The sequence below is a fragment of the Numida meleagris genome, chromosome 2 (genome assembly GCF_002078875.1).
Source record: "Numida meleagris isolate 19003 breed g44 Domestic line chromosome 2, NumMel1.0, whole genome shotgun sequence".
NCBI classification, from domain to species: Eukaryota; Metazoa; Chordata; class Aves; order Galliformes; family Numididae; genus Numida; species Numida meleagris.
The window spans coordinates 40,371,136-40,508,716 of NC_034410.1; the positions used below are offsets into that span (position 1 = coordinate 40,371,136).

General features: G+C 42.1%; 4 protein-coding genes and 1 long non-coding RNA gene across 7 annotated transcripts; 3 read left to right on the plus strand and 2 right to left on the minus strand.

The window, feature by feature from the left end:
- Positions 14,457–52,225, plus strand: CMTM8 (CKLF like MARVEL transmembrane domain containing 8). 2 transcript variants are annotated; one of them, XM_021388994.1, is made up of 4 exons: positions 14,470–14,726; positions 43,701–43,874; positions 48,081–48,197; positions 51,690–52,225. In XM_021388994.1, exons 1-4 carry the CDS (start codon positions 14,562–14,564, stop codon positions 51,771–51,773), a joined length of 540 nt encoding a protein of 179 aa, XP_021244669.1. In that variant the 5' UTR covers positions 14,470–14,561; the 3' UTR covers positions 51,774–52,225. The 2 variants fall into 2 exon arrangements, with proteins under 2 accessions (XP_021244670.1, XP_021244669.1); XM_021388995.1 differs by lacking the exon at positions 43,701–43,874 and having other exon boundaries at positions 14,457–14,726.
- Positions 14,831–19,186, plus strand: LOC110394920. The gene is made up of 2 exons (XR_002436025.1): positions 14,831–17,947; positions 19,005–19,186. It is a non-coding gene; the product is annotated as an uncharacterized LOC110394920 (long non-coding RNA).
- Positions 55,816–84,017, plus strand: CMTM7 (CKLF like MARVEL transmembrane domain containing 7). Of its 2 annotated transcripts, XR_002436024.1 has the most exons (6): positions 55,816–56,149; positions 76,347–76,520; positions 79,756–79,854; positions 80,810–80,891; positions 81,241–81,556; positions 81,649–84,017. XR_002436024.1 is itself a non-coding variant. In XM_021388991.1 (5 exons), exons 1-5 carry the CDS (start codon positions 55,994–55,996, stop codon positions 81,252–81,254), a joined length of 525 nt encoding a protein of 174 aa, XP_021244666.1. In that variant the 5' UTR covers positions 55,816–55,993; the 3' UTR covers positions 81,255–84,017. The 2 variants fall into 2 exon arrangements, 1 of the variants encoding a protein (XP_021244666.1); XM_021388991.1 differs by having other exon boundaries at positions 81,241–84,017.
- On the minus strand, positions 95,116–104,458 carry CMTM6 (CKLF like MARVEL transmembrane domain containing 6). Its single transcript, XM_021388993.1, has 4 exons — positions 104,208–104,458; positions 99,003–99,179; positions 97,428–97,526; positions 95,116–95,996 (listed from the first exon to the last, which is right to left on the minus strand). The coding sequence occupies exons 1-4, from the start codon at positions 104,331–104,333 to the stop codon at positions 95,847–95,849; spliced, it is 552 nt and encodes a 183-aa protein (XP_021244668.1). The 5' UTR covers positions 104,334–104,458; the 3' UTR covers positions 95,116–95,846.
- Positions 110,465–132,277, minus strand: DYNC1LI1 (dynein cytoplasmic 1 light intermediate chain 1). Its single transcript, XM_021388990.1, has 13 exons — positions 132,044–132,277; positions 131,816–131,889; positions 122,542–122,658; positions 120,425–120,655; positions 117,673–117,842; positions 116,468–116,561; positions 114,762–114,897; positions 114,276–114,387; positions 113,385–113,444; positions 113,229–113,273; positions 112,128–112,248; positions 111,814–111,972; positions 110,465–110,688 (listed from the first exon to the last, which is right to left on the minus strand). The coding sequence occupies exons 1-13, from the start codon at positions 132,160–132,162 to the stop codon at positions 110,576–110,578; spliced, it is 1,551 nt and encodes a 516-aa protein (XP_021244665.1). The 5' UTR covers positions 132,163–132,277; the 3' UTR covers positions 110,465–110,575.

The window sequence follows — 137,581 nt, forward strand, 5'->3', positions numbered from 1 at the left end:
CCACTGATGCCTCTTTGCAATCTGCTGTAGAGGCATGAGGAAAATGCCATCAAATCATGAAATTCTTGTCAGCATTTTTACGCGTGCAATTGCTCCAAGACTTGTGTTCCTACTGGGGATAGGTGAGCTGCAGCTGATGGCAGGAAGGTTGCATGGCTTTAAGTATATCTTCCTCGTGGATGTGAACATGGATGTGAGCTGTCTTTGGACAGCTGAATTATGAACAGACACCACCTTCTGCATTAGCTGTAAAATCCTTGCTACCTGGTTACATGAGACAGAGACTACAGCTACCAGTTTGTGGGGTTTTTTTACTTAGTGTTTTCTCTTTTCTAAGGTTTCTTGTGAACGAAGATAATTCAGTTTGATAGACAGTACTTAGTTGTGAAACACCATACAGTACAAGTACTATAAAGTGCAGGGCTTTTTTGGTGAACAAAATAACACACTGTCTCCCTGAAAGCCTACCATAAAAGAAGAGCAATGTCCTAATTCCTCATTTATTGACAGGAATATTGAGATGGGTAAAGATGGTTGCCCAGCAAACCTATGACAGGATGCATTTTATTCTTAATTTAAAGCCAGAGTTTTAGCCATCAGGTCATTTCTCACTGTACTTACAACTCAACATTGTTTTTAATTTAAGGGTACATTAAATGAACTGGTAGAGTAAATATGTAGGTATATTAAAAGTACTGTCTGAATTCTAATAAGTCTGAGTGAATAGGAAGGTAAAAACCATCACAAGAGAATTAGAGTGGATATATTTCTTTCATGGGGACATTGTCTTCTGTAGGGATAATGCTTTCTCACTGGGTTCGTGCTTATAGGCCAGAGTTCTTGGTTGTCTGACTAAGCAACATGCAGGCTGGCTCTTAGGTACAAGAAACGGGGCAGACAAGAATTCTCTTTCGGGTGGCTGGTGCTGATGCTTGCTCACCATGCTCCCTCCCCAAATTTCATTGTAAGGCAGGAGTTGTATGAACAAAGTACACAGATACCACATGGGCTGATGAATGCTGGAATAAAGCATCCTGAAACATGTAGAATTTCTCATTATTAAGTGTAAAATTATTTCTCTTCCACCCGGCTCCTAGTCACACTTGAGTTCTTCTCCAGTGATTTGCAATGAGCTGATGGAAATCTGAGCATGGGAATTTAACACTTCAGTTTTGAATAATGGACAAGAAGAGTATCTACCTTCAATCCCAGCATGTGCAAAGGAGAGGTATCTGGAATTTGACTGAAATGAAGCCTTACTTCTCAGTCTGTTCTAATTTGATTGGAAATTCCTGCCACCATGCTTTGCATAGGTACTTTCAAATACTCTGCGTCCTGCTCTTATTGAAAACAGTTATGGAACTGGATTTTAAGATGAGGACAGCAGGTGAGGCCCAACAGAATGGCAGCTCTGTCAGTGTTTGCCATCCCTACATTCTCCTTAACTATTTATTATATTTACCTATTGCCTACAGTATCTGTTTTAGAGAGATACTGTAAAAGGTAATTGTAGGGAGCACTGGGAACCACATGTTGATTATTTCAGTTAGTTACTAGAAACGGTATGAACTGCTGCTTTTAAACGTATGACTTTCTTATAACTCACACCATGAGAATTAGTGAATAATAAATTAAGCACCGTTCTCGTATGTGTGCAGTCGTGATGTTCCAATGGGGAGCTGCCACAGTCTGCTCAGTGTAATGCATATTACCCTCTGTGATGTTAGTGCTGCTTCTTGTGACTGAACTGGGTATTTGGTTTTCACACCTGGGCGCAAGTTATTCAGTATTTTTCACCCTAGGGCTGTTCTTCAAATCTGTTCCAGTTTCCTTCTTTTCTTTGCATAGCTGCTTCTAAATGCACTACTTTGTAGTGAACCTCAAAAGGGTTCTTCCTATCAAAAGGTGGGTGTGTGCACATGCACGTGTGTTTGTGCTCATCTGTACAGCTAAACCCGTACCTGCCATTCAATAGAAAGTCTGTGTGTGCAAGTAATCCTTGTAGGGGGCTGTGAATTCTGCGCAAGCCTTCAGAGAGGCCATCAGGAGGACCTCTCTTCAGCTGTGATCAGCCTAAATGTTGTGTGATGTTTAAAGCTTCTTGGCTATGAAGTTAGTGCATTGACCTTCCTATGCTCTCTTCTACGGTGGCAGTAAGACAGTTTGGGTTAATTGGAAACATTGCTACTATTTTGGGAGATCAGTGTTATAAATACACCCCAAATCTCTGAAGCTCTGAAGACCACGTGTGTACAAATAACACAAATTCGGTGGTTAGATGAAAACGAATGACATTAATTGAACTAGTTTGCCCTTTCTTTCTCCAAGTCCAGATTCATTATAAATCCCATTTTAAAAAATGCAAAACAATTGCTTCTTGCCATGGAAACATACTGCAGCTTTCAGTAGGGTGGATTCTTTCTGAATCTTTTGTGTTTAGAGAACTTAGGGAATATCTCACAGTTTAATTACTAAACGCAGACATTTGGTAGACTCAGAAGGCACAATGGGGGATTTTTAGTTTGCTTTTTTGCCTTTTTTGAGGGTGAAGAGAATTGGAAAGCAAGCCAAATCCGGTAGCAAGCTCTGGCAGGGTTCCTGATACATGTAAATAGTAATAATAAATAGTAATATGGAGACATTTATGAAGCATTAGCTACTGTTTAAAATGCAAACTTGAAACGCAAAAGTAATTTTGTCAGCTTCTTGGTAACTGTGAGCCAGTTTTTTAAATGTGCCATTCCTTCTGGTACCTACTGCCTATACTGTTGCATCAAGAAATAAAGCATATTGTGACGTATGATTTTGAAGGCTCCATGCTCACTGGAAAGCGCTCTGTGTTGTGGTGGCTGAACAGAGGCAGCCATGGCTGTGCCTGTGCTTTGGGTTAAAGCCCAGTTCTGACACGAGTGTTTTTAGTGGGGCATTTGAGTTCAGAAATTCCTCAGCTGCATAATGTTCTTCAAACCTCAAGTTAGGTGGTAACTGCAGTAGCACTGGTCCTGCCAGTTTCCCATTGTCCACGTTCAGTCTTATCCTCTGATTTTCTTCCTCATCTGCATTTTTTTTGAGCTGAAGGCTCCTACAGAGAAGGAATATCTTTTGTCTTATGTTGGTGCCCAGGAGAGATGCAAAGTATGGAAAAAGATCTCCCAAAGTTTTAAGCTGCTGGTTTGAATCCTTCTTTCACTTGCATCTTTATTCATACATTCACTGCTTTCAAGCAGCAGCAGCTCGGGTTTTCTTAGTGGCACTCCCTGGGGCAGGAGCAGCTGCTCAGGCTGCTCCAAGACTCTGGGATATGTGATCAAACCAAAACCATACCAGCCAGCAATGATCTTCACCCAGCAGAGTGCTTGAACTTTGTAACAAAAGCTTCTTAATTTCTTTTCAGTGCATTTGTATCTGGAGCCGTGGTATCCTACATTTATGCTTACTGTACTTCACCATACTGACTCAAATAACCACTTTTTTCTGATATTTTCTCTCTAATTTAGCCATGACTATACATTTTTTCACAGACATATTCTAAAACTTAGAATTCATCTGCATATAACCATTACCATTTGGCAAAAGAATGTGCAGTTCCCAAGTGTGACATTTTCCAGGTGTGGCCTTTCTTCCAAAACACAATGTGGTTGGCTTCACAATGCAGGGCGCTGTAGAGCAGCAGATGAAAAGAGCTGTTTCCTAGCAGGCACAGTTTGCTTTTTGAAAGCAATCAGATCAGCTCTGCAGTGAGGGAAGAGAGTAGCCTGGGGCTGAGCTGCCCACCCTGCGCGTGAGTTGTTTCAAATGCCATTTGTGTATACTACCTGTGGAGGAGAGAAGGAACAGCATTCAAAGTGTTGCACTCCTTAGAGAGTAGAAGAGACAGAGTGAGACCAGTGCAAGAGCTGGTAAGCCAAGAACATGCGTTAAAATACAAGGCAGAGCTGTTGGAGAGTTGATTCAAGCCCCTTTTGGCATGTCATTCTGCATCAGGCACAGCTTCACAGTAACACAGTTCAAAACTAAAACCTGGGAAATGTCTCCCCAGGAACAGAGCAGCTGCTGAAATGCAAGGGAGGTTTCACAAGCACACTCAAAATATCCACATGCACAGTGAATTCTCCCTCTCTTCCATGTATCAGTCTTCAAGTAATATATGGAAAACTTGAGATTAGAAAAATATGCTGTTCATGCACTCTAGACAGGTTGTACAGAGGAAATATGCACTTCGTTCACTTCACAGTGGGATCATGAGAGATCAGAAGAATGCAGAGATACTCAGGAGAAAGGCTGGCAAGAAGTGATCCGTGAGCTGCAAGCTCCTCAGGGTAAAGACCTCCATTCTTTCTCACACATGCTGCATTTAACAGGTGAGAAATAATCAGAAGTGTTGCCTACCTTTCCATCAGTTTGTGATTTCTCAGGACTAAATTAAGCAGGATTAGGTCTGATTGAGTAGTCAGAGAGAGGCTCTCAAAGCAAAGCTCCTCAGAATTCTCTTTCTGAAATTCTGAATCTTCTTCCCTCTCGCTTGACATTGGAGAATCAGAACTAGAAGTGGAAGCCCCAGGGAAAACAAGGTACCCATAGCTGCAGCTATTCAGATTTTTATGTGATCTTAACAATCAAATGAGCTGTGGCCTGGTGTCACCAGAGGTTGAAGTCAAGGGAGAGAAATTGTGAAGAATGCTCCAGGGACACTCCTGATGTATTTTTGTCTGTCTAAAATAGGTCCTCACCCACAAGTCAAGCTTGTGGGCTGGCTATGTTGCTGGTTGCTTCACCTGGGAATGTCCACTATGTGCAAGCTCTCCCTTAGCACAAAGCCAGCATAACTGGTTTTCTCATTGCTTTTGCAATCAATCTGACAGTGAAAAGTTAGGGGACTTGGTTCCATGATTTGTAAATTGTCGCATATTGTGGTGATGGGGACATGAGAAACACTTGGTGAGCTGATCGCATTTAGATAGAATGTGTCAGGTCAGCACAGCAGCTGAGAAAGGGGATCGTTCGAGGAGTGGTAAGCAGATACTGGGCGGCCTAAACATCTCTGCTTTTCTAATGCTGCGACAGAAATTAGGTCCAGAGTGGATGGACAGAAGAATTTTAGGAAACAGGATGGAAAATTGGTGAAATATAGCTCCAGATACCTTGTTTTCATCACTAACTTGGACTAGATTGATTTAAAACTCATAACCAGTGGGAACTCTGCACCAGTTAGTCAGACCTCAGATGAGTTCCTCATCAACGCATCTCTAAAACCAACATGGTTTATTGTTGCATAAGTTATAGGGGATAAGTATGGGACCTAAACTGTCCAAGGGAGACTGCTTGAGTCGGGATTAAAGCCTTTCATCTGGGCTGGTAAAGGGAGGTTCCTGGGATTGTTGACTGTGTGGAACACATCCTAAAGAAAAGTGACTTTGTTCCCCAGGATTGCTTGCTGTCTAAATGTTTCTGTGTGTCAAGTACACTTTTTTAAAAAATGGAGATGTGCACATGCACAGACACCAACCGAAGAGGGAAAATTGCCAAGTCTGAATTCAGTTCTGAAGTATTACAGTGCTAACATAAAATTTATCTCTATTCAGTGCAGCATTCTTGGGCTCAATCAATCACAAGTCTTTGTTTAGCTAGTCAGAGTTTTGGAAATATTATTTTGATTTTGAAATTATGATCTGGCTTGAGATGATTAGTAAAATATATAGAAATCCAGTGGGCCGATCTCAAGGAATAGCTCTTTTTCATGTGCTGAACTTCCTAACATGGATTTGGAATGTTTGGGATTGGTGGTGTTTTGGGTTGGCAGACTTTGTATATTCTGTACTGCCTTTGAGCAAACACAGCCTAGTCTGCGTTAGTTCAGAATCTTCAACTGATTATAATGCATTGATGGCTTTTTCCAGCACAGCTGATGTCAAGGGACTCACAACCACATAAATACAGGGTAAGGGCTTCTTCTTGATGTAGCACTACTGGAGAAAGTACGCCACTCTGCCGCTTGTCTTATGGCTGATGCTCACAAAAAGTTATTTTCAATCAATCACATTAATTCTACTTACGATATACTGGGAGCTAACAGTGTCATTTTCCAGGCAGGGACACACACAGAGCAAGTACTTGGGGTATGTGTAGTCCTTCGAGTCCTGACTCTATCACTTCCCAAAATCTGGAAGTGAGCTTGAACTACATCACTAACGCTGTGCACAAGGTACACCGGGTGCCTGCTGCCCCTGAGTTCCCCCATCCTGGAGAGGCAGCTCTGCACACTCGCAGCTCCCACTGAGCTCTTACAAGAAGACAGAACCACATACTTAGTACAGATACCTTCACCAGCTTTTTTTTTTTTCCTTTCCTATGCATGTCTTTCTTTTTGTTGATTGCCTTACATTCAGTTGCTTTACAGATGGGATTACTTTGAAGTCTGTAGGATTTCAATTATAAGTAATTTTCTTAAATTCCTCGTGTTTTAATGCGATGAAATATCCCAGTGTTGTACCTTGTTATTTATGAAGGTAATTTATTAAATCCTGTATTTTAGCACCGATAAATTTGTGTAATCATGTTACCCCTATTTCTCTTGCTGCTGAATTATATCGACAAACCTTGCAGTAATGAATTTGTACAGTCCACAGAGGTAGGCTTCTAGAACAAGAAGGATGATTGCATGCAAGAAATAACCTCAGATTTCATCAAAGCAATAACTGGTTTGAATATGTTCTTGCTAACTGATGTTTTTCCTTGTACTGCTGGCTTGAACAATGAATCACAAAAATATGATCTCCCTGATTAATACTTCACTGCAATAATAATCATAACATCATATAAACAGATAGCACAGAAGTCTGATGCATGACCTTCATTTGCACACACCGATACAGTTTGGTTCCTGAACCTCTGATTGAATCCTTCTGAAGAAGGCAAATAAAAAAAATGTTTGATTGGCATATCAACCACACTGCTTTTGTAAGATTATATATTTGATATATTTAGTGAGGAGGTTTTGGGGGGGCTTTTTTTTTTCAATACTTGTCCAGGTCTAGGAGACAATCCTTTAACTGTACAGGTTTTTGTTTAAAAACAGTTTTCTGATATGCTCAGGAGATGAAGGTTACACTGTGACGCTATCTGTCCTCATCATTCTGCAAAGTGTTTTCACCTCTTGGTTAATTCCTGAATGGGAAAAAAATGGAGGAGTATGAAAATATCTGAAATTGATGTAAATGTTAAGAAAATGTGGTAACTGACAATACCCTCTTAGTAGAAAAAGGCTACTTGGAGTAAATTGACCTTATAAATACCCCTGCTGCAGCAAGTATTTACAGCAGAGTCTGAGCTGTCTTGAATGTGAATGTCATCCAACCTCAAATTCCACAGTAAACCAAGCTTCTTAACTGTGATGCTTATGAGCTTGGTTGCGTTATAAAAAATCTCCTGCCGGAATTGTCTCATAGTTCAAGCTAAGTCAGACATTCGTGAATATATGGTGGGTTTACTTCACCCTGATATTAGTAATTAGAGCCCCGTCCATCTCAGAGTATCCAAATCTAATAATACAATCCACAGGGCTGTGCCAATTCACATTAAATTCACATTCAAATACCTAGGTAATGAGGTTGCCTTCAATAGGAAGGCTGTATCTTAGCTATAATACGAGCATTTAGTAAAATCCTTCTAGGTATGTTTTTCATGGTTCAAAGAGCTTAGATAGTCTAATTCCTATCAGCTCTTCTCCTCCTAAAATCCCCAAATGAAAACCTTTTCTTCTCAAATTCTCTTTTCTCTCACTGATCTAGCAAAGAAGCATTATCCGTGCTCAGTAGCAGGTTAGTAGGGTGGTAAATGACTCGACAGGATAAGCTTTCTCAAGGCATGTCATAAATGGGATAAGCCTTTGTTCTGAGGAAATTCCAGTCCCTCCAAAACGCAGCCTGTCTCCCATCCCCTGGCTGCTCTATAGGCTGCCACGATGCGCCATTCTTATGCAATCCAAAGCCTGCCGTTTTCAAAGCAGACTAAGTGAATTAAGAAATTTAACAAAATTCATCTTCCGATTCCTTTAAAAATCCCAGCAGGTGTTGCTAGAGAACACACTCTCTTCCCCAAAAATACATGCAGTTTTAACAGAAAAATCATTCTATTTATCTCCTGTTTCTCTGGCTTCCTATTGCTCCTGCAATAGCTGCCTTTGGGAACCTAGAATAGAAGCACCTATGAAGTGTCCTGAATCACTGCACTCATTTTTTCATGAACTGGCACAGGACTTAGCCAGTATGAGCAGCTTTGCATGCTGCTTTTGTGCATATCTGCAATGCTAATGCTTTGAAAACATCCAATAATTATTTATAGTCATGAGAAGTGTTCTATGCATTCTAAAATACTAGTGCATGCATCTGTGTGTCCTGCCTTGAGTTAAACTTAACTCTATTTTGTGCTATGGGTATTTGTTTCTTTGGGTTTTTTTGTTTTGTTTTGTTTTGTTTTGTTTCAGAGCTGAGACTGTTTTATGGATCCAAATAACTAACACACCTGTTGCTCCTCCTCCCTGCCCAATTTCTTCTGACTTCACCCTAACCCTCAAACTTTGAAGAGCTGATTCTTATGCAAGCACCATCCTTACTGAGAAGAGACCATAGATGTCTTCAGTGAAAATGGTTGTACTATAGTACACTTGTCCTTGTTTCTACTGTAGAAATATAGAACCATAGAATCATTAAGGTCAGAAAAGACCTCTACAATCACCTAGTCCAACCGCCAACCCACCCCCACCATGCCGACTGACCATGCCCCTCAGTGCCACATCTACACATTTCTTGAACACCTCCAGGGAAGGTCACTCCACCACCTCCCTGGGCAGCCTGTGCCAGTGCCTCACTGCTCTTTCTGAGAAGAAATTCTTCCTAATATCCAACCTGATAAGTGTTTAAATCGTAGTAGGTAATGTTTATACAGCACCTAAGCCTAGTGCCGAGCAGCTGGAGGAAAAGATCACCCTTGACAGTTGTCAATGCCCTGTTTGTTTTCAGGTAATTAATGAAAAGCTGAACAGTTCTACTGTGGTTTTCTCACAGCCTTGTCCATGACTGGGGACAGCATTTACTGTCTCCTCATTGCTAAATTGTTAAGAGGTGAATGGAGCTTGCTCTGTATGTATATGCACAGAAAGAAGACATCCAGTAGCTGTCAGGCAACAGCATCACCAGATAGCATGGCTGAAAGCTGAAGATGGACAAATCCAGACTGAAAATAAACCACTTTAAAGGTCTACTTTGGGATGGTGACCCCGTGTAAAACATTCATGAATGTGCCTCAAGGACAGCCTGTCTGAACATGCTTAGGGGACAAAAAGCTCTTTCCTCACATAAGATGATACAGGACGCTTGCGTATCCAAGTGACTTGTGATCTGCAAGTGTGAGAAGGCAAGGCTACCAGCTGTGCTCAGAGGTGTGCTTGCACGCTTTCTATAGGACAACTGAGGACAACTGAGAAGCAGCCCTTGAAATACAATATAGGCATACTCTTGCATGTGTGTTACAAATATGAGGTCTCTGACCCCTAAACATGAAAACCATAACGTCCATTCTGAGATTTCCACATAGACTTCACACTTCTCACTCTGAACTCTTCTTTTAAGTGAGTAGGTGCACTCTCTGCCCTGAAGTCAAGCATATGTGTGTAGCATGCAGGGACTATGAAGTACAAATCTGCTCTGGAGGAAGTAAGCAGTTTTTCCTCAGCACACCATTTAAGGCACAGTTGCATTTGGGAAGGATTCTTAGGTTCTTAGAGGAGATGTAACAGCTGCTGAAAGCCTAATGCACAGAAAATACATAGTTCGTGTACTTTGTGACTTCTTTTCTTAGCACAGTCTCTTTCACAGTTTAATTAGTGCCATGATCTTGTGTTTCAAAAATGAAAAAAATCATAAAGTCAGTATGATACTGTTCATAGGATGGACTTAATTCTTTGTATGGCAGCTCACGTGTACTAAGACAGCTTTTTGACAGGTAAAATGCCTGTGTGTCTACAGTCTTGCCTCTGTTCATGTAATGCAGGTAAACTTCATGTGTAGACATAATTGAAAGAAAAGACACATGGAATGTAAACAGGCAATTTTGTATTTTCCTGCATCAGGGTGGTAACATTTGTATCTCGTGGTGGAATCCCATGCACTCTCATTACTCAGTTGATGGACTTTGAATTAGTATTGATCTCAGGTTCATTAATTTGGGGGTGCCTGAGCTGAAGAGCCAAACAAATTATGTGTTCAGTAACCTCACGTACAAGCACAAATCCTTCTATAGATTTGAAGAGCAAGAGCCATTTTGAAAATGAGAGGTTATCATCTATTCACTCTCTCTTGCAGCAACATTAGAAGAGCTGGGTATCTTGATAACAAAGCCAATTTTACTCTACTAAATGCTGGTTCATGCAGAGTCATTTGTCTTGACTGATCACTAGGCATGTTTATGGTATATCTCACTACTGAAGTCAAAGTCAAGTATTTCTGGTTTGGGCTAGTGTAAATCAGATTTTCTGTACTGCTCGGTAAGCTGTCAAAGAGTCATGTATGTTATTAATTATTTACTCTAAATACGTAGCTCAAAGCCTATACGTTGCTGGTTCCAAAAAGCCATTAGGAAATATTCCAAACATAGTTTTAACACTTGATTTATTGCTTACTAGAAAAATCCTCAGATGAGTACAGTCGGATGTCAAGGGTGAAAATATATGTCCTGGACATCCGACACTGATCCCTATTCCTTACAATTAGCCTAGGTTCCACAGCAAATACAATTCCTTTCTTGTTCTCTTTAGAATAAACTCACTTATTTTTCTTAGATCACTCCTACATTGTTAAAAAATGGTAAGTTTTTGTTGCTGACTGAAATGTCCTGATGACTAATGAAAAATTTCAACCACCTTTCCTTTATCTGTTCACTTGTTTTGCTTAGCTAACTTTGACATTTGAAAGTTCTGAGGTTTGGGAGGGGTGAAGGGAAGTTGTATTTCAAAACCAGAAAAACAGCCCAGGAAATTCCAGTCATCTCTGCTCCTTGGTCGTGTGAGGCTACGTTAATGAGCACTTCCAGTTGGCCACGTTGCTGCTAATACGGTAGTTCTGGAGAGCTCAGTCAGAAATCTCAAAAATGTTGATTCCTCAGGGTTTGAGACCCGAACCAGCTTAAGTGGAAGAATCTGTTAATTAGATATCAGGACATTTCAGTAATAATTCCTTTACTTAGAAACGTGATAATACTTCTATCAGCTCTTTTGCTTGTACTAAAACAATTAAACAGAAAAGCTTCAACAAGTTGTGTATTTTTTTCTAATCACAATTTACTTTGTGATGAGATACAGGAGTTGACAAACAAAGGCAAGAATCCTGACTGATGTTTGAAAGGCTCCTTAATCCTTCCCTTGAAAGGTTCATTTAAAATACTGAAAATGGGCCACCTTCTTCTCTCTTGGTAGTTTTGTAATAAAAGGTTGATTGTTCAAGTGGCAGCATTCAATTATTTTGCTTCTGATGCTATCTACATGTAAAAAAAACCTAGCTAAGCTCAGGTGCTCCCTGCGGGCTTTTCAGTCGGAGCCTTCAGTGCAAGATGCAAAACAAAAAGTGAGAGCTTCAAAGTTAACATTCAAAATGTAAATGGTTATGCTGTCAAGTTCAAGGACGAAATTTGCTTCCGGAAATATGAGCAATTTGGAAAAGCTTCTGGAACATTTCCCTTTTTTTTTTTTTTAGTGACACTCATTTGTTGATTATGTTTGCTGGAGATAAATTTGCTAATTAGGGAAGTCAGAGTGGTAGCTAGAGTTCAGAGAAGTCACCCAGCAATGTAGCCATCTACTTCTTGTTGAATTAGTCCCAATATTTGACATCCTCAGCAGACATTAAAATCGTCTGCTATATTAATAGTTTTAATACAGTTGAAACTGAGAACAAATCTTTCTCTGTATCTGTGTTTAACTTTTTTTCCTGAGGTCCTGGGATGCTCAAATGATATCCATAAGGACCAAAAAAATAGGAGTGTATTGGTCTGATGTTTGATAGCCAAAAAAGAAAACAGCACTGACCTCCAGAAGTGTAGTGAGCAAAGTACACCGTTTTAGCAGTATGCATCAGTTAAGCCCACTAAATAAATGTCCTGGAAACACAGTGAGAATATATATACAGTGGGAAATAAATCAGCTCTCAGAGCGGGAGTGATGTGAATAACTCAAACATTTTGAAATTTGTGTAGATTACTGGATTGCTACTGATGGGAATTCTAGCCCCACATTTACTCACTCGTGGAGGAGAAGTTTGAAAACAGTGATTCAGAGAAGTAAAATCAATGCTGCTAACAATGGATCCACGCTCACAGCAACAGGGTATCTCACAGTGGCTCTGGCACTGGGGGGAAGCTTGGCGGTGCCAAACAATCAGCGCACTTTTTATTTGCAAGCCAGCTGAAGCTGGTCTCTGCACAGACCAATGCATAGTCTTCCTTACCATCTCAGCTCTTATTTTTAAAGGGGATAAAACAGGCGTGCAACTAATTCAAAATCACTGGTAACTCCACACAAACAAAAAAAAGATAGTAAAAAGTGTAAAATCGTTTATTTATGATTGAGATGCTATGTTAAATGTGTTAGGACATGTTAAGTGTGTGGTTTGCTAATGGTCTACATTTTTTTTCTTGCACAGTGTATCTGTAGATCATACCACACTGAGTAACCGGCAGCTCATTCTGATGACCTGCAGCTCGTGTTTGCAGAACTCTGCCACATCTTTTCTGCCACCTCAAAGCAAAGTCACCCGTGCCTTTGAGTATGCAGAGGCTCCACTGATCCCGAGCCAAGGCTCACCTTCAAAGCACTCCCGTGGAGCCTGTGTTGTGACACACTTACACAGCGAGGGAGGCACAGTCAAGAAGCAGCAGCAGTTCCTCTGGGTAATTCACATTTCCCGTACTGCTGGGAGAAACTGTGCATCCTCCTCCTCCCTCTCCAGCTCGTTCAGTCCCCTGCTGAAAGGTAACACTGCAAACCCATCCTTTGTTAGCCAGCAGGAGAGCAGCAGTAAACAATTCGAGGACAATAGCCACCAGACATATGGAAAACACTTCAGTTTCACTGAGTTGCCACTTACAAACGCTTCACTAATGAGAATTCCTGAATGCTGAAGGAAGCTATCACCTGCTGACTTGTTCTTGAAACACCGTGCTCTCTGTGCAATGGAAGATTGCTTTAGAAGCTCTTAAATGACCCAGAAGTGATTTTTTTTTTTTTTAAAGGGGACACTTAAGACTAGACTGGAAAGAACTAACAAATACAGGTTAAGGAACAGCTCAGCACTGTCAGGTAATAGATTAATAATGACCTCATAGTTTTCATTTCCAGTGTCTTTCAGTGTTTGCCTTTTACAATGCCTCCCGCACCACGGAGATTGGGAGACGCCAGCTAAATCCCCAATCTAAGCTCTCAGAGGGCTGCAGCACCTTCCAAGTCAGGGTGCCTGCCTGTGACCCTCTGTGGTGGTCCCACTCCCACAGACCACCTGCAGCAACCCGTGTCCCCAACATGTCACCATCACTGCTGGCCACAAGTGATGGTGCAGGTAGACAATGCTGGGCAACTGTGGATGGGCCAATCAAATGGTGCATACCAACCACGGGCTTCCACAGCTGCTCTGGAAGAAAGCCCAACACCTCTGTGTGCATAAAGATCCTGCAGTCAGAAAGCAGCTCCAGATCAATCGTAGGATTATAGAATCTTTAAGGTTGGAAAAGACCACTAAGATCATCTAGTCCAACCATCAACCCATGCCTGTGACTGCTCACAGACCATATCCGTCAGTGCCACATCCACATGGTTCCTTAACACCTCCAGGGATGGTGACTGCACCACCTCCCTGGGCAGCCTGTGCCAGTGCCTCACTGCTCTTTCTGAGAAGAAATTCTTCCTAATATCCAACCTCAACCTCTTCTGGCACGACTTGAGGCCATTCCCTCTCATCCTATCGCTGCTACCTGGGAGAAGAGGCCGACCTCCACCTCGCCACAGCCTCCTTTCATGCACTTGCAGAGAGTGATCAGGTCTCCCCTGAGCCTCCTCCCGACTGAACAATCCCACCTCCCTCAGCTGCTCCTCATAAGGCCTGTGCTCCAGACCCCTCATGGCTTCATTGCCCTCCTCTGCACACGCTCCAGGGCCTCAATGTCCTTCTTGTAGTGAGGGACCCAAAACCGAACACATCACTCGAGATGCGGCCTCACCAGCGCGGAGCACAGAGGGACGATCACCTCCCTGCTGCCGCTGGCTGCGCTATTTGGCCCCACACAGCCCTCCCAAGCGCTGGGCTCCCCTACCCCACTAAGCCCGGCCCACGCTCCCCACACGGCCGCGGAGCCTGTCCGGAGACTCTGCACCCCGCGGGCCCGCCTCTCCCCCCCCGCGGCGCCGGGGGCCGCACAAAGCGGAGCCTTTCCCGCCGCCCGCGAGGCGGCCGCCCCCGGCGCTGCCCCCGCCCCGGCGCTGGGCTCGAGGCCGGCCGGGAGGCGCGGGGCAGCTCCGAAGCATGGAGCCGCCGCCGCCTCTGGAGCAGCCGCCGCGCTCGCGCTCGCACACGGTGACCACCACCAGCAGCTCCTTCACCGCCAACCTGTCGGCCAGCTCCAGCACCCTCGCCTACGACAGGGAGTTCCTGCGGACCCCGCCCGGGCTCCTCATGGTGGCCGAGATAGTGAGTGCGGCGGGGCGGGGGGGCACGGCAGCTCCGGGTCGTCGCTCTAAGAAGTTCTGCCTTAGTTTCAGCCGGTTGGTCGCCTGAAAAATGCATCAGTAAGTGACCAACCGCTGCAGGGTGCAGCAGGTGAGGTGGCACCGGGCTAGCGCCGGCTGCAGCCCGTGGTCTCCCGCGGTCCCGTCAGCCCTCGTAGCGCGGAGAGTTCGGGCTGAGGAGTAACTTCTGGAGGCGCTTCTGAACTTCTGTGTGCTTCGTGTGCTATAGCGCATCGACAGCCGTCGTGCCGGAGTCAATTAAACAGCTGCTCTCCGTTTTGTAGTCAATAACAACATTTCCCTGTGCTCCCAGTGATTAGATAGATATACGTATGCCGGGAAGGATGGGAGCCCTGTGGATTTGTTGATAATTCTGTTTTTCGCAGGACGTGGTGAGATGCGAGCAGGCACGCGCTGCGATTCAGTTGTGCGTCGTGGTGGCACGGGGTGCCCACCTCAGTGTGAAGCAGCAGGCATGTGGCATCTCTGAACCTGCTCATCTGCGCTGGTGGTAATGAAGGAGCTTAAAGGGCTTGTTGCCCAAGCCAGTTTTCCCGTGTGTTGCTTTTGCTTTGATGATAGTGGAAATATTACATACTAAACCAGGTTCTTTACATTTGGAGGCGCTGTGCTTCACTAGAGCGGTGGCATGACTTCTGGTTCCTCCCTTTCCAATAAAATTACCCAGCGAAGCTTGAGGTCGCTGGCTGTAGGCAGGTTTTAGTGGTTAGATGCAGGGGAGTCTTCACCGTGCGGGGCATCTTTGAATAAAGGTCTTAGTTGTGGAAAGAAAAGCATCTTTCCATTCTTTTTCAGTTACTAATTACAAGAAAATTCTGAACCTTTCTTGTACCTTATCCAAACTGTAAGAGAGAGTTGCCCAGGGCATTCCCTAGGCCTGGCTGGGGGAACACTGGAACACTGTACGCTCAGCCTGGCTATGAGTATGTCAGCTGAACGTAGATGGAGCTGCACGGCCATGAGGCATGGACAGGCTCCTGATGACTGATCCTTTAATGTGTGCTTTCCCGTTTGGCTTGACAGGTGATGATACCTGTGTGGCTTTCCTTTCCAAAGTGATGATGGTTCCGGGGAGACTTTGTTTCCTTCACACATCCCTGCCTTGTAGAATAATTACAAGATGATTCCTCAGTCAGCGTGTTGAGGTGCTTGAGTTATTTAAATATTGACACTTAGAGCCAAGTTTGGTCTAAATTTCAAAAGTACCTCGGGGAAAACATGTTTGGCAGCTTTGAGAAGAACTTCAAAGCTACCTGACTCTGTAGGCCAGTGAAGAGTTGTGTCTCCACTGCAGACTTCCACTCACGTACTTTTACTGATCAGTAGTGAGGATGTGTGGTCCCTGGGCAGTTCAGGGGAGCTGACGGAAGTCTCTGAAGTAGATAAACTTATCCTGGTTTATGATGGAGTGTTTGAGAGAAAGGAGGACAATTCTAATAGAAGATTAACAGCATCAAGGCAAGCCTACAGAATTACTGACAGATAGCATCCACGAGGAAATTCCAATGCTTCTCAGCTTAACTGCTTATTTTAGCCCCACTTATTTTAAAGGAGGTGGAGATGCTGTTCTGTGAAATGAAGGGAAAACATACTAGTAAATACTTTTAGATTGAATTACCTGAAGTGATTAAAATCAAATAAGTTTTATTTGGATGTTTATATATATATATATATATTTGTGTGTATTAGGCACTAAATTTTGGTCAAACCATTTCCACTAGTTCTGTATGATTTTTTTCTGAGAGAAAGTGTGCTTTAGCAGAGCATGACTAGCTTCATATAAGATCTGGGTTTCAAATTGGCACCGAATATATCAATTCCTTCCTGTTCTGATTGTCCAGTGTATCTCAAAGTGGTGGCTTGCCTGCACAGATTGGCTGCTCAGGGTGTTTCTGACCTTCAGAACTGATCCCCTCAGCTGTCAGCACTGCCCTTTGCTAAAAAGTTGCAAACCTGTAAATGCGACAGGCTTGTATCTGTGTCTGTGTTTCACCTTGGGAGTTCTCAACCTGATGGATCGTATTCAGCCTGCGCGCCATGCTGCAGCAGCTGTGTAGGCACCTACATAGCTGTGCTTCTGCTGCCCTGCTCTGAGACACCAGCTAGATGGGCAGGGAGTGGGGCTGCTTTTAGGAACAGCTTTCATTGCTCACCCACTCATCAGCTAGACCCCGCATTTGTTAGGATGCTGTGTTAAAGCTAAGCCAGGGGCTTGAAGCAGGAGCACTGAAGGGTTAGCGCTGCATGTTTGATAACTGCTGCTGTCAGTCAGCAATGTGCACATTGCAGTTTGTGGCTCCTTGTCCTGAAACAAGAGCTCTCTTCTTTGTGTAGATAAAGGGCAAGTCTCTGTTATTCTTCCTGCCCTCTCCTCCTTGACGTGGGTGCTGTGAAGATGAGTAATGACTGTGTGCATTTCCAGGTGGGCTGGTAACCAGATATGGTTCATTCAGATTTATCAGCTCCCAGGAGGAGGTTCTTTGCAGTACTGTAAAACACAAGTCTGCCGTTAACTCAACCTGCTGCTTCCAATTGCTTCAAGATACGTTGGCTTTATAAAGACAGGTTTGATGATGGGTAAGGTATTATCTGTCTTTATGTAGCTGCTTTAAAGTGAGCATAAAGCCAGGGTGAGGTTAGCCATGCATATTCAGCAGTGATGGAGCTGTGTATCCGCACCTGGTTCAGCTTTACACTGTAACGCCGTTGGGTCTGGAACTGCATGCATCCAGCGAGTGAGCATAGAGCTGCGGCTGGAAGTGTCAGTTGTAAATTACCAGGTGATGGCAGATGTCCATTGCCTTCTGTGCGGCCAGAGGGCATGTGAGGCTTCCTGCTGTTGGCTAGGGAAAGAACTGGGGTCGGTGTATTTTAGCACAGAGAGCAGTAGAAAATACCACTGGGTTTCTAAGACAGGCCTTTGGGTACTGGTGTAAAACGCAGCTTTGGCTTGTGGATGTTTATCCAAATAAGTTTTACACAGAAGTCGTGATGTGTGTTGAGCAGGGCAGTGGCTCCTGACTCAGGAGATCTCTATTTGCTGGCCTCAGTGGACTGGGTGTCTGCTAGCAGCAGAAGGAATTTCTCTGCATCTCGGTGACTTCAGCTGTCAATTGCCTGAGTTAACACTGCAGTAAGAATGCATCCTGCAGAATGTAACAGGTACTGATTCCCAGAGCATACTCCCTGAAAAGGAGGATTTAAATTTTCAAAAGAAACAAGTATAGCAATTTCCAGAGATGTCTTTTGAGTGTTTCTTTTCCGTACAATGATGGCCTGGAAAAATTCTCTATTTGTCTTCGTGAGAATTTTATGGCTCAGATAAACGGTGGCAAGCGATACCTCCTCAGAGCTTTCAATCAGTTCCCCAAGTCAAGCATTATGGATCACTTTGCAGAAGTGGAGTTTTGTGGTTGCCATGGATGTGGTTACAAAGATATTTACTTTCTAGCACAATGACATTGATTTCTTCAGACTGTTGCTTCACACCAGTGTGTTGCTAGATACAGAGTCTCTCAAAACTTGCCCCAGTAATTTTAAGGCTTGTGATGGCTATTTGTCCATAACAAAACCAAATATTACCTAGCTGGAAAAGGTCTGGGAGGTTGTTACGCCGCAGCTGCAAGTGAAAGCTTGCGATGGTGTAATTTTGAGTAAATTGTAATTACAGTCATGTTTCCTTATGCTGTACTGATTAATGCTATACATTATTCTTTGAGTGAAATGCCCAGAATGAGATAGGTGCTTGAAATAGAAGCCTGAGAGGTGCTTATTTGCGTTATTAGCGCCGCATAAAACTGTGCTTCACATTTACGTTTCTGGAGAATAAAAATAATTTTGATGACTGTTTCTTTATTCTTCAAATGAACCTTTGAAAGTTTAATTCAGGGAGGAAATCTTGTTTAACTTGCTTATTCCAGGGCAATGGTGAGCCTCCGAATATTAAATAGATACTGTCAAATTTGAAACAGAAGTTACCAAAAGCAGAACTGGTCATTTCCAGATGTTTATGCAGTGGGCTTTTCCCCTTTTAGTAAAAGCCTAAGAGATGCATCAAAATCTTTATCAGGTTTTCAGGTTTTGAATTGTTAGCAATGAAATCACAGAAATGTTAAGAAAAACAGTACAGTGGGAATGTGTACTGTGGGAAACTTAAAAGACAAAAATGATACTTCGTTCTTAAAACTTTCCTTGCATTTTGCTTTTTCTCTGCCTGCAGTTCAGAGCTCTTGTGTAGATGCCGTGCTCCTGCACCCCGAGTTCTTGGAACAGCCTCTGAAACACAGAGGGAGATTCCTGAAGCTCCTTCCCTCACCTGAGCAGCCCCAGCACTTTGTCTTGGGGTCATTAACAGTTGAGATTTTTTTCCTTTTTGTAATAAAATTGTTACTGCAATCAAAATGTGTCTGCATGCATGAAGTTGGCAATGCCGAGGCGTCTTCTGATGTGCTGAACAAGTGCTTTGCCTGAAAGAGGTGCACATAAGCATAGTCTTAAAATGATTCACTTTGAATTACTGAGGGAGAAAGCTACTCTGTTCTCATCAATCACTTCATTCAGAAGCTTCACTTCTCTGCACATGAATAAGAAAGCACACAGTTCAAAGTCTAGGCTCTCTCCTTTGCTCTTGATCAGGCAAAACTCTCCCTGAATTCAGGTTTCAGTTCTCACTTCTTTCAGGCGCCATTGTTCCACCACTAACTAGTGCTGTCCTTGGTGTCATGCATTTGTACTTCTGTGTGACTTCCATCTGCCTCCAAGATCATATTGTTCATTTAAGTTCTGTTTCCTAAAGGCCTCTGATTTCCTGGACAAGGTCAGGGTGTTTCCTTGGGAGAAGTGTTTGGTGACACGCAAGAAAATAGAAGCTTTGGAAATGGTGTGGGACCTACTCCAAGTGCAGGTAGAGCAGTATGAGGACTGACATGGTAAGAGGGTGAAAATGCCTCTCAAATTGAATGCAGATATTTTACAAAAGGTCAAAAATGCAAAATAGTCTCAATACCTCAAGGTTAAGGTGGAATATGTGTGAAATGCCATTATCTCTTCATGAGAGGAATGCTTTAAAGACATACTTAAACATCAATTTTGTTCTTGGGTGGATAGTGAATATAATACAATTCCTTCTCCCTCACCCCTGCCAAACTCTAGAAAACAATCCTTTTCTTGTGTACCTGCAAAAATTCTTATACAACCCAAAGGCAATTTTGAATATTTTTTTTGGCCTTCTGTAGCCAAAATGCTCAGTCCTCCCACTGTTTCTAATGGAATCAGCACAGCCTCCTGGCTGCTTGGCTTTAGCATGGTTCTGTGCCTACACCACTCGTGTGGGGTCAGTGCTGAGGCTGAAACCTTGCGGTCTGAGGATGAGGGCTGGCGATGCAGCCGCAAAGAGACCAGCTTTCCATCCCTGTAAGCTGCCTTTTTCCAGCTACCCCACTGGTCTAAGGAAGCAATGATGAAAGATGTGGAAGACTATTTTTTTTTTAAGTTCTGCATCCCTGGATAATTGTACTGTGGGAACTGAGTTGCTTGTGAAGACACATACATAGTGGGCAGTGGTGTTGTCAGATACAGCAAACATTGGAGATTCTTGACGCTGCTTCTGTCCTAAAATGAATACGAATCCTTGACTTATCTTGTCCTCTCTTTCCTATGCATGTGTTCTTTTCCCCTTTGTGTCATGGTCTGTTTTCCTCTTTCTGCACTGGAACTCCTGCCTTCTCCTCTGAGTCATTTGTTACATACTGATCAGACCCCCATGAGAGTACCTTGAAGTAGTCTATGCCTATGGAAAAACCTGTTTTCCATGCCATGTATGGTGAAGTGGTGCATTTGCTGGTAACACTGTAAAAACACAAACAGAGAAAGGAGGAAGACAAAAAGGTGAATGGGCTGGGGGTCAGAACCATAAGAGACTCCCAGCTTTCTGACTGCTGGTCTTACCCATTAGCAACGTGCTTCATCCCCTGCAACAGCAGCAGGTGCCTTTCACTCCCACTCCAGTTTGCGGGGAGCACTCCCATGTGTGCCTGCGAAGTTGGCGCTGTGCACTGTGATATTTCTGCACTCATTCCTGCTTCCATTCCAGAAAAGCAGTAGAACTACTGCCCTTGGAGAGAGCACCAAGCCCTCTTTTCTAGGATCAACACACAAATGAATTTTAGTGCCTGTCAGATCTTTGGCAAGGCATTTCTGTTCAGCCAGTTCCTGTGGAAGCTGCTAGCACTGATTCACCTGCTTCTGAAGAAGTGGCCTGCGTAACAGGAGCACTGAGTCACCATTTTCCATGGGAGCTGGGACTGGCCAGAGGAAGGCTTGGAGCTAAGCTTAAATGAGTGAAATAGGAGAGCTGGGGGCTTGGTTCTCCTGCACTGGATCTGTCCTGAGCATGACTCCACTTTTACCAAGTTAGAGCACGAGCGTGTGTTCATACCCTTTGTTTTTGCAAGATATTTGTGTGCAGATGATGTGGGTGCAACCACAGGTTTGCTGGGCCAAAACCTCCAAAGCAAAACAAAAAGGGCTTCATCACACTGGTGTCATTAGAGCAAGGCTGTAACACCAGCTTGTTCTGGGCAGCCTCAGTGGTTTTGGTCCACTTTGAGATGCGCTAAAATCAGAACTTGTGGAATGGAGATGAAGTGAGTAAGTATGGTTATAATCAGCAATTTGTTGTAACGGTCATTGGATACATCATCATTTAGTTAGAAAGAACAAATATATTGAAAAATCCTCATCAGGGTTTGAAGGGGGCCATTTGGGGAAAGCCTCTCTGATCATCATCTCCAGTAATTGCTGTTTGTGTTTAGCTGATAGCCCGATGAGCAAAAATTAAAAGGAAACCTGTAAAAACCTCTGCTTCATACCTGAAAACAAGACAGGTTTCTGTCATCGGCTTCAAATGTGCCTGCTTTATCCAGGCCTGTGTTTAAATAGATTCAAGGTGACACTGTTCTGCACAGGCTCCATTCTTTTAGCCTGGAAATGAGACAGCCACTTACAAGATCCTTTTTTTTCCCCTTTAATGTATGTGTAGCGATTACATTAAAGAGTTCCTTCAACACGTGTTCTAGCAGCCTCGTCTCTTTCCATTTGACGATCGCACTATTCCCAAGGCTGCAACTCCTGCAGCAGATAATAGCACACACAAGGCCGTGCGGTTTTGAAATATGAGGAGGTATGGCAGAAACTTAAAAATGGAGATATGGTGGGTGTTTCAGGCAGGAGTGAAACCCTGAGAGGCAGAGGGACAAACAGAAGAAGCCTCCATCAAAAGTTAAACCTCTAGAGTGTATCTTAAAAATGGCACTTAAGTGATAACATCTGCCTTGGATGTCTCCGCTTGGATACCCTTCAGGGCAACCTCTGACAGGATCGGGTGAGGGAGGGTGATCCTGTGGGTGGATGCCTGCTACTGATGATGTAGGTCACAAGGCGTAAACTAGTGCACAGTTGTCTTCTGTAGGCTCAGAGTACAGCTACGACACGTGCTGTTTTCATCAAGGACCTTCTGTCATGGTCCTGGCACAGGGAGGTTTTCCTGGGAGTGGACTAGGGTATTGTGTGCTCTGTACAGTACTGGAAGAAGGCAGTCGTGAGTAAGGAAAGGGATTACTCAAAGAGAAAAGATGCTCTCCTGGCCAATAGCTTCCTTGGAAAATCTGAGTTTTATCTTTAGCCTGCAGAGCAGTGTTCGTGCGGGATGCTAAGTAGGGCAAATAAGATGGGCTTTTCAGTGTACTCACTTTTCTTCTTCTTTTCTGGGTAACTGGCTTTGAGTCTAAGGTGCACAATAAATGACTATATGCAGTCATAGCCAAGTCAGTAAGAGCTATGTTCAGAAGATGCAAAGTGCAATGCCACGTTAAGTACTGGGGGGAAAAAGAAGCAGTTTTCCAGCAAAAATTTGTCAAGAAGTGGATACTTTTGACTTTAATTTTAGTGCACTCTCTTTAAAATTCTGAAGATGGCTATCCATTCTGCTGCTGCATGCAGGTGGTGTTACAGAGGAGAGGAAAATCTGTGGTCCTGTAATTACAGACTGCAGCACCATGTGTATTTAGTAGGGATAGAATGAAGATGTGTGAAGAACTTTATCTCTGGCACTGTTGCTTACTTAACAGAAAGCTATTTTAACATATGGTTGCACCTACCTCTGACTTGCTCACTCCTCTGCCTCTTTGTCCCAGTCATAATTTTATAATTCTTTAAGGGTTTTCATTGTTTTTTTTGGGGGGGTTGTTTTTTGGTTCTTTTATTCCTCCAAGCCTTCTTGCCCCACAGCTCTGGGCAACTTGCTGAAGGTCTGCTCTGCAGGATCTCCGTTGGGACAGCCTTTCCTTGGGCTTCGCACAGATCACATAGAAGGTGCAGCTCCTACCATAAGTATTTGGCAAAACAAGGTCTTATGGTAAGAGATATGAGGCAGCTGAAAGAACAGGCTCTGCTCACTGTGAGACATCCATCATTAATGGTTTCATAGAACTATAGCTGGACATGATAAAATGCTGTGGCATTTGAAAACAATATTGCAACAGTAATATGATGATTTAGGAGGTTATTGGTGAATTACTGTGGCATGCTTGGTTCTTGCATTGCTGAAGGGGCTTTCTTTTAAGTAAATAGATGCTTTACGCTGAGTTAACCGTGAATGCTATAGGCATGAGGCAGAATGGGCATACTGGGTTGTGGTCAGACCTACCACTATCTCCCAGAAAGGAAAGATTTTAGAAAAAGCTACACAGTTCTTCAGTATAAGAAATGAGTGGATACACGGAAAAGCAAGATCTCTGTTGGAATTTCTGATCTATATTTTGGAGCCTCACTGTGTGCATAAGCAGTGCTCATTGGTATGCACAGGACAGTCACAACTGTTGTCTCTTGTGGAGGGCCAGCTGACCTCCAGGATGAAAACATTTCTTCTTCCTCATGGCATCGCTAAGGTGTAGCACCATACAAACAGTATATTATTAGTGTTCTGTTGGTTGTTCTTTGTTGTTGTTGTTTTTTCCTAATGCATGTGAATTTGGCTATTTTCAGAGTCTAAATACCAAATAAAATTCCTACTGAACAGGAAGATAATTATAATTGAGAAATTAGTATATTTAGTTTTGGAAAACCACAGTTCTTACTGTTTTGAGTAAATCTTACAGTAATGGGACTTGGCTTTAAAGGACAGTGTACAAAAGGAAAGCAGTGAGCCACTCGATGGGATCTCTTGTGGTGCGATTTCTGTTTGAATTCTGATCTCCGTGTAAAGATGTATAAAACCAGTTTTAAACATATGACACAGGCCTACACAACTGTAGTTGAATGACGAAACTTGAAAAGGGTGAAATAATGATAAGCAACTTTTCATGTTACTAATCGCATCTTTGTCATTCGTTTCAGTATGTTTAAAGATTTTTTCCTGTTTCTCTTCTCAGCAAAAATAAGGAACACAGAATAAGGTTTACAAACATTTTGTTCACATTTGGGATTTTTTTCTAGGCTTTGACCATCGTGAAACATGACCAGACATTTGCACAAAGAACTTGATGTTCTCTTTGTGCAGTAACAGAGGACTGTCTAGCAAATGTTTGCCTAAAGTAAGCAAGTCAGGACAGTGTGTCAGAGATGAGATGGGGAATCTTAAGAAATATTTTGCCAGGTCAAGTTAAAATTAAACAGAGCACACAGCAATAAATGAGATGGAATTCTCGGAGCTTGGTTACATTCAGATTTCACTGTCTTACTAAAGTGAGTAGTTGAATGCTAGCCCCTAAAAGCCCCCAAACTATGCTTGCAGTCATTGTCATTTCAAAATGGAGTGTTTTCTACTGATCTTATTTTTTTTCAATATACCTCTTCAATTTAGGTCTCGTGTACAACAAAATATCATGGAGAACTGCATTTTAGAACACAATTTTGACTTGCGCTGGCTGTTATTTCTCCTTTATATAGACAAACAAGAAGATGATCTTGAGACATGACGCAAATAGAGTCCAGATGAGTGGATGGGAATCAAAACAGTTATTATGAAGAGAAGGTTATAATGAATTGGGTTTTGATGCTATTAAAATCTGTTGTAAAATTCCCATCAACTTCAGACATCTCGATATCTCCATGCATGAGATGCAAAGACCAGAGAAGCCCAGCTACAAGGAGGTTGCGTACTCATCAGCACCTCCGTTGTTTGCTGGGCTCCTACAAATCAGCAGCTCCTTTCCTACTGTCATTTCCTACCCGCTTGTTGCCTTTGGTGAAGGATCAGCTTTGTTCCTTCCGTTCAGTGATGAAGAAAGAAGTGTTCCTGGGTTGTTGCTTAGGCCTCCGCCGTGCATTAGTCTAATGAAAGAGACTACCTTCCTTAAGGCTTTCCTCCCTGAGACCTCTGTGTGGAGCACTTGGTGTCAAATTAAATAGAGACTGGGAGGGGCCCAACTCTTTACCCTTTGTTTGTTTGACCTATTGTACTGAAACTGACTTCGGGAAAATGAAAGGCACAGTAAAATTGCTTCAAAGCAATGTCTTGCTGCAAGGTTGTTTACCCCTTCTGTGCATGCGTTTTTTGTTGGGGTTTTTTGGCTAGAACAGAGCTGCTGATTGGTGGTAAAAAGGGAAGCTGTGCCAGTCCTTCCTCAGACAACCCCTTTTGTAGCCCAAATGTCTAATGTATGTATTTCTTTAAAGCTGCCTGTGGTCAAGTATGCCTCAGATACAAGTATCTTGCTTCGTGGTGAATCATTAGTCATTTTGTTCCTATCCAGCAAATGAATGTGTCCCATGACTTGCCTGCCTCATCATTTGATTAATATGAGGCTGCATATGCGTTCTCCTGTATCAAAGGCAAGTTGCTATACTTGCAGTGTTCTTCGTTTTCCCCTTGTGTGAACAAGCAAAGCTCCCAGCTAGTCCTTCAGAAGCCTAATTCCTTTCTGCTTGCAGTTTTGTTTGCTAGGACCTGTAATTTGTCTGCTGCAGGACACTACGTGACGTGTCTCTGTGCACAGTTCAGGAGGCTGAGTTTTCAATGTGAGGATTTTAATGTGGGAATAGTTGGTAGCTTGAAGTAATGGAACCTGTAAAGTACTTCTTTTTGTCGTCTTCTGGTTTTAAGCTTTCTAAAGAATTTTCCCTCTTTGATTCAATTTTCCACCTTTGACTTGAAACAAGTAAAATAATGCTTTCTGGGGAAAACATACTAAGTAGCTCTGGCCCCGCACACAGACCTTTTAAAGAAAATGCCAATATCAGTTTACTGGCCTTCCCTTCCCCCTCAGTGGGAAAACAGGCATTTCTGAGTGGGAGGTAGATAGCTGAAATACTCAGCAAAGTGTATTTGAACAAAGACTACTAAGACCTCCTTATTGTATCTGCTCTATTGTAATCCTCAGGATGAAAATACTGGGAAGAAAGCTGTGGTCTGAGTTTGAGGCAAGGGAAAGGGGAAAGGTGTGGAAGTGAGCTAAGTAAATATCATTTAGTTGGTTGTATATAGTGGGGATGTTGTAATTTAAACAAAACTAAAGGAAAAGGCTCCAATTTTCCAGAAGAGCTACTTGGATGGGAGCAGAGCCTGCAACTAGAGCAAAGCTTCAGCCTGTAACCCCCTCAGCTCCTTGGCTGTTGTTGCATTACGTTGAGCTCTCTCCCTTGTAACCTGGTGTGCACGCTGTATCATTTGCTGTTACTGAACTGCAGGTCAAATGCAGACAGCTCGCAGTGAAGTCAGTTGCTGCACTGTTGGGAACTGGTACCACCAGCTGCCTGCTATTCATGACCGCCTGCACCAAGCCAGAGACGGACCCCGTCCCCGTGTCCCTAAACCACAGCAATCTTGTGACCTGAGCACAGCAGAAGGAGCTGACTGGTAAGCAGCTAGAAGGTTGGTGCCGAAGGCTGGCGAGGTGGCTGCCCTCAAGTTGTCAATCTGCTGGAGTCCTCCACTGGTGGCCAGTAGTGTCCTCTCCTTGCACAGTTCAGTCTGTGCTATGCATGAAGCCATGACATGAGATGCAGCCATGTGTCCTGACCTTCTGCCTCATCTTCTGTGATGGGTGAGGGTGAGTGGGTAGGTTAGGCTGGAAAGCAAGCATGCAGTGCTTGTATTTTGTTTAGATTTATTTGGGTCTCAGGCTGACATCTTCTTTGGGACAAAATTCCAATCTGTGCTGGGAAGGTGAGCATGCTTTGCTGATATCTTTGGGAGTTGTACTGGTCTTCAGGCTAACAACACACTTGTCCAGAGAAAAGTGCTGTGCCTGCAGAGGAGCTGGAAGGGTAGTGTATAGGGAATACCTTTCCACCGTGACTTATAAATTGCTCAGGTGTGGGGGACCCACTAATTCAGGCATGTCCAACCCACAGCCCGGCACAGCTGGCAATGTGGCACTGCCATGACCCTGCACTATAAAGGTGGCAGCTCTTCACTGCAGATTGACCCCAGGCATGCACCCATCAATCAGCAACAACCAAACCACAGGTGTGCTATTAACCCTGTGCTGACTGAAATCAGGGCATGAGGAGAGCAGTGCTGTGCAGTGCTGACTCAAGAGATGGCAAACAGTTGTATGCATTGTGATACATTGGCTAAACACAGTGCTTTGAACAGTGAAAAATACACAGCTCTGCTTTCTGTTTTGATGAAGGAATTTGAGAATAGGTTTCAAGATTGCAAAAAAAAAATCATCAATTTATGTTTGCGACACCATTTTCAGTCCGTGTAAATAAACGACCTGGAAATTTTCAAATGGAATGTAGAGAATTGCAATCAGATATTCAGCTCAAAAATCTGATCATGTATCTTTGCCAGACTTTCATAATCCTTATCTTAACAGAGAAAAATATCCTTTGCTTTACTGTCACACTTTATTCATGTCATCACTTTTTGGCAGCATGCACATTTGTGAGCAACTGTTTTCAAGGATGAAGCACAGGCAAGGTAAAATTTCATCAAAAATCTCCAATGAACACCTTGAGAGCTCACTAAGAATTGCAGCCACTGCCATCGAGCCAGATTGATGCATTAGTTTCACAAAAACATGGTCAAATATCCCACTGGTTTTATGGTTTTGTTCCTCTCTTTTCTTAATGTTTTAAGAAAAATATTATAAATTAAGATGTTTTGTTACTCATGTATTTGTAACGTATATTTGATGAGGGCTGCTCCGAAAGTAGTGCCTCTTGTTTTATTATGCTGGCCCACAATGTCAGAGGTAGATGTTGGTGGTATGGCAGTAAATGTTGAACCTTCCCACCAATATTCCATTACATTTTGTTGCCGTGTGACAGATGGCAGCAGAGGGGGAGTCTGACAAAATGGCATCTGACATGGAAGTGCATCTGAAGCAAAGGTGTAGAATTGAATTCCTCCCTGTGGAAAAAATGGCACCCACTGGCATGCATCAACACTTGGTGAATGTTTATGAGGACCAAACAGTGGATGCTGGCACAGTGAGGTGGCAGGTGGTGTGTTTCAGCAGTGGCAACGGTGGGCCACAACCTCCTTCACTGGTGATGAAAGTGCATAGCTAATGGTGGTGACTATGTTGAAAAACGGTGTTTTGTAGCTGAGAATTTGCTGTATCAAATAGTGTTATTGTGCTGTGGTTTCCATGGAAATAAATAGGCAGCATTACTTTTTAAGCAACTTACACAGCCCAAGACAATTCCTCTTCACTCAATGTGGCCCAGGCAAGCCAAAAGATTGGGCACTCATGCATTAATCCATGGTAACCCAAGTAGTTTGCAGAAGTTTTGAAGTCTCTATTGGTAAATATGATTTAGAGATAGAAATGGAGCTGAATATGCATAAAACCCAAAAGCTATTAGCTTTCTTGTGGGAAGAGTGAGGCATAAATGCCTGCAGGGAGAGCAACAGCCAAGAAGGACTCGTTGTTCTTGAATGTTTCTTGATGTTTCTGTTCATGCACTACAGGAAGGAAATACAGAAGCTCCAATTCCAGGCTGGTAGCTCTGTAATGCAGACAGTTTAAAAGTTCTCCTGCCATGCTGTTGGCTGCTGCTCACAGTTCAGTGTACAGCTGTAACCCAAACCAGTGATTTGTTTACCTTGGGTATGCTGGGCAGCAGTGTGCAGTAATTCACGAGCAGCTTTGTGTGCAGCGGTCACCCTTGTGGGGCAGCAACCTCCGTCAGAAGAGCAAAGCAGACACCTGAGGGGCATTAAATCATCTCTGGTCACTTATTTAAATCTGAATAAACCAGTGTCTTCAGGCCATGAATTTTTTTTTTCTTGATTGGAAACTTGCTTTCCTTGCACTAAAAAGCTGACATTTGCAGCCAGTTGTTTTGTTCTTTGTTTACACAAGGCCCATTGAAGCAGTTGGGGGAACATTACACCCTGGCTCACACACACAGCCATATATATACTTAATTTATGACTTTGGTAGTTTGAATTTCAAGTGTCAGGTATCCTGTGGAGCATTTTTACTTTGTTCTCCTATGCTGCATGCACCACTTCAGTATTTAGCACAAAAAGCAGGCTCATTGTGGGAAGTTCTTCAAGCTTGTGGGTTTTTTCTGCAGAACCTAAAAAATGAGCTTATGGAGCATGGTGACAAGCACTGCTCTAAAAGCATGTCTGATCCACAGTGTCTGTTCTCAAGTTTGTCCAATTAATTTTCTGCCTTTGGCATTAATATTTTCACTTGTTTAGAATTCTTCATCTTGAAGTTGCTTTTGCACCTCAAACTGCTCTGCAAACATTAATTGTGGAACAGTGATAATGGCTCTTAAATAGAACTCATCTGAAAATTCAGTATTTTCCCTGTTCCTGATTCCTTCAAAGTAAATCCTTTTCTGCTGCTACTGATAATAAAGAAAACACACACACACACACAAATTTATGATTATCTTTTCTTCAATTGTGTCTCATCAACGCTTATCAACACAGCTTTTAGTACAAAGGTATATTTAATTTATGAGTACTAATGGAGATGTGAGAAAAGGACATACCTGGAAACTGACGCTAGACAAATTCAGATTTGAAGTGAGGCTGAGGTTTTCAGCAATTAGTGTAATTGGCAGTATGGCAGCTCATTTAGAGAGAAGATTGGATATTAGGAAACGTTTCTTCTCAGAAATAGTGGTGAGGCTCTGGCACAGGCTGCCCAGGGAGGCGGTGCAGTCACTGTCCCTGGAGGTGTTCAAGAACCGTGTGGATGTGGCACTGAGGGATGTGGTCAGTGGACGTGGTGGGGGTGGGTTGGCAGTTGGACTAGGTGATCTCAGAGGGCTTTTCCAACCTTAATGATTCTGTGATTCCATGATTCTATAAGGTGAATCCTATCGTGTGCAACTTCTGCATTAAGACATCTCTTTCCAAAGAGCACTCTGTAGGTTGAATTCTTTGTGCCCACATAGCCAAAAGAGTATTTTCTGAATGTGAAGTATGTGAACACAAATGCTTCCAGAAAGTCATGTGCAAATATATATATTATATATATATATATATGCATGCTGTTCTTCTGTGTTGTCACATTAACTGCAAAATACATTTAGGAGGGAAAACAATTTTCCCAGATAAGAAAAAAGATTTTTCAATGAGGTACTTCTACAGCATGTGAATTGGCCTTTGTAAAGTCTTTACCTAAAAACATGGATAATGGTTCCTGGGGTTGGACATTTATATAAGGACCTAGATATTGAAATAGTCAAGAGGTACAGCAAATTTGTATACAGGCTCATTTTCATGTCTACAGTTGGTCGGGCACGGGGAACTGCTTCAACTGTTGGTGACTGGAGGACTTCCTCTCACAGAGAGCTATGTTGCATTTTTGTATAAAACCGATTTCAATGTTGTTCAGCTGGAAATGAAAAGATAGTTTCAAACTAAAAATAAAAAAAAAAGAATGAGCATTTGATGTTTTACTGATGTTTAAGTAGAAATGGAATGCAGCAGTAGGCTTTCTTAGCAGATATTCTCTTTGTTTTTCCCATTGCATCATATTACACACAGTCATAAAGCTACATAACTTTGAAGTAAGGTTATTTCCAAAGAAGTAATGAGTTTTCTATTGTAAGGTAGCTGTTAGGATTTGTGAAACAATACTGTGCGTCCGCTAATTATAGGCATCTCTATTTACATGGCCTAACAGGAAGATGGATATGTAAAAATAGCAACAAAGAGCCAATGACATTATTAATAAAGCAGCTGTATACAGCATTGTTCTCCTTAAGAAAGTAGACACCATTTAAACAAAGTGTACTACATAAATAATCAGTTGTAATTCATAAGTAACCATGGTTAGGAATTCTCCTTTAAAAATAGTTCACCTTATTAATGTACAAAGAGGGCAGGATGACTTTCTTTGTGGGTGTGTGTGTTTAACTTGTACACATGCACCAAATCTTAAAAATAACTTACACAAATCATTGCATTGGGAAACTAGCATTTTTCTAGCCCCGGCAGCTTGAACTCTTTTGGGGGATGAAGGGAGAAAGGAAGATTCAGTACTATAAAACGTCCCCCTAAGGAGAAGTCTGTATGTAGAAAGAGAGACAAGGTCAAGGTAGAAGAACAAAGAAAATCTCAAATGTCTTTTCATTTATATGAATTTATTAAAAGAAAAGAGCAAACCCTCCTACCATTATGTTCATGAACAATAATAGCTATACTAATAAAAATAATGATAATAAATTGCTATAATGGGGAAAACTCTTTCAGGCAGTCATATATGATCTTTTGAGCTTTTTTTCCTGTTTACATCATGATAAAAGAGAAAAAGAAAAGGAGGTTTCTGGCAGCTAGAGATTACTGAAGCTAGCAGTCTTTCATTCTAATTTTTCTGTAGAAGGGTTATCATTTCCTCAGAACGCGCTTCCCGATGTATCGAAGACAAACATGCATTCAGTGTACGCAAGAAGTTAAGCCTACACGCTCACAGTTTGTGTGGGTGCATTATATGGGAGGAATTATATCCAGAGCAATATGGCTGTACCATGGTCTTTAACTAAGGCAATATATCTCTACTACTTGCCGTTAAGTCTGCAGTCTCTCTCAGAAAAACTCCTGTATCATAGAATCGCTCAGGTTGGAAAAGAGCTTCAAGATCAAGTCCAACCGCAACCTAGCCATACTACCCTAACAACCCACGGCCAAATCACGTCCCTGAGCACCACATCCAAACAGTTTTTGAACACATTCAGGGATGGTGACTCAGCCACCTCCCTGGGGAGCCTGTTCCAGTGCTTAACAACCCTTTCTGTAAAGAAGTTTTTCCTGGTATCCAACCTAAACCTCCCCTTGCACAACTTGAGGCCATTTCCCCTTGTCCTGTCACCTGTCACCAGTAAGAAGAGACCATCCCTGCTCTCACTGCAATCACCTTCCAGGTATTTGAAGAGAGCAACAAGGTCTCCTCTCGGCCTCCTCTTCCCAAGACTAAACAGCCCCAGTTCCTTTAGTTGCTCCTTGTAGGGCATATTCTCCAAGCCCTTCACAAGCCTTGTTGCCCTTCTTTGGACCTGCTCCAGCACCTCAGTGTCATTTCTGTATTGAGGCGCCCGAAACTGAACACAGTACTCAAGGTGGGGCCTCACCAATGCGGAGTACAGGGGCACGATGACTTCCCTAGTCCTGCTCACCACACCGTTCCTGGTACAAGCCAGGATGCTGTATCTTTGTGAACTAATGTTAAAAGGCACAAAATTTGCACAAACAATAGGTGGTATGTTGAGCTTGGTATCCAAAAAACCCCAACTAAAAATCTACTTTGGAGGGAAGGTGGGGGCAGACTCTACCCTGCAGTTAAAAATGCAGCTGTATTCTTGAAACTCTTTCTGTCTCAAGATGAGATTTTGCATTCCTAGAAATTCCTTCCCTTGTCTAAATCCCAACTTCAAATCTCAAAATAGGAATTAAAAAAAAAAAAACCTGCTGGTATTGTGTCCCACTTTGTTTGCTTGGATTTTTGTTTTGTTTTGAACCTTAAACTGTAGCAAGGAAGCCCTGCAGGGCTGTTTTAACTCCTCCCACCATGCACTTGATGTTTGCTACTAATATCAGCTCTCAAATCTGCATGTAATTTTGTACAGAGATATTTTAAAATTAAGATCAGTATGGAGATATTTTAAACTTGAAGTCAGGCATCATGTGGATTTGATGGCAGGACTCATGAGAAATCTGCTCAATGAATTATCCCCATGTCTCATTCATGGCTCATATGGGCTGCATTTTTGCTCCCATACTGCTTGCATGGGGCCACGGCAATTTAAATGACCTATTTGTGAATGTTATTCCTTAGAGAAATCAGCTACAACTTCTAGTCAGAGCTCTAAAATGCATTAATATTTGCATGTTAAATACAAGAACACTTAACCTTGTTGTTTCGCCTGTTTTGGTGATTTGTAGTGAGAGTTATAAAAAGAATGATCAAAGCACGGCACTTATTTGCTAGTTTTAAAGCTGAAGGTGTTTGGATCTTCAAGTGTACTGTTTCTTAAAAAGCACAAAAGGAACCATTAGAAAACACAGGAGTGTCTGTCCCTTCCAGTAGTGTGTGTTTCTCTGTGACTATTTTGCTTTATAACTTTAAAGTCCATACTCAAAAACAGCACTGAGTGAAAATTTCCTCCTAGAGCATGCAAAAAAGCAAATCCTTTTGTGTTTGTATCTAATATACTCTTATATTTTTCGTGTCTGCTGCTGAAGGGCAAAGCGCGGCAGGAATTGCAGTGAACAATGCCTGGAGATGCACGATGCGGTCAGCTGCAGCGCATGGCATTGGCCCTAGCAGCACTACTTCTTCCAGCACTGTCAGGAAGCTGCAGGGACTGTAAAAGGTGAATTTCACATCAGCAGCATTACTGAACAATAGGAAGGTGTTTCTCATGGAAGTGAAGGTGGTGCCATACAGGAAGAGGGAGCAGCGCCTTCCCTTTTATTCCCATCTATCATGACTGCTGGAGAGGAGGCCAGGCAGCCTCCTTGGCTGAGGTCAGGTTTAGAGATTAAGCACTGTGGAGGTCATTGCCTTCCCACTGTTTCACCGGGTGCCCTTCTAGAGAAGTAAGCACTTTTTAAGGCTGGCTGTTTGTCTGCAGCAAGGTTTTGCACCACCCCTCTTTGTTTTCACATTAAACTGTGCCAATGATGGAGCAGCTGATAGCAGGAACCAGTGCATTCCCAGTCAAATGCAGCACCTCTGCGTGTCTTAGCATGGTGGCTGACCCCAGGTCTTTTTCCTGACTGACCTGGGAAGGATCCATCATGCTGTCTCCTGCATAAAATGTTGTTATGTCAGATAAAGGAGCATTGTGGTCAAAGACCTGGCTGCCTCTAGATAAAATGATGGCTAGCAAGGGTGTTACAAGTTAATTAATGTATGTGTAATGCGTGGCAAACTGCGCTACCTATATAAACTTCTCTATATGTGTCATTCCTCAGGCAAAACATAAGTGTTAAGCTGGGATTTACAGGCATCAGTAGGCAGCTGGTAAGCAGATGTGTGCTCCCAAATGCAGCCCACAAAAACCTTAAAGCATTTAATGTGGAAAGTGCCCTGGGACATGGACCAATCTTTAAGCTTTGTACACATTTTAATGACTTGTTAATGATCAACCAGTGTTCTGCTGAGAAGATAGATTTGGTAAAGGTATCATTCGAGCCAGTTTCTTTGCCAGTGTATGAGGTTATTCCTCATAGCCCTGCTTTAGAAAAAAATGTTGCGTTGATGCATTGTGTAGTTGTCTTATCCTAGTCTGCTAACAGTTCTGCAGCTTCCAGTGCTCAGTTGCCAGGGTCTCCTGCAGGGAAGTAAGGCCAATTAAACCAGCAGCGCGTCATGGTGGTTCTAATGGATAGGATTACTGGGCTGTTTGGTCTGCTAATCTGTCTCTGGTAATCACTAATATTGAAAACCTATGAAGGAGTGCGAGAAGGAGAGCACACAGAGGAAAAGCCTTCTATGATACAGTTTTCTGGCTTCTGACAAGTTGTGCATTTAGGAATATCCAGAGCTGAATGTTGTGTGTTAGATAATAGCCACGGGCTGGCTTGTCTTCGAGGAGTTCATCTTTTTCCAGCTTTAAATTTCATTTCTTGTAGGAGGCATTCTTGGTGCCTTGCTTAAGCCTTCTGAATCGTTTTAGAAATGGGAGAGAGGGATGAACAGTGTCGTCTGAAATCCATGAAGAAAACTCTAACTCCAGTGTGGTGTTAGAAAGCGGCATTCCTTTATTCCTCACAATACGTACTGGGTGACTAATGAATCAAGCACGCGCTCACAGAGTTGAAGTTCTGTATTTAAACAGTTAAGACATACATATGCAGTACATTGGCATATATATTCATTCTTTTCCAAGAACTCATTAATATATGCTAATATCCCTCTGGGCACACACAGTTGCACATAAGGTGATCGTACAACCACCTTCTTCCTCCCCTTTATTTCTCCTTCAGCTTCATCACAATGACTATTGGCTGACGTTTAGCTGTTTTTCCCCAATTTGGCAAATTTCCACTCTTTGTTAGGCCATAATGAGCAACTTTCTATCTTAGTGTACTCTAGTCCAGAACAATATATGTGAAATCCAAGGAAGAAGTCCTTGCACCTGGTGGATGCGAAGATAAAAGTAGACTATTGTGACTCCAGTGCTCCTGTGAAGCAGAATTAAGAGAAAACAAGGCTGTTCACACACCAAGCAAAGTTAAAATGGAAAGGTTTAGAACTAGCACTCATTGATTCCTTTTGGTAAACTAATATATTGGTCGTTAAACTTATATACTGATCCCTACTGCCAAACCAGCCTCTATCAACAGAACATTTCCAGTGTGTGGGTACACTACTGATTTGTAAAGAATGGCAATGTGTACTGTTTGTTGGGAGTTTTTCTTATTCTATTCCTTTTGTAACAGTTTCTAATGTTCTTTTTTGACTTTTTTGATCACATGGAGAAAACTATAACCCAAGCACAGTTTTGTGTCTTGTCTGTCTTCTGAATATTCTCTGTCCTGCCTTCAGTAATTTTTCCACACAAAAATTTTGTAGTAAGTTTAGCAAATAAACCCTTTTGTATTGTTTTCACAAATTTGATGGATGTGGGATGCCCTGTGTTTTCCAGAAAACATCTTTGGTTGTTTTAATTTACACTTTACCTTTTTGGTCTGCGTGACTGGTGTTAGCTCCAGTCTTGCACATTCCTTGCATGTTTCTCAGGTGAGGCAAGAGCTTAGTATTGTAGTATGCTGCTGGGATGGACAGGACAGTTTCTTTACTCTCCCATCTCTAAGTTCTTTTCCTCAGCTGCTGGTTGCAGTGAGCTGTAGCATCATATCACAGAAGACTCCTCCTGTATGAGTTGCGGTGGAGTCAGTGATGTCACCTGTGAAGGTGAGAGCAGGAGTGCCCACGTGATTTATTCATCTGAGTTGGCAGTAGATTCCTTAAGTCAACATGAAATTGGGGTGTGCTGAGGTCCTATTGGTTTTATGCCCAGGAAGTGCTGCAGCATTGCAACACCCATTGTGTTCAGAAAGGTAAGTTTCCAACTTGACGCTTTATGTGCCAGCCAGTAGGTGCCTCCCTCTCACAGTTCTTCCCAATGAGACTTTGTAGTTTCTTGGGCACTGTTGCAAGGTGGCTCATCCTCATGTTGTAATGGCAAGCCCATATCCTTATTTATGCATGCTGTAGCTAGGTAAGTACATCCTCACTACGTGACTACGTGATCTGGCTACTGAGCATCACAGACTAAACATCAGAACTGGCTCTTCTCTACTGACTCAGGTGTGAGGAGGTCTGGCCCTTGTTCTGTAGATGAAGGTGTTTTGGGGTCTTTTCTAGGGAGCTGTAGCATCTGAGGGAAGACTTCCCTGCTGCTTGGAGCTGTGGGAAAGGCACTAGAGGTCTGTCTGCCTGCTCTTGAAGGTCTTTGAGTCCTCACTCCAAAATGGGCATCCTCCCTATTGAATGAAATCTCCTTTGGACTAAGCTCCTAAGAAAAAGAGTTCACTGTAGGAAAGACATACTCCTGGCGCATGTTTGGACACTTTCCCCCTCCTATGGTTTCCTTTCTAGTGAAAGCTGTCTATGAGAGATTTCTCCTTTCCAGTAATGGTGAGTATTTGCCAGCTTTTCAAGCCCTCAGTTTCATGAGGGGTGCTTGCTGTTGTTGCTGAGGAGCCAAAAGTGTGACAGAAAGTTTGAAGATTTGCAAGAAGATTGCTTAAAAATAGTTTTTAAAGTATTCAGACAATTTTTAGAAATTTCATTAAAAGGGGCTAAATTTCCCACATTTTTATAATGAATAGAAACATTTTCAAACATAGGAGAAATAGGAGTTCTGTAGTTAGGGCTGAGTTTGATGCTAAGAGCGGTACTTTATCAATGATAAAATACTTTCCGTGTATGTGCATTATGACCACCTGGCCGTTTCTGCAAGAACTGTGGCTTTCTGAATTCTGTCAGGAATGACAAGCCCTGAAAAACTCTCAGCAGAAACACAGCAGCCTGTTTTCATTTGATGTACAACCTGTGAAACTGTACAGAATTCAAAGGATTTTTGTCTATAGAAGCAGAGTTTATTCCTGCAGAGCTGTCTCACAAGAAGACAGCCTGAGCAGACCGCAGACCCTTCCTTCACTGAGGAGGTCTCAGCAAAATAAACACTTCCAGTGCGGTGTTACTGGTAACAAGAAGGGCACTAACTGGCTGATGTCAGTCTGTTGTAGTGTTTCGTGTTAAAGAAGTGCTTGCAACTGCAACAGAGAAACTAACACAGGCTAACACAGTGTATTGCTTAGATTATTGCAGAGTATGATCATTAACATGGGCCTTGAAATTTCAAAGATAGTTCAGCGAGGATCTTGCATTTCTGTAAAATGTAGCCAAACAGCTTTTTAAAATTTGTTTCTGCACCTTTACTGGGTGTTAATAGAAATCTGATGTGAATTTGAATCCTTCCAATTCTAATATGAGTCACCTTTTCTTCTGACTGAACACAAAACAAGATTTGCCAGCGTTTCACTAAAGGAATTGTTGGGCTGCACCTTAGTCTGGACAGATATTTCATTTATCTAGCATTTGTATGCTTTTGCCGTATTTTTTCTTAGTCTTTCTTCCTCCGTGGACACTAAAATACATTTTTCAAAATAGAAGTGGTTTTTTTTCTTTGTATAAGTAAAACAAACAAATGAGCTTTATTTTGAGTAGTTTGTAGCTGAATTTACATTTGACTGACTTTGTTGTTGTGTGCATCATGCCGAGTACGGAATTGAAACTATCAAAGTCATTCTGCACAGGCTCTCTAATTGACTCTATCTAAGCCTTGTCATGCTGTTCCACATGACTCAACCAAGCTCTTGGCGTATGGATCTCTTCATTTGAGCGTGCCCTTTCTGGCTGCTGGGTTTGGGCACTGTATGCAGATTTCCCCCTTGGCATTAGGGGGCCCGAAGAGTAATCTCCATATGTTGCTCCATCTCTTCCCTGCCACCTTTCTCTCCGGACAGGTGATTCTTGGGCAGGGAAATCAATCTGCCCCTGCCGATGGTCATCTGCAACGTGTGAGGGCTCCTGAAACATTTTTCTACACAAGCAGGGGCTTTTCTCCCTCTAGTGGCAGACGACAAAATTGATGGATTTCGCTTCATGTTTTGTGTGGGAGCTCAAAAACTCCCGTTAAAGAGATTATTTAAATGCAATGCAAACACTTATTCCATTTAGTCTTAGCAGGAAGAAAAAAATTCATTCAGCATCTGTCAAATACAGGGCAAATAAATCTTCCTATTATGACAACTGACTGTCCTGGCTATATTTTACAGGATCAATGGGGAAGAAATACCCTTTTTTCCCCTCCTTTTTTTCTCTTTCATTATCTTTTCCCCCTGTCTCCCTTCTGGGATAGTTTGATTCATGGTATCCAATCCTTCATTTTGGTATGCGTGAAGTGTTTGTGCTCTCCTTGCTTGCAGACTCCCTGGGATTTTTTGCAGGCAGAGAGTATCCAAGGGAAGGAAGTGCTGAGGGTGAGACATTCACTGGCTGCTGAGGTAGCTCCTCGCTTGTGATTTAGGAATGAAATAAAGATGTGCAATAATTTAGAGTGGTCTCTCTTCTTTCTAGTAGTAAATCTGCTTTCTTGGGGAGGAGATGCAAGACATCTTGCTCTCTGTTTGCTGGAACCTGTCCATGTTTAGGTGCCTTGAGTATGGGAGAAAACTGTTCCTGCAAATGCGCAGCTGTGCTTCTCCCATCATTTCCATCTCTGCCAGCAGCAATGCTGTATAAATCCTACAATACTTAGGCATATGGCTAACTGAAACGGTCCTGGAAAGCATCTCTAGGATAAATACAAAAAGCTTCAGGCAAGTATGCCACATAGTTTTTACTTCATGAAATGAGATGAGCCTTGGGTTTTTCTCCCTGCCAGTTCTGCCACAGTGAGATTTCTTTTTGCTTTGAAAGGGATGCATACGCTATTTTAGCTCTGTTACTGAGTTAACCAGTCAGGATGAACGCTGCAGATTTTGCAACGTTAATGTTGCCATAAAAGAGTCACAGAATACATCATAGGCTTTTAAAAATATACTTTGCAAGTACAAATTCAGTTCTGCATTTTTCAGGTTGCTTCTGAAAGCAAAACCAGATACACAGATTGAAGCTCACACCTGTTTCGTACCTGCTCACTTGTACCAGCAACACGAGACAAGATGCATCTCATCTGCCAGGCTGCATAGCCTCTATTTTTCAAGTCTCTAAGTGGTCTGATACTTCTGAAGTTCTCAGCACTGCAGAAAAATTATGGCACTTATTTAAGAGTTTGAATATGCAATTAAGCATCTAATTTTAAACTTGCACGCTCAATAATATTTGACTTTGCTACAGAGTTATTTCCTTTTTATGGTATCCGCCAACTGCTGAAGTATGCATTAGTATGTTTGACATATTAATGCAGTAATGGAGGTACCTGGGGCAAGTGGCAGCCAAATAATCACAAAAGAGACATCCAAGGTGAAATCATAGACTGCAATGAAGAAGGGAAAACTGCTTGCCTTTATGATTTACTGATGAGTGAAATCCATATCTCCCGTCCAACTTGAAAGATCGGACGCATCTGTAGAAGCCCTGATAGCCTGATGAGCCAGCACCCCCTGCCATCAGCTGCCACATGCATTGTTTTCATCTCTCTTCTTGATGTTTGTTCTTCCTTTTCTCAGAGTCTTTTCGACAGGATCACAGTATGCTCCTATAATTCTAAATAAGCATATTCTGACTTGTCAATAAATGAAACGCTTGGCTATTATCAATCCACTGTAGCATTATGAGATCTGGGCCTTTCCCAGTTACTTCTGGAGCTTTCCTCCTTGTCTTCTGGACGGTCTGAAGTGATGAAGCTAGTTGTGTACACACTGAGTGGCTGTGAGCACTCCCCAGGTATAGCAGCTGCTGGTCTCTGCTTTACAGTGTTGCCTACCTGTCACTCATTTGCCATGTTCTGTGCACTAGAAGCCAATTGAGATGGCATTCGGATGTAGCCATAGCCCTTACTGCCAGCAGGGGGGCTCGTTACTAAATCAGCAGAAGTGGTATTCTCAGTTCCATCAGATGCACAAGTGTCATCCAGTTTGTACTGATCTGTTGAACAGCAAACATGTAATGTAAGGGACAATCAAAACACTAGGAGACAGGCTTTTACACTGCAGCAGCCATCTCAGTATTTAACATGCTGAAAAGACAAGCTAATAATGAAAGACTTGTCTAGCTGTCTCTGTTCCTTTGACACTTTAGGTATTTTGTAGGTACTGTCGGCCAGTGTGAACTTTAAATCAATTTATTGCATGTGTAAACACATGCAATAAAACTGTTTGCCATATCATTTAACTACACAGAGAGTGAAATGTTGACCATGAGCTGGTCTGACCTTTTCAGGTCTAATCAAGAAGTCTGAAATATTATTTCAGCCTGTCAGCTCCAGTAATATGTGGTAAGAGTATCTGGATCTAACTGAAAATGTCAGGGGCACTCTAATATGCAACCCATCAAAGTTACGATGCATATGAACCAAGAACTGGTGAAGAATATAAATCTGAAAAATCCATGGTGCATCTCGGTTGCTTAGATAAATTGCTCTGCCATTGGTGCAGGCTAGCTACAAACACGCATTAAAAACAATTCTTTGGGATACAAGCAAGATGTACGGCAGTTTAAATATTAAAATGTTCTTGAAAGACAGAGAGTAATCACGCGTTAGAATTTTACTGGAAGAAAGTTAACCGAGAATCCCACCATTGCTCTGGTTCGTGTCTGAATAGTTGCACCGTGTAGTTGTGTAGGATTAGTGGCCTCGTGTAACTTCAGAATTTTCTTTCTTAATAACTTGCTGCTTGCAAAGTTTTTACCATTTTCAGAAATAATCGTTGCATAAGCTGAGGTGTTCTCACCAATCTCATTTGTACTGAAGTTACTATTCAGTATTTTCCATATTATTGCACTTCTTGTGAAAAAAGACTGGCTGTTTTTAAAAGCTTGCTCAGAACCAACACTGCTGTCTTTAGGTGTTTAACGATGTTACATTTCTCTGTTTTCTTTGTCTCCCAAGTTTCCTTTGATGGCATTGTACTGGCAACTCAGAGGATAAATCTGTCTTTAATAGCTGTTTATTAAGCATGAGACCAATTATTCATTGATATAATTTATGGATAATGATTTTAAATTTGGATTAATGAGGGTGGGCACAACAGGAAACATCTTTGTATTGCAAGAAAAGGGCATTTTGTGAACTAAATGGCCTATCAAGATTGTATAATCTGAAAGCAGTTGCACTAAAATTGAGTTGGTTTTTAATCTAATCATGTGTAGTTTGTGTAATTTAAGGCATTATTAACCGAATTGCTACTATTAGTGAAATGTGGTTGGAATGGAACTAGAATTAGAGTGAACTGTCAGAAGCATTGCTGAGCCGGTAACTTTGTGTTATAGACAATCTTGTTAATGCTGTCAGAACTGTTCTTGTGAGGCAATGCTGCCCTCCCCTGGTATCTGGCATAAATTGGGAATTGTTAGCCCAGCCCAAACCAGCTCTAGGACTTCAACAGATATTGCTGAACTGGTAAAAACAGTGAAAGAAATGCTCTTAAAAGACCATTTTTTGCTTTTTCTATTAAAAAGACAAACCAAAGTTGTACAGTTTTGTGGTTCTTTTAGGAGCGTATGGTGTATAAGTGGGCAAAAGTACAAATATAATATGAGAATACACTGAGAATGTCCAAGGTAACACACTGAAGGCTGATTTTTGTTTGTCTGGCAATTTGGAAGATGAACTGAAGACAAAGTAAATAGATACCAGCTGCTAAAAGTTACCAGGACAGACTGTAGTAATCTTTCATTTAACAGGGTAGTTTTATCTTGTATGTAATGTTTAGAGATTTATCATTAGTGATTACGTGCTGAATTTTGCAATAGCAGAGTAAATGGTGTCACAGCCAAGAAGTTGCATGGGAACAGGGCCAGCACTGGTGCAGATGGAGCTATGGCAGAACTACCCTTCCAAGGGCTATTGCCTACAGAGATATCACTTTGGCTCAGGAGGACCCTACACAACAGATTCTTGAAAGCTTGGGAGACAGACCAAGGAAATGCTACTGTTGTGTCATCTATTCTTACATATTTTTTCAAGCATCTGTTTCTAACCACTGCCAGAGGCAAGATATTGACATAGAAGGTTCCCTAGACTGTTTTGCTATAGATGTTGTCTGTTTAATAAGCATATTGCTACTTTCTTTAATTTTGTCTTCCTCCCACTTCTCGCTGCTAGGCAATTTTATCATAGTCCAGATAGCAGAGAGGCGAGCCTTGTTTCAAACAAAAGAATTTCAGTTCCCAAACCTGATTCCAGTAAAATCCTTTTAAATATATATATATGAAAGGTTTAAAATAACAATTTCTTTTTAAAATTAAGATCTAATAATTTCTGGAGACCTTGTAAAACACACAGCTTTTCTCCCCTTGGCAAATCTCTTTATCATCCATTTGGCTTCTGATTTGTTTGCATCCCCCTTAATGCATTGGAGATCAGCTAACCCTAGAGGAAACAGAAGATTGTATGTTAAAATCCCCAGCTGATGTATTTTTTTTTGACTCAGACATGAACAGACTGCCAGATTCAGGATCAAGAGGGAAAGTTCTTTTCCCCATACTGATGGGTTAGGATTTGCTTGAGCGCTTTGCTTGAGTGTGTGCTCTGCTTCTTATGGCCGGTCACCTGGGAAATGTTTCAAGAACTGTGGCATACAGTAGTACCCCCAACCTGGTCCAGCAGTGCCTTACAGTGGTGGCAGTTGATATTGTACTGCTATCTCTATTATAAGGTCCTGGGAGTTGTTTTACATCTCCGGTGCCCAACACTCCACAGAGCATGTGTTTTATGGACTGTTTTGAACTGGACCCCAATTGCTCAGTTACCCATCACTGTAGTGTGTGGGACCTGAAGATCCTGGTGGTCCTTCACAGGCTTCTGTTTCTAACGTGACTTTGCTGACTGCAGAGTAATGCATGTAAGCTAGTAGGCTAGTATTCAAACACAATTATCTATGATCTTTTCTAATTTTTTTTAAAATATTATTTAAAATGAGCAATACTTCTGAGATCTAGCTGTAAAACCACCACAGGTATGGTCCTGTAATGGAGAAAGGTGAGCTAAATCACCATAGAGACACATTGTTCTGCCCTTCTTTTTGCAAATTCCTGCTGCAGCAAAACCAGTTTCATTTGTTCTTCCTTTTTGTTAGATTAGTATTACATATAGTTTTGTTAGATTACTATTATATATAGTTAGATCAGTAATAGCACCCCAGCTCGGCTCATGAGATGGTTTTGTGGGTGGCAGTGGTGGTGTTCTTTGACGTAGAACACATGTATGAAGTCTAAGACTGTGTAACTGATTTCTTTCTTCTCCATAACTTTTGCAGATATTAGGGCTGCTGGTGTGGACCCTGATTGCTGGAACAGAATACTTTCTATATCCAGCCTTCGGCTGGGTGATGTTTGTAGCTGTGTTTTACTGGGTTCTCACTGTCTTCTTTCTGATCATCTACATGACCATGACCTACACCAGGATCCCCCAGGTGCCATGGACCACAGTGGTAAATACATCTGCTCGTTGTTGTTTTGGACTTGCCGGGTTATGAAGAGAATAAAATACTGATGCAATCTACAGCTGCAGTTACCCAATTGTAATGGTGCTTTTTGCAGTTTTTTCCCCTAATTTCTGTGTCTGCATCCCTGCAGTGTTTAACCTTCATACTACTCAGACACTACTACCCTTTTAAAATACTTTTCCTATGATGTTTCACTGTTTTGTTCATCAATCAATTTAGTGACTTGATTTTTAATAATGTGCATGTGACTCATATTTATGCACGGTGGCCCATTTTTCACCCTGTAGCAATTACATCCCGTGAAGAATGAATCTGTTGCTGCATCTGAGCTAACAGACCTAACTGCGTGGCTTAAACAGTAGGAATCCCTACATGAATCAACACCATGAGTTGGAAATGGTACCGTGGATCTTAAAGCATGAGTTTTCCTCTGCTAAATGAGAAGAAAAGGTTGTTCAGAGGTTGCAGCGGTCTCGCCAGCCGTGTACAGCCTACAGGGAAAATGGTGCTGCAAATTGTTAGTGCTATATGTATGTAAAATACCTGCCATGTAATCCTTTGCTTTTAGCTCAAGACTTAAGGAAAATTAGGTAAACAACTAATGTAATTAGAGAAGAAATTCATAGGCGTTTGAAATTCAGATCTAAGTTTTGTGGTTTGAAGAAACCCTGCTAGTTATACAAGTCAGCAGTATATTTTTGCATGATTTTCATAATAAGCTGATGTTCAAGATAATAGATTCTAAATGTCATTGTCAGATAAGCCAACTGGCTATTTGTGACCCATACAAGAATTAACATAAATTTGGTTTTGCATTTGTCTGATACAATGAAATACTGCTTTTCTCTCTTTTTCTACTAGCTTAGAGTTATTAGTGAGAATTCTGCTATTTTTATGATAAAATATATTTGACTTCTATGTTGCAAATAGCTTGTTATCAGCTATAATGTGTATGTGACTAAAATTGAACACACTTTTCACCTTCCCATTTGTTGCTGTAATAAATAGCCAACCGTAGCAATTACTAATAACAACAACCAGGATTATGTTCAGATAGCTTCCCTGTTTTCAAGTTTCATGACCAGCAATTACCTTTCAGGCTATAACACTGCTATAGAAATGTTGGATTATTTCAATTACAGCAGTAATGTGTCTGGGTACGGTTAGAAGTGTGTGATTTTTTTTTCCCATTCCATTAAATGTAAGTAAAGTACATTTAAAAGGAAAACGTCCTTGTATCCATTTGGTTACAGTTTTAGTTATTACCCTTCTTTTATCAGTTTAACACTATTATTAGGCGACAGCTGCAAGTAAATGAGTTGCCCCTGATCTATGTGGCAGACAAGCTGGAGTATTTAATTAATTTCTGCTTGAAACTGAGTGTATTTCTTGCTCTGAGTTCCAAATGTATTGTAGATAAGATCACTCAAACGTAGGTCCAAAAGGTAGTCTCCCTCTGTAGTACGAGATAATTTGAAGAGAAAATGCAAAACAAACTAAAGATGCTTGCATTTCAGCTTATTTTGCCCTGAGGTGTTAAAAGAGCTATTGGGAGCAGCCTGTGAATTGAACCTCTGCCAATCCTGGCTGGGCAAGGTGTTCAGAGAGATGTTTTTAATGTTTTCATTGAAGAAGGCATGACACACACCTTTTGAGTGACACGTCTTTCAAGTGAGTTTACAGCCACCTTCTCCCCATTCTCCAAAGTGTCAGTCTCTGCTAGATATTGCTCTGCCTCCTTAGGCAACAGTTAGCTCAAACCGTGCCTATTGTATGCAGTATCCAAAATTACATCTGGACTCCTCTGTCATAAATTGGGTTTTTGCAGGTTAAGCACATTACCAAATTGCTTAAGATGCAGTTACTTTACTGCAAATAAACCCAAAGGATGTGCTTCAGAACTGACTCTCCTTAATAGGGACAGTTCTTTGCAAAAACAATCAATGGAAGCTTTTAAAATCGGGTAGATTTGAATTTAAGAAGCAGATGGTAATTTAGCATGAACCATTTGGTTTGAGTAATATATTGGCAGTAAAGGCCCAATCAGCTTGCACTGCATTCCATCTTCCCTAGCAGTGTTATTTCCCAAAGCAGCACTTCTAAAAAATTATGTGCTTTTTTTCTACATGACAAGATATTGCAGGGATTTGTAGCTTTCCAGGGTAATTGAGTCCTTTTGGAATGGGAAATTTAAAAATAACAACAAATATCCTAGGCAATCAAATTCGAAGTTGGAAAATTGGTGCTTTACAGAAGTTGTGCTTGCCAGTTGTTGGCACCCTATCCTAAAATTGACTGTTTGATATTTTATTACTGTAATGCCTAGATAGAAGAGGTGAGATTTGTACCAGGAGATAACATGTTTTATTAGATGAGCTGATACAGGTGAGATAAAAGCCACTCGCAAGCATATGAATAAAACCGCAAGTCCCTGGCACTGGGCTTCAGCCAAATGCTGAGGCACTGCCCAGTGTTCTCTGCAGAAATGTAGGTAAGTGGCTCTTTTCCAAATGTCCTGGAGCTGCAAGGACTTAGAACCACAGGAGAATGTGAATGCTCTTCAGCTTGTATGAATTTGATCAGACCTCTCATAAACTGACTGGATAACAGACGACAGCACAGCATGCTGCTCTCTGGAGGGGCTCGTAGCTGAGAAAGCAAGTTTCTGGGGAATGGCATCCCTTAGAAAGGTTTGAACCCTGTCTGTCATGGAAACCTGGGGCAGTGGGCCAGGCTCCACCAAGTCTAAATTAAGGTCTGCCTGAATCAAATGTCCTGGAGAAGGAAGTGAGGAGCTCCCATACAAACCACTCCAATCTGCTAATCCGTGCTTTGTTGCACTGAGGGAGTTGCTGAGACAGACACAGGTGGTTACTGCCTTCTGAATTTCTCTCATTTTTTTTAGATTGTGACAGAGTTCATGATTGGTGAATTCAGTCATGAATAATTGATGTACATTCCCAGCATCCACTGGTTCACACCATGGAAATTCATAAGTTGGAGCTGCACCAGTCTGGCATCATTTAGAGACAACTGGGACAACAGAGTTAAGGCTTATGATTTGTGTGTGACACTGTGGGGTGCAAACGTGTGGCCAGAAGCTGAAGGGAGGGGACCACGGACAATGCTAGGACTTTGTCTAAATTCACAGTTACTAATTCCTGTGATTGTAACTAGGTACAAAGAGTGTCACGAGTATTCCACTGACATATGACACCTCTGAACTCAAAGTGTATTTTATGGCCAAATTCGTATGCCATAGACAAGCAGCAGGGGGAGTTTTAGGGGATTTTTTTTTTAAACATGAATGAACTTCCTATAGTCGTGAGCAAGCAATGAGTAAGTAAATGTCATAGTATTAAAGTTACTTACTTAAAAAAAATAAACTCATACCTTTTCATCTGGCTTTTCTCAGATGTTCGCCCTCCTTTCCTTTCCTGTTGTCTCTCACATGCAAAACCAGAATAAACTGTTCTTGATCATTCTCCGTAGTTTTATTTAAGATTAATGTCATCTGCTTTGCTTCTTGCATAGTAATGAGCATAGATACCCTGAGATGTTAACTCTACTCCTGGGAAGAAAAAATGCAGTGTCTGCCATGGATGGGTCTTTCAACGACTCATGTAGTCCATTCAGAGTATTTTCCTCCTTGGTTTTATGTTGTGTTTTTTTTCTTCTCTCAGAAACAGGCAGAAGGGAAAGTTACTGAATGGTGAAAGAATACTCACCGAAAAAATTGTACCCTCTTTATTTCCTTCAAAAATGAAGGCAAAGTTTTAGAAGCTTCATAAATGTTGCAGTTGTGGATTTTTTTTGTTGTTGTTGTTTTTCATGTAGTCTCATATTCTTACTGCCTAATATTTAGATTGTGATAAACAATCTGTGTACCTATTTTAAATTGTGGAAAATCAGAGTACCCTGGCTTTAAGTTAAACTTTTCAGTATTTAGTATACGGAATGAGCAGTTGGTCCAAAATGTGCTCTAATGTTCATGAATATTAAAAACAAGCAATTAAATTCTTATCTCACAAAGATAAATTTAAAAGAGGGTAAAATCATGGAGAATCACATTTTGCGTGTACATTGGCTGTGCACATTATGTTTCAGAGGAGATTTTTGTAATGTTGGAACAGAAGATCGTAACAAATGCTTTTGCAGATGAATTGCTAATTTTATTTTATTTTTCAACAGGGTCTGTGTTTTAATGGGAGTGCCTTCATTTTGTACCTCATTGCTGCCATTGTAGATGCATCTTCAGTTACCAAAGAACTGGACAGTCACAATTACAACAGTTGGGCAGCTTCTTCAGTGAGTTCATTTTTTGTTTCAATCACAGTTATATGTCTAACAAAGTGATATCAAACAATGCCTCTCTGGATGTGAGGGTTGAAATGCACACATTCTGGATTTCAAAAGGCTGCAGACTGTGATAGGGACTCACACCCAAAATCTATTGATAGCTGTAATTTAGTTCGTAAGTTCTGGAGGCAACCAAGAATTCAACCAGGAGATGACAGTCACACCTGAGAAGGCTGTAATGCCTGTGGGAAGGCCCTGAAATGGTACCACCATTTCTGCAGTGACTTACTGCTCCAGGCTCACCTTTGGATAATCTTGGGCAACGCTTGAAAAATCATGTCACTTCCAACTGTTTTTGGCATTACTGACTTACCACTTAGATTTGGAAATCCAAAGCATTCAAAGTGGGTTAAAAAAACTTTTTTTTTAATTTTATAGAAACCTGGTTAGGTGAAGATATTCTCTAGCTAAGTTAAAGGAGTTGCAGAACAACTTGGCGTGTTTTGGCAACAGTAGTCAAATTCAATTGTATGGAGTAACTCTGCATTACAGCTACTTTGCTGATGGTTAATGCACTTGCAGTTGTCCTTTCTGGACTATTCACAAATTCTGTCTTCTGCCTGAAGCTTATTTTACACAGTGGTGAACACAGAGAGCTGAACACCTGCTCTGTTTGTGTCTTGGGAATGATGTAACTATGTCCCTGTCACTTCAGTGGTGTTCAGGATCTTCACCTCTTGGCAGTTTGTAATTATTGATCTGCTTCTCAGCCAGTGGTGTTGACAGGAACTTGCTTGCTGCTAGATAATATTCCACGCTGATTTGTGCTTTATGCAAAATGCATCAGTGCTCATGGGATATTTGGAATCTCTTCTAATACTCCCTAATAACGTTTGTCTAATGCACTGTCTAAATAAACTATTAAATGTAGACGTGCTCTCTGAACACATTAAGTGTTTCATGGATATATATTTGTGCAAATTTAGCAAATCGTCCATCTTCAATACTTGTTCTCTACTGGAAAGATTTTGGATGGAGCTTTTAGTTTCTAAGAAATAACCTTCTTTTGATAAGAAGAATGTTAGAATTTTCTATTGTTACCAGCTTTTACATCATCATCTACAAGTTCTGGTGCTACAGATTAAATTCACATGAGATAAGACTCACCCAAAATCCTCTGTTGGAAGGCTCAGATTTACTGCCTTGTATAGTAGTGCCCTGCTCTCAGAACTGCAGTGCCTACCTAGGCCAATGATGGAAGCAGGAAGTGTTACTAGAATCACAGAATATATTTAGGCTGGAAGGGACCTCTGGAGATCATCTGGTCCAACCTCTCCTCCCCCAGAGCAGGGCTAGCTTGCACCAGGTTGCTCAGGGCCTTTTCCCCTTGAGTTTTGAGCATTTCCAAGGATGGGTATTCCAAAATGCCTCAAGGCCATATTGCCATATTTGATTTCTCACACAGTGAATTTTTTTTGCTTAAATCTAATTGAAATTTCCCTTCTTGTAACTTGTTTTTGTTCTCTCTTGTCCCTACCACTGCCAACCCCCAAGAAAAGTAGTGTTTACCCTGTTTGCAGTGTCAGCTTTATTTGGTTCAGTTACCAGCACAAAACATTCTGGTCTTATCATAAGCTATTTTGAACAACACGCAGTGATTAGCAGGAACTTAACCACTGGCATTGAATTGGACTTTATCAGTATAACTGAAATAGTTCACAGCTGTCCTTTTGCTTCTGGGTGCATATGTTGCAAGGACTTCGGAAGCAACGCCACTGATATTCTGTAGTTCTTAAAAATCTTCAAATACAAAATAAATCCAGGCTTCTATAGTAGGCTTCTTCTGCAGTCACTTACTGATAAAGCAGTAATATCTTAATGTGGTTGCCATCACTGTCTGCACTGAGGAATAAATTCATTAGAAGAGGATCTCTGGAATTACTATCATTTGAGAACATGCCTGGGCCTGAATTTTGAATTTAGGTTTGCTCTAAATGACCTGTCTGGATGCACAGTGTACCACACTGAGGCACAGGTGGCCTTTAGGCAGTTCCTGGAACACAGCAGCACTGTGGGAGCATTAGCTTGAGCTCACACTGTCCTTTGGTCTTTACCAGCAACTGATGTTAAAAGCTGTAAGTATAGGGTTGGTGAGCATCCAGTCTGTAAGATCATAGAATCATAGAATGGCCTGGGTTGAAAAGGACCGTAATGATCATCTAGTTTCAACCCCCCTGCTGTGTGCAGGGTTGCCAGCCACTAGACCAGGCTGCCCAGAGCCACATCCAGCCTGGTCTTGAATGCCTCCAGGGATGGGGCATCCACAGCCTCCTTGGGCAACCTGTTCCAGCGCATCACCACTCTCTGAGAGAAAAACTTCCTCCAAATATCTAACCTAAACCTCCCCTGTCTTAGTTTGAAACCATTCCCCCTTGTCCTATCACTATCCACCCATGTAAACAGTTGTACTCCCTCCTGTTTATACGCTGTCTTCAAGTATTGGAAGGCTACAGTGAGGTCACCCCAGAGCTTTCTCTTCTCCAAGCTAAACAAGCCCAGTTCCCTGAACCTTTCTTCACAGGAGAGGTGCTCCAGCCCTCTGATCATCTTGGTGGCCCTCCTCTGGACCCGTTCCAAGAGCTCCACATCTTTGTTGTGCTGGGGGCCCCAGGCCTGGACACAGTACTCCAGATGGGGCCTCACAAGAGCTGAGTAGAGAGGGACAATCACCTCCCTCTCCCTGCTGGCCACTCCTCTTTTAATGCAGCCCAGAACACAGTTGGCCTTCCGGGCTGCCAGCGCACACTGCTGGCTCATATCCAGCCTCTCATCCGCCAGGACCCTCAAGTCCTTCTCCGCAGGGCTGCTCTCAAGGAGTTCTTCCCCCAGTCTGTATAAATACCTGGGATTGCCCCAGCCCAAGTGCAGCACCCTGCATTTGGCCTTGTTGAACCTCATCAGGTTCACATGGGCCCACTTCTCCAGCCTGTCCAGGTCCCTCTGGATGGCTTCCCTTTTCCCTACTATATCAACTGCACCACTCAGCTTGGTGTAGTCTGCAAGCTTGCTGAGGGTGCACTTGATGCAATCATCTATGTCACTGATGAAGATGTTGAAGAGCACCGGTCCCAAGACTGACCCTTGGCAGACACCGCTTGTGACCGGCCTCCACCCTGGCATAGAACCGTTGATCACAACCCTTTGGCTGCGTCTGGCCAACCAGTTCTTAATCCACCAAAAGATCCCTTCTGAGGCAATATAATGTGGAGATAAGTGTTGAAAAAGGCTATGTTTTAGCTGCTTCTAGGTCCAGATTCCTACACAAAGCTTATTTAAATGATGTTGACTGTGATGGCAACCCAAGTACAAGGAGGCCAGAGACCACCATTTTAGTAATTCTGCTACTTTTCTCTTTTTCCAAATCCCATAATTAATTTTTCATATGAATGAGAATGCTCTTGAATATTTTTCTAACGTATATTTTTACTCCTCTCTCTACAGTTCTTTGCCTTCGTGGTTACCTCCTGCTATGCTGGAAATACATATTTTAGCTTTATATCTTGGCGATCAAGAACTTTGCAGTAAAAATTGTGTCGAAATGAATTCTGTAGAATAAAACATCTTGAGGATTATACTCTTTTGATGGGAGCTTGGAAAAAGGATTAGGTCTTCTGGAACATTTCTGTTGTAATTGAAGAAATATATTTAAACTTAGATTAAAATGAATATTTATAATATGATATCATATTTAGTGACATCTAACATTGACTTTGTACTGCTTCTTTTAAAATTAACATGGTATTTTTCTAGACATTGTATAGATGTTATAACTAAACCTTTAATAAACTTTACTCAGATTACATGCTAGTTTGGGAATTTTAACTTTTTTAAATGTTATATGTGTACTTTTGATAATGAATGCTACAAATCAAAACTAAGATTGATATTATATGTATAGAAAGTGATCTTGTGAAGAAGAAAAAAAAAAAGCTTTAAAGACAAATAAATCATTGACCCAGCTTTGAATGTTTTGTAAACTGTGAGTAAAGATTTGCTTATTTTGTCTCTTTTTCAGAGGAAACTATTTACTGCTAAGAGTTATGATGATTTTGTCAGTTTACATATTCCAATAGCCTCTTTTAATCATGAGATTGGTTTTGAAACCTATTAACAGTGTAGACCTGAAGCTTGCTGAAGAAGTGGTATGTCTGAAGCACATTATCTTAAGAGGTTTCTCAAATCTAGCAGGCTCCAAGGCGTAATTCTAGACAACAGACCCTTAATGCTCAGTGTTTAACCTACAGAGAATATCACGAAATATCTACTAAAGGTAATCCTTTTTGTTTCTCTGAGGACCGAGGCTAGTCTGTTAGTTTGTCCTATTGAAAATTTGGGCCTCAGAATCTTATCAAATGACACAAAGATTAAATCCATAGAAGAAATGTCAAGATCGTAGTAGTAGAAACAAAGAATTTTCTCACTCATTCCCTTCTTACTGGCCTTGTTTATGAGTTCTTAGTTTAACAAATGAAGTTTTTTATTTGACTCATATTTAAATATCTTTGAATTACGCAGAATTGTGATGGAAGATTATGACTTGCAAGACAAATACCTTTGCAAATGACTTTCAAGTACCAATTACCTAAGGAATCTCTTCCAGGAATTATGTAAAGAGCAAGATTGTGATTATTTTGTGATTATTTAAAGTTTCCTCATCTAAAACTACTGGTAAATCCCTTTTTATTGCATTAAGGGGATTTGGACTTTTCCAGTCTTCAAAAACTTTGTTGGACTAATATATTTAGTAGTAGATAAATCTTACTGCTTGAAAATCTTTATTTTTCCCCGTGAATAAATGGTGTGTGCTCCCTTACGTGCACACCCTGCAGCTGGGAAGATTTATCAGCAGCCAGCTAATTCTATTCTCAATCTCCTGGTTTTGTTCTTGATTATCTGTCAGAGTCACAGGATTTCAATATAAGGGAAGCCAAGATATTATTTAAATACCTATATTTGTCTGCAGATTGCATCTGGCCTGCATAACAAAGGTCAGGCTATCTCCTGCTTACTAATATCATCCAGTTCTGAGAATGAAGAAGGGCTACCAACTATGCATTTTATCTACACAGATAAAATGTGTCATTAAAATCCCATATGCTCTTTTCCACTGCTGGAAAAGAATCAAAGGCATAAAAATGATACAAACGTCCACTGAGTAAATGTGACTAGAAACACAGCCAAAATTAAAATCTCATGAGTGATTTCCCATCTGTGAAAACGCTTTAGTAGTAAGAAAAATTCTTTCTTGAATGATATTTGATGTACATATTTAAGTTCAAAGAACATGACTGTGTTTGCATAAATGTTTCATGATTTTGTGGTAACTGTGATGGGCTGGTCTAACATAATAACCCAGACAACACTTGTGGATAGAGGTAGAAAGACAGAGACGAGCTTTGAGAGAGTAATGTTTCATCCAGTATACACAAAACTATTGTGTAATCTGTGTGTTAGAAAACAGCCCCTACATGTCAGAGTAAACCCATGAATGAAGGACAAAAACATACCATTGCAGGCTAGGGAATGCTTGTGGCAAAGTGTCTACCTCATCTCTGAGTCTTCAGCCTTGATCCTCAAGGGAAGAGGTGCAGAATGTCTCCCAAAAACAAGTCCGGGAACTAAATTTCTAATTCTGCTGGGTTTTTAAAAGTACATACTAGGCAGAAATTTGTTTTATCTTTGGCTTTCTTTGTTTCACAAACCATAACTTCATCTGCCTTGTTCTTTGGAAATATAACCATCTTACTTTGTATGCTGTTTCTCATCTTATTTCCCATCTCTTCTGCAGCTACCAACTGTTTGTCAAGCAATCTGAAAATCTTGTTAAAATTGGAGGAATCAGTACAAGCTGAGAATTACTTCTGAAGGTTGCTGCTTCTATTGCAGGCCTAATGAAAGACAAAAGCTTCCAAAAGGTTATCTATTTCTACCAGGTGCATTAGTCTTAAATACTGACTTGCCAACTGACCCATGCTTGTATATGTTCTAATATTGATAAAGAAGATAATCTAGTGGTAGTTTATCATAGAACAATTCTTAAAAGATTTTTGGCTGTAGACATTTCTTTGTGTTCATAAGATAGTAAGCTTTTTTTTTTAAAGTAGAACTGGGAAGCAATGAAATCATTAGCAAAATTCTTAACACAGAGATATTTAGAAGAATTGAAAAAATGCTAGGCAACTTGCAAAATGAAAGTATTTGGCATTATAAATAGTGTGTTTCAAACAAAAGGTATCTCTGAAAAATCTAAGGCACTCACAGAGGCATGTGAGGTGCTAGGGTAGTAAGGATACCTGCTGTTAACTTTTGGCCATCAAATTTCATTTATTAAAGAGTTGTCAGTGTGTCATCGTCATCATACATAATGCATTTACCAAGATACAAGTAAATAGCAGGAGAATTATAATCAAAATTTGAAATTCAGAAGTGTTTTAGACTTGAGTTTGTGCCAGTGGTTTACAAAATATGGCTGTGTTTTTGAGTGGAAAATACAAATATTCTACGTGCATTAATGTAAAGGCATTTCTATTGCACTGGGTTGAACTCACATCAGCAGGACTTCAGTCATATACACACTTTCATGAGAAATTAAGAACTAAAGCAACTGAATCAGCAAGAAAGAAAAACATACTTCTTAATGGGAAGTACAGATATTACTGGAACCTTCCTCCATAAGGCTTACAAGAAAACCAGTTTTAAAAACCCTTCTTTCTCAGTGGCTAGCATTTTCCTTTTGTGTGAATTGGCAATGTTGTAGCTTTGATATCTAATGACAGGAATTAAAATTTGGTGGGAGAGGTACTGACTTTTATTGCAGCTAGTAGTTTGCCTCATTGAAAGCAAAGACTGTACTGCTTGGTCTTTTGCTAGTTGGATGGTTGGACTAGGTGACCTTAGGGGTCTTTTCCAACCTAAATACAGGCTCGAGCAGTGGGCCCAGGTGAACCTCATGAGGTTCAACATCCGAATTCAAGGTCTTCCACCTGGGTCAAGGCACCTCCCATTACCAATACAAGCTAGGGGATGAAAGTCGCTGATGTCATTTACTTATGCTGGACTTCTGTTTGTGCTGGGCATCATCTGATCTTAGTTGTCTGCACTCCTGCAGCAACCTTCGTCGTTCAGGGAGCTATTCAATATTACATATGAATGGAACATGCACCCTAACTGCAGAACAAAACATAAGAGGACAAATTTACTGTAGGAGCAATAGACGCCCAGCTCAGATGCCCGTTACCCTCCTGCCAGAAAGCACAACCACTTATTTTTAAACTAGAGGAAACTTAGAGCTTCCTTTGCCGAGTTGTGTTGTATATCTGCATGACTGAATTCCAGCTGCGGAGCCGAGCCAGTCCGACATCGCTGCTTAATAGAAGACCGCGGATCGAAAGGCGCGCTTGCTTATCTGGGCGAGCACATAACACACGCTGCGCAGGGCGATGCGGCGAGCAGCTGCAGGCCACCACCCAGCTGCGGCCCGGCTCCCTCGGAGAGCACCGCTGACAAACTTCAGCCTCCGCTTTCCCGCCGCCCCCGGGCCCCGCCCCGCCCGCTGCCCCGGGGCACCGCCCGGCCGGCGGGGAGGTACGCCGCTCCGCTCCGCCCGGCCCCTCCACAGCCGCGGGCCGCCGCCCGCCCTCCTTCCCTTCTTTCCCTTCCCCTCACTCCCGCCCCGCCCCGTCCCGTCCTGTACCCCTTCTCCCGGTCCGGGCTGCAGCAGAGCTGCGGAGCAGCAGGGTAGAGCCATGTCTCACGGAGCTCGAGTGATCCGCACCGGGGTGAGCAGCGCGGGGCCCGCCGCGCCGCCGTCGGCCGCCGCCTCCTCAGCGGGCTCGGACGCGGAGCTGGTGGACGGCGCCTATTTCCGCTCGTGTGCCGGCTTGCTGAAGGTGGCCCAGATGGTACGAGGCCGGGCAGGGGCGGGTGGCCTTGGGACCCTCGGCGCGCCCTGGGGCTCCTCCGGGGCGGCCGATAACAGCGGTTTTTGCTCTGAAGCTCTCGCAGCTGGCGGGAGGAAGAGGGAGCCCAGTTTCTCTCACAACGCCAAGTGCGAACTCCTGTCAGAAGCAGCCTCTGCTTTTCCTTCACTGGTGCAGACAGACGTGCACCAGCCTGGGGAAACGCTGCTTCTTTGGAGTGCTGCACTGTGCTGCTAGGATATTCGAAGCCAGTGGTAGTGATGAACGTGAACATCTCTTTGTTATTAATCATAATTTTGGCACAGCAGCGTGAAGGCGTCAGGTGTCGCACATCAGCAGTCTGCTAGCTGTGGTAAGTTTGGGGAGCGGACGAGGCCGAGGGCCACCGGTGAGGCTGGGCTCGGCTTGGACTCGTGGCCAGGGGTGGTGAGGTATCACCAAATAGCAGGAACTCAGGGGAAACACATAATGGAGCACTGCCGGGATCACCGCCGCTGCTTCAGCTCAAAACTTTGCTCCATCCAGATGTGAAGAGGTCAGCAGATGGCGAAGCTCTTATCTCGTTTCTGTGGCACACACAGTTCTTAGTCCGTGGAATGATTTGTCAGCTGAGTTCCAGTATGACACCGAGTAACGATGGGTGCCCAGGAAAGATCATGGGAAACACATGTAGCGATGCCTCCTCACATGCGTTCTCTTCTTGCAAAACCTTGCAGCTCAACAGCTTTCCATGGAGGTGTTGCCTTCATGTTTGATAGCTCCCAGTGCCATCTTTTTTTTTTTTTTTCTTTTCCTTTCCTGCATTTATTTATCCAGTCCTTTTTTGATGCTGTGGAAATTATTTGTAATCGGAGTCCTAGAGAAAAATTAGAAGTTATGAATCATTTTAGGTTACAGTGCGGTAGTGTCAGGTCCTGAAGTTCCAGTGAGAGATGTAACTGATGAGGCTGGATGTGGTTACCTGCAGCTGCTGAGCATTTGTACTGCAGCTGTCCCTCACTGTGAGTTCAGCTCAGTAGGCTTGCCAACAGCTGTCTGCTGTGTGCCCTTCTCTTGGGTTGTTCCCAAACCATCATGAGTATCTGGAGTGTCTTTCTGGGAGATAAAATGATGCTCTTTTGAACACGTGTCTCCACTGCCAATGACCCTCCAGTCCTGAAACTGTAGACTTGTGCTTTGCTGACTAACTAGAAGTCCACTTGTCGTTCTGTTTTCACCACTGTGGAAAGAACAATTCCTTTTACGGACTAGAAGGACCTAATCCTCTCTGCTGTCCATCCTGATGTGTCTTCACTGCACTTACCGCATGTTACTCTGAAAGCTCTCAGAAGCATGTGTATTTGTGCTGAAGTTTCAGTTTTGGTGCACGTAGAAAGTGCAGAATGTGTGCTTTACATACTTGACATGCTTTAATGTAATGTATGTAAATGTATTTAAATATATGTAAATGTATGCAACAGTGTAACATCTAACATATTTTATATGAAATAATATTTTATGAATGCTGTTCAATATCAACGTTGTTAGAATTTAAGCTGGTGGTTTTCTGTGCTGATTAGACAAGTTCCCCTTACTCTTACAACTTTGCCCTCTTACATTTTTCTGCATTCTAGCTTGCTTATAAATAAGACTGGTAGAAATTACTTCAGCTATCCAAGGAACTTTGGGCAGATTGATCTCTTTTGATATGTTATCTTGATAATATCTTCTTCTCAAACAGTTTCCTGAGAAATCAAAATGCTTGTGCTGCAGTGTGTAGAAATGACCAGGGCCAGCTAGTTGTAGATGAACTCAACGTTCATCTAAAATTTATATTTTCTCAGAGATTGTTTTCACTATATCTATGGGTCTGCTTTTATTAGCATGCAGTTCTTCTAGTGTTGGCAATACATGTGTTTGAACAGAATTCTCTATGATAAAACTGTAAACGTTCCTGCATTAGTGTTAATGGGGATGGTGGGACTGCAGGCTTCTTGTGAAGGAGAACCATTATGCTGGCAGAATATAAAAGTAAGTTGTTTTTGGGTAGATGTACAACACACTTCATAGAGTACTGAGCTTCTGAATGGTCGTGGTTATGAAGAAGGAGCACTACTGCATCTATTTTCTTTCTTCCTCAATCCCCTTTGCCAAGAAGTAAATGATACGAGAGAGAACAAGAAGCAAACATTTTTATTTCTTCATTTATAGTAATGCTAATGGCTGTTTGCAAGCCCCCAAATTAGCATAAATAATTTGATTGTATGCATGGAATTATTCTAATAGATGGCATCAACGTGCTAGGGTAATTGTACCAAGGAAACAGAAGATAATGTCACAGTTTTTTTTCTGTGAGAAGGATCTTAACACGAAGTTTAAAATTCAGCAACCTCATGCAAGAGGAGGAGCTTGTCCAGGAATCTGATCATTACTGACTCCATGTTACCAGTTCTTTGCCTCTGAATTCTTCAGGGTGGTATGAAAGCTCGTGGCTGGCTGTAGCATCTAGTATAGACTGAAATTAGGAAGTAAAAAACACGTTTCTTGCCTGTGAGCCTTCGTACATTCCTTCATTTTGCATAATTACAGCTTTGAGAAGGTAATGCATTTTTTTGCATTTGAGTTCCTGACTTTCTAATACTCAGGGAATGCTCCGTATAGATATTTTGAAAATACAATGGAGGAGAGAAATAGTTTGTTTCTTGTGCACTTGACATGGCAATAAGGCAGTTTGGAAGCTATTTTTCATGTATGAGCATCACTAATGTTAATAGGGATTCCATTTTCAAAATCCAGTCTGAATTGACCCTGTGCTTTTAGCAAGAAGTTATGAAGTATCTTCAACATCTGACTAGTTTAGCTTGAATATTGTTCTTTCTTTTGTTCCTTCTTTCATTCTTTTTTTGGGTTTGCAGTTTTACCAATATCTTTTGCATTCATGGTGTTACATGCAGGATCGCGCTGTGGTTCTAGAGCAGCAGCGTGCTCACTAAGTGTGGGGATGCGTGTCTCTGTGTGCACAATCCACATGACCAGAAGGGCTGAATTTGAAATGAAACCAACTTGGCCAAATTGCCACATATGGCGCCTTTCAGTACACCCCACTGGCTGTGCTGATTTGTTTGAAGCATGTTCCGTGTTCATGCTACTGCTGGCACATTTTATTTCAGGACTTTCTGGGTACCTGCATTACTCAGCTTGGGCAGTTCTCAGTCAAAGGGTACCGGGGAAACCTTTTGAGGTCTCCTGTGCCCTTGGAGACAGCATTCAGAGCTCTTGTGTGCAAGAAGAGACATCACAGCACGGTATGTGCTTCTGTAGGTCTCAGACTTCTCAAACCGTTCCAGGTCAGTTCCTTGCTTCTGGATCTTGAGAGGAACGGGGTGACCATGGCCTGTCTGCCCCTCCTTCGAGATGGGCCAAGCTAACTGCGACCACAGTCCAGACTGAGGGTGGCTGTCCCCACAGTAATGCCATTGTTACTGAGCAGACAGTGGTACTGGCACAGCAAGCGCAGCCATAGCATGCAGTGTTTTAAACGAAGGATCATCTTATCCAATCTGAATTAGGAAAGAGTAGTTTGATCAGACACGAAAAGAAGAAATCTTCTCAAAGCTGGGGAAAAAAAACAATGGGTGGGTAAAAAAGAATAAACCCAGTGAAAGTTGAGTTAACAGCATCATTTTAAGTGGCTAAAGTTGCTAAGGCGATGGTTAACGCTTTTCTGCTGAGTAAATATTTCATTTCCCAAGTGTCCACAAAAGCAGTTACATACTTGCTATCTGAATGGCCCACCAGGCAGTCTCTGAGCAACTTCGAAGTTTGCTGAAACTTCTCCAGGTTATTCTATACAAACATACAGTTGAATAGTGGTGTTCAAGGGAGTATTAACACATCTAATGCTGAAAGCCAAAAAAAAAATGCTGGTAGCGAGATCAACTTCTAAATGTGTGGGATGGTATCAGCCAAACTTACTGGGGAGCTGCATTCAGAAGATGTTAAAATATGAAAGGAAAGCAAAATCTGTTGGTGGAAGAGAAAAATTCCTAATCAAAACCATTGAAACTGAAAAAGGAAATGCACAAAAGCAGGTATTGTTTGAGTAGCTCTCAAGTCATTCCAATCTTTTAACTTGAGCCGCAAAGTTTTGTCTATGGAGTTGATTGAAGTAGATGATCTAGTTCTTTGCAGCAATGTGTTGGTGATATATGACTTTGCTTGTATGGTAATAAGACTGTTTGTTTAGTCAGAAGAGATATGCAGAGATGCTGAAATTGTAAACTTATCTCCTATGTCGACTGTATTTTCAACTTTCTCCTACAATTACCCTGTCTATAGTTCTTCTGAAGGAAAATAACGGCCAGAAGAAGCAAGCTTGGCTGAAAGTTGCCAGATGCTGACCTGCCAAGCCTAGACTCAAACAGGTCTGTGTTCTGCTTGTCTTTTCACCCCAGCCAATAACAGAAAACAGGAAAAATGATGCTGTTCTGACTAACAGTGATGTCCTGATGTAGTACACAAGAAGTCTTATTGGAGGTATGCAAGAGGTATCTGATGGTCGCAGATAAAGTAATACATGAGGAAAAGCACTTTGAAAATGTGTGGGTGTCCTCAGCCTGCAACTATGTGACAAATTACTGGCCAAGCAGTAAGGAATTGAACTTAATTTTAGCAGCAAAGTTATTATTCTCAGGCCACAGTCAGACGTGTACTGTAGGTGCTCATTGCTGTTCTGCTAGAAGTTACAGCGAAGGGACCTTGCTTGGCATACTGGCCATAGAGATAGATGTTTGTCTGCGTCATAGGTGGCTCAAAAGTAAGCAAGAGCATTTGAGTGAGGAATGCCCAAGCCTCCTAATTAAACCCCATAGGTCTGGGAAGTCCTGTTATTTACACTCTGAGATCACTGCAACAGGCTGGCTTGGCCAGGCATACTTTTTCCATTCCTCTGCTCTGGGTGGCCATACAATTTCTGCCCAGGTATTTGCATATGAGCCGGGAGCAGACAGTGTTCCCTGTGTGCTAAGTAGTGCTTGGTGGTAGGCTGACACGGTTTTATTTGATGGGTCAAAACTTCAGAGGCAACGGTAGTGGAAGGAATTTTCTCTCTGTGCTGCCGTTCTCAGCTGCAGTGATGCAGCTGTTTGCAAGGTTGTGCAATACTCCAAACCAGGGAACTGATGTAGCTTTACTTCAACTCTCATTCACTTTTCTTCTTTCTCACTATTCTGAGGGAACAGTGCAGCCACAGAGACTATTGTCAGGAGGAGACAGTGTCTGGGATAGAATGGCAGGAGCTGCATAAGCATGAATTGATTCCACAAGCGAAGAATCTAGTCCTTTTCTGTTTTGTTGTTGTTAGGCAAAAGTTTAATTACTAGGTTACTCTCAGTCTAATTGTTTAATTGCTATGTTTTTCAGCAAAAAAAGAAAAAAATAAACTAGTGAATTTTCTGATGCTTAAACTGCTCTAGAAGGCTAGAAAATCAAGCCCAGTATATTGTTGTTTTTAAATATTAGGGAATCTCTGTTCCAGATGTGTCAGTGAATGCTTTATTTCTTTCCAGAAGAGGTTTCCTGCGAGCATGGAATTGGAGCTATCATGCCTTGCTCATTTGAGCCACCCATTAGGATTTGTTGCAATAACATTCATTAGTAACTTCATGGCATGTAGTGCTCTTTGTGTAGCTGTGACTGAACAAGGTCTAGTAAGTACATTTTCTGAAACCAAAAAAAAACAGGAAGCGAAGCCTAGAAATTTACCACATCTCCTGAGATGTGTTTAGCATGCTTGAAAGAGCAGAGTGAAGTACTGGCAGTGATTTTCTGGCACATGTGTTTCAGGAAGTTAGATTTGCAGTAGCGTTTTGAAATCTCTGTCAGGTGTACGTGGTGTCTGTGGGTCGTTAGTTGTGAAAAGCATGGATTCTTACTGCTCTGTGGCTTTCCTAAGAAGTGCTAATGTATCCCCTCTCCTCTCCCTTTGGAGACAGCGTCCCTTTGTATGTCTGCCTCTCTTGCCACAGGGAAGCGAAAACCAGTGGATCAGTTCTGTGCGACTGTGGTCTTTAATAGCTTGGAGCCTAAAAATGTTGTAAATTCCCTTGTTGAGCAGATCCTGCACCTGCAGCCCTGGAACTATCCATGTGTCTTGTCGTGATCAGGGGAGCCATGGACATATCTGAGTGAGGGCAGTGTGCCTGACCATGACGATGGTAGGTAACAGCTCTACATTATCTGGGCAGAGCGGTATCGGCCCCAGAAGCCAGACAGTGTTTGGCTGCTATGAGTAAGTGTTTCCTCCACTCCCCTCCCTTGGGTGTGCTTGTGGGGCATTCATTCGGTCCTGTGGCTGAGCCTCTCCTTCGTGCTGTTGTCACATCACGTGCGCTGCGGGCTTGTCCTCCTCTTTTGTGGTGAGATGTAAAGTATACAGCAGCCAGAAATTGCTGCTCTCGCTACGTGGAGATCAAACTTGAAAATTGCTGTGATTTTCTTCCACACACCTGCATGCTTCCTCTTTTCTGTGTAAGTCAGATTCCGAAGGAATCATTACAGCTGTAACAATTTCCTGTGCTGCGATGCTGGGAATTGGATGAATGAGATGGTGAGTAGAGGAATGTCTGACTGGCCCAAGCCAGATGGCCGCAGCCTTCAAAGCCGTAGCAAATTGGTCTGCTGTTCTTGTACTTGGGGCTTCTTCTGCTCATTGCTCAACACTAGGAAAATGTTAAGTGTGACAATGACAAGATTGGGAAGCTGCTTCAGGAGGAGTTTTCTTGGAATGTTGTTTGGTTTTATTTCAGTACCATTTCTGAGTTCACAAAACAAACGCTGACAGCTGGGAGGGAAAGACAGTGTTAACCTGAGGTGACCAGTAGCAACCGCAGAACTACAGAAAGGCTTAGGATGCTGTCCTGCAAGTCTGTAATCACATTCACCCGGAACTGGGAAGGCCACTTGAAGAGGCCTCTCATCTGCAAGGGAAAAACCCAGTCCCCAGCTGCTGTTTGTCAGCTGCTGGCTAATTGTGCCTTTTGTAGATAGCTTGCGCGTGGCTTCCCAGTAGCAAGAGCAGTGCCATCCCCGAGTGTTTGTGTGACCTGCTGGGCAATGGTACCACTGGGGAATCTCATCTATTATCTCATCACCCTTCATTTCTCCGATGCCTTGCCAAGCATCAAGTGCGTACTCTTAGAAGAGGTGGTTGTTCTGTGTGCTAAGGCCCTGTCTAATCCATCAGCCGGGTTGTGATAATGCAGGTTGATGTGGAAATTGTCACAGTGTTAGTATTTTGAGGAACAGTCACCTGTTTTTTTCCTGGAAAAAAAAAAAAAAAAAGATGGTGTACCAGCACAGCTAACAATGTAGACTTCAGTGATGTTAACAGTCTCCTCTTGTTTGAGGAGACCTTGCTTAAGGCTCCGTTGCCATGGCTCACAAAGCCTTTGCTGAAGATGACAGATACAGGCTTTTTAACAGCTCTCTGCGCGATTGCCAGATGTCAGTGTGGTATTCTCTGGGGCTGGGAAAAGAGATGGCAGGTGCTAACTGAAGATTTGAGTCAGCCAAGCAATGAATGCCTCAGACAATGAGAATGAGTTGTGTTGTGAGCGGCATCCGTAAGGAGAGGGATGAACAAATTGCTTGCTGAGGGTTACAGGCATGGGCACCAAGACTTTTCTGAGCATTTTGCAAGGTGCTCTTTATCTCAGTAACAGCTTTCAGGAAGATGAGATTCCATATGCTTTTTTATCTTTTGTGTGTCTGGTTTGATAAGATTAGTGGGTAGTTGGTTACCACGAGGTGCTGGTTTTGTGTTATATGTTCCCATTTGAGCTTAAAGTAGGTTGTGCACTGCTAGGTATGTATTGGATACCCAGGTCAAGTGGGAGGCTTTGCAGTTCATTGTGTAGAGTTTGTGGGGGTGCTTGTTAACCATGAACACCATGTACATTGGACTTCATGCAGACAGACAGTCCGAGCCAGGCTTGGCTGGCCAGCCAGCGTGGGCTCTTCTGTAGGTGGTACTGCCATGCATGATTGCCATATGCATTTTTAGACAGCCATGACCTTTATGTTCAAGAGCTCTCTAGCTCGCAAGTACAGATTAAACTCTTCCTACATTGACTATTACTTATAATATGGGGCTTCATTAGCTATCTGAAGGGCAAACAGTACAACTCATTGTAGACTAAGAATGGTTCAGAATGGTGGTTTCAGAGGTGCCTTGCACCTCCAAGGAGTACTTCTTCTTGGCAGGCTGAGAGGAAGTATGGCAGGTGAGCTGGGAGAGACTGCTGGAGTGGGTGGCTCTTTCACTGGGGCTGTTGCCTGCACAAGGAATAACTTCCTGTCTTATCAACAGATGGACAAGTGAGATGTTTGCAAAGTATAAAGGTCTTCTGGCCTTGTCCAGAACAGCATCTCTAGGATTTGTGGGTGTCTAGAAAGGTATGAGACCTCTCTGAGGTTTAGAGGGAAAGCGGTTGCCTTTCCCAGAGTTAAAATCCTGCTAGAACATTTGCTGTGTTTAGGATTCTGGCCATATCCTTTGCAGAGATGTTGCAAGTCAGCTGTGCCATTGATAATCTTTTGCAATGAGTTTTAAGTGTTTTGGGAATTGTTTGTGATTTGTATATGGCACTTGTGCACTGTTACTCAATTATGACTTAACATATTGCTGCAGTATGATGAGTTTTGTATGCATGTTTTTACGTAGATCGGAAAAACTTGCTGATAATGATTTTACAGCTGAAGTGTTTTAAATTGAATTTGATTTATAAAACAAAGCAGAACCTAAATCCGTTAGTATTGGTTTGGAGAGAAAAGTAATAAAATTATGAGCCTCTTGTTAAGGAATTTGCATTGCTCTTTTAAATTAATTCACTGCTAGATGAGTATCTAGCTTGTTCTTTGCCATATAACAGTGAAGTTCTCAGCTTTCAGCTAACACTGTACAGTACTGCATGGTGTCTTTCAGTGCAGCATGGTGTGGTGGTGCGGGCAGCTTTGGGTGTGAGGCAGGGAGCTGGTCAAGCTGACAGTGGTGGGACTGATGTGTTGCTTGCACTGTGCTCTGTGGTAGGCATGACTTAGCTGGTCATTACAGAGAATTGCTTTTTTAGGAATCGTGGCTACCATCCTACAACAAGGGCTCTTTAATAAAGTCATTCACACGCTGGTTCTGTGATTACCCCACATCCTTTGCTATCACTGGGGCCTGTGCCAGAACAGATAAATAACTTCTTAATATATGAAGAATACCGCTTCCTTGTACTTAGGCTTGTCCTCTTATCTGAGTCTTAGCGGGTCAAAAAGATTATTTTGCCGCCTTCTTACCCTCCCACCATTCATATCTTCAATAAATAGCTGTGGATGGCAGTGCGCAAGAGAAGTCACTTATCAGAGGCCAGGCAGCCTCCTTATTTTAGCAAACCAGCCAGACAAGAGGAAATCTGCCTAGACACAGGGGCTGAGAGATTGTTGTGCAACCAAAAACTGACTGCTTCACAGATCCATGCACTTGAAGATTGCTGATTTCATCTGTCATTAGTGAAGTTTTAGCTGGACTGGGTTCTTTATCACTTTTTCCATTCTTGAACCTTTCTAGTGTGTGTTTGGCTGTTAGAGCTCACGTTTCCTCTGGAAGAAGATGATCTCGGTTACAGCATCAGCCAGCTTTGTTGCTTAAATTTGCTGAACTGGTCTTGCATGAATTAGGCTTATAACCTTGACCTGAGCTTTGTCTATCTTACTGCTATAGGAATCTGTTCATAAAACTGTTTGATTCTGTCCAGAAGGACGTAATTAATAATATAGATGTTGCTTCACTGTATTGTGGTGTCACATTTGTAAATGTACGGTGGTAGTACAGCTGCGGTCAGTGACATTTCTCCTCTGTGCAGGACACCTAAACAGGACATGGCTATCCTCATTGGCACGCTTAGGATGGAAAATTCCACATTCTATTTTGACTGGTGTCACAAGCTGAAAGCTTTGACTTTTTTTCATTCAAATGAAAGAAGCATTTAGCTCTTATTACATAGCTTTTTAAAAAAGGCTGTAATAAAACTTGATGTGAGTCACCACTGTCCCTTACTCCAAATCTGTAGACAGACCGCTTCTGTACAATTGCTTGCACAGAACTTGGGTAAGTTTTAAGAGAGGAGGAATTAGGTTAAGGAGGAGGGAGCATTTAAGAAGTACAGTGGTTCACCAGCGCTCCACCAAGTGCAGTGGAGAAGTCTCCTTTCACTGCTGTTGATAGCATTCAAGGGGAGAAGGAAAAAAAAGAAAAGGCTATTTCTGTTTTCTAGAGAATTAAATTCCTTTCCAAAGAAGGATGGAAAAGAAAAACATTTTCTGATATTTCACACACTATCAGCTACAAGCTGGGGGCTGGTAAACCAGAGCTGCTGCCTACAGTATTGGTACAGATGTAGTAGCACGCTGAATCCTGTCCCCTGACCTCTTTGCCCTGAATGGGGTGCTGAGACAATGTCTCATTTGCCTGTACACCTGCTTAGTAAATGGCACTTTTGTTAGCGGGCTTCTGAGGCTTCTAGTTTCGTATGCACCTTGGCTGGCACTGCCACCTGAAAGGAGTATCCTTGTTTCTTCTCCCAGCTGCTTGTACCATTCCCTCTGTCGCCTTTCCTCTTGCACTGGCACCATTGTTGTGTTCCTGTGCTAATTATAGAACAGATAACAGCTGGAAAAACAATTCATACACAGGGAAGGACATAAACACAGGCAGAATCATTGTGTTGCTGTGTCAGTTCTTCAGTTTTCTTTGACCTTATAATACTGCGTGCTGGTACTACACAAAGTGGCTGAGTAGAAAGGCTAGGAATTACTTTTGGCATTGACAGCTTTGGCTTAAATGCGTCAAACTGTACCCCTCTGGAAATATTTTTAGTTACCTAATTGCAATGCATGTCTTGATGCAAGGGCATGGAGAAGATAGCTAGAATATATTACAAGAGGAAAATATTGTGTTTTCAGATGCATAGAGGGAAATCTGGATGGGAAAGAATGAGAGATACAGAAGAGAGGATATATGGAGTATCATGTAGGGAGCGTAGAAGGAATGGAAGGAAAGAAGGAAGAAGGTAAGGAAAAAAAAAAACAGGAAAAAAATCCATGGAATGAAAAAAACTTCTTATGGGAGAGCAGAGCAGAGGGGAGTATAGCCAAGAAAGAACAGAAGACATGCAAAGAAAAGCAAGGAAGTGGTTTTATATACCATAGTAAAATAACTAAATGGAAAGATAATGCAGTGATGGGTAGATCATATGTCATGTACGTGCCATAGTATTACTCAAAATCCTTTGAGATAAGAGTTATAGTGTTTCTCTAGAATGGGGTATCTCAATGCAGATTTGCTTCCTATCTACCTTATCTTTCTTCCCAGCAGTTTAGCTGGCATTTCACATCTTATTTTCTATATGGAAAAAGAAAATTATTATCCATAGCTAAAAGTCATGTGCTAAGACAGCAGTTTCAACCTATCAGTTCAGGATGTGATCTTGGGACTTGCAAGAATTAAGGATGTTAGTACCGCTGTTGGTAGTACAGCAGCACCTGGAAGTCCCAGGCATGGAGAGCCAGTGATGTGGGCCTACAGCCGGACACCCACCTTGGCTCTCACACGCTCTCTTTTCCTCTGGGGTGGAGAGGAGATAGAAAGGCATCTCATGGATTTTGATAATGAAGTTTCATAAGGAAAGCAAAAGCTGTGTGTGGCAGCGGACAGTGTGCCCTGTCTCTTCCTGGAGAGCAGGCTCTCAGCGCTCATAATGGTTGCTTGGTAAGACAGATGCAATGGCCACGAACATCACCCTGTCCTTCTCCTTGCTCTGAGCGTGTTGCTGAGCCCTGCATCACATGGCCTGGAATATCCTTTGGGTCACCTGGGGCAGCTGGCTCGACCATGTCCCCTGCCAACCTCTTGCCCACACCCAGCCTGCTTGCTTTGTGTAATGCAGAGAGAAAGCCTTGCCACTGTGCAAGCACTGTTCAGCAATAGGCAAAACACTAATGTGTTATCAACGCTCTTCTAACCACAAAGGCAAAGCACAGCGCCATGTCAGCTACTGTGAAGGAAGTTAACTCCTTCCCAGCCAGACCCAGTGCACCGCCACTGTGCTGGGTGCTGCACAGGCACAGTGGGAAAGGGTAACCCTTACTCCACAGGCATTATTGGAGTAGTGAAAGAACAGCTGGATATAGGCCAGTGATAATGCGTAGGGAACAACAGTCAGGAACGGTCAAGAGGACAAATAGTGGCCTGAAGTTTGCAGCTTATGTTTCCAGTTAGAAAGCAGGAGTTTATTTGGGATGTATTTTGGGTGTTTTCTTTGCAACATATGATATCGGAGTTTACTGTAAGTGAGTGATAGTGATATCCGTAACTGAATAATACTTGCTTTTGCAAAACTAGCTGATGTTAAGCAAAACACACTTGTCATAATTGTCTGACACTAAGCAAGACACACTTGCCTTAATTGCCTGGTGCTAAGCAAAACATACTTGATGCTAAGCAGAACATCCTTTATCTACTCATGGAGCCCAGTATACAATTGTTATCTAGGGCAGTGTGGGTCCCTTCTCCAGTATACCACCCTACAGGGACTATTCGTATCTTCTAAAGTAAACTGCTTATTACTAGGTTAGAAAAACAGGGAGCTAAGATATAAAGAGTTGCTCATCATTGCAAACGAGCTATGGAAAGCTGCCAACTTGAAAAAAAAAGAGGACGGGAATCTGTTGTCGTGAAGACGAAAGTGCTTAATTCATCCCCTGAGGGTCTTGAGACCACCGCCCAAAATCACTGAGCATATGCAAGGAGGCAGGACCCTACGTTAATGATTTTGGGGGAGATTATTGAGCATGTATGTACTGCCCAGGAGAAAACTTTGCATATGTAACACAAGTAACGTATATAAGCTGAAGGTCTTTCGTGCAAGGTATGATTGGTTAGGGCGGAGATAACCCCTCGTGCATCCAACATTGTAAGCAAAGAGTGCCTGCTTACCAACACCACACTGGAGTTAGTGAGTTTATTCCCAGATTTCAGATGACAATAGTCAGGAAACAGTCACTAATTACTATTCAACAGTAAGCTAGGGTACTAATTTTCATTAATTGTGTGGGGTAATGGCAATGAATCAACCCAAAAGCAATCCCAAAAGACCAACCTGTTCCTACTCTTTTCCTTGTTCCCTGACACCCCCCCTTGGATTTTTTACGATTTTTTTCATAGATAATTAACTCACTTTTATATGTAGCATCAATCTATTGGTGCAATTTTTATTTATTTTTGTTTTTTGTTGTTGTTGCTGTTCCATTTTGGTTTTAGTGAGCGTCTATTCTCATTCACACTATAAAGGAAAACAGTCATCTTGACCTATGGCCAATAACCATCTTGACTGTTAATTTGCAGTGTTCAACATTTTTGCCTTGTTTTGTATGTCTAATGTGTTTGGAAAGTGAAGAACTTTAGCACAAGCCTTTAGGAGTGGCACAAAGCTGTACCAGGGAAGGTTCAGACTGGACATTAGAAAAAAAAACAACTCTATACTATGAGGGTGGTCAGACAGTGAACAGGTTTCCTGTAGAGGTGGTTGGTGCCCTGTGCCTGTCAGTGCTCAAGAGGCATTTGGACAATGCCCCAGTAACATGCTTTAACCTTTGTTTAGCCTGAAGTGGTCAGACAGTTAGACTTGATGGTCTTTCAATGTTCCTTCCAACTGAGCTATTCTATTCTATTAGCCCTGATTTGGTGAATGGGGCAGTTGAAGCAGAAAATTACATAATTTACTCAAGTCTAAATGATAGTAAGGTTACAAAACTGAGATCAGAACTCGAGAGGCACTGACATTCAATTCCTCCCATCTTTTGTCAGTGTTTGTCTGTGGAAGTGTGTCTCTAATGCTCAGAACATTAAGCTTTCCTTTATAGTATGTTGTCAGTATTGGAGATCATGCTAGATTTATACTTGTGCAGGTAGCTGTGTCTGAAGAAAATTTAGTTCTCTCCAAATGTTACAAAAGAAGTAAGTATTGGCAATAAAGTCAGAGCTTTATTTATTACATGCATTAAAGCGGGACAGTAGAAAAAGATTGTACAAAGCACTTGCGCAGATTTATTCTTGGGTTATAAAATTGTTCTGTAGTCAGATAAACGACCACATGATCAGAAAACGCTCAGTTGTGCCAGCCAGCATATTGGGCATGTGGAGGGCGAAAAAAGGTCCTTTCTTATGCTATGGTTCCTTCGCTACCCTCAGGGGCATTAAGGAGGAAAGCATTATCTGTAATCTCTTGTCTTATGCCTGCCCTGTCATTGGAACAGGTGATTCTCTAATAAGTTGTTTTGAACATGTAAGGTTGGTCCAGATCCTATCTTTGCTCTCCGGCACATTTGTTTGTATTTGTGCAGATGAGTCCAACCTATTAGTCCTGAGTGAAACTGCCCACTGTTCTTGGGCGGTTTCACAGTGAGTGGGGGCATGACTGGCAGCAGTGCTGAGTGCCCATGAGAGCTACAGATTCTCACAGGAGGATCTAGTGGCCAGAGAGTCTGAGTGTTGTGCTGCTGGCCTGCTTCTTCCCAAATGTCATGTCCAGCCCATTCCTGTGAAGCTAGGATTATTGGGGCCGAGCTTTTTCTGTGAAGTAATTGCATCTGCAGGATTACAGCCAGCCAAGGACAAGTGCAGGGAGTTAGGTAGAATTCAAACCATCTGAAACCAGGAGTACCACAGTATCTGGGCCCACTGCCAAAGGCCTTTTCTCCTGTGTGCGTTTGCGATGGGAATAACTGGAAGTTGGATCTTCTTCCTAAGTATGATCTTTTCAGAATACAAAGGCGTTATTCTTCTTTCCATTACGTTGAATTTTCCACCAGTGGTAGAATGACTTCCTTGAAGGAAGTCATTCAACAAGGCCAAGTGGGCCAAGTGACTGGGAGTAGTCAGCGTGGATTTAGCAATGGGAAGTCATGCATCACCAACCTTACTGTCTTCTACAGTGGGGTGGCTGGCTTGGTAGACAATAGGAGAACTGTAGATTTTTGTTTACCTTGATCCTGTCTCCTATAGAGTCTTTATAGACAAGCTGACAGGCTATGGTTTAGCTAAGTGGACAATGATTTGGATTACAAACTGTCAGAATGACCAGACCTGGAGCATTGTGATCAGTAGTATAAGATCCTATTGGAGGCCGAGTGTGCCCCAGGGGTCAATATTGGGACCAATACTGCTCAATGGTCAGGATGATGGAGCAGAATGCACCCTCAGCAATTTCACGTGATACAAGACTGGGAGGAGTGGCAGATACACCGGAGAGTTGTCCTGCTGAGAGAGAGGCTGGAGGAGTAGAATGACAGAAGCCTCGTGAAGTTCAGCAAGGAGATGTGGGAAGTCCTGTGTCTGGGGAGTTATAACCCCAGGCACCAGTACAGGCTGGGGGCTGACTGACTGGTAAGCAGCTTTGCCAATAGGGACTTGTAGTCCTGGTGGACAAGCTGAACATGAGCCAGCAATGCACCTTTGCAGCAAAAATGACCAACAGCTGTGTTAGGAGAAGTGTTGCCAGTGGTTGGAGGAGACAATCCTTCTCTGTGCTGAGCGCTGGAGTACTATGTGCAGTTCCAGGCTTCCCAGTACAAGAGGGACATGGAGATACTGAAAGGACTCTAGCAAAGGGCTACAAAGATGGTGAAGGGACTGGAGCGTCCTTCACGTGAGGAAAGGCTGAGAGATCTGGGACTGTTCAGCTTGGAGGAGAGAAGGTTCAGGGGATCTTATCAATGTGATTAATACTAGATGGGATGAAGTGAAGAAAAAGGAACCAGACTCTCCTCAGAAGTGTCCAGTGATGTGACAAGAGGCAATGCATGCAAGGAAGTCAATCTGAACAAGAATGAGCACAAAAAAAGGCCTGAAACTTTATTTTTAAAATGTGAGGATGATCAGATATGGGCACAGGTAGCCCAGAGATGTGTGTCTCCCTCTTTGGAGATACTCAACATCTTAAGAGGGCACAGTCCTGGGCAACTTGCTCCAGGTGTCCCTGGTGGAACAGATGACCTCCAGAGGTCCCTTCCAACCTCAGCAATTTTTGCTATGAGCACACAACACATAACTGGATCACGCCTTTCATTTCCTGCGTGGCTAAAACAAGCATGCTGCTGCAGCTCCTCTCTTTCCTGTCAGCCCTAGGTATGTCTGATTGGCGTGGCCTGCGTCTGACACATTCAGCAAGTGAAGCCACAGTGAAGAGTAGAACAGGTCTTAAGCCTTGTCCTCACTGACTAAAGGCAGCAGCAGCATAACCCCTGGTCCCCAGTCTGGGGATCAAATCTACCAAACTATGTTCCACCTCCCATTAACACACACTAAAGAGCTGTGCTCGTTCATCCTTTTTTAGGGGACATAAATTGGCTTTTCAAGGAAGACCGTATCAATCAAAAGCAGCTTGTTTCGTTTTGGGTAGAGCTGTGCTCTATTCAAATCAGAGTGGTGTTTGGCTTGGGAGCTTATCTCACTGCTATTCAAGGGCTAGCATTTTCCACAGGAGATGGTTGGCTTTTCTCCAGCTCAAAATAGACAAGAGAATGTGGACTCTTACTGTCTTTCTTTTATAGTGTCTGTTCTCTCTGGTAAGGTGTTGAGTGCCTCCTGGCAGTTGCTGACTGCCTTTAGCTCATGTTGGCTTCACTGGGAGATGGCTGCTGAAATATCCTCGTGTTCCTGAACACTCTTAATGACTCAGCTATAATATCTGGTTCAATGGAAAGTCAAGAAGTGGATTAGCTTAAGCTAATCAACTTTTGTGAAACACAATAAATACGGAGCTTAACTTAAACCCCAGAATCCTCCCTTGAAGTTGATTGATGCATATGTTCTTCGTGTCGCTTTTCGGAAACCAGAAAACATATAAATAGTGTCCTGCAACATGTCTCTTACCCACTGTGTAATGCAGGTCTGAAGCCTGCTTACGTTTTGTGTAGTACATTGAAATTTTCCAGTGAGACTGACCAACGTTTGACTCATACTTCTGGTGTGACTGGCCTAATGGCTAAGGGTCCAACTCTGTTGCTTTCACAATCTATGGAATATTATACTGAAATGGAAATGGCAGTGCTCTAAATGTTTTGTGCCTCTAGGTTTTATTTTCAAGATATATTAAGCTGTTTCCCTGAGCACAGATGCATAAAGAATGCTCATAACCTTCGATCATTTGATCACTTTGCCATTCATTTCTCTCTCCATATATATTTATTCATCTGTATATGATCTGTGCCACAAACTGACTTCTGAGGTATATATTAAGCTGTACCTCAGCCAGTTGCATATTAATCATTTTACCACTCACTCCCAAGTTTTCTGGAAACAGAAATTTAACACAATTATTGCCTATATCACGATATCAGTATATCATGATAAATTCTGATACCTGGTGAAGAAACTTTGGTATTTGTCGCTTTTAAAAGGAAAGATAATATCCTGTGGCTCTATTTGCTACATGGGTTACTATTTTTTTTTTTAATAGGTGAGTTTTAAACTCCAAATGTACCTGCCAGCCCTATGGGCAGTGTTGTGTGGTAAGCATGGTATAGCATTATGTAAAGTTCTTGATTCTGTCCCACTTGTGCCTGTCGTGTGGAATAGCATTATGTGCCTCTGATCAGAGAACCCTCTTGAGAATTTGTGTGTAAATCTTGTGAAATTTTGCTAAGAAAGGAAATATTTGAAAGAAATACCTCTTCCCCACAGTTATTTCTTTCTACTTATGGGGGAAGCTGAAGCGCATCTGAAAGCAACAAAGGTGGAACCTTTGCTAATTGTTTCTGGCATTGTTTTAATTGGGAACTGGCAGTTGGAATGGAAAGCATGTTTGTTAAATCCAAGTTTCTATGATGTTCTTGGGAGCTGGTCAGATTCTTCAGAGTGTTTTTACCTTGGATCTTACTTCTGAGGAATGCAGCGCCTCAGATGAGTTTTCTGATCTTGTCATTGGATGGCTCTCATTCTTCTTTCTGCTAGTTCTGAAATGTTTATACCTGCTATCTGAAAGGAAGAAAAAGAAACTTTTATGCTTCCCTGCTTTCAACTTATGAAGCATAAGAACTAGATCTGGTAATCTTTAAAGTAAGTAAGGTTTACCAGTGCTTCTTATTTGGCTGGTGGCTGTACTTCAGGGCCCCAGTCCTTCTTACCCTTTGTATACAGTAAAAAGGTTGACAAAGGAAATGGTTCAAGTGTGAAATGAGCTAATAGGCAGATTTAACACTTCTGTGAACTAGCTCTCACTTCTTTATTTGTACAGTGTAAAAACTGAGGACTGGTTATTGTAGAAGCACCAGAATAAGGGAGACTTCTTTTAGCCTTTGTTGTTTAGACAAGCATTGTCCTCATCTCATCTTGAACCAAGAGCAGGATTCAGCACTTGCTGTGACTTTGTTGTTGAGTCTTACTTCAGAATTAAATTTCATTGAATATGATTTTCATTTTCTTATTGAATGATTAGCAGCGTGTCTTGTATCACTGCAGATGACCTCTTAGATAATATGGTAAATGACCTGCTGATCTCCGCCTGATGGTTCAAGTTATCCTGCAGCTCAGTCAGATGTCCCAGCTCAGCTGACATTAAGATTCAGGGAGCTGAGACGGCAGCCTGAGCCAGCCTGGCTCCTGCTTCCCATGGTTGCCCTTGCAGTCCTAGCTGCTCCCTGGTTCTCCCTCACTTGGGGGAGGTCATTAAAATGACCTCAGAATTCAAGAACTTGGCCAGAAGTTAGGAAATGCTGAATTGTGAAGAGCATTTCTTTGTTGTCTTCTAAGAAACGTAGCATCTCTGAAATCTCCATCATACATAAAATGCAAGACTTTGTGCAGTTAGGATTAGCCAGTGGCTAAGCTGTGAGACCTGGGTTGGGAGGCAGAGAATGGAGCAGAGGGAAGCACCGAACAGGTGGGATGCTGCCACAGTGTAAAACTCCCAACTAGAAGGCAGAAACTAGTTGGGGAGGCAGGGACTGACCTGTATCGTGCATTTTGAAAGGTATATGTAGGACAAAAAACAATCCAACATCCAAACAGCATAGCTCAGATTCTTCCTGCTATATGTTTGACCCAATTTCACCTGCTTATATGGACAGGCTAAACATACACACCCCCAAGTGTAACCAAAAGCTCTCTCTATACGTCAGAACTTCACAATAAATTGTTATTTTGACCAAACTCTATCCAAACAGCCACATCATGTTGTGACAGTGAATTGGCTCCTCTGCAGGAAGAATCTGAGCTATGTTGTTCGGGTGTTGGATTTTCTTTTAATTTTAATTAAGTGACTCTGATAATGGATGGAGTTGGTTAGGAATTCGAAGGATGATTGTACATGCAGTACTGAAGTGCAGGCTTCCTCTGAAAGTTTTTTTTTAATGTCTTGAAGGAACTTTTAAAGTGTGAATCATTACTGTTCCTCTCTGGCTTTGGGTGAACTGAAAATTACAGTGGCTGAAAGTGCATGTTACCAAAGCCTGTAATAATAAAATATTTGTCTGTATCCTGGGTAGATTTTTTTTAATCACCCAGGCTAGGCAGGTGGCTGTAACAAGTAAACATTTACAAAAAAAAAAAAGGGGGAGCTTTTGTCCTTTGTAAGCCTACAAGTAACAGAACTCATGGTTTTATGTGACACTGTTAACATATTAAAACTTTCCATCTACTACGTGTAAATAGAACTAAAGATGTGTTCACGGACGTATTCATTTCTACAGCATTCAGTGGTTTTGACTGTGGTGAGCTATCCATGCCCTTCTGAAATTCCACGAGGTTTAGGTCCTTCACTTGCTGCTGCAACTCCAGGCATTCAGCGCCTGCTCTCTATTTGAGGCCTCTTGTTTTGTAGTAGAGACTTCTTCAGGTTGGATTCTTCAGGCTGCCTGGGAGCACTGCTTTCTTTCTAGCAGCTGGCTCTTTCTCAGCTCTGATGGTTGTTTTAGCAGATTTAACTCCAAATTTGGAACATCATTTTTGTGCCTGTTACTTTGTCCTCCATTTTGTTGGGACCGTCCAGTTTACTCTGGATGATTGTCTTCTATTTCTAAATGACATATTGTTTGAAGTTGTCTTCATAGGCCTCTGAGCACCGCTCTGAAAACCTTTAATGTGCCTTTTGTCTTTCAGATCTCACTGCTGGTTGGATTCATCAGTGTAAATAATTCTCAGTGGACGGATTACAGTGCATACAGCTACTTTCAGATTGTTACCATGTGCGACTTGGTTATGATTCTGTTCTTCTACATTATCCACATTTTCAGAATCTACAGGACGCTCACTTGCGTTAGCTGGCCACTTGCGGTAAGCCTGTCAGATGATCTACGTTTTTTACTTCTCTTGTGGGTTAATATCTGGGTTACTTAGTTCATTTTCTTGTGCTGTCACATGTTGATAGGCTCTCTTTCACGTACAAATCCCCTTGCTGCTTTTGTTACTAGTATTCCATTCAGAAGATGCTGTAATTCTAAGTCTCTTAGCTGACTTGGATCAGATCCTGCTCTCCTTTACACAGATATAAATCCAGATTTACTCCAGGGAAGGTAATACGTTAGTCTGAGACAAGTGGAAAAAGGTGTCAGCAGATGGGCCCTAACTCTGATCATTTATAGTAGTTACATGTTTGCTAGAGTAGCAAATCATTACATTTGAATTCATGTAATACATCCTGTCCCAAAATTAAGTCTGTGTGTGCTATTTAAGTCAAATGTGACTGTTTTTGGTATGATTATGGGTAGCTTAAACAATAGCAAGAAATAGGATCCTCAGCCTGACTGCTCATAGCCTGGCCTTTACTAGGAACTTCCTGCAGGATATCCTACCTCATTCCACCATTTCCCCTGTACATCCATCTCTTATATCCTAGCAGAGAACTAACAAGCACCACCGAAATTGAGAGACCTGAACTTCCTTAACAGCTTTGATTAGGTCAGTTAACAGAAGAGTCATCTGTCCTGGTGTGGGATCACGGATTTTAGTAATCTCTGACAACACGTCTCTTGGATGCATAGTGGCATGTTGAGGGTTAAGAGAAAAAACTGAAGGGATGAGGAAAGCCAAACAGAGAGATGTAGGGGAAATTTTGAAATTCAAGAAGTGTTTGAATGGCTTTTAAGGGAAACTATGTAAATAGTTTACAGAGATGAGGTAACAGTTTATCCCTCCAGCCACTTCTAAATGGAGAAAAAAAGTAGATTTTCTTTTAAAATGAAGAATATAGTTAGATTTGCAACACTTTTTAAAATATGAACCTCTATTACCTGTGTCTAGAAAGTACTTACATCTTTATCTAGAGATAATACAAATACGGAAAAGGGAATGAGTTTTGTAAAGCAATATTTAATGTGTGAATTGTTGTAACAGAATTCTGCCATTTTGACCTTTTCATTCACTGTGTTTTGTTTTTCTTACGTGTTTGTACCTTTCAAAATGTTTCACAGTGCACTTGTGAATTTAAGGCACTGCCGTTTGTGCTGTTTAGCGTCAGATAGCTTTACTGGGATGGGATGCTTATACATTGCTGTTCGTGTTCAAAGGAGGGCTACAAAGATGGAGAAGGGTCTGGAGGGCAGCGTGTGTGAGGGGTAGCTACGGTCCCTGTGTTTGCTCGGCGCAGAGCAGAGGAGCTGAGCGGAGGCCTCATGGCAGCTGCAGCTCCTCACAGGGAGCAGAGGGGCAGCGCTGAGCTCTGCTCTCTGTGTCAGCGACAGGGCCCGAGGGAACGGCACGGAGCTGTGTCAGGGGAGGGACAGCTGGGGGTTAGGGAAAGGGTCTGCACCAGAGGGTGGTGGGCATGGAACAGGCTGCCCAGGGCAGTGGGCACCACCCCAAGTGCTGGAGTTCAACGAGCATTTGGACAGTGCTCTCAGACATTGGTTTGGGTTTTGGGTAGACCTGCGTGAAGCCAGGGATTGGGCTTGACTCAAGGAATTTTGTGATTCTCTGATTTTACAACAACCTCCTTTTCAGTCAAATATTTAAGTATTTTTGGAACAGAATAGAAAAGCCTGTAAGAGACTTTGGGAAACTAGGATTAGTATTTGGCTGAGTTTCCTGGCAAGATCCCTACATTGCAATCAGAGGTGTGCCTTACAATCAGTAAAGCTGCGGTGGTTCAAGAGTTTGCTCTCTAATGACAACTTTTAAAGCTGCAAAAAGCATTTTTTCCTGAATGACACTCTCCTGGTCCTGCCAGGGATTCATTCTCTACGTAACATGGCCTTTGATAATTCACTTACAACTTGTCTCCATCCCTTGGGTTCCATGAAAGTAGTATGCTCTGTACACTGCTTCAATAGATGTCTCTAAGAAAGCAGTAGCATACCTAATTTGCCTGCTGCGTTGTGGAGTATCCAGAGGAGCCTCGTAATAGAAATACTTTATTCTAGCAAAAACAGGGGTTATGATCTTGATCACCTGAAACAAGTTTACAAGGGGAAAGTAAGTTGTAGTCTGAGAACATGCTTTACAGCAAGGATCCTCCTCAGCTGTTTGAACATCTGAGCAGAGGGAAACTGTGGTATGGTATGACAGACTGTTTCTCTTCTGGAATTTCCTTGAACAATTTCCTTTTGGGACTGTATACTCTCTGTTTTGGTTTGAGAAGGAATCTCCTCTCTCCCTTACACATGGTATTTGCGTGGCTCATGCTGGTAGTGCAGTACAAAGTTAGTAAGCACATATCCCACAGCACACCCCACCACAGAAAGGAAACAACCCATGTTCGTTCTGCAGACACCCGTATTGCTTGATGTAACCTTCATGAGGATTGAAAAAACAAATCCACAGATAACTCTTGCATACTGTGAGGCAAAATTGACTCCTAGGCTGATATTTGTCACACCAGAGAAAATCTAGAACGTGATGCCTCAGTGCTCTCAGGAAAAAAAAAAAAAAGGTTGCATCATGTTTGATTTACTGCATTGCTAAGCTGCAGCCACCCTTGCAAGACTTAGGCTGCCTTTCTGGAACCTGATGTTGCCTATGAATGTCTGCATTGCTGTGCTTTTTGTGGTTTCTCTCCTGTTTCTAGGTTTGGTTGATGAAAATAAGTTGTTAGTAAACCCAGCTTACTTTCTGATTAGAAGTAGAAGCATTTGGATTTTCTCTGCTACTCATTGCCATTTCATGTATGTAGGCTAGAGAAATGTGCCCCCAAGGCTTCTTCCTTTCCTCAGAATGGTGTCTTTGAGTAAATTGCATTCTTGATGCAATAAAGATAAATGTTTCTCCCTCCATATTGTACAGTACTGAATGAAAAAGATTGAGTCCATACCCAGTAAGTAGATCTTATTCCAGTGACATTTAGTGGAGCTGCAGATTGGCCCTTCCTTTTTGAACAGAAACTTGTCAGATGTTTTTTGTTTTTCTTTTTCTTTCTTTCTTTTTTTTTATTTCAAGCTGCATTTTTTTCCTTTTGGCTGGTGCTACTATCCACTGACTTTGAGTAACCTCTGCCAATTTGTTCTAATTCTGATACGTACTGAAATGCTTTTCTGATAAGTTTCCCTTCTGAAGCAACCTACGCTTGTCTTTACAGGAATTTCTTCATTATTTAATTGGTACAATTCTGCTTCTCATTGCATCAGTTGTAGCAGCATCGAAGAGTTACAATTTGACTGGACTAGTGGCTGGAGCGGTAAGGTCCTGTTTATTAGTCTTGATATTTTTTTTATTGCAATGTAAGTTGAGTGCAAGGAACCTCATCGCTTTGTTTTCTTACAGACCTGCCTTGCTTGTGTCTTGGTTGGTGTACTGTCTTCTAGCTCATTTCAGTGAACTTTCCATAATGTGACACCAACATAAAGGTTTTGTTAGACTCCAGTCTCACCACTAAAATGAATGTTTGTCCTCTCTCAAGCTTAAACACATAAAGACAAATGTGTTTGGGGGAAGAATTAAGACAATTTAGGTTTGACAGATGGCTGTTGTAACAGCTGCAAGTTACTGAGAGCATTTCACCCTAGTCTTCTGCATTTGCCACCTCCTGTACCTGAATAAAGAGTCCTGTTCAAGATTATTTCTCCTGAGCTAAAACCCTTTGTCATCCTGTGCATTGGATGATGTACTCTGTCTCTGTTGGCTGGAGTGTTCTTTAGAGACATGAATTTTGAGTGTGGGCAACAGAACTTAAAATACAATACCACTAGAATAAAGAATTTCTTTCACAAGCTTGGTCCCAGTGATTATTTGTAGATGCAGATGGAGCAGGAGATATGCTTAACCTATTCATCTGGCAGATGACAGATAAAGACTTGTCTGCAGAGGGTTTGACAAAAGAGCAGAAATCAGAGGTGTCAGAACAAGTCTTTTCTTTGACACAGTGTCCTAATGACGAATCTAGCAGGTGGGACACTGTTGCTGTCCAGCTTTTTCTCCCCCTTCTATATGATTTTCAGTCTGTCTTTCAGTCATTGGTTTGACAAGGAAGGCTTTTTTTTCTTAGCATGTTGGCAGAATGGAGTAAAACGTAATTTCATTTTTAGTCTGTTAACATCATAAAATACATAGTTGAATGTACAAGAGTCCGTACATTCATGGATTATGTGTCATCTAATGGTAAGTATTTGTGGTTTGTCTGTTTTTTCATTCAGACGTTTGGATTCCTAGCTACAGTCCTTTGTGTTTTAAGCATATGGTCATCCTACAAGGTTTCTTGCATCACGCAGTCAACAAGTAAGTATCATGCTTAGTGCCTTCCAGAATGCTTCTCAAAATGAATATTTATATTTTCCCGTGGCAGTATCTGCCTGGAAGGATTTATTAATGGCCTATTCCTTGTTACTCAAAATTACTCACAAAGCAGTAATTCCATACTTCTGTCAACACATATATATCACAGCTACTGACAACTTTTAACAGCTAACTAGTCGAGCAAAATAACTTGCCTCTAACAAGTATCGGTGCTGTCTCATCTTCCACACCCCCCTACCCTCCCACCAAAACAAGGTTTCCTGTGTGTTCTTTAATCAAGTAAATTCATTTGTTTGTGGTAGTGCAAGTGACACTGTCTTCCTTTTCTAAGATGCAGCTGTATGACTCCTTCATCTCAGCAAGATGTCTGCCTTACAAAATACTATACCAAAGAGGACCGTCCATCACTGAGGCGAGAGCGTGGGTATTTTGTTATGAGTCTGGACAGTCAATAGCTTTTGAGGATCTACTTGAAGTCCTATGCAAAACGATGTTATGAACTAAGGTTTTTTGTTGCCCTCACCCAAAGAAGTTTACTTTCTCCCCAGAAGAAGCATATAATGGAGAACCATTTTTTTTCTGAGCTTTACAGAGAAATACTGCTTCTGTTTCTCAAGCTGGGCTGCGGTCATTTCCAGCAATTTGCAGTAAGTGCCTTTAAAACTCATTTGGAGAGTTGTTTGGTTCTCTTTTCAAAGGGATGGAAAAATTGCTTCTGATTTCCTCCATCTGTTTACAGAAGGGAAATACTGCAGATTCGTATCTGATTCTTAACTTCCAAGGATGGTTTTTCCGCAAAGGAACTGTTACAAACTGATTTCTGAATGGATAAGCTGACCCAAGTTCAGAACCATGGAATTTTTCTAACAGCAGCTCAGCCCTCATCAAAAATTATGAACTGCAACTTGTAAAAATCATTGCAAATACTCCCTTCTACCCCGGCTGTATACGATGAAATCAGGTCAAGCAAAAATTATTCTTAAAAAATTCTCTCAGCGAAATACAGGAAATACCTACCCAAGAATAAGCTTTAATGGTTTGCGGGATCTTTTTCTTTCCTTTTCGTAAGTACTTGTTGGTGGAATGGACATTTTGAAGACTTGTTCTGTAGGAAATTTCTGTGCATTTCCTAGATATTATTCTCTTTGGAATCTAACTTATGGAAAGCCCATCGCAAGTAGTGCAGTGTGCTTCTTCCTCTCTCTTACATGTGGCTTGTCCCTTCTGCCTCTGCTGGGATCCATGTTTTCAGAGCCTGGACAGAGTTTTGTCCAACCTGATATTGTTGTGAAGCCCTTTGTAACTTTGAGACCGAGACAGTGCTGCTACTCTCTTGGCACCTCTATCTTTCTGGCCTTTTGCAGTCCATCTCTGGTGAGCTGGAAACTTTGCAGAAAAAAGGGAAGCTCAAGTCCTTGGTGCTTTTCATGTCTTGCTGCAAAGCAGAACTTGCATTTGTAAGCTGGTCTTTTCTGTGAGGACAATTGCAGGACAGTGCAGCAGGTTTCAGCAAAAAAAAAAAAAAAAAAAGTAGGATTTATATATTTTAGCGGGTCCGGTCTGGAGGAAAGAAGCATTTTCTGGCCTGCTTTTCATTTTTCTACTTGTCTTAAATTCTGCATAACTAATTAATTTAATGATTGGCTTTTGAAAAATGTTTTTTGTGCCCTAAAGCAGGTCATCATACATTGCCATTTGTTACATATGGGTTTCTGCATTTATTTATTTTTTAATTTTTTTTTTCACTCTTTGGCAAGAGAAATGGGCCAATTTCTAAAGTTCTAAAAATCTTGAGAAAGTGAAAATAACTGAGCAGATAACCTGGAAAGGCAGGAATCTCCCTTCTCATGGTGCATGGTTTCTGTCATTCTTATTGATTTCTTTTCCTAAGTGACTGAAAACAACACAGAGCAGGAAACAACTTGAATGCACAGAAGTCTACTTCTTGTGGATCAAGAAACCTGTATTCACTCCAAGATAAATTGCTTTGATATGAATATAGAAGATTATTCAAATAAAACTATTCACTTTGATTGAAAACACTGCAGAAGATGGTGATATACATGTGTGGTTTGATTTTATTTTTTGGCAGTAAGGGTGCTTGTTCACTGGTTCCCTGCCCAGACTGACTTAGCCACAGTTTTTGGAAATCAGCACCCTGACTTCAGTTTGGATTGACACGGTAGATACTTAAGGAAACAATCTCCTCTTTCCCCTGGGAGAATAGAAAAGTGCTCTGTTTCTGGTCGTAGCACCATCGCCTCTGGAGAGCACTGCTCAGATTGGTATTAGGCACCTTCCACAAACTTTCACCCATCGTGGCAATCCAAAGGAAAACAAGTGCTCTGTTGCATGAATGCAGCTGAGCCCACAGAGCTGTGGCGGCAATGAGGAGAAGCATCTGCTAAGGCCAGGCTGGAGGCTGAGCTTGCGGTGAAGAAGAGGCTGTTTCCACGCTCTGCTGGAACCTTGCCCCTCCCTCTCCCTACACTGCAGACTCATCTTTTTTCTCTTTTTTTCAGCCTCCCACTTGACTGTCATTTGCTACCACGTGGGAGGGGAAAAAAAACCTTTATGGGGAATTTCCTGCAGTCCAATCACCAAAGAATTTCTGGATGACACAGTCTGATCACCCAAAGAATCTGTTTTGCTACACTTGTTTACACTGGATCAAGAGACATAAAGTTCCCTTCTGCTTTTTGTGCCTATCAGCAGGCCTAAGATATGCCTGTAGCTTTTGCTGTTGTGACACTGCTGGGTTCATAGACCCACCAGATGCTCTTAAAGCAGGATGCTTTCATGCTGGAAAACTGACATTTCTGCTGACATAGCTTCCTCACTTCTCCCAGATTCTTGTGAAACATGTCTACCAGGAAAAGTTCTGCTTTTGGTGCTATCATCAAAACCTACCAGCAGGACTTTGAATGACAGCTCTGTCTGACAGGGACTTTGGCACCTTACTGCTGTACCTATGCCAGCAAAAGTGTTCTATCTTTCCTTCAGTGTCAGCCTTGTTCTGAAAGCTCCATCTGTCTTTGACTTTGTCAAATATGAGATTCCAGCTGTTTTAAAAATAAACTATATATGTTCACTATATGGATGATGTAACGGCTTTGGTAATTGGGTTGTTATCTTGCTCTGTTATTTTTTTTCCTTTACCAGTACAGTGATTTTCTGTCTGGGGAGCATCAGAAAGTATCCTGGAGAACGGAAGATGTATGAGCCCAGAAAAAACTATTCCCCTTCCTTTGTGTGTAGATGTGCTGGTCTCTGACTGTCCCACCCAAAAGTGTCCATCCTCTTCAGTCCCAAGAAGAGTGTAACTGATCCTTTGAATAAACACAAATAGAGCTTGGAGTTCAGTTTGGCTGAAAATTGAATAAAAGAAAAATTGAGGAGAAGAAAACAGGTAATACAAACTGTTTCATAATGAAAAAAGAAAAAGCTGGTGTTTGACCTCAAACCCCTAGAGATAAGCTAGAGATTGAACAGTGCTTTTGTGAGGGTAGGAACTGGGAAAGTGAGAAGGGGAAATGAAACTTCTACAAAAAAAAAAAAAAAAAGAGGAAGAATGATTCTGAAAAGCTTGAGGAGCACAGTACTGGATAAAGACACTGCAGGTTATGTGACAGTTTTTTCTGTTGCCCTAAAATGTTTGCGTTTTGCATTGTCTTTGCATCTAAGGGGATTTGGGAATGCATCACTATGTGGGATACGAGGAGGATGGCAGGATGTTGGGTCAAAAATGAATTAATTTCATGGTTTTAATGAACAGGAGGATGCTGAGTGATGCTCCAGGGAAGAGGACTAGGAGCTCATTAGGACAAAAAGGAGCAGGGCACAAGGAAAAGAGCAGGTGCAAACATTAGTAGACAGCTTACGTGGGAAGGATCTAATGTGAGCACATTGTTTGCTATCAGAGGAGCTGGCAGATGTCAATAGTTCATGCCTGCATCAGAGCCTAAGCAGCAGACCTGCCTGCAGTGATAGAAAAGTCTCTCTTCTCTGCTTTCCCGCAGCATATGTATTACATACCTGTGTCTAGGAATGTCATGTTCTGCTACAGCTGCAGGAAGCTGCAATAAACCTGACCTAGAGGCTGAGGAAAACAGTGTCAAGTTGCCACATGTTTGGCGTTGTTTAACTTAAAATTGCTCAAGTCTATTGTTCTTAGAGACAGCGGAAAGCAAAGTGCTGCCACAGCGCTGGAGGGGCTGTCTGCCAGACAGTGGCCTCGGGCACCTTTCGTGCTTGGGCTACACACCTGCATTTGGACTGCTTCACCACACAGATAAGGAAAGCTGCAGTTATGCATCACTGGGCCTGACTGTTGAGCTTGGCACTGGGCTGGAGCCTTGGAGGTGCTCCTCATTGTGTGAGACAGGGAGAAGAGTCTGCAGGAGGCCCACCTGCCATTCTTTAAGCCCAGATAGCAGGAGAATGCCATCTTCACAGAGCTCTGGGGTATTCTTGAGCGGGCTGGGCACACCCCTCCTGTTCAGGCTGTTTCAGTTTTCAGACTGCAGCACAGGTGCAGGGTCTCTGCCCTTGGCTTACCTTTCTCTCCTTTGCAGATGCACAGGGCTGCGCTCTCACAGTCATGGTGTTGGGAACACACAGGTTTTGGTCCCTGGTCCCAGGACTTGTTTAACTGTGCTGCATGGAAGCAGGTCAGAAAGTCACACTGGTGCTTGTTTTCTTTCTCTCCTGGAGAAGGATGATGACTTCTTTCCAACGTGAGACAGTAGCTGGAAAACAGGAAGAGCTGTTCCTTCCTACACTCAGCCATTCTAGAGGTTGCTCATTACCTCCAGCTGGCTGCTCTGGAGTTTGTTTCTGTTCTGCCTGTCCCTGAGCCCAGAGTCTGCCAGTCTCAGCCAGTCCCCTGCTCAGCACTCTGGCCTCTTGCAGCCACACGGTAAGCATGTGCCATTGTTTACTGCAAGAGACTGACCAGTATGCAGTGCATTTCCACCAGCTTGGAGTCTGAATCCAAAGAAAAAGTCCATAAACAATGGATGAGATAGCTTAATGCTCTTTTTGGCTATCATTTTGTATCTGCGCTGATTTACTGGGCTAATGACTTTACAATTTGTTAAGTATCAAACAAGCTCTCATCACCTGCCAGGCCCAGCCGTGCTGCAGCCCCACAGGAGTTTCCTGTCTCATGGCTGAGGCAGCTGCCAAGACAAGCTTTCAATTTTATGTTGAGGCAGAATTTGGATTCTGAAATCTCTGGTACTCTTCTGTCTTTGGTGGTGTGAAAGCTAGGCTTTAAAAAACAACAAAGCAGCCACAGGCACGATACTGCAGCTGCTTGTTTTGTGCTGGGCGAAAGCTACTGGGACAGCAGCATGTTATGGAGGGTTAATAACAACGAGGCTGAGAGCAACCATTTCCTTTTAGGGTGATGGTACTGGAGATTGAGGAGAGCAGAGCTAGGAAAAAAAAGTGCAAACAAAACCAAAATCAAAGTGACCCAACATTTCCTGAGAGAGCAGCTCAGAGCAGTGCTGCTCTGTGGGTTAGTGACTTCTTATCACTTCCTGAACATGACCTCCAGCAGCACCTGTTTGTTCCATAGCGCTGAACTACAGCTTCATGGAAAGGAGCATAAGATAAATGTTTTCAAAAGCAGTTTTATCAGTGGGTACATGCCTACTGCTCTCAGGTACAGCTTGTGTTTGAGCAGCAGAAGTCTTGCAGAGCATTACCCAGCCAGGAAAGCCCCAGCTTTTGAAGCAGAAGAAAGGAAGTAGATAAACTGTGTGTTTCAATTGAAATCAGCCTTCTTTGGATCCTGGCTTGAGCTGAGTTAAATTCAAAATGCCCCAGGTGTTGTGGATATTTCATATTGATCTTTAGATTTTTATAGGCCTGGAATAACAGCAGTGCACAAAGCAACCATTTGAAATTAATAAGCTGCTACCTAAAACACTAGCAGAAGCACAGCAGTCCTGCCCTCCTCCCTGTACCAGGGAATTCAGCCAGCATCATGAAGTAACACTGAAGCACAGTGTGAACCACAGGCGTTCCATGCCAACACTCTCTGCTACAAAGCCTACAGGTTACTTTGCTTGGCCCTTAAAATGCTTTTAGTCCTGTTCTGGTGCACAGAGGTACTGCCCTGTACATCACCCTCAGAACCCCTCCTCCCTGTGACTGTAGAGGTGTGCCATAGGTTGGAACCCTGCAAAGCTGGACAAGTGAGTAGCAAACCAAGCACCTGGAGAAGAGAGAGAATTGCACAGAAAAAAAGTGATAAACCGAGTAACCTGTGCTCAGTGTGTATGTTTCCAGGTGCAGAAAAAAACATAAGGGTTGGTGGTGAAGGAAACACCTGCATGTTTCTGTGGCTGATGAAGAGACTGCCAGAAAAACAAAAATGCCCCTGCAATTGAAGTGGAGCTGGTGTGTGGATGACATTGTAGGCCAAGCACAGCGGTGGGTCATTTCTCTCTGCAGAGCAGAATATCGCCAAACCACTAACAGTCAGCTGTAAATTCAGTGTGTCTGAAACACGTGTTCTGTTCTTAAATGTTTGCACTTGTGTGGGAAGAGCAACAGCAGACAAGCAGCCTTTATGGCATAGGAGGAAGTGGAGCAAGGCTCTAGAAACCTGGAGGAAGAAAACAAAGGTGTAGCCTCAGAGGCACCTAACCCTAACAGGGACAGACTAGGAAATTAGATCATCCTTGTTTTCACAGCGCAAAGAGAGTAAATAAACACCATCCTGCCATGGACAAGCACAGTGTCTCTTGGAGGCTATTTGCTTAGGACTGGCCTTAATACCTAGCCATTCTCCCTTGTGCGCTCAATGAAGAGAGGAGCAGAGAATGATTCACAGCAGCAATGACTCACGAGCATGTGTTACCCTTCCACTAATTCTTGATGTGCCTCTTCCTCCATCAGCTACCAGGTGGAGTGGAACATCTCAGGGTAGGGCTGAGTAGATTTGCCCTGCTATGTGGAGCTGTGGCAGCATACACCTCTTAATTCCAGCACGTGCCTCTCGGCTAATAACAGAGCTAATGCAATAGCTAGGTGGATGTGAAGAGAGCAAGCCAGGAGCCATGTATCACCATCTACAGTACTATGACCTCAAAGCCTGTAGCCAGCCAAAAGCATCAGTTTAGGTTTCGATTACACCCCCCCCCCCCCCCAGTACAGCCCTGCAGCACACACAATTACAGAGCACAGCTTTTTTTACTGAGATCACCGGGGCTTGTACCAAGGTAGATCAGTGCTGATGGCTTCCCTGACATGGGTGTGAATCACAGCTCTGCTGGTATAATAGCTCCTTCTAAATCAGAAGTGCTTTGTCCATCTAGCACAATCTACTGTTATTTCTACTTCTGTAAATCACTCTTAACATAAAACTTAATGAGCTGCATACCCCTATTTCATGAGCCCCAGCCAAACAAGAGCACAATGCTGCAGCTGTAGCTATTAAGCTACGGTGGCAGCAAAGCACTCCATTAATACCTCATGCTCAGCAGTTTGTGATGCATGAGAGCTGAATAATTATGCTCTTGTTACCCTCAAATGAGAGGCGCAACTGCCAGAAACGAGAGTTAACAATTAAAAAACTGTACCGAGTCAAGGACAACATTTATTCATTCGTAAAACAAGCCTTTCTGGGCAAGAGAATTGTGAGGCAGAAAGCAGGCAGACTTACGTTAACTAGACTGGTTTCTAATGCTGCATTGTACCCCCTCAACTACACCTCTATAGCCACTTTATCCCAGCTGCTTTGAGAAACCAGCAGAGATGCAGCTAAAGCTAAAGCTCATGGCACTATAAAGCAGCAGCCCTGAGTCTTATGTTAGTTGTGTGGAGACTACGAAGTGGCTAGGTAACCACTCTTCCCTTACCTGCAGATCAGTGGGAACGGGGATTTTAGAATAGTGTCTGCACTGAGATTTTTGGAAGAATGACAGCCAGTGCAAAGGAAGCAGTTAGAAGGAAGGCTGTAATGAAGACTGTGAGATGGGTTATTTTGAGCAACACTTTACCTAGTTATTCCCTAAGCAAGCGTAGAGCATATAATAATAAAAAACTTGTCACGCTTACATTGTACAATATTATGACTTCAGTAAGTCCTATGACAAACACAAGTGATGGTTAAAGGGAGTTGTGAAGTAGTCTCCTAACTTGGCACTGCAGACTGCTACACTCTTTTGTGCAGAATATCTAGCAACAGATACCTGACTGGATATGCTTGTTGTGTGTTGTCCTCATCAAGCTGCAAATGAGTTGTGCTACAGAAGAATGCGCTTATGCTGTCACCTCCTTGTGAAGCTCTGACTCTCACCTCAGGACTTGCCAACTTCAAAACAGCCCAGGCTGTTGTAATATCCAGCCAAGAGATAATAGGTCATATGAAATAAATTGAATGAGTGATCAGGACATGCAGGCGGCTCAAAGCAAGTTTTGCTGTGGTGCCTGGAGAGGACTGGAAATGCGAGCAGCCCTGTCTGGCATGCTTTACAGCTACATGTGCCAACATTTCTGTTTGTGGACCCTGACATTTTTCCAGCATGCATCATTTGCATTTGTTTTGACAATAAGCTTCTCTCATTTAGCTTCCCCAGAGTCTAAGAAATGCACAGGTACTCCCCATTCCTTTCTTCTGCCTCCTCGCCTATCCCGGATCCACAGGCCTTTCAACTGAAAACCACAGCATAATACAGACCACAAAAATCTTCAAAGATGCAGTACAGCATTATAGGTACAGAGTCATCATGCAGCCGAAGCTTGACTTCATAATAAAAATAAGGAATATTTAAAGAGATCTCTTGATAGGTTACAAAACAAAAGGAGTAAAAGCAAAGCCTTTACTGTCCCAAACCGATTAGATGAAGTATTGCATTGAAACAATATTGATCTACTGCCAGAAATCCACCAAGCTACATTTTAAGGAGTGACTGTAAAAATGGTCACTAAAATACTCTGTTCAATTTATAGCCACACTGACGAAAGAAGAGGGCAAACGGGCTTCAGCTCCAGTGAAAATGCAGGTGGGAAGAGAGCAAAGTCCTGCGGACCAGATCATTTCAATTACAGGATCGTCTTCGCCCTCTTGTGGGCAAACTTTTCTCCTGCAGCTTCTCAGCAGACGCAGACAGCAATATGCGGACAGCTGCACCGTGTGGGTAGCACAAGCAGAATGCAAAAAACATTACTCGACTTCCTTGTGCTTCCTTTAAGCAGGCAAAGAATAGCTACTCTGAATTCAAAGGGAAGTCAAAACCACAACCCAGCCAAGGAGGTAACCTTGCCTGGTTCCTGCACAGCTGCATGAAGGAGGCTGTGCAATAAGGCAGGCAATCAACACAGCAGCAGCAGTCAGGAGGTGCCTGTGCCACTCACAAAGAAAAGATGCAGATTACCAACCTATGTTCAGCCCAACTCTGCTATTCTGGTAATTTACAGTAAACCCATTTGGATTGCACTGCTGAAAAGGAGTTGTCGCAGTTCTAGCAGTAACAGGACAAACTGTGTGGTTATGCTCCTCATTATTAAATCTTTATCAAGTTTCTCAGAACTTGCTCTGTAAATCCACTGCTGACATACCCTTTAAATACATTTTGCCCTTATTGTATGCTTGCGCCTAGTTTTCAAATTTATTTTAGTTTATGGCATTAGAGACCTTTTCCCCTCGTGGACTCTTATACTTACATTCATCTCTGGCAAATTCATCAAAGAGAGAATTTCACATTTAATAAATGATATCAAGAAAAATATACTGCATTACTCCAATTTCAGTGTAGAGGATAAAAATAGTGCCATTCTCCTCCTGCTTACAAGATTAATAGGTAAAAAGTAATCCAATTATAAAACAAACAAAAAAAAAGCTACCCTGCCAGAAAGCACACAAGTTTATTATTTCCTTTCCCACGCCTCAGCCACCACCAATCAGACAAACATTTTTCAAGGATCCAGTGAGCCCTCCTCAAGCTGGTAGCTCGGTCATCTGCATTTTTCTACACCAGAAGATACAGTTTGCTCATGATGCCTTATCCTGATCTGTGCTCCTTTTTTTAACAAGTCTACCACTTCATTTTTCAGCTCCAACTAATGAAGACAATAGAAAATCAGCACTTGCATTACACTTGTTGCAGAAATGCATAGGCCATAGTAGGTGTAAAATCTGTCACTGACTGGCTTGGTTGGACCCTATGGGATGAGGCAATACTGACCTTATTGGACCTTTCCTCCTGGAAGCCTCCACTGAGAACATCCAGCTTAGCAGATTTGCAAGTTAGACCCTCTTCCCCAGCAACAGGCAAACACAATGCAAGCCCCTTCCTCCAAACCAGGAACAAAGAATGATGTTATTTCCTATGGTTTGTTCTGGGAGAACTACACCCCAATACCGAATCATAAGCAGTAGAAACAAGAAACTTATTTACTAATATTTTATTTTAAAAATGATTACAAAACATCTTTAAGGACCAAAAAACATAACTCATTAAAAAGATGACAGATTTATAATGGAAAATAATTAAACATTTCACAATTATTTTAATAGAAGTTCAAGGCAACGTTGGCTATAAAACTATTTTTTTCTATATATAAAACAATTGCATTATTGTTCTGATTCAATAATCATTAAAAGGCACTTAAGTTCTCAAAGGTATGAAAGTGATAGTTCTGAACAGCATAAGATTTAACCTTGGTATCTCCTGCTGCTTACAGCAATAAACTAAAACAAAGATGAATTTCCATCTTAGAGGCACTACCAGCATATTAATTCATTACAACTTTATACAGCCTCTCGAATATCTCACAAAATATTTCCCTTCAGTGTAGTAAGCTTGGTATTTTTATTGCACAAACTTGAACAGAGTGAGGATTACCACAATGGCCATTATGCAAAAACATCTTGTGCTGAGCTCTTAGAATTGCATGAGACAATTCGCTGCATTTTGAAGTTGGTGGGTGCAGTGGTAGAACTGAACTGTACAGGGCCACAACCCTGCCCTGTTTTCAAGCACAGAGTACAAGCAGGAGGGCACAATCCCTGCAAATACTTGAATCCAAAGGGCATTGCTAGCATTGTGGTTTTAATATGTGCTTAACACGTTAAAAATTCATACTCTACACAATGCATATGTGGATTTTCAGAGCAGAAACTCACCGTTCAGCTACTTAACAGCAAGTCTTCGCATGTCCTGGAGAACCCTCTGCACAGATTCTCACAGCACTGTAAGCATAAGAGATGCCTGAAAGTCAGTGCAGAGCCTTCAAGTATTTTTGGACAGGCTTGACTGGAGAAGGCCAAAGCTTTGAATGTGTCTGAGCAGGCTCACAGCACCACTGCCAAGCACTGTGCTGAAGAAGGTGAAGACAATCTTCAGCTTGATGTACTGTGCCGACTGCTCCTGTCCACAGGTTTTGCTATCAGTTAAGACTGTACATGTATGGCTGCTTTGCAAACAGGAAAAGAAATTTAAGATATTTCCTCATAACTGCCCTTCTGCGAAAGGTCCCACCATTTTCCTGACTAATCCCTAATCCACTTCAGTCAAAATCAGCCAACTTCGTTTAGCAATGTAAATAGCTGATTTAAAGAAAGCAGAATGGTTTAATCAGAAACAGGCTGGGAAACATGCAAACCACTCTGCTGACAGTGCACGGGAGTGTGGGAGACATCCAGCCACACACAGCTCCTGCAAAAACTGATGTTTAATCCAGTACCGTCCTCTGGGATCAGCCTAATGGAAGGATGGACATTTAAAGCCTGCATCCGACACCAGCAGCATGACGGGAGCAGGTCAGGGCTGCAGGAGACCACTTTGCTTGGCTGCGGCAGTAAGGAAGCCTCTCACCCTACCTGGCCTGGAGGGATGCAAAGACACACATCTGCCCTTGTACCCTAGGGAGCTGAAAAATAAGTTAAGCAGCAGCAGAGAACTGCATAGATACAAACAAACCTCATTCCCAACTATTTTTAAACAGCAACAAAAAACCAACAACACCCTACCCTCAAGCTTAAAAGCCTAGGATTAACAGTACAACCATACAGAAACTGCTTTGTTAACCAGCAACTGTTTTGGTAGCAACAGTTTAGCAGTTACCTCAAACTCATAACCTGTGTGTGCTATTTAACTACTTTGCTATATGATAGATTAATGCCAGTTAGACAGTATCTGAGATGGAGCACTACATATTGTTTTTAAGAATAACGTGTCTCCTATTAGCAAAATCCTATGACAAGGGAAAACAGAACTAGTTTCCAGAAAACTACCTGCTTGTTTTCATTAGCTGGTGGCAATGCTTGTATCCCTTTTAGTCAACAGAATTTGGTTCTTAAATCTATCCACAGACCAGGCAGTTGGTGAGAGAACGTGTAAATGCTAACTGCTTGGAACAGCTACGAGGAAAATTAAATGTATATTAAAAAATCCTCACTCTTAGCAACCTGAAACATGCCAGGGATGCCAGCATGTATGTAGCAAGAGAATCCATCAAACTATTCTGCAAAAGTTGGCAATATTTCTGTTTCAGAAGGCCTGACACAGATCGTGGGAGTCAGAACTCAGTTCCAGTCACTTCTGACACCAACTCCTTGTGGCACTTTTTTGTAAAAATAACTTGCTCTGTATTCCAGTTTGTAAAGAATCAGTGGTAGATACCATATAGACAGGGAAGCCCAAGGTAGAGAAATGGCTTCTCAGATCCCTCTCGGTACCTATATCTCCAATTCAGGAATGGATGCCAATAGCAAAGCATTTAGGCAGGGAAAAGTCTATAGAGAAAGTAATCAAAACTCATAACCCTCTTCATATATTTCAAGCTGACAAAAAAGAAAAAAATTACCCCAAGATGAAAGTTCTATCATAGTCCTGCTTTGCTTAAATAATATCAGCAGCACCTCGTTATTCTTACACTGTATTCATAGCATCAAGATTAAGAAACAAACAACAGAAATCTTGATCTCAGAAAAATTCAGTAGAATCCTGGGCAATAAACTAAAAAGGAAACACAAACAAACAAATAAACACACAAAAAACCTACACTGACCTAAAATGTTAATCATCATTGTGAACAAACACCCTGAAATAAGACACTGCAAACTGCAGCAGAGATATTTCTCCCTATGGCCAGTTTCCTATTGCCAGTAACATTGCTTGTAAACAAACACATCTCTAATCTAGCCAGTTTTCAGACACAGCTACAGCAAGCTCTGTACATCTACACTGAGATCAGGTTAGTGCAAATGGATTCTAATAAATACAAGAAAATAAATGACAAGTCCAAGTAACATTTCATCTTCAAAGCAAGAAATTCCATGAATGAAAACATCTATTTTATGCATGGCTCTGAAACCAAGACGCAGCTTAAACTTGGTGTTTCACACCAGCTGTCAAAATGTTCCATTCCCCAAGCAAAGTGTAGTGTTAAAGTTAAGGCTCAGAGCTTAGAGAGACAACATCACAAACTCATGTTTATCAGAAAGTAACAGCACTAGAAAAAAAAGATGACCTTTTACACTGCTTTCTCTTACACTGCTTCCTCATCCCTGTTCAAATACAGCTCTCATAGGCAATTGCTGGAGGGCTTAGACTCAGCGCTGCCACAACAGGTTACAGGACTATAAATCTGTCAGACAAGAGTATTGATGAAATGGTGTTAATGCCTGGAAGACATGACAAGTGTCACGAGAACTCAAACAAGAATTGTTTTTGCATAATCAGCTTTTTTTTCCTCTTGTGTTCTGGTATTTTGGAACACCTCTTGGCTTATGGCATTTTGCCCTACTTTTGGAGGTGTTCCTCTAAACAACGTCTAGCAATTTTGTTTCTACCTCAGACATCTGAAAAATGCCTTTTTACTGTTTTGCTTATAGCCATCAGCATCTAGCCTGATACATCCATCACTGGTCTGATACATGCTGCATCAGTAGTGTTTCTTGCAGTCCTATGGCCTGTTGCTTTAGGGTACAAGTGCTTATTTACTTGCTCACCAGCTGAGCTGGCCAGTAGGAAGAAGTCTCATACCAGTGCCATAGTGCACTAGAGCAAAGAAAATAGTGTGGTCCATAACAATTCAGTAAAGCTCACCATTAGCTATGCATAGACAAGTTGCGTATGGCATTAACCTTGCAAATTACATTCACCTGGATAGTACCAGTGTGAAGTAATGTTTTCCCCATTGATGTTCAAATTGCTGCTTTTGGGTTGCTTTGTAAAAATACTCATTCTTCAACTTTTTCCTCTCACAGCTAGCTTTTTTTTTCCAGCCATTTTTGTTGGTTTTGAAACAATCTGAAAGAACATTCTGTCATACAAGCGTGAACATTGACAATCATGAGGTGCAAAGCTCTCTCCTTAATGAACAACTACATTACTCCCTGCATAAAAGCTGTACACTATTTCATTAAACTGATCTCCACAGACAGAACTGAAGAGAGTGAATAGTAAAAACAAAACAATCGCACACCATTACATAAGGATAAGCATTTCTGTAAGGCTGCAGTTAGGTATCCCTTTTACATTCACTGTTTGACCAATAAGTACAAGAATGAATTCTGCTATTCTAATTTGGAACTTGTACAAAAAGTATCTGGTCCAAGTTATATAGAAAATGTCTTCAGAGCATAACTAAGAATTTATGCATCACATATTTCCCTTTATTAGTCACTTCTATCAAAATGAAATCAGGACACTGTTGTCCTTGAGTTATTCTAATTACACTTTTTTTTTTTTTTACGTATGCTACCTAAATAGGTGGCAGGACCAGTTACTTAGACAATTAAATAAAATACGATGCTCAAGATGTCATTACTTGCCTAAGGATCTTTAAATATTTGTGATGAGCAACGCAGACAAAACTGATTAGAAGGAAGAGACAGCAGTTATTACCTACAGAGCACTGAAACTTCATTTTAGTTTGCTCCACTCAAAACAAAACAAACCAATTTCAGAATGTTTAGCTTGGTTTATTCAGTGGCTGATCTTCTGTGGCACCTTGAGTGTGGCCAGGATTTTCAGAGCGTTCTTCAGTGCTTTGTTTCCCGCTGCACCACAACTCCCATACAAATTCAGCAAAAAATGCCCCACTGGCAAGAAAACCAAACACCTATGAAAGTGAAAGGAATACAGGAATTAAAAACGTACAAACGTTGACAGTATCCTAAGTGCCTGGAGAGATATGTTAATAATGCTCATATACTAAATCAGTGGTTCCATTTAAATTGGCAGTGGGTCAGAAGTCATTGTAGCATATTAAATGTAAAAGATTTTACAATTCTCATTCTCTTAATCAACTGTGAATGTTAGAATATTTTCTAAACAGACCTTAATAGTAAAAGTATAACTTTTTTTTTTTTTTTTTTGCAGTAAAACTAATTAAGAAGCATAGAATTGATGGTATAGCAGAACAGTTATACAACAGATGCATGCTGTTTAGAAGGACCAAGTGAAGAAGAGTAACAGATGGAAGGTGAAGAGATAAACCAGGAGAACCTAAGCAAGTCCTTACTGGGTCAGCGAGTGAGGATGACAAGTTTCATTATTAGTCATAGCACAAGAGTGGTAAGCAGAAGGTTGGTTTTAGCACTTTCTTTTAAGGAAGGAATCAAATGCACACATTTACACTCGTTTTGACTGAATTTAAGCAGCTGTTTTTCCCAAAGCAATTAGACACTAGTAAGTCTTAAATCACAATTACTTTGTTTTTCCAACTCCCAAAAAGCAAAAATCAGAGAGCCTTTATACTCAAACCATTAGGTATGAATATATCAGCATCAAAACAGAGGACCACACAAAAACGTGCCTCCAATAGCTCATCCTGACTATGGAGCAGAAGTATTTTGCTTTCCTTTCTAACCCATTTTTAATTCATTCATAAATAAAAATCAAAATTTGATCTTTTAAACTCACATATTCACAACTCCAAGGTTATTTAAAAAGAGTGCCAAATAGGTAAGGAACTATGCCACAAAGCCTCTACAGTGCGTTGCTCTGAGCCTCTTCAGTGTTCCTGAGAGATGCATGCCCTGGTTGTTCTATTTCTGTTACTGAAGAAACTGTCATTCTTATCGCAGCCTTTACTAGCCAGCATTCTCTACATATGTTTTATAACGCCTGACAAAAGATGTGGTTTCTTGCTGACTTTGTGAGAGGAGGGTGTTATGGAAGGACAGCTGAGGGAAAAGGTTTGCATTTCAGAGATGAGATTATCAGGGAGCAGGGGGTGACGGCGAGAGAAGGCGGTGTTGTTAACAGTGGCAGAGGACAAGGAACAGTATGGAGGCAAGGGAGGGAAATAAAGTGGGGAATGAAGATGCTGGGCAGCTCAAGTGTCGGCTGAGCTTTCCAGCAGTCCTGAGGAATGCCTGCTTTCCAGTTTGTAGAAGCTCTGAAATAGCTCTCTCTTTCTGAAACATTGTAATGCACTGAAGGCTGTTCCCTGCCCAGCTTCTCGCCTGCAAACTCAGGGAGGTTTCGAGAGCAGAGAAATTAAGATGCAATTTAAATATAAAGTAAGTGATAAAATTTTAAGACTTACACATGCAGCTTTTTCAAAAGCAGACCCAGCGTTGGTTGCAGCAAGCACTACTGAAGCTATCAGAAAGAAGGCACCTATAATTAGCATGGCCCAAAAATTCTGCGAATAAAAGAAATGAATGTTACAGAACTGTAGATATGCTATCTGAATAAAAAACAAACAAACAAAAAAAAACCCAAGCATCCTAACAGCAACCAAGTTAATCTGACAATGAATTTACAATTTGAAACACTGATGTTCATGGAAGCTTCAGGAAATTGACTTCACTACCAAACAACATTCAATATCATCAACAATTTTTAAGTCAACTTTATACAATCTTTTTTTCTTTTTTTTTTTTTTTTAAATCTTCTTTCAGTATTTCACTCATTGCATCTAACTTTTTTCACAGTCAAATTCAAGTGCAGGTCAATCATGCTAGCATTATTCCATCTGAGAAACTAGATACCTCTAAGTGAAGGTGCTCATTCAAATCTCTGACTGCATTCCCTTATCTGTACCTTCATGTGATAATGTTACTCTCTGCACTGAAAGGACATTTGAAAAACAACAGCCTTCCTGACTTTACAGAGAGACACAGTGCTACCACTGTACCTTCTGAAACTTTCTGAAACATAAAAGCATGAGCAGTAGTAGCCAGTACAATTATTATCAAAAAGGAGGTAGGCTACACACAGTAGGAAAACAGGTAATACCACAAACAGGCAAATTTCAAGTATCGCGCTGGTAGTAAACCGTTCCATACATATGAAGGCTGCTCTGAAAGTAATGCCTCCTATTTTATTATGTTGGCCCACAAGGTCAGAGACAGATGTTGATGGATGGCAGCAGAGGCCGAACCTTCCCAGCAATATTCTGGTACATGTTGTTGCCATGTGACAGATGGCAGCAGAGGGGCAGCCTGACAGAATGGTGTCTGACATGGGAGTGCGTATAAAGCAAAGGGGTGGAATGGAATTCCTCCATGCCGAAAAAATGGCACCCACTGACATTCAACACTTGCTGAACATTTATGGAGACCAAACAGTGGCTGTGAGCACAGTGAGGCAGTGGGTGGTGCATCTCAGCAGTGGTGACAGCAACAGTGGGTGACCTCCATAGTGTAGATTTTTTTTTTTTTTTTTTTTAAAACAAGCATGGCAAGCAGGCTCTCGTTCATCTCTGGTGAAAATGCATAGACGGTAGTGACTGTGATGACAAATAGCATTTTGTAGCTGAGAATTTGCTCTATCACATAGTGTTACTGTGCTCTTTGTATCTGTTGTAGCTTCCACGGAAATAAATAGGAAGCATTACTTTAGGAGTGATCTATTATAATACGTAGTAGTAGAAGTCTTTGTGAAAGACTTTCACACAAGTCCTAATGTCCTGCATGTAACCAGAAAGACAATTTTGGAAAAGCTGTCAATATTAAAAAGACTCTTAAAGTTGACTCAAAGTAATATAACCTCCTTTAATCTACTTTTTAACTGGAGAATACTAGGAGATTCACTCTGCACAGCCTTTTTACTCCACAGTAGTTTTTAAGCACTTACATTAAATGATTTGCTTAAAAAAAGAAATAAAATTCCTTACCATTTTGTTTACTCTATCTTTCCCAAATGTTTCATATGCGATAGTGCAATATACACACAGGATCGTGAGGCTCAAAAGAAAAGCACTGCAGCTTACAAATTCAAAGAAATAAAGGCCATGACAGTTGATACAATCCTCCACAATTTCTTCAAGAATAACAGCCAGAAGAGAGAGGACCTGCAAACAAATAACATATTTGAATTATATCGTCACATCGATATCTTTAACAAATGAATGTCTCTGATATCAATATTAATGAAGACAGCTGTAAGAAAACCCTGAATCTAAAAGGAACCCAGTAAAATTCTGTACTGATTTATTCCAGGCAGAAACGTAGGGACACGATTTTGTCTTGATGTTAAAGTCAGGCAGTGAACGACCCTCGGTTAAGCTGAGCGCATGCTGCCACACGCGCTTTTTGGTTAGAAAGTAAAGACTCTTCATTAGTGGTGGTGTGCAGGAGGCAGCTGGAAGCAGACCAGGCAGACAGCATGAGAAGCACAAACTCCAGTTGGAACAAGAAAAACACTACTGCTTACCACTTACAGCTGCATTTAATTTTAAATGCATTTAGGTTTGGGGCAGGGGAGAAATCACAGACATTGATCCAGCCAGCTGCCTGTCTCAATCAACTTCAGAGAAAGCGTAGCTCATGGACTTAGGACCCAGTAACAACAGCTCAACTGCAGGAACCAAAAAGTTTAAGCTACATTTAAGCTATGCTGGACGGTGTTTAATCTATGCAGAAGCTTATGCTAGCCTTCCTGCAACTGTCCTTTTTTGAGGACAGAACACGAGTTCATTCCCATACAGCCATCATGCATGTGATACTGGATTTTCTGCTACCTTACTGTGCAGGAAGGAATATTGCTGTATTTAAATAGTCCCTCATTTTGGCCACTTCTCAGTGGTTTTCTTCATCCTGTAAAGATGACACAGAATATAGACCCATGCAGTAAGGAGTTCAGCAAATTAGAGCAAAGCAATTCTTAGGAATCAGACTCGGTCATAAAACCAAGACTGATACAAGGATGAAGATCGTATATTTAATAACAGCATGTGGGCGGGTAATAGCTCTGTGAAAAACACCAAATTCTAGAATTCAGAATTGACATTTTCCAGATATGGCATGTAAAAACAGCTGCAGGTGCTTTATCTGCATCTTATTTTGAAAATAATTATCTGTCTTCAGTTTCAGCGTTCTGACAGTAAAAATAAGAAAAGTGATTTAGCACATGAGAACCGCACATTCCGCCAACTAAGCCAGACCTCAGAAGGGCACTTCAAAACGTTCTGTTTTGAATACACAATCATGTATAAGGTAAACAGGATCTCAGAAAGGGGAAGAACTGGAGGTGGGAAACTGCATATTACAATCAGGCCTCAGCATACTTCCCTTCCCTCATGTGCATGCTGGCAAAGGCACATTTCTCAGGAACACTCACGCCTAAAACAGTGATTACAATGGATGCCCAAGGAATACTTTGAACTCTGAATTTCCAATTTTTAGAGGGTTTTTTTTTTTAATTCAAAAGATTTGCTTACAGTTGTGTCCAATAACTATTTCACATTTGATGCAAGGTGAGATAAAACAGGAGATAACGTTTTTGTTTTTCTTCTTCTATCTTCAGTGATTTATATTTCCACCCCTTAATATGTCAGCACTCTTTCTATCAGCCATCACTTTCACCAGAGACAAAACAGACGAGAAGGAAAGTTAGAGTCTTTCTGGAAACCTGCCCTCAGAAGACTTCAGTAGCCCAGGTAACCATAATATGATCTAAGTAACTGAGAAAAAAAAACCAACCTCTTGGCTGAGCGTACCAGTGAGTGAGAGAAAATCACATTCAAAGAGTACTTTAAGCAGTTCCATGTCAAAATAAAAATTAAAAAGGACTGATCAACTGGAGTCATTCGTGGGACTTGTCCTTTGCGTTAGTCTCATCTTTGCCTTGTCCACACTGAGCCTATGGAGACTTCCAAGCAGTAAACGCACAGAATATCAACAACTGTTTTCCTCTGAGCTGTCAGCAATGAGTGGAGAGGGGGCAGCTCAGCTAAACCTGTGGGACAGAGCTTCCTTCACGCTGAAGACCAAGGTCACACCTGAAGACACGAACAGGCAGCTCCCACCTTCCCTCCCTCTTGTACAGAAATTAAATATCCTCCTCTGCCCTTTGCCAGCAAGAAGTTTTTCATCAACACTGACATTACTCCTACTGCAAGTTTCTGCACAAATGTCACGTTTCTCAGGTGGATTTAATAAGCAAAAAGGCTCCAGAGAAATGCTGCAAAAATAAAGTAAATCAATGAACTTGCCAACAGGCCCATGAGGGTACAGAGCAGTGGTATTCCTAGCACAAATCTTCCATTTTAGAAGGGCACATATGTTATCAGGGCTACTGCAGGAAGCAAACAGCTCAGGAGAAATAGCAGATTGAGGCTGAATTACAATTTTCCTTTCTGGTCAAGTATTTTTTAAGAAGTCAAATAATTGCTAATGAGAAATACTATTGCTTTAGATGAGAATTCATTTCTACCTCAAGCTTGGCACAATAGGCACTAGGATATTTAACTTAGTGCTGAATTTGAACCAGTCATGGAGTAAAAAAACAACAACAAAACAATTCAGCTATAGTAAAAGTAAAACAAAACAGCAATCTAGAAATCCATGCAATAAGGATGCCTAGAAAGCAGTTTTCTGCAGGTGGTTTCATGGTATTTTATAAAATCCTTGATCTTCTTGTTCAATGGACAAAGGACTAACTGGCTCCAGGATCAAGTCCAGAGAGTGGTGGTGAATGGCTCAGTGCCTGGATGGAGATCAGTGACGAGTGGTGTCCCACAGGGGTCAACTGCTGGGACTGACATTCTTCAATAACTTCATCAATGACTTTGACAGTGGGTCAAGTGCACCCTCAGCAAGTTTGCTGATGACCCCAAGCTGCGAGGTGTGGTCGACACACCAAAGGGACAGGATGCCATCCAGAGGGACCCAGACAGGCTTGAGCAGTGGGTCCAGGTGAACCTCATGAGGTTCAAATAATTCTGTGTCAAGGCAACCCCCACTACCAATACAAGCTGGGGGATGAAAGGAGTGAGTGCAGCCCTGCCAAAAAAGACCAGGGGGTACTGGTGGATGGGAAGCTGGACAGGAGTCAGCAATGTGCCCTCACAGCCCAGAAAGCCAGCCGTATCCTGGGCTGCATCAAATACAGTGTGACACACAGAGCAAGGGAGGTGATCCCGCCCCTCTGCTCTGCGCTGGTAAGGCCTCACCTGGAGTACTGTGTCCAGATGTGGAGCCCTCAGTACAGGACAGACATGGACCTGCTGGAGCATGTCCAGAGGAGGGGCCAGAAAAATGATCCATGGGATGGAACACCTCTCCTATGAAGACAGGCTGAGAGAGCTGGGGCTGTTCAGCCTGGAGAAGACTCCAAGGTGACCTGATAGCAGCCTTTCAGTATCTAAAGGGGAGCTACAGGAAAGAAGGGAACAGACTCTTTAGCAGGGTCTGTGGTGACAGAACAAGGGGAGATGGCTTCAAGCTTAAAGAGGGGAGATTTAGGTTAGTTACAAGGAAAAAGTCTTTTACAGTGAGGGTGGTGAGGCACTGGAACAGGTTGCCCAGTGATGTGGTTGATGCCCCAACCCAGACTTTCCAGGCGAGGCTGGATTAGGCCCTGGGCAACCTGATCTAGCTGTGGTGTCCCTGTTCATGGCAGGGGAGTTGGACTGCGGAGGTCCCTTCCAACTCTAAGGATTCTATGATTCTATTCTGTAACAAAGACAGGTGACTTTTGAAACCAACACCCTGTTTAGCAGTCCACCCCATTGATAATCAGTGTGTAATCCCAAAAATAACAAACAATCCCTATTTTAACAGACAGCTAAAAGATTTTAATATTAGCTAAATCACAGGGACTTCCAAAAATCCTTCCTAAAACAGAAACATTTCTCTTACTAGGGATACTGAGGCTTCCACCCTCAGTAATTCCTGGTGCTTGTTTTCAGTGCTCTGACCAAGAACTCCAGAACTGTGCGTTTTGGTAAATGGAAACAAAAAGGGGGTTGGGGGGGAGAACTGCTGGAAATTGGGAGAGTGAATGATTATAATTCAGTTTTCTTCTTCCTCTCATTGTAGGACAAATATAGACTACAAACTACTTTTTGAGCCTATCAAGCAGCGACGCGCCATGGTTAGGACAGGCCCTTAATAACTTCCCTTTCTTCTACCTGGAAAGCTTTTTAAGCAATGCCTCTGCTCAGGTAACAAGTTGAAGACTTTGGTATGCTGATGAAGTTGTGCATGTAATATTTTATTCTATTCCATTAGACTACTAATACAAATGATCTGCTTGTTTGGGATGTAGGAAATGGAGCAAAAACCAGCAGATCTTAATATCCAGATGACAAAGTACAAGTTTACATCCTGTTATATCTATTTAAAGCATTCTTGGGTGTGATGTTTTTAAAACACGGTTAAGAAAACATTGCTTTTGTCAGCATTTAGTCTCACCTTCACCAGTACCCCTTTCTTTACTTTTTGACTGTGTGAGACAAAGTTTAACAACAGAACATCCTCTTTTCTGCACCGTGAGCACGCGAGAAGGGGTTGGAAACCACCTATGATTCCTCTGAGCATGAGACATCTGACTGAAAAGCCACTTTGCCGGAAAACAGGCACTGACACACTTACAGCCAGGCGCCGGCCCCACTGCCTCGCTGCGAGTGCTTCCCCGAGCTGCTCCCTGCACCGCTACCAGCACGCGTGGGCAGAGCCCACTGCTGAACAGACAGGAGGATGAATCAGGTGCCCAAGTGCTGAAGGCACTCGAGAACACGGCAAAAAGCAGGCAGAAGGTGAGCCTGCATTTTCCAGTGCGCCCGGTGAGAAGCAGCGTCTCACCTCTCCACACAGGTCACAACCACCACCGCGTGTGATGCTCTGCAGGAGGCAGGAGTCACACTGCCGGGGTGCGTGAGGAGCGGCCAACTCCACAGCCGTCCCTGAGCCGTACCCTAAGCTTCAGCCGAGGGTTTCTGCCTCCTCTTTCACTCCTGTGGCCCTCTGCAGAAAGCGCTGCCGCTCAGATTCTAAACCGGCGCCGAGCAGCAGAGCCGTGCTGACCTTTAACCTCGGCCAGGACACGAGAAAGGAGCACGCCCCGTTCCGCCCCGTCGCGCCCGGCGGGCACTCACCAGTTGGAGGGCTTTGGGCGCCAGCCGCCAGCCCCGCAGGTGCCGCAGGGTGCAGCCGCAGCGGCGGCGGAGGGGCAGCTTGGCCTGCGGCTCGGTGGTCTCGTTGTAGACGCCGCCGTTCTCCATGGCCGCGCCGCCGAGCTGGGGGGAAGCGAAAGCAAAAGGGCGGCAGCGGGAGGAGCACGACAAGGGACGGGAACGGGAAGGGGAAGGGGAAGGGGAAGGAGAAGGCGGCGGTACCACCCCGCCCCGCCCCGCCCGGCAGCGCCGAAACAAAGGCGGTTCCTGCAGGCCCTGGGCGCGGAGAGGGAGTGCCTGAGAGGAGCGGCGGGCAGTGGCATGCCGCCCTGTGGGGGAGCCCGCCGGCCGTGTCCGCTGTCCTTGGTACGGGGACTGGGAGCCATTCCTAAGCAACTTTCACCAGAGGGTGGTGGGCACGGAACAGGCTGCCCAGGGCAGTGGGCACGGCCCCAGGTGCCGGAGTTCAGGGAGTGTTTGGACAGCGCTCTCAGACATTGGGTTTGATTTTGGGTGTTCCTGCGTGGAGCCGCGGTTGGACTCCATGGTCCCTGTGGGCCCCTTCCAGCTCGGGGTGTTCTGTGATTCTAACATGCTGCCATACATCTGCCCACACCTAATTTCAAAAGCAGCTACAGCTCTTGGTGCCACGTAGAAATAGATGGAGCCTTTTGTATGTAACCAAAAGTGTATTCCCTTCACTTTTATTAGTGTACTATCCACAGAACTATTATGGTCCTTCACAGTCAAATTCAGATATACTTTGCTAAGTTCCGTCAGGTATACTCTAGTGATAGAAAAATGCTCTTAGTTTTACACATGCTATGTTTTAAGTGCAGGGTGTGCTCAGTGAGCCAAGTGAATGGTCGGACGCTGCCCGTGTCAGTTTGGCAGCACAGGAGGTGTGTGCAGCACCAGGAGCTCAGGCACCATCTGTTCCTGCTGAAAGCCACTGCGCCTGGACAGGTAACGCAGCACAGACAAGGTAAAGGCACTCGGGGTGTGCTCTGGGCTACTGTTTGCCAGCAGGCTGTAAGCGGGATCCCTCCCTGTAGGAAAACACAGCCCAGAGGAACACAGCAGGAACCCTGGGCAGGCATGTTTGTGCCATAAACAGTGCCTGCTGCAGGAGCTGGCTTCAGAGACAAGTTGGCAAGTCCCATGATTCCTCAGGCACAGGAGTTTCCAGTGAAATAAGTAAGGTATTTCCATGAGTGCGCCACAGCTTCTGCCCAGGGCTGGGACGTGTCTAATGTAGTCCTGCTGGCAGTATCCCCAGAGTGCAGGGCTGAGCAGGTAGGCATAGCGAACGATATTTACTATTACAGCTCCAGAGCGCTGCTGTGCCTTCATTGCTGATTTTTACATTAGTACGCTGTAAGGGAGGTTGTATTACAGAGGCTGGCCTCCCTTTTCTAAAGGAATTTCCCATCTTGTTTTCTTTCTTGTTTATGTTTCAAAGCTGACTGAATCACCACAACACATCCTGTGTGATGAGGCTACTTTTGTCTGAGGGAGATGAGGCTTAGGCAGATAGAAGCAGTTGTGAGTTCTCTTTATAAAGTATTTAGTACCATCTAAGGATACCTGTAGTTGCTCCCAGTCTTGTTACCAATGTCCTAAGGCAGCCTTACAAAAGGGTGAACACAGATATTACTGCTGAGGACAGCTCTTGAAAGGAGCTGCTTCTCAAGGATGGATGGAAAAACTATACGAAGTTGACTAAAGAGATAAAATATATTGTAACCTTTTTCTACTTAGTGCTGTCTTTTAAGATTTGTCTGGCTTGCCATTTAAATCCTAGATTATTTGGGCTGCTTTATTTATTTATTTATAAGGCAATGCATGGAAAGCAAAACAAACACAAAAATCTGTAACAGAGAAAGAATGAAAACCAGATGGCATAGGACCAGATAACAAAAAACTTCAACTGTTTTTTAAGCTAAAACATGTAAATGCCGTTTGCACATGAACTAGATCTGTCCTTTACCCTTTCACTAGAACTGTCCTTCAAGTACAGCTTTAAAGTTCACTCCCCTTTAAAGAGGAAACGCGGATCAAAACAGAAGTTGCAATACATAACACGTCTGTTTAATGCAAACAACTGCAATTAGCTGGTTGTGATGTAATAGAAATCCCATTCCAGAGGGGCATCTATTCATTTCCTTCTCTTTATGTGCTGACAGAGTTTTCCAAAAATGAAGTCTTTCCTACTCATGCAGCCTCTGCCAGAATGGCAGAGCCAGAGCTGAAAGCAGGGCACTGCAGCAGAAAGCAGTCCTGGAATTAGATCGCAAACTGCCGTAACGTCTCCACTCAGCCAAAGAGTGGGAGGTTGGTGGGAGCAGATTAGTGATGAGTGACCTGGTTTTCTCCCGCATTACATCTTCTCCAAAGATAACCACCACCACAGTGACCATAAAGCAGTACTATTAAATGGAGAGAGCTACATCATTAGGGGGGATTACAGCATAGCTTTATGACAGTTATCACTCCTTTCCACACTGAAAAAATTTACAAAGGAGTGACAAAGCAGCTGAGTAAATGTCAGCCCCTGAGATATGGTGGGTACAGGCCAGGTATCGTCCCTCTTTTTATGAAGCAAAGCCCCAATGGACCTTTGGAACTAGCTTTGTGCTGTATTACAGAATTACCCAGATTAAGCTGAAACATAAATCCTTCACGATCAAGGTTAGCAGCAGGGCTCCCTCCATTGACCTGACTTGTCACAAATGAATTCTCATTTTCCCATGTTCAGAAATACAATTCCTGTTTTGTTACTTTCCTTCAAGGAGGGCCAAAGAGAAGGAAGTATAAGGAAAGGAAAAAAATTGAAAAGCCCAAACCACTGAAGGAGACAGGCTCCGTTTCATTTGAAGGATGATGAGGTAGATCACCACAGAACAAGATGGGAAACTCCACACAAGTCAGCCAGTCAGAGGCGTGACTCTCCCTTGGTTTCAGTTCCCACACAGCCGTCTAACAGTGTTCTTTCATACCCTAGCCCTGTGTGCTACAAGTGCCCTATGTGAGATGACCAGCTAGCAAAGGGAATCACAGAGCAAGGACTGTGACAAGCAGACAAACTCAGACAAGACGTGCACATGTTGCATCTCCTGAAGCTTCCTCAGCTCTAAAGGCTCTATGTCTGGGCTCAGTGTTGCAGCTGAACTTCACAAAGCCTGAGCACCATGCTAACTAGCCACAGTGCGAGATTTTTAAACAGCTGAAATTAGGAATTCATATTTTTAATGGCTATTTCTGAGTTGCTCTCATGGCACAAGAATAAACAAAATGCTCAACTCTCTCCACATTCCATTCAGGATACTGAATAGTGGTCTGACATGTAGGGACCGCTAACTGCTATTCAGTTGTTCAAACTGCAGTACTTACAATTTTGCCTATGGTGGATTCAGCAAGGGTGACACATAGAGAACTGCATGATCTGCCAATGACCAACTGTATGGAGTGAACTGACCTGGGAGGTGTGGAGGGAGAAGTTTCCAATCATGGACGCAGGGCATGCATCACCATCAGAACACTCCTGACAGCTTATAATGTAAACTTCTTGAATCACAATTTTGAACGTGCTTGAGAGAACAGGGCCCATTCATAAGATCATCACTGCACTTTGTGATACACTTGCAATGGTTGCAGAGTGAAACTTCAGACTTCACAGCAACACCCTGAACTTTTGTGCCATTTTAGAAAGAAATCAGCTTCTGCAGTACTTTTGTTCATTTGAGCATCTGTCAAAGCACAGTATCCCTTTTGAAGCTGGAAACCTAGTTGTGTTTTATTTGCATATAGCTTGGGAAAGCTAGACAGTATATTTGAAACTACCAAACTAGATGGTTTGCTTTTATTTTTGTGTAAGTGTGGAGGCAGGGACCGGGAAAACCTTACTAATGACTCATTTGAAATTTCACTTCATAAAACAAAGTTCTAGAAACAGAACATCACTTCTGCATATTTAAAACTTGTATGTATATTTCTTCCCTAACCCCCGCTAGCTGTTTGGCTTTTAAAGAGTTTGATTTTTTTTTTATAAAAAGGCTAAGAAGGGACTTTCTCTACCTGGCCTTTCTATTCAACAGCATCGAAGTAGCCAGCCTCCCTCCTTCAAGTTTAAATTCTCTTAAAGCTGCTGCCACTATCTCAAGCCTGTTTATGCTGGTTGGACAGCTTTGACAACAGCAGATGAAGAAGGTGGAATTGACCAGAAGTAGTGTGCAAAGCAAGGCTCTGCAACAGAGGGTTATTTCCACTTCTTTCAGGCACCAAAGCTACCTGTTGGTGAAAACAATGCTTGGAAAGGATACTTCTTCCTTATTCATTATCGTTCTTCCACGCTCTAAACTGTAGGCATGTGAGTTCATGATGGTCTCAGTTCTAAAAGGAATAACAGCACCAATAACTTCAATTTCACTTCTAATCACTCTTGTGTGCCTTTAATACCTTTAGTTTTACTTGGTACAAGGTTTTGGCCTAGCAGGCAAGAAGAGCAGGTGATGATTTTTCATAAAGAACTATTTCAAAATGTTTTGCAGTATGAGTACTGCAAAACCACTACAAAATATATAGATTACTTTGCACTTTCAGAGCTAGACCTGTTTAGTTAAGGAACAGATTACCAACAAAATAAACTCTCTTAGGGGATTTCCTTTCCTCTGTGTTCTCATATCAGTTCTTTGAGTAGAGCGGTTGTAATAAACCTGCTCTGCCAACGTTAAGCTTGGAAATTTGGGGTAAAAGATCACTATTTCCAGAAAGAAAACACATTTCAGCTGAAAACATGGCAGTCTCTGAAATGTGTACATGAGTTATAAGGACTAGCTACCATACTAACTTCAAATTTCTACTTATAGACCTGAAATGTAAGTACCAGCCCTCTGGGTTGCAGTATTTTCCACGGGGAGTGAACTTAATTTGGAACTTAAGAACAATAGCATCACATTCAAAATAGCGAAGATCTACTCCTTCATAAGGAGCCTTTAGAAGTTTCTTAGATAAGCTGGAGAAATTAAGGCTTTATTTAAAAAACCCAAAACTAATAACAAAACTAAACAAAGAAAAAAACCAAACAAACAAAACCCTAAACTCACTGAAGTTACTTGGTAATTATTAGATCGGGATATACTTTTTACACTTAGTATTCTGTGGCTATCAGTACAAAAAGACCGTAAGCTTGAAACAGAACAGTAAAGGGATGCTCAGCATTTTTGTTCTGAAAGCTGAAACCCTGACCTTGGTCAGCTATCTAATACAATACACTGGAGTCATCAGTCTTGGTGTAACTAGTGTGCTTGCAGCAGAATCCACGCAAGTCTGAGAAGCTAGTTTTACTCCTAGCAGCAAACACAGCAGACTTTTATCCTGTTCCTCCCAGAAACAGTGCTGTAAGGAAGTTAAGATCTCTACCAGCGATAATATTCATGTAGAGGTAAAAGATAAAGTGTATTTTAAGATGTTTTACATCACATCCTCAAATTTAGCTGAAAACAAAGAACACCGTGGCTTCAATGAAAGTTACTTAAATTTGAATGCAGAGAACACTTTATTAACTGATTACAGTTTTGATGACCAATCTTAAACCATAATTAATATGGGAAACATAGTGGGGGACATTAAGGCTGAGCCATATATATATAGACAAATCTGGATACTGATAATCTGTACATTTAACCTCTGCTTTTTCTTTATACATCTTTTATTCAGTGTCTGAAATTATTCAAAGAAAACAACCAAAAAACTGGCCACTAATTTAAGGTCTCAGTCTGGAATGAAATTTTTGCATGGGTTTTTGAATGCAGTATAGATCTCAGGGGAGATCAAACACATCTGCAAACATGCTCCAAATCAAGCATTCGAGTATATTTGGAGTTTGTTGTTACAGTTTTGTGCAAGTAGTTTTATTTTCCAACAACTAGTAGTTTTTATCTCCTTTAGAGGTCTACACTCTACTGAAGAGGGTATTAAAATCAACTAATAAGTTGGGAAATCAATACAAATTAAGTGCCTGTGGTGTGTATCAGCTTCCTGCTCTAAGCAACCTTTATCTGTAAGTGGACATACTTGCCAGTTTCACAGAATTACACTGACTTATCAACAAAACCCAGAAATTTATCTACTGTTCTTGCACTGTGAACAGTGGTCCTACGTGATGCGATACCATTTTTCACCTGTACAGCTCCCTTTTGTAAAGTTGGGCAACACACGAAAGAAAGACAGACAAACTGTTTGTGTTCTGAAACGATGTTTCAGTTCTTTAGTTCCAGTCACTGAAGGAAGAGGCAGAGGCAAGTTTGAATTACCCCAGAAAACTGAACAATTGGTTTTATTTGGTGTCTTCAAGATGCTTCACCTTCTGTGGGAGATGTAGGTGATGTAGGAGAGACCATTTCAGGTTTTCGTGAAATTCTGTCCAGTTCTGCCTGAACATCTGTTAAAACTGGCTTCTGACCTACAAGAGAAACGCACGTTGCTCAGCGATGTTAGTGAAACCATTTGGGCAAAGCCTGTGTATCTTTAATTCTCAAGAAGCATCTGCCAAATTGAACCAAAAAAGCCAAAAAAAAAAAACCAACCTGTTACTGCTTCAGAGAAATCCTAGAAATGTTACTCTGGAACCCAAAGTGTGCAGTGAAGGCCTAAGGCCAAAAGTCAACAGCAAAGGAACAAAAGACATATAGTCACGTCCTGTATTTCAGATTTCTCAAAATAACTTCCATATATATAAAGTTGTGGGCATATGAAGAGTTAATGTAAGGTCTAGAAAATACACTTTTCTGTATTCCATAAAGTATGAATACTTCTGAATGATTTGCTGTATTCAGCTGTGTTTGTAAGTAATTCTGAATAGAAATCAGGAGTTTTACCACAGGCTGGAGTCTGTCTCACAGACTTGGTCAGCTTAAGTTGACACTGCTGCTCAAGGTGCATGCACACCCTCCTCAGGCAGCAATTCCCTCTCCTCACCTGCTTACCTCTCCTATAACTTGGGATAGCACAAACATTTATACAATCACAATTAAACCTGACCCTAGCTTGCAATACAACTTTTTTTTCCTCCCTCCACAAGGTCACTCTCAACTCCTATTCCCCAGTCTTGCGTGCATCTAGCTTTAAAGGAATCCCTATCAGACATTTCTGATAAGTACTAAACCTGCTGTTGAAAGAAAATACTAAATTGACTGACCACTGAAGTCAGTCAAGCAAAACCTTCATCACATCAGAGCTAGGCCACCGGCAAAAGAAAGAGTTTAAAAAGCATTTTAAAAAGTTTAGAAGTATTGAAGTCATTTTAACACTGATTATATATACACACACATCACTTTGAAATCAAGTCCCAATGTATCTGAATAATATTAAAATGGCTTATAGCATAAGCTGCTTAAACAGCTACGAGAGAAGGTTTTCTTTGATTCTCTGAGCCATAAGAAGGGCAGGCAATACTGAATTGCTGTGAGAATAAGAAGGCATATCCAACAAAACATGCAGTTAAATGTAGTTGTGTTTGTACTTCCGATAAACTACATTAATGAGAGTGATGCACAATCTAAATTGTGAGTTGACCTTGTTAGCATACCTGACTTTTTTGCTGATGGTGGTAGATTGCTGCCAGTACCTCCAGCGCTGCCTCCACCAGGACTGCCACCAACACCACCAGGGCCACCAGGGGAACCAGTTTTCTTACTCAGCAAACTATTGAAGAAGTTAGCCAGGACTCCCTCACTGGTAGCTCCAGCTACAAGGAGACACGAGTGGGGGGAAAACAAAAAAAAAAAACCATCGAAACATTGTCCAGATAAATAGTGATTCAATATTTCAGTTATGCTAAATAGGCACATTAAAGACAGGTACTTCCCCAAATTAATTTGTGTCTCCCAAAATAAAAAGTACCTTTCATGTTGGGATCAATTTTTTTGGACCCAGTAGGGATAGGTGTAACACTGGCAACGTTGGATGTTACAGATCTATTTGGTGTCCTAGGAGATCCTCCAGGAACTCTTGGTGAGGCATCCTGCGCAGAGAAAGAGGAGAAAACTAAAACAGTCTTCTACAGAATCAAAACATGCAGTGTAATTGCACATAAAATTAAGCACCTCCTTCTCACTTGTACTTTTTAAATAATGTAGTTTCCCTCACAACTGAAATGAAGCAGGATTAGATCTTGTTCACATTTTTTTTTCCCACACTTATTTCATCATTACAAATATTAACTTCAGTGCAACTGAAGCACTGCTGAAGCTTCCCCACAGACACCTCAATGAGAAAGGTGAAGCTGTTACTTTATAGTTCCTCTGTCCATAGTGAACACTGCACCGATGAGATTGTAGGGGAACTAAAACCAGCTTCTTGGAAAGACAACACCACATGCCATCTATTATGTGGAAAGGACTAAAGGTAGTCTAAGGAAAAACGAGCAAATGAACAAGAAAGCTTCAACAAAATAAACTCCCCAAAACATTACTCAGTTCTTCAAAGATAACATATGGTTTTGTAAAATTGCAGTTCATCTAAAAAAAGTTGAAGTAATCTCTAAAAATTTACACGCTCTCTATTAAACTTTTGACTTTTTAGTTATTTTGAATTTAGATGTCATAATTCTCACTTGACCGTATTTTTTTTTTCCCCCCAGAGTTTCAATATTCCTAGAGAGACAGCGCCAAATTTTGGATATAAAACTCACCAAGGCAATTCAGCTGACATACAGTTTGCTCTCTGGCACACTCTTGGGATGGAAAGGGTAGTCAAGTAACTGCTTAGGTGCACTCTAACATATGAAAAGTAAAGCCACGGCATTTAGCCCTTGCTGCCAATACAAGTTGTCATGCCTAGCTGTGAAGAAGTGTCATCATTTTAGAGCAGTGTAAGAAATAGGCTTTAAACACTATGTAGTTTACACAAATAAACTGATCAAAACTATTTGATCATGCAGTTCAGAAACAAACAGCCCTCTAAGTACATGTGATGGTGTTTGAAATACTTGTTAGTACTAACCACGGGCCTTCCTGCAGCAGTAGGTGGCTGTTTCGCCAACTGCGACTGCAAAAGAGAAAAACAAACAACAAATAAACCCGTGTATTATTAGGTAGTACAAAACTTTTTTTTCCTGAAGAGTCTTGTTAGATGAAGCATTTACAGACAGAACATTACCTGCTGCTTCATAAGAAACACTTGGTCATCTTCTGCAACAATTTCTTTCTCATGGACAAACTGCAATACAGAAAAAAAACAGCAGTATCAGGATCTGCAAGCATGCAATATAAAGCACAGGATACACAGTTAGCCCCTGTTCACAGATGCATGCTCTCTGCAGTATGTTCCCTGTTACCTTACCCTGGCCCAAGCCTGGGGTTACTCTCAGTAACTTCTGCACTAGGATGAAGTGGTATAAGAAACAGAAACATCTTAGATCCCAGGTCTACACATCAAGTCACCAAATGCAAGCTTTGCCAAAGCAAGCATGGCTAATACCAAAATTTATAATCCACACTATATAAGCATGCAAAAAAAGTGTGCCAGTTGTATTTCCCTTGGACTCTTAGTATTCAGCACACTAGTGTATGTCTTAGTTTCTCAGAAAGGACATCGGATTAAGTTTTCTCAGCTGAAATAATCACGCTTAGAAAATGATCACTTCCCAGTTCTTAACTTTGCTAGAAGGAAGGCAAATAATTCTGTGACTCAATAACTTCTATATATATACACACACACGGGGTCCACTTCTGCTGGCATTTTGTTCAATCCCTCCACGTTTTCCCTGCAGTTCAGCCTTTTTCTTAAACAATTTGAGAGAGGAAATACACTGAAATGTTCTGAACATACTGTGTAAGCCAGGGAAGAGCTATGCAAAACATGAATTTTTAAAATTATTTTTTATAACTAAGAAAATGTTGAGAACAAAATGAAAAGACAAAATAAGCAAAAATAAGTTTATCATAGTCTTGGAAGCAAAGTTCCAAAAGCTGATAGGGAGATAAGCAAATAAAAAGCTGCCAAAAATACTAGCAAAACGTATTCTGTTTTCAAAACATCTCATTTTACCTTTCTGACTGGTGGTTTTCTTATGCTATCTTCAAAACTGTCTTCTGCTTTTAGTGTTTGAAAGTTCTCATGCAAGATTCCAATCTTCTTGTCGTTATCCCAACCTGCAGGACTAGAAAAAAGGATCATTTGGCTTTAAATTCCATCATTACTTCAGGTTATTCTCGAATGCAGTTCTAATCCACATGGAACTGACAGCCCAGCAAATTGTCATCATTTCCTTTCTTCTGTGCCAGGGGGTTACTGACTAGTGCAGGTGGTTACAGACTGGGACTGGTTCCCCGTAACAGAAAGGAAATGTCTCTTGGTTTAACATTTCTCTTTGGGGCAGTGAACATTTGTTATCTCAGTCCACTTGCCTCTCCAAGTCCCCCAGCTCACCAGACTGCTATACTCATCTTTCAAAAACATAAGACAAAAAAGGCTCTGCAGTCTTGTGCAAATATACGCTGTAGTCACATACACATGACAGTGGAGATAACTTACATAAATACTGCATCTTTTTCCACAACAACAGCTGGAACATTGAAAGGAAACCCGTACAACTTCTGGACTATGTATTTATACACTAGATCAATGTTCTTGTTCTCCTTTACTGAAGTGTAAATAAGTGCTGCCCCATCTGAGTACACTCGTTAAAGAAAACTCCATTTCAGCGGTTAGTAAGAAATAGGAAAATGACCCATTTTTGTTGTTTTAAAGATTATCTCCTCTGAAACATTTAAGAGGAATACAAAAATCAAATAGGTCAAACAACTTCCAATGCTGTTTTTGAAATAAGCTATTTAAGGATCTATGTCTCTGTTCCTGCATATGTTTTAGGGCAACTCATCTGTTGCTCTTTGAGTAAAGGCTCCTCTCCCTTTCAAAGCCCACGATACCAATAGCTTCACTATGATGTCTTTTAAACTGCTTTTGCTTTCAGCGTATGAAAACTTCCATGCCATATCCTTATCACTAACCCATCCCGCAGGACTGTGCAGAGATATGACACAGATACTACACCATTAACATCAGTAGCTCCAAGAATACAAAAGGTCTTTCATTTTCCCAGCTGGGTTTTTAAATTTGGGGACCAAGCTTTTATATTACAGAGTGATCTCCTTTCAAAGGAAGGTAAATGAATTGTGCTCTACGTTAGTACTCAAATGAGAGTGGTTATTACTCCAGTATGGTTCAGTATCAAAGTAAGTTTACACACAGGATTAATAAAAGCAGCAAGGGAAGTTTCAAGTAGTTTTCACTTTGATATTATAAAAATGCCAAAAACCTTAACCAGTTTCTACATAGATGAAATTCAAATTCTGAAAGGGGTAAGTAATCTAATGAGATCTGATTCCCATTCAGCGACATTTAGAATAGAATTCTAAGTTGCATATGGCAATTACAGGGACTAATTCCTACTTATCTTCCATATTCCTTTTCGTCATCTACAGAACTTACTGCAATTATCTATAATTCCATTTTGAAAAAGTAGATCTAAAGGAAGTACCATCACAGTACTTTAAGGAGATCTCAGGTTTTTCAATTAACTTTCCGTCTGTTAATTGTTGTCTCTCCAGTAGTATTTAGACTTCCACTTACTACAGCACATATTATGATGACACAATGAAGGGATACTATTGGCACTTAAAATCTAGATCTGAGCACACCTAGCTATCGAAACATTTTATATATAGCAGTGACAGTTTATGTACGTTGTGCCTACTAACTGAACAGGCAGGGGATCCTTCCCACACCAGTTTGTCCTTCCTTTCTTCCCTCATCACCTTATCCTGTGGGAGTACCCAACACTGAAGACACCACATATTCGGTCAAAAAGAATAACATCTTATGGGCATCTGAAATGATTTCATGCTTAAATGAATTATCTTGTCATTTCAGGGAGCTCTCGTTGGTTAAGAGTTGCTGATTTAGGAACTGATTCCTCAGTATGGAAATGAAGGCAAGTAAAGAAATTTCAAGTAAGGAGACATGCCAGACTCTTGCATATCTGTAATGAATTAAAATTATTCAACAGACTAAAGAAATATTTAAGTCAGCACTGTATGTAGGGAATAACCAAAGCAGGCTTCCATCCACAAAGGAGTTGCGCACTACTTTGGTACAGATGCAAGTATTCTTTTAAGCTGGTCATAATTAACGTAAAGCTTTGAGTCCTTATATTGTCTTCATGAGGTGTTTAAGGATACACTGTAAGCAAAACCGTCTGATATGTGACTGAATGAAGTCGAAGTGTTCATCTCTGTAGTCATGCTCTTTTTCCAGAACACTGATGGCATCGCACTGTTAAGATAAGCACAAAATTAATATACCACTTCCAGTTATCTGTTGAAATAGCAGTGCTGCTGCACTTCCTGTTCACAACTGGGCCATAGGAGGTGAAGCGAAAAGACAAAAACCTCCTGAGATTGTTCAGAAACGTAACAAAACCTTTTAAAACCAATATGCATCTTGGCATGCATGTAGCACAGGCAGCATTAATTTGGGAGTTAAAGCGTTTGCCATTTTCCATTCTCTTCCCAACTGCAACCACGTTACGTGATAAATCAATGTCTCTATTGAACACCAATCCATTGAATACCACCATTTTCTGCACAATGCTTTTACATGCCGTGGTATTACAGGGCATAGTCTTTTTGTCCAGCTACTTACTAGCCCTTTGCAAAGGTAAGCAAAAGCAAGAAGCGTGGAAATGAGAACAAATAAGTAATGGTTGTGGTGAGGGAAGAATAACGGAGAGCCTGGAGGTGAAAGAAAAACAGGCTTTTCAAATCAGAGGGTCAACCTTCTCTACAAGTAACAGCATACGCATCAAAAGGTTTATTCTTTCACTGTGGGCCAGCAGAGGCTGCAGATGGAGTACGCTTAATGCCAAGGAGGAGAAAACAAAACACAAGAACCACTCTACTTTCTCTCTAGACTTAAAACATATTAAAAGTATTTAATAGAAACCAAATCAGGTCACAGAAACACCTTAAGAACTAAGCAATGTTAGCAGAGCAGCACTCTACTAGCTAGAACCCTTAAACTTATTTTCCTTCACCTATAAAATAGTATTTAAAAATCCAACCCATTGTTTGCAGAATGTAGAATGGCTGAGTAAATTAAAGGGAATTTTAGTTGCTTACTGACTAGCTCACTTCTGAGAGCAAAACCAGGTCTGAGGTATTTCTCAATTCCCTGAAAACTGGTGAAACCACAGGAAAAACTACACTCAAATTAACATGCAATCGGGGCTTCCAGAAGATTCCCAACCTTCAACATTAAACATCTTTAAGAATTCTTATCCGACATATTCAGAATGAATTTAGAACCATAAATCTCCCACCCCAAATCCACAATTTACAGCATTCCTTAAATAAAATAAGCAAAAAACCTAGAATGCGAAACAAACCTTTGTACAAACTACTACTACTGGAATGCCTAAGTTACATGTTAGTGTGTCTGCACCCAGGGGTAAAATCACACTGTCATCTTTGTCTTCCTGTAATGAAGTATTTCTTCTCTGTGGAGAAGCTGGAAAATCCTCGCCTGGTTCTACATACTCCTGGAAGTCTCTTACCACTGAAAGTAAAAAAAGTTATATTAAAAAGTCATCTACTTTAGTATTTCAACATTGATTTCCACTGCCATTGATCTCTAGTACTGCTGACAATGTAGTACTTCTGCTTCTTTAAGTTGAAAACACTGAACACGCAGCAAGTGCCACACATTTCCTTGCTCTGTGCAGCACAAGAAAGCTGCTTTTATGGACAGGCAGAAGAACACGGCCAGTTCTAAGCGTCCACCAGGACAACATTAACCCATTTTTATTTTTATCACTGTGGAAGAACCACTAGGTAGTTGCTATTATCTATCACTGTTTGATCAATCTCCTAAAGAAAGTAAGTTCCCTTGCGTTTTTCTTGGTGAAATAACGAAAATCTGTTAGAATAAACAGAAGCAAGCCTTACACATATCACTTAGCTGGTCTGACCTAAAAGTCCCTTGTCCACACTTCTCTGCACCATGAATCTACACTAGTAAAAAACAAAAAAAACGTAAGTTATTAACTAGATTATTAAGTAGTAGTATGTTAAACATTTGGCATGATTTTATAACAGAGCAGATACTAGTTTAAAATCTAGCAAGGAAGGTAAGTCAGAATCCAACAAGAATTAGAAGGAAAAAAAGACAAGGTTATAAGTGTAACTTTTGTCAAGTTCTGATGCAAATGCCCAAGCTCTAATTACAAGGTCACTTAATGTTCTTCCAAACAAGGATGCGGTATCAGGCATCAGATGTTTGTACCTTTCACATCAAGCATCTCATTTCACCCAGCAGAAAAAGGATTCTACCCCAAACCACCCTCATTACTTTTCCATGAGTAGCACTGCCTGATTCAGCTAAAAATCCAGGCAGCAAGATGACTTAGCTAAATCACACCGCTGAACCACACACACCAGTGGCTCACTGCTCTAGGACTTTCTCACTGCTTTGTCCTGATTTGTGTTCATCCATCCCTACCTTTACTAAGCTGACTGCAGCCGAGTCCATACCTAGAAAAGCACCGGGTGAATTAACAGAACACTGAGTTATCCAACACCCGGGTTAAAGGTGCATTAGGCTGAAATTATTCAGCTCTTCTACCCAAAATTCAGAATAAAAAAAGCACACATACAGATTATCATCTCTACTTCAACAGTTGACTGAGGCTCTTATTAAGGCAACATTGCTCCTTCGGTCTGGTCCGAGAGCCTCGCAGACTGACTGTGTTTTTAATCCAGAGCTCTCACCAGGATATGTCAGCAACTCAAGGGAGGCATCCCTTGAAGGAAAAAGATTAACGTACTGTATCAACTCAGAGACCTTGGAATGTAATCTCAGGTCTTCCTTTGAGGCACAGTTACAGTGATCAGCTATGAAGTTTCGTTAGGCACAGCTGAATTCAGTAACAGGAAGAGCTGTCACAACCCTTCACACACAGCTGCCACATCCCCCCCAGTGCCTTCCCAAACCAGTCTTTGTTCCCACAGAGTCCATCTCTGAGTAGAGTTGAGCTACTTAAACTAGAAGTCACAGCAAGGTGCCTCCAGAAGACTCCACACACAGTAGATTTCAGTCCCATTAGCAAGTTAGATCAGCTGACAGGAGCCTCTCCTGAGCAATGAAGCTGATAACAAGAATAGAATAGAACTATGCAGCCAAAACTCTGGCAAGACTCCTCTCTCCCTTCCTTCCAGCCATGTCAGGCTTCTACCACCAAGGAACACATAAAGCCACATCATAGGAGGCTCATGTTTATATTCCAGTTTTTGTCTGGATTATGTCCAATATCACCCACTGCAGTAAGCTATTGCCTTACTGCCCATTTAATCACAGCACAGCTACAACTTGGATTTAAAAAAAAAAAAAAGCTATCCAACAAGTGCTTAAGAACATAACAGTTCTAGAAACCAACTTGACTTCAATAAATTAAGCTTTAATCATGCTACTTGATCTTGACACACAGCTTTCCCAAATGCTCACTTCCTGTAGTAGTTCAGAGAGGTGAATGGGCAAGGTTCATGATTTAGCACCCCAAGTGAAATACGACGGCTGCCCAAAACTAGTAGGTGCTATGACACCAGTAAGTTCAGTCAGATGGTTTAAGGAATACTGCAATAACCTTGTGTTCCGCATATTTAAGTTCAAAAGACGTGAAAGTGATAGAGCATACCCACGCCAAGAACCAAAGCAAAACACACGTAGCTGCATTTGTGTCAAGAATAACTCCTCAAGCAGAAAGGGCCAAACATAACTGTGCATGAAAACATCCTGAATGCTTTTGACATTTACACTTTCGTTAAGCAGAGAAAAATGCAAAATTCTCTAGAGTGACAAATTACACAAACAGGTAAAATACTGATGCAGTGTAAAAGGCCAAGATTTGCCTTTAAAATAATTAAATATAAAATAGAAAGCCATTCAATTTTTTCGTTTGGTAAATCTAGAAAAAATCTCTAGGAAACAAGACTAAGTTCAATCTAGCTTGCTGGATCTGGAACTCCTGATTTTAAGCCACATTTACAGCAGAGAAGACGACTGCAATGGAGAAATTAAGTTGTGCAGAAAGCATTAAGCATATTTGATTGAAGTGGATCCCTAGATGTCCGCAGAATACTCACACTTTTGTTCCATTTCTTTCATTTCTTCAGGAGGGATTTTTAGCTTGTCAATGTGTTCTCTTACAACACTTGCCCATTTTTGCAAAGAATCCATTGCAGTCCAAGGCCTTGACATGTCTACTACCAACATAATTAGAGTGTCCTTAAGCGAGTTTGACTCCATCGCAAATTTAAGAAGACCTTTGTGATACAGGTCACCATCCAAAATCCACACATTACATCTTGTCTGGTCTATAACAAAAGAAGAAACATTTTGAGATTAACTTGAAACAGTCCACTCCGTAACAGCCGTTGCATTTTCTTTAGGCATGTAAAATACAAGTTAAAAAAGAAAGAGATGTGTTTCAATCAGTCAGCTTAACACACACACAACAGCAAACTGCAGCTTATGGAGAGCCCATGCCCCTCAGAAACACTGAAGTTTAAAGAATTCAGTTTAATGGCTGTAACTGAAGATCTTAAACATGCTATCTGAAGATGAAAACTCAGAGACAAAATTAAATATTTCCACTGTTAATCTTCACCATTTGATAGGGAAAATGGTTCCCTTCAAGAAGCAACTTGGAAGGGGGACTTTTGAAGGGGAGATGGCAGTCTTTAACAGCTGAGCAGACCAAGGGCTGAAAAGGGATGGCTGAATTCGTTCAATGTGATGTGCCTGTATAGCTCTGTACCTTGGCCATCAGAAAATTGAAGCAGAACTGAAAGTTTCTGTCACAGGCTTTAATGATTTAGATGGAGAGTAAACAGGCAAGAAAGTTATTCTTCAGATTTGCAGGACAATCACAATGCAAATAAGCCAACCTACCGCTTCTTCCACTAAAGCAGTGAACTCCTACACTCAGAAACTCTTAGCTTCTGAAGTAAATGAAGAGCTAGTGATTCAAAATTAGATAGGATAATATGATTACATTTTGCCTTCAGGTCAAGTTTCATTACTTCTTACGAAAGCTCTGAGGAAGACATTCAGAACAAATTCTTAACCTTGTGGTGTCAAGTCATCTTTGAGACCAATTGCCAGATGTGGAAGTCAGGAAAGTAGGTGATTTCAGAAGGTAAAAGGAACTAACTTCTGTTTCTCCTTCAACCCATATTTGTTTTCATAGCACGGAGAAGTCATTTTTACCCACAAGTACCCTGGTGTATTCTTATTCACACTTAACTGCCTCTAAGCATTGCCTCTAGATAATTCTTTACACTTTGGCAGTTAGTGGTGAGACCCCACCTGCAGCACTGCATTCAGCTCTGGACCTCCACACAGGAAGTATATGGACCAGCTAAAGCAAGTCCAGAGGAAGCTACAAGGCTGGAGCACCTATCCTATGAAGAGAGGCTGAAAGAGCTAGAGTTGTTCAGCCTGAAGAAGAGAAGACTCCGGGAAAACCTTATAGTGACATCCCAGTACCTAAAGGAGCTCTCTACAAGAAAGATAGGGAGCAATTTTTTACACAGGCGTGCAGTAACAGGACAAGGAGTAATGGCGTTAAACTGAAAGATGAGAGATTTAGGTTACACTTTAGAAAGAAATACTTCACTCAGAGCGTGGTGAGCCCTGGAACAGGTTGCCCAGGGAAGCTGTGGATGCCCCATCCCTAGAAGTGCTCAAGGCCAGGCTGGATGAGGCTTCAGGCAGCCTGGTCTAGTGGAAGGTGACCCTGCCCCTGGCAAGTGGGTTAGAACTCAATGGTATTTAAGGTCTCTTCCAATCCAAACTATTCTATAATACACTGCATAAGCAGTCTATAGAGTCCTTCCCCTGCCCTCTCCCCCTCAATTTAACCATCAGTGTGGAATTAAGCATTCCACAGGTGCAGGTTTCTGGAGTCTTGAACACCTTTCCCTCTAGGTTTGACAAGGGCGCTTTTGCCTACCATCCATTCAGAATGTTGCAAAACACTGTGGTTTTTTTGTGGTTCTTTCATCCTCTTCACTGGTTGCTCTCCTCCTCATGCCTGGTCATTCATGATATATGTAAAGGAAATCAGAATGAGAAACCTGATAATACAAATTGCTCGTGGACTGAGCTGACCTATCAAGAAAGATAACCATCCCATTCTCATTCCAAATATCACAACACTGAACCACTAATTTGGTTTAAGATACTATTAGAAACTTACCATCTCGATCTTCATCATGCACATTTAAATACAAATACTCCATGCCTCTTCCTTTTTTGTATTCCTCGATTCCTTGCATTTTTCCTATTAAGCTCGTTTTACCTGCTCCATCTTCACCTGGAGAGACAAAAGTTAGATACCACTCAATCTTTAAACTCAACTACGTTTAAAAATCATTTGTGGCAAGAAGGAAACATTCTGTAACAAGACAACTGGCTCATTAAATTTTCAAAATATAGAGGGCTTTGCCCCACTCATCCATTTGTTTGAAGAGTGTGCTTCATCTTCAAATCTCATTTCTAATTAGTTATAAAGACAGTTATGATAGTACCTACCCTTTTTGAAAAAAGTTTTTAATGCACATTTTACAAGCTAACTTAAGTTGTCTAACACTTGAAACAGTTTCACTCTTCCACTTGTAACCAAAGCAGTAACAAAGTCTTTCTGAAGTAGAGGCTTAGGTGACAGTAAGTTCATCACACAATCAAAAGAATACTGTTGACAATTCTCCCCAGTCAAACAGGACAGAGCACCAAGCTGAATAGGGAAAATCTGTTTCCTTGTAACTTTATGAACTGGCTTCTTTGAATCTTTTCTACAGTTATGAAGAAGCGTTAAAGGAGGTGGAAAACAGGAAACTATTGTCTTACATTCTGACACAGCCTGCAATCCAGATCCATTCATCTCACTCTTTATGACCACTTATTCCCTCCAAAGGGACGTCAGATTGCCAGTGAACCTTGCACCATAAGCACACTGTAACTGCTCAACTGCTGCCAAAGACTCTTCTTGAAAAATCTTCTTAGTACATGTCCTAGAGCTGGAAAAATTCACATGCCATTTTTCCAGTCTGAAAGAGTAACCTAAGTACATTTGGGCATAGATCAGGGCTTTGCTTCTCTAATGTGATAGACTGATGGGCACATTTGACAGGCTGAGAGAGCTGGGGCTGTTCAGCCTGGAGAAGAGAAGGCTGCAAGGTGACCTGATAGCGGCCTTTCAGTATCTGAAGGGGAGCTACAAGAAAGAAGGGAACAGACTCTTTAGCAGGGTCTGTGGTGATAGAACAAGGCGAAATGGTTTCAAGCTTAAAGAGGGGAGACTTCGGTTAGATGCAAGGAAAAAGTCTTTTACAGTGAGGGTGGTGAGGCACTGGAACAGGTTGCCCAGTGATGTGGTTGATGCCCCGTCCCTGGAGACTTTCAAGGCGAGGCTGGATCAGGCCCTGGGCAACCTGATCTAGCTGTGCTGCCCCTGTTCATGGCAGGGGAGCTGGACTAGATGGCCTGCAGAGGTCCCTTCCAACTCTAAGGATTCTGATTCTATGATAAGAGTTAGTGACTAGATGGAGATCAGTAACTTCCTAGAGCTCACTCACAGATTATAAAATCAAAATTAATAACAGGTTCTTAAGTACCTTATCAGCTTTATGCCAAAGAGAACATTTTTTTCCAAGTCTCTCCAACACAGTGAAAGTAAAAGCACTACATAAAAAGAAAAAAGTGTAAGGACAGTAATTTTCACTGTTACCTATATCGATGAATTTTCCCTTTAGAGGAACTTGGCCATCATCCTCTAGATGAATATTACACCTACATTTATAAGACCACAGAAACAGCCACAGAAGACAGCAAGAAAATCATACTGATAGTCGGATGTTGAATTTTCCCAACATAAAATGCCCAAGATTGCTCAACGTAGAGTTCAGCTTCAGATTTGACCAACAGCCTAGAAGCTACCAGAAAGCATAATGCTATTTACTTTAAGTAACCCAGAAAACTTAACAACAGAATGAAAAGGCATTTAAAGCGAAGTGAAAATTAGACCAAAAGTGAAGTTTAAGATCTGGTTAAGTGCAGAGAAGTTAAAAAAAAAAAAAGAAGTTACATCAGTTAAACTTTAAGTTTGTTTGCAAAAATTAGTCTGCAAGGTCCTTAACTTTATTAAGTCTGGGCACCCCTAGGAAAACACAATTATAGGTAATTTTAACTAAATGCTGGAAAGCACAGCGAGTTTCTATTCACACAAGTTTTCCCTCTTCTTGTACAAATATTCTCTTGAATAAGAAATTCTGCCTGAAAAGTAGACAATTCAAGCCTCTTCACCACAGATGAATTACAGTTCCTCCCACCTTCACCAAAGTACTCAAACTTCTTAAACTTGTCATCTACTAATAAATGAGGAGACTCTATTGAGCTGCTGCCCTGGCAAGGTATGTTGCAAGAAGTTGCTATTACTGTTGCCAACGTTTTCTGTATGAAACACTGTTGTTTTACCAGGTTCAAATTAAAAAGAAGAAAAAAAAAGCACAAAACCAGGTAGCTTTGGTTCACTTGTGCCAGCAGAATGCTCAAAAGACAAAATAATTCTTATTCCTTTGAAAGAGGATTGCAGTTTGCCACTCCCCAGGTTTCTCACACTAGCTGACCTCCAGCTAAGTTCTCTTGCATTCTACTTTGTTTTACATACGTGGTAACAAAGATTACAACTTGTTTGCCTTCGGAAAGTTTAGCACCTTCAGCCAGTTCTCAACAAAAGTGCCTGCAGCTTGAACCTAAGAAACATCTGTGGTCATGAGAAGTTCTAAACATAGCGAAAGGAACGCTTAATTTCATTAATTAGTCAAGTAAATGAACAGAACAGTGAGATTTGCTGATGATATAAAGGAAACTGAAAGATACATGGAGAAAGGTGTTAACACCGGCAAGTGGTCCAAAACAAGCAATTCGTGAACAAAGTGGTCTACAAACAGAACTGCTCACAAGGGTGCAACACAGCTGCCTAGCCACATGTGCCCCATCCCACAGGTGATCCTGAGTTCTCAGAAGGTCATAAGCCAAATTAGAGTCAATGTCTGGAAAAAGCTGTCAGAATGTAAAAAAGGGGACGTTGTGCAGGACACGAGGACTTTCTCCTCCTTGCCCATACTGTTCATGAGAAGAAGTTAGAAAAGATTACTTTTAACATGAGAACAAAGTCCTGATGTTCCATTCTACCTCTATTTCTTAAACATGTTGGACATACCTTTTACAATTACAACTCTGACAGCTGCAAATACATTTGTATCCTCGCTATTCATCTATTTTTCTTCATCCTAAAGCCTTCAAAATAAAACTCCTGAGAAGTCAACAAATTTCGAATATATCCAAGTTATGCCAGGAAACCACAGCAGTAAAATTCTGCTTTCTAGTTACTTTTCAGCATGAATATATCAAACACCAACCCCTTCCCCCCCTACACACACACAAAAAGAAAACACCACATATGAAAATCTTAAAACTGTGCTTATCTACAACTCCCGAATCGTAATTAGAAACCTCATTAGCAAATTCTATTTGCATATAATGCTAAGCTCTAAGACCTCCCAAAACTCAAATGTTTTATTGTAACGCTTTTAGTACGCACAGAAGCTTTCCTCCACAAGAGGACAAGGAAAATATTGGCGAGGAGATGGAAGTCTATTAGCTATTTTAAGTTTGATGGGTAACAGACAGCACTGTAATGCAATTAGTGTAGGTACTGGCAGGCACATACATAAAAGTGAGCATATATTCTTTTATTTCTAAATAAGAACACATAGATACACACACACCTGTGGCATTTGACGTTATGAGCCCTAACATACTTAAGAATATTTTTTGTCACTGCCTCTGGGTAACCCTGAAGTACAGGAAAAAGCAATGCTGCTCAGTTTCAAACAAAAGGGACAGTTCATATCCCTAGGTCTTAAACTTCCCTGCCCGTTCACATTACAAAATAAGGTGCTTCATTTTATGTAAAGCTCTACTGAAACAGTATGCAAGACAGAGCATTATTATGCACCTCCAGGAAGAGTAATCATCATACTCCTCTCCCCTCCAAAATTTTCAGACAAAATCCTTCGGCTTATTTATTTCAAGAGATGTGACAGTCAAATTTCTATACATAAGCTCACAGAGCAAAATATTTCCAGCACACAATTCTTGCTCTTGAACTGCAAGGCAGAATAAAACTCAAGATGCAAATTTAAGATTGCATCCTGCTTTTGTAAGTAACCCAAACCCCTCCTTTTCTAAGATAAATCTTAAAGAACTAGAATTCTCCACTACATCAAGCGGCACTCGTATGTTAATCATACAGTGAGGAAACAGAAGCGATGCTTGCCAGCAAGCAGTGCTGTACACTAAAGCTGAATACAAACATGAGAGACAATAGATTTAATTTTTCGGGAAGTCAAGCTAAGAAGCAGTCAAAGCAATCTGCTTACACAGTATTTCACCATCTCATTAACGAAAAGGAGAGCCTTGCATTCAGCTGAACAAAAGCCATCTCACTTCTATGCCCACACTGCTCCTTCACTCCCCGATGAGCCGCTTGAGCTGGGCTCTGTGCATGCTGCAGCCTCTCTGCAGCCTGAGATGCCATCACCACCAGGCAGGGCACGTGCTCCTGGCCACAAGCACCGAGGCAGCACGCTACAAAACCCTGCCCTGCTCCCTCCCTTCAGGCCCACTCCAGGTGAGCAGAAACTGGAATATCGCCGCATGCACTGATCTGATGCAGAATTGGGCAGAACGGTCGCCCATAGAAGGAAAGGGTGGACAGTGAGGTGAGCAAACAGCCTTCTGTGAACAGAGACAAGCACTTGTCTATGAGCTGCTGGTTGGGTGCTGTCCAACCCTAAACCCAGAGGGAATTTAGGTTGCAGAACTTCTGTTCGATTAAACGTTGATAATTAACAGTATTTACTACTCGTACTACTTCCACTTCTCTTTCAGTCTAGAAAATGAAAACAGAAGCAGATTATCACTTGTCTTAGAACAAGGCAGACATTCATTTCTTACTGCACGTGGAACAACCCTGAGTATAATTCATTACCTTCAAGACAGGCATTCATTTTCACTTACATAAATCTCCTCCTGTAAATGTGTTCAAAATATGTGAAATCAACATGGCAAAATGCAAAATGTCTGTTTTAACAGTATTGTTGGTCTATCCCCCTTCCATTAGGGGCTCTTATTTTTTTCCCCGGCAATAGTTTGAGAAGCCATGCATTTGCTGAAAAGCTGCACGTGTAATCGTAATGCCAAAGGTTCCTTGATGGAACTTGAGAATGAGTTATCAAGCAGGGCAAAGCAGCTTTCCCAGCTTCAGAGTGATCTCTGTGCTACACAGCGTGGAACCTCCAAGCCCTAATCCAGTGGAGAGGAGACACAACAGCCTTCCCACTACAGTCAAGGGCATGCGTACTGTAGCTATTTTCTAGATAAAACACTTCACTCAAGCACAGGCTAATAGCTGCCTTTTCCACAGCCTCATATCAATCAGTGAAAGAGACTTGCTTACACATACTATACTAATTGAAGAATGTCTTCTGCAGAACAAGACCAAAATAATCAGAGTAAGCCAAGTTTAGTTTGCTTTCAGAGAACAGAAGACCAAAATTAATTCTGCTGATGAGATTCTTCTCCAGAATTCCTCAAAACAACATGCAAGTTCACAGTCAGTAGGTCGTATCAAGCCTTCAAATAACTCACCACCATATCAGACTTCACTCATTAGAGAACAAGCTTTGTTTTACCACACTGAACAAACGCATCTTTCTCCTCACGCACCATTCACTTGGTTTTATCGTGGCACTAAAAATGAAACAACTTTCCCGAGGACCACAGTAACCACACTTCTGCATAACAGCAGAATAGAAAGCAGAGCATAAACAACTGTTCCAGCATCCTTTTGGCAAGACCTGCAACACAAGAATAGATGGTCTGACTGCGGAAACAGGTTCAGCAGTAACAGCATTACTTATTTCTACCGTGAATACAGGCAGCACGTCTCTAAGGCAAGCACTGAGTACCCTGTAACACAGCAGTAAGTCATCTACTGCATTTTAACCCAGGTTCACTACCAAAAGAGAATAATCCTGTGCTACTACCAAAGGGATGCCTTTATTAGTATTCCTGTCACTAGCCTACCTGGAGAGCACAGAAACACAATTATCCACATTAGCACATTCAGAGCTATTTCTGAGATAGATCCAGACATCAGCAGCACTGCTGGCAAAGCAGAGACAGATTAAATAAATGCAGTTCAAAAATTCCACAGTTTCCCATGCTGTTATGACTAAATAAGGCTTACTACATAAATTTCATTTAATTCTGGCCTCTTGGAAACGTGTTAGAGCAGGAAGAACGTTCTCAGAAGTGCACCTTCATTCTAAAACAGTAACCTAATTGTTTTGCTGCTACACTATCTAGGTAAATGTCCCATCAAAACAATCAACACTTTAGCACTCTAGCTCTGTTGACTGAAACAGAACTTGGCTTACATTTGGAAGGCTCTTATCACGCAGAAGGCGAAGAAGTTCAAGTTTAGATTTTGAGAGGAAGAAAAGAAGCTATCTGGCAATTCCTGCAAGGCTAGAGAATTAAACGTTCAAGATGAACAATCAAGATACAACCAACAAGCAACATTTCATCAGCTGCAATGATGAAGTGATCATGGAAAAGCCAACAGCTATTTGAATAGCAAAAAAAAGCAAATAGAAAGTTAAAGTTCTGTTCAACACTAAAAATTCAGTAAGAATATTTCATAGTATTTTTGTAGTCTCATGACAATCTGCTGTCTCAAAACGTAACACTGAAGCTCACTGCAGTTCAAGGATCCACTAAAGGAAAGCAACAAGTTGCAACAACTCCTTGGGATATACCAGTTCTCTACAATAAGTCATTCTCAAAACACATCCATGCAGAAAAGTGCACCTGCAAATTAGCTGTATAGACTGTGGGAACTTCTTCTCAAGCATACTGACAGCCAACAGGCAGGAGCAGAGCTCAAAGATTCAAACAGACAGGCCTGGCCCTGCAAAGCAAGAAAGTGTGCATGCAAGGCAGCTGAGCACTGACTGCCACTGAGCTCAAAGCCTTTATTACCGAGTGGAGTAAAGCACAGAGAAAGCCAAAATGCTAGTGATTCAACGGCAGCGTAGGTGTGCAACACAGACACTTGCAGTCGGATGCACGTGTCACTAGATGGTTTGACATCCTGAGAATTGCAGGCAAAGAACTGTGCTATGCTTCAGAGATCGGAATGCATGAAACACAAAGCCTGCTAGAAAGCATCTATTCAGTTGGTTTGCAAGCTAGGGAGCCTGTTTTCTCATGCATCACGGAATGACTTTGCACATTACTGCTTGAATACATGCTGCAATTTATTGAATAAATGATTAGTTCAGGCCTCTGAATTCAAGCCTTCACACATTCTGTGCTGCTATGGATTCCATCCATAACCCACAGCAGTGACATTTCAGCTGCTTCATCTATCCCACTTGCTGGTTCAGGTATAATTATTGCAGCAATGAATGAACAAGAGGGCTCTCAGTAAGCATCAGCTTTATCATCACACTCAACAAAAAGCACCGATCTCGTCTGCTCAGCACCTTTACCGTACAAGTGAGCAGAAGGAAGAGTTTGGGAGGAAAAAAAAAGAATGAGAAATTCCAGCAGCAACAAAAGCCACGCACTTCCAGCTGTCTCCAAAATAGCACCCAGAATTGGCAGCAAGACAAGCCCATTTCCTTAAGAAAACGGGGATAGCATGTTTTCTGCTGCTATGACATGCTAAATGAGGTGGCTATGGCTGCTCTGACAAAACTGCTTAGGGATCAGAGCATACCTGCTGTATAGAATTGTTCAGGAAAGCTTGTATTTCTATTATTAGTTCACAGAATCATAGAAAAATGCCTTTATACTACATGCAGCGCCAATCAAAGTATGAAGGCTTCACACTAAGAAAATGAAACAATTCTGGAGAAGCAAAACTATAAATCAGCCTGGATTTTGCCAATTTTGAGCAAAGAATTACCAGTGTAATATGTTAATCTTCATTTCACAGAACAGCGCGTCATATCCAGAAACTGACATCTGGTATCCCAGTTTTCCTGAGTTATTTCTGTGGTGTTTTGAAATGTTTTCCAGGCTCTTAAAAATGAGATGTTAGCATAGTTAAAAATAAATGCTGAAATTGCAGAATTAGCACACCAATACTAAAACTTCTCTAACACAAAGTGAGTGAAAATGTACTTTATAACTCCTGCTGAAAAGTATTCTAAGAGTAAAGAAATTGGAAACAGTCATGGCAAGAAGTGATCCTTATTAACAACAAAAAGCCAGTATAAGAACTACTTAAAGGAAGGAAGCTTAAAAACAGAGGAAACCTGGGGCAACTGAGAAACTGCCTGAAGAGATAAGGCTTCACCTACTCCAACCTCAGTCTGGACTCTCCTTTCCCATTGGCTGCATACTTCAGGTACAGCACCCTGGCTTGCAAAGGAACAGTCAACTGAATACAGAGATTACGTAGAATTCATACCAAAAAAAAAAAAAATCACACAACCAAAAAAAAAAAAAAGAGCATCAGCTAAAAAGAAGTGTTATGTTTAGGAGGTGTTCAAGAACCATGTGGATGTGGCACTGAGGGACGTGGTCAGTGAGCGTGGTGGGGATGGGTTGGCAGCTGGACTAGATGGTCCTAGTGGTCTTCTCCAACCTTAACGGTTCTATGATTTAGTCATCCTATAAGCTCTACGTAAAGAAATTAACAGCACATTTCTATACAACAAACAGAATGAGTGCTTGAAACCATTCTACAATGCCCTCAAGCTCTGAAGGAAGCACAGTCTCACACTACTGAGCACTGAAGAGTAGCATACACTACACTACAAAGAGAGAAAGACAGAAGCGTAATCTTCTAGGCAAGGATCACCACTGGAAGGAAGAGCCCTTCCAACTCCACCAAGAACAGCTACCCAATTTAATTTCAAAGGATGACATAAAAAGCTCTCAATTATTATGCAATCTTTCTTTAAGATCAACAGAACCTCCAATCTCAAAAGCCTACTCAGTTACATCACGTAAAAAGCAACAAATCAGAGGGCAAGAAGTTCTGTAACAGGTTCGCCAGACAGCCCCGTAATCCCTGCACGGCATTCTCCTCGCTGGGAAGTTCTAAGCCACCACTCAGAGCAGGAAGAAAAGGGTCACAGAGACAGGCAGCTCGAGGATGAGAGAAAACACTTGGGAAAAAGCCCCCAAGAGATGGATGAGCACAGGGCTACCGAGTGCCACAGCGCCCGCAGAGCCCGCGTGACTCTCCCCCGGGCTTCAGCCACGCTCCCACACGCCGACACGCAGCTCTGAGAGACGGGAGGGCTGGCCGAGGGGGAGCTCGCGGATCCACCCGCCCACAGCCATTCAGTTCCTCGTGGCGGTGCGCGCCGGAGGGCCGCGGTGCTCACCCAGCAGCAGGACGCTCTTCCCCGAGGGCAGCTTGGAGCGGGAGCGCGTGGACACCTCGCTGAGGATGCAGGACCTGCCGCGGAGAGAGGCACGGCTGAGCCGGGGCCGCGGGGCCGCCGCCCAGCGCCTCCCTTCCCTTCCTTTCCCGCCCGCAGCGCGGCCCCCGCCTCCCCACCCGCGGGGCCGGCAGCCACCGCCCGCAGCCCGGCGGCGGGGCGGGCGGTTACCAGAGGTTCTGCCCATCGTCCTCCTCGCCGCCCGCCCGCAGCTCGGCGCCGGCGTTGTTCGCGGCACCGGATGCCGACGAGGAACCGAAGGAGCCGGCTCTCCCCACCGCCGCCGCCATCTTCGCTGCCTCCTCCCTTCCCTTCCCTTCTCCGCCCCGCCGCCTCCCCGAGACGCGGAGCAGGCGGCGGCGCGGCGGCGGCTGACAGGAACCCGGATGTGGGGAGCCGGGGCGGGGCGGAGGGAGGTGCGCCGCGCCCCGGGGAGGCGGAGCGGGCGTTCCCTGCGTCGGGCGCCGGTGGGGAGCGACCCGGGAGCTGTGGGTGTGTGGGCAGTTTCTCCTGCGGGTAAAGCCCTGCAGCTGGGAGAGGGAGCCGCGTTCCTCTGCCCGCCTGCTTCCTCGGGGGTCGGTGTCTTTGGCTGGAAAACGTGTACCAGTGGTTGCAGATGTGTCGAAGCTTATTCACCGCGAAGGGAGACCTCCCCTTCCCTCCTCCTTCCCTCAGCCATTCTGGTTGTTGTTTAAGGCGGCTTTCCCTGTTTCCTCCTGCTGTCGTGGAGGGTTTAGCCGTGTGCCTTTGCACGAGATGTGAGATGTGCACATTCCGGAGGGCTCACGTACCACAGCTTCGCACCTGACACCTCTGGAGATGTTGTGCATCCGCTGCCCTCACCAGAAGTCCTCCCTCCCTCCTCTCTGTTTCATTCCTCTCTCAGGAAATGCGGAGAAGAGGTGAAAAAGGAAATGCTTGGTCATCGTGCTCTCCTAGCCTACTTTGGGGAATAATACAGCAAGACTGAAGCTGATATGGATAGAATCGAGCCTTCATCAGCTATGCAGTACATTGGTATGCACGCTGTTAACAGGCAAGGCTGCTATATGGTGAGCGTTCCTCAGTTAGCTGTGCACCTGATGGAGGAGGAAATTTAGAAAAGCCTGTGATGAAGATGATGCAACCATAGAAAAGAATGAAAATCTATAAAACATTATTTCCTTTCTCACTCTGTAAGGTAATTTTCTGTCTGGCAAAGACAGTCATGGGGATGTATGGAAACTGCTGTGCCGTGCAGCCTGTACCCGATGGGCACTGCAGACAGGGGCTGGTAGTAATGGAACGGCACCCAGCAAACATGCAGGCCTCCCTTTCTGCTGCCTCACCCAGCCTGTAGGGATTTATCCAAGTGCATTAAATAGAAGAGCTTTCCCCAGTACGAAACTGTAAAATTCAACTTACATGTTTAAAATATATTTTCTTAAAATACTGTGCTATCGATATATCCGCACCAAAATTACTGTTCTGTTCTGATACCCGGGTACCGTTACACTTGCAGGGGTAGGTCTGTTGTACGAGGCATACAACAGTAATGAAGAATTAAGTCCTTCAGTTATGATGACAAATAACTTTATTTCTGCTGTTGATTGTTAGCAACAGTTTTAACTTGAAAAGGGGGTGTCCATGGTATAAGGACAAGATCAGCATCCCTCTGAGCTACCCTGGGGCGGCTGGTTCTTGGAGCAACCAGCCGTGCTGGCAGTGGGGAAAGGCGCCTCCTGGGTGCAGCGGTTGGTGACTGCGGGAGCTGGGTGTTGGTTTCCCCTATGTTCTGAGCCTTCTCCTGCTTCTGACAGGCTTGGATCATTCCGTATACTTCTGCTTGTTCTTCACACAGGGCTCCTTGTTGGCTGTCAGTCTTCACCTAAAAAGTTTTGTCTGAATTAACATTGCATGAAATCCAAGAAGTAATGGTCCAGCTTCTCTGCTTGTATGTATTGTCGGTGACCAAATACTGTAAAATCGGTTGCGAATGTAGAAGGCATTTTTTTCATAGGCCTATGGAAATGAATTATTATAGTTCAATTACATTTAAAAGATCCATTTTAGATTGTTGGAGAGATTTTACCTTTAAGGCAAAGCTGTTCTTCTCAGCATTGTTGACCTTGTTGTTGAAACCAAAATCGCAAAGGTCGCAGTGCTCTATACGTGCTGTGGTTCACTGTGCAGAAAGCATCTCTCTGAAGAGGCAGTGGTGGAGAAGCTGAGTAAGTAGAATTTCCACAAGGTATTTTGTTGCCTTTGGCTACAGTTTATTAAAAACTACAAAACTAAACCTTGAAAAGAGAAAGACAAGTGTGATTTGTCATTATTTGTTGATGTGAATTTGTGTGTAGGTAATATTTAGAGTGCGCTCATGAAGACGTTAATGATTTTTGAAAGTGCTTTTTTTGGTAGTTTTAACAGCAGTCATCTGAAGTGAATCTTGAAAGTGAATTGCTGATTATTTTCTTGTTTACAAAGCTCTGTTGTTCTTTCAGGAAACAAAAATATTGTTTGACTGGGCTGAATAACTGACAGTAGTGCAAATTGCAAAGGGACGGCATCATCACAGATTGAATATTCAGCCTGAATGCTGACATTTCTTAAAGTACGGATAATAGTTGGGAAGAACAAACACGTCTCTGGAGACTTACTGGGATGAATCCATAAGAAATATTAGACTATGCCCAGATATGACTTATGCATTCCTGTTTTTCTTTACACCAAGAGCAGGTCCTGTTATCCATCCTGCAGTGTTTTTTGTTGGCTGGTGACAGCAGCTTCTGCAGAGATGTGCAGTGATGTGACCGCTGACTTCTGTATTTATTTACTACATACTTCTCTGTAAATTTTAGGTCAGGGTACACCCTTAAATTTACTTGGAATCAATAGGACTTAAAATGTGCAGTACTTGTCTGGTTGGCAAATCACAGAATCATAGAATGGCTTGCATTGGAAGGTACCTTTCAAGATCATAGAACTACAACTCCTTGCCATGGGCAGGGCTGCCTCCCACCGGATCAGGCTGCCCAAGGGCCCCATCCAACCTGGCCCTGAGCATCTCCAGGGATGGGGCACCCACAGCTTCTCTGAGCAGCCTCTGCCAGGGCTTCACTGCCCTCTGAGTAAAAAATTTCTACCAAACATCTAATCTAAATCTCCCATCTTTTAGTTTAAACCCATCCTCCCTTGTCCTATCGCTATCAGAACACGTAATAAGTCAGTCGTCCTGGTTATAAGCTCCCTTCAAGTACTGGAAGGACGCAATGCGGTCTCCCCGGAGCCTTCTCTTCTCCAGGCTGAACAAGCCCAGCTCCCTCAACCTTTCTTCATAGGAGAGGTGCTCCAGCCCTTGGTATGTACCTGTATGTGCAGAAGGCAGCTGTGCAAGGCCTAGTGGAAAGGAGCTGGATGGCAGGTATGTCACCCCCAGGGCATGCTCAGCTCTCTGAGGGACGCACGGTATGAGCATGTTTGTTCCTTTGGTTTGAGCAGGATTGTTCCTTCAAAGAGAGAAATATCTTTGTCATATTTTATTCTCGATAAACAGTATTGCACCTAAATATGTATTATTTCTCAGCCTAGCATAGAGATGGGTCAGCAGCAGCACTTCCTTGTGCATTATTCATAATTCTGCTCTACCTTCAATTGGCTCCTTACCCAGAGCAGCTGAGCAACTGCTTCTCAAGTAGGTGGTTTACTTTATGATGGCTGTTTGGTTCTCACACAGCATGGTTGCAGACGGGTTATCATAAAGCAAGGAAGGATGTTTCTGGGTGATGTCATAGCTAGTTTGTGCATTTTGTCTCTAGGTATCTCTGAAGACATTTGTATTTGCTCTGTCTTCAGTGAGAATAAGGTAAAATACCTTCCATTTACTGCAGAATAAGAATGTTCATAGAGACAATTACTACAGTGTAGCTAAAGAAATGTAAACTGTACTCTGACTACCTTGTAATAATGAATTCAGACATGCTTTTCTAAGTAGAGGCTGCCAAGATGTCACCCCATTGCTCCGTTGTGTGGTCTGAGAGCCTCTCACCGTCAGGACTCGGTGCCCTATCAGTCCTCTACCTCTGGCTGGTTCCAGCCCTTGGCTGGTATTTCCACAACCATTCAATGTTGGAAAATCCTTAGCCCTCCTTAGGAGGTAATGGACTCCATTTTAGCTGCCACCAGAGCAAGAATTCTACACTGCTTACCTCAGAAAGAAATATTCTAGTTATGTGAGTATTGTATTAAATACATTGGCTTTATGTTTTCGTCATCTCACTGGCTTAATGGTCTTGATACCTACTACTGGTTTATATCCTACCTCTTTGCAGGAAGCTCTGTTTTGTTACTTTCTACAAGGCAGCTCTATTTTCAGTTTGTTATGCCTCCAAAAGCAAAACCTTTGCAATGTATTTCTTTTCTTTATGCAAACTTTTGCAATTCCCTCCATTTTTCCCTTTAAAAGTCTAGTCATTGAGGGTCTACAGAGCTCAGAAATATTCATCTACCTGTGTTCCTGGGTGATGGGTTGCTATTATAGCTAAGGAGCATGTTGTGCTGTGTGCTGGAGGAAAATACTCTTCTCTGTATTTCTCCTTCTGTGAATTGTGAATAATATCTTTAGTGAGGATGATGTGTCCTTTTCAATAGAACTGCCTGTTAAAATCCTCATCCTCTGAACTGCATGAATGGATTACTTTGGTTAGTATGAAGACATTCTGAGTGTAATCTGATAGCTGATAGAAAAATAGGGCTCAAATAGTAAATTAAAATTTACCAGATGGGGAAGGAAATAACCAATACTTGTCTTAGAATTGCCTAACAGTGCTTAGGATTTTTTTTTAATTATTATTATTTTTAAGCTTTTAATGTGAGAGGAGTGATGCTAGCAGTAAGAGCTCTCACTTGAAAGCAACCCCTCCCCCCCAAAAAAGAATATTTTCGGTAAGCAGAACTATACTTCCACTTCTTCAGAGAGCCTGCATTTGTGGGGTTTATTTAAATCCTGAAGAAATGCATTAGGTTGTACTGAGAGGTGCTATGTGCAAAACAGACTAGCAGAATTGCACTGAGACTACCAAGCAGATATATTATCCAGACACGGTTTTAATATATATGGTAACACAAAGTAAGAGGAAAAAAATCAGTCCACGAATGGAAAAAATCCTGTCTCAGCAGCAGGCATGTGTAGCCATCCCTGAGATAAACGGAGTGATGGGACAGGGCCATGTGATGGCCCTCTGCCTGGTTGGCTAAAAATAAGCAGTGTGCACACTTCATATGCATCTCTCCCTGTAGCGAGTGGGAGGACTGGAAAATCTATATAGGAGCAGATGCTCCACCCTTGTGCCTTTCACAGCACCTGCCAGTTTCTTCTCCCTGCCTTTCTCTGAAGGAAGCTACACTCAAGAGGAAGGCTGTGTTTTGTTCTTAATCCCTATATAATGCTAACAGCTCTGGGGTTGGAGCTGAGAATTAGAAGTTCTTCTAAAATAACGTTATTTGTCTGTATTTAAATGTTTTCAAAGGTATGTGATTCAGGCTTTAATGGCAAACACCACACACTCAACAAACAAACAAACAAAACTATCTCAAACCAGAATTTTACAGATTTGTTCACACAGAGTACAATAAGAAATCTGGCATCTCATGGCTAATTAAAGTAATTTCTAGTGTTTTGGCAAGAGTCTTGCCAAGATGAAGAAAATTTCCCTCCTTCCTTTTCCCTTT

Excerpts from the sequence above, each read along its gene's own strand:
- CMTM7 (XM_021388991.1), top strand. The coding sequence starts at position 55,994 with ATGTCTCACGGAGCTCGAGTGATCCGCACCGGGGTGAGCAGCGCGGGG. Across the intron at positions 56,150-76,346 it reads TGCTGAAGGTGGCCCAGATG|ATCTCACTGCTGGTTGGATT; the intron begins GTACGAGGCCGG and ends TTTGTCTTTCAG. Across the intron at positions 76,521-79,755 it reads GCGTTAGCTGGCCACTTGCG|GAATTTCTTCATTATTTAAT; the intron begins GTAAGCCTGTCA and ends TTGTCTTTACAG.
- CMTM6 (XM_021388993.1), bottom strand. The coding sequence starts at position 104,333 with ATGGAGAACGGCGGCGTCTACAACGAGACCACCGAGCCGCAGGCCAAG. Across the intron at positions 99,180-104,207 it reads CGCCCAAAGCCCTCCAACTG|GTCCTCTCTCTTCTGGCTGT; the intron begins GTGAGTGCCCGC and ends ATTTGTTTGCAG. Across the intron at positions 97,527-99,002 it reads AAGATAGAGTAAACAAAATG|AATTTTTGGGCCATGCTAAT; the intron begins GTAAGGAATTTT and ends TTTTATTCGCAG.
- DYNC1LI1 (XM_021388990.1), bottom strand. The coding sequence starts at position 132,162 with ATGGCGGCGGCGGTGGGGAGAGCCGGCTCCTTCGGTTCCTCGTCGGCA. Across the intron at positions 117,843-120,424 it reads GAAAGAAATGGAACAAAAGT|TGGTAAGAGACTTCCAGGAG; the intron begins GTGAGTATTCTG and ends TTTTACTTTCAG. Across the intron at positions 113,445-114,275 it reads GAAAACCACCAGTCAGAAAG|TTTGTCCATGAGAAAGAAAT; the intron begins GTAAAATGAGAT and ends TCTGTATTGCAG.
- CMTM8 (XM_021388994.1), top strand. The coding sequence starts at position 14,562 with ATGGAGCCGCCGCCGCCTCTGGAGCAGCCGCCGCGCTCGCGCTCGCAC. Across the intron at positions 14,727-43,700 it reads TCCTCATGGTGGCCGAGATA|ATATTAGGGCTGCTGGTGTG; the intron begins GTGAGTGCGGCG and ends TAACTTTTGCAG. Across the intron at positions 48,198-51,689 it reads ACAGTTGGGCAGCTTCTTCA|TTCTTTGCCTTCGTGGTTAC; the intron begins GTGAGTTCATTT and ends CTCTCTCTACAG.